At 38.4% G+C, this 131,169-nt stretch overlaps 1 protein-coding gene and 2 pseudogenes across 1 annotated transcript; 2 read left to right on the plus strand and 1 right to left on the minus strand.

The window, feature by feature from the left end:
• The first annotated feature begins 6,729 nt into the window (after positions 1–6,729).
• On the plus strand, positions 6,730–10,873 carry LOC101832515 (annotated as a pseudogene).
• Positions 10,874–27,840: 16,967 nt separating this feature from the next.
• LOC101832773 (vomeronasal type-1 receptor 4-like) lies at positions 27,841–28,779 on the plus strand. Its single transcript, XM_005087865.1, has one exon. The coding sequence runs from the start codon at positions 27,841–27,843 to the stop codon at positions 28,777–28,779; it is 939 nt and encodes a 312-aa protein (XP_005087922.1).
• A 33,261-nt stretch (positions 28,780–62,040) lies between these two features.
• LOC121135292 lies at positions 62,041–114,187 on the minus strand (annotated as a pseudogene).
• Between the last annotated feature and the right edge of the window lie 16,982 nt (positions 114,188–131,169).

Below are 131,169 nucleotides of genomic sequence, written 5' to 3' on the forward strand. Positions count from 1 at the left end.
ATCCTTTGTCTCTGCTGAAAATTCAGTTCCATGAAGACTAGGTCCGTGCTTGTCTTGCTTCTTGTTGACATAAGCAAGGCATTACAATAGAAATGTCTGTTGAAAATGACTCCAAGAAACCATCTTCCATCTGTCAAAATGGCTAGAATCAGAAACAATAATGACAGCTTATGCTGGACAGGATGTGGAGAAAGGGGAACACTCCTCCATTGTTGGTGGGAGTTCAAATTTGTACAGCCACTGTGGAAATCAGCATGGCTGTTTCTCAGAAAATTGGGAATCAATCTACCTCAAGACCTTGCAATATCACTTTTAGGCCTATACCCAAAGGGGCACATTCATACCACAAGGACACTTGCTCAACTATGTTCACAGCAGCATTATCTGTAATAGCCAGAACCTGGAAACAGCCTAGATGTCCCTCAACTGAAGAATGGGTAAAGAAAATGTGGTACATTTACACAATGAAGTACTACTCTGCAGTAAAAACACAATGACATCTTGAAATTTTCAGGCAAATGGAGAGAAGTGGTTAAAAAAAAATGAGTGAGGTAATCCAGAAAGACAAATATTGTTTGTACTCACTCATACATGGATATTAGGCATAAAGCAAGGGATAACCAGCCTATAGTCTACAACCCCCAGAGATCCACCTAGGAAGTGGAAATAGACATGATCTCCTGAAACCTTCATCTAGTAACTGATGGAAACAGATGTAGACATTCATAACTACCCACTGGATAGAACTCCTGGAATATAGTCAGAGAGAGGGAGTAGCAATAATATGAGCAAAGAGGTCAAGACCAAGATGGGGAAACCCACAGAAAGTAGCTGACCAGAACTAGAGGAAGCTCACTGACTCCAGACTGACATCTGGGAACCTCCATAGGACTGACCTAGAACACATGAATGCAGGTATTGTGGTTTGGGCATTTTTTAGGACTCCTGGCAGTGGGACCAGAAGCTGTCCCTAATGAATGTTCTGGCTTTTTGGAACCAATTTCCTATGAAGAGATACCTTGCTCAGCCAAGGGTGGGGGTGGGGGTGAGTGGCTTGGTCTTACCTCTAATGGGTAGATGAGACACAATTCATAGGAGGCCTTACCCTCTCTGATGAGCAGATAGGGGGGTGGGATAAGGGGAAGGGGGGTTGGAAGAGGGGAGGAAGAGGGAACTGGGATTAGTATGTAAAAATCTTAAAAGCCAGGCAGTAGTTGTGCATGTCTTTAGTCCCAGCACTGGGGAGGCAGATGCAGGCATATCTCTGTGACTTCAAGGACAGTCTGGTCTGGAGAGCAAGTTCCAGGACAAGCTCCAAAGGTACACAGAAATCCTGTCTCAAAAAACAAAAACAAATATATAAATAAATAAAAGGAAATAGATATACATATATAGATAGATAGATGAAATGTTTGTTGAATGAATTAATAGATGCTCATTTCAGGATAATTTATTTTGGCTAGCTTGTATTCAGTAGCCAGCTTGAAAGGACCCTTTCCATCAAAACAAGGTAATGAAAGAAGGTCATGGTAAAGGATTTTTTCATGAGTGAATAACCTCACTTTTGGGTCTTGGTTCAGCTTGACCAGCTGATCTTATGTAGAAAAATAAGATCAGAATCAACATAGAGAAAACTAGCACCAAGTAACATGAAACTGGATAGTCTGGGTTATTTTCTAACTAGGATTCTACTAGTGGCTAAAAAGAATGTGGGCTCTTTTTGGTTGGTGCAGAGCTGGAAAAAAATGTATACATTTGATGGGCTTTCTGAAGTCATACCAGCATCCTGCATTTTGATGGAAAATAGCTCTCAGTGCCACCCAAAGCACCAGATAAAGTTCCCTTTAGAAATCTTGCAGCTCCCTGACACCCAGAACCTCAACCCACTCAATTAATCATCTGTGTACACCTGGGAGTGTTCTCCTCAAATGAGTCCAAGCCCATCTACTGTTTTCTGAGCTCAGATTTCTGACAGTGCACCCATGTCTTCCCAAACAACCATCAGCAAACTCATAGCACAACATACAGAAGGATTCGACATACAGTAATACAGAATACACCTTGACATATTATGAAGTAAGTAAGAAGCTTGCTATCACCGTGTCCCAGTTTTCTCCCAGAAAGCAGGCCTTACAAGAATTCTTGGACTATCTTTCCTGAATATAGGCTATCCCAGACAGCCCCACTTGTAGTGCAAATTCTAATTGGTCTTAAAATAAAAACCTGGAGTCAGATATAGGGGTAAATGCTGAAAGATCAGAGAGACAAAGTGTAGGGAAACAGGACCAGTCAAAGAAACACACCCTGAGCAGAGCCAAAGAAACACACTTTGGCCCTGCAACCAGAACCAAAGAAATGTACTCTGACCCTGAAACCAGTGCCAAAGGAACACACTTTGTCCCTGGAATCACAGTGAAAGAAATGCACCCTGGCCCTAAAATTGGAGCCAAAAGGCTAAAAAGGACCAGAGAAAGAAACACACTTTGGCCCTGAAACCAGAGCCAAATCTGACCCTAACCCTGTGCAGAAAACTAACCAATCCTCCAGCAGGAGCTCTAGCCAATTTGAGCTCAGCATTAAAATCTGACCAATCCCCACCCTGGAAGCCCTATATAAACCCTGTGTCTGTTCAGCTTGTGGCTGTTTGTGCTACCTGGCTGTCCTCTGCCACTCTGAGCAGATACACTGGGGAAGCCTTTCCATGAGGCAAAGCAGTAAGCTGCTAAGCTTACTACAACCTGTGGTAGTCCTTGGCTCCTGAGCTCCAGGATACCTTTCCATCTGAGCTGTGTAACACTCAGTATTCTGTGACTCCCGAGTGCCAAAATACCTGTTTCCATCCCTATCTGCCCGAATTGCCTACACAAAGGAGCAAGCCACAGTCCCTTCTTACATCTTACCTCACCAACTCCTCAGCCTGAAAAGGGCAGAGCTGGGGGAGGGGGACCACACACCACACACACACACACACACACACCACACTCCTTTCTATGCCTGTCTTATATTTCTCTCTTCACCCAGCCATATCACCTCCTGCTTCCTCCTCCCTAGTGCTGGGGTTAAAGGTGTATGCCTCCCAAGTACTGGGATCAAAGGCATGAGATTATCAAATGCTGGAATTCAAGGTGTGTACCACTACTACCTGGCCTCTATGGTTAACTAGTGGCTAGCCCCACCCGATGATCTTCAGGCAAGCTTTATTTATTTGAGCACAAACAAAATATCACCATACTTACCTTATAAAGAGCCAACACAAATCTGAACAGACAGGTGTTACAAATCCCACCTGCTTCTCTTCTGCTATGAGATCAGGCTCTTATCCTTTTCTGCTCCCTAACTCCTGTGGGGATCACAGACCCTGGCCGGAAACCCACCCCTCCATCAGCCTGGGAGCAGGCAGCTGCAAGACAATGTTTACTGAAAACATGTTTACTGAAAACAATTCAGTGCCATAAGCTCCTGATAAGGGCTTGATAAGGTCTTGGTCACTGAAACATCCTGACTTTGATCCCACCCACCCACCCAATGGCTAGCTACTTCTTCCTGGTCCCTGCTGTTCCAGATTCTGGTGCCAGAGATTTAACCACCAGCCAGGAGGGAGGAGAGGTCGGAGAGAGGTGTGTGAGAGGGCTGTTGGAGATTTGTGCATGTATGGATGGCAGAAGCTTTTTCTGAAGGGAAGCGTTTTTCTTTGGAAGTTCTCCTAAGCCGATTTGGGGAGCATAAAGTTTTCTTTCTTTTTTTTTTTTTTTTTGTGACAGGGTTTCTCTGTAGCTTTGGAGGCTGTCCTGGAACTCACTTTGTAGACCAGGCTGGCCTCGAACTCACAAAGATCCACCTGCCTCTGCCTCCCGAGTGCTGGGATTAAAGGCATGCGCCACCAACGCCCGGCTGAGCATACAGTTTTCTTAACGCAACCAACTGGTCTCTGTGTTATCTATCCCGACCATCTCGCCACATTCTTGGATACAGGCTGCGCAAGAGGCGCGGCAAACTCCCACTCCCACAAAAAAAAAAAAAACCCAGAAAACAAAAATCAGGTTACACAGCTCCTACATGAAAGAGAATAAAGGTAGTAGAGCCAGATACAAGTAACTGATTCCAAGAACATAGATTCAGTTAGCAAAAACACTTTGCTCCAATGTGGTGTCAATTTCATGAAGTTTTTATAGTAACAGCACAAATAAAGTCATAAATGAAGGCATTTTTCAAACATATCAATAGAAACATCAGGTAGGAATATTATACTAAAGCAAGGAAGTCTCCGCTGTAGGCATTGGTTACTACCTGAAGAAATTCTTAGTCTTCTGTGTCATGTAAACATATTAATAAATATATATTCACCTGTCTTGGTTATACAGAATTAGCCATGACCTTGTGATAGGTAAGGAAAATATATTACTTTTTCCTCTGCTTCACAAAGGAGGATCTAACTTCTCAAGAGAGACATTGATGTTTTGGAAGAACTGCCATTATACTAGTAAGAATTTGGGGGGAGAAGCAGTAGGGTGAAGAGTCTCACTTGATTCAGGAAAAGCCAGACTAACATTGTGTTCAACTTACTAATATCCTGTAACTCAATGCATTTCCATTCAGTATGACTTTAGTAAACACACAATTATGTAGCAAGAATACCAATTTTCCACTACCAAACTTGTGAAATGTTTCCCATCATACTTTTAAACCAGAATTGCCAACCACTTTTACAAATTTCTTTTGAAATTTGGATTGTTTTATGACACAAAACCATATAGAAACATTCAACCTTAGCTAACTAAATAAGCAGGGTTGCAGATAAAAGATGATTATTTAATCTCTTATACAACCCATTCCATCATAAAATTTTTATTTATATTAAAAGTTATTTTATTTTATACACATGGCGTTTTGCTTTCATGTATGTCTGGGTACTATGTATGTGCCTGTGCCCACAGAGGCCAGAAGAGGAATTACATAGACAGTTGTGAGCTGCTTGGTAGGTGCTGGAAATTGAACCTGGGTCCCCTAGAAGAGCAATCAGTGTTCTCAACTGCTGAGCCATCTCTCCAGTTCAACAACATTTTGAACTTGAGCTTTTGAGGTTGAGCTTTAGCTGGAAGACAGGAGAATCATGCTGTCAGCCTCTCTCCACTTTGACCATCAACTTATGATGGTTTATTTTGGCTGAAGGTTTAGTTGCCTTCTTGTCTGTTGGGGAACAGCACCTAACTCTATCATCCACAGAATGTTATCATGTTTCCCTGAAGTGAAATTAGACCCTGGTTACCTCATAGCCGGGAGGAAGCAAAGAAAAACAGGAAGCAGCCAGGATCCCAATGTTGCCTTCAAGAATGACTACTACTTCTTGATGGAGGCGGTGGGGAATGACTCACAGAGTATGGCAAACCCATGTGGGAGTTTATTAGGGAAGGAGGAGGTGAAAGGAGGTTGTGGAATTTCACTGAGAAAGGAAATGAAGAAGAGGGACATGGATGGGTGGGGCTCGCTTACTTTGAGTGTGAGTACAGATCCTTAGGCAGCCAAGGCACACAAAACACGTGGAGTAATGACTTAGGGCCTCTGAGCTGGCTAAATATTTGACTGCATGTTGGGGGTAGTATGGTGTGGGCTGACAGGGGCAGGCTGGTATAAGTCCTGGTTTCTAACTTGATACAAACAAATACAGACTTGGGCTGGGTTTATCAGTCAGTGGTGGTGTGAACATATGGGAAATCTTGGGTTCAATTCTCAGGGGAAGAAAATGTTATTATTTTAATAAGTTTCAGTAGAGGGTCAATCGTATCCTTCATATCCTCAGACATAACCAAATTTGTAAAAGTTTATGGGTACCTACGATGTATTCAATAAAGTGGTAGATACAGATATCTTGTTGCATGTACAACACGTATATTGGCATATTTTAAACTCTTCAAATGGTTCTAACCACCAATGTTTACCTTTTAAGCCTTCCCTTAAAACTGAAAAAATGCAGCATTAAAATTACAAAAGTTGAGCTGAGTGGTGGAGATGGCTTAGTAAGGAGTTGCTACTAAGCTTGATGGCTGGAGTCATTCCCACACCTCCAATGTGTAGGCAGAAACCTACACACACTAAATGTACACACTTTAAAGAATGCTTGAAAATCCATCATTAATTTTAACAATGTGCATTTTCCACTTGTCCCAGCTGATAGCATTCAGGTTGGGGAACAGAGTCATGCGAATGCTAATCCCTTGTTGCTCTGTCCTTTTTTGATGTAGACAACAAAACTTAAATAACAAGGAAGCAAGCTCTTCTCTGGCTTGGAAAACGAAATCCTTAAGGTCAGTGAACCAAGAAGCAGGATATGGGTGTGCGTTAGTGTAAGCCAAAGGCTCTTCTTGAGCTAGGGTATCATATACACAGACTGGCTTTGAACTTGCTATTAAGCAAAGGATTGCCTTAAATTCCTAACACTCTAGCCTCGACCTCCCACGAGCTGGGATTACTGGCGTGTGTCACTACGCTTTGATCCTATGGGTTTTTAATGCAAAACAGAGTGAATCAAGAGGCTTGGGAACGCTGGAGGGTGTTTGCCCTGCAGGCTCCAGGAATTCAGCCACCTGAGTGCGGGGTCTGACAATTGGGGCTAGCCAGAAGCTTCCCAGCAGGAAGAGGCGGGGCGCGCGCCAAATGTAGGGGAAAAGAGCACGCGGAACGTCTCGGCCTTGGCGTCCACCACACTGCCGCGTACTCTCCCTACTCTCCTCTATGCCAGTCGTCGGCTCCGAGCTGCACTCCGCCGCTCAACAGCAGAGCGCGGAGGCACCGCGGCACGGGGAGCTGCAGTACCTGGAGCAGGTGGAGCACATTATGCGCTGCGGTTTCAAGAAGGAGGATCGTACGGTCACGGGCACCTTGGCGGTGTTCAGCATGCAGGCGCGATACAGCCTGAGAGGTGACCGCGGCTGATCCCCACTAATGGGAGGGACTGCGGGAGTACGTCCGGCGGGCTGGGCACGCGGAGGAGTGGGGCTGGCGGCCACGGTTAGTTCTAACCCCGGTTCCAAGAGTCCTAAGCTCCACGTTCCCTCCCTGGAGCCTCTAGGTGATAGCTACTGCAGGTTAACCAGGTCCCAAAGGCCACTTGTCCTTAAACCCCCGTTAGGCCGTCTCTCCCGGAGCCAGTTTCAACTAGTCGTGCGTCCCAGAGGGACGGAATGGAGGAAACCTCTTCTGAGCTTTTCCAAACCTTGCCCCGAGGACCCGGGGTTTGCTCCTCCTCTTCCTTTGTAACTTTTAAAAATTGGAGCGAAAATGGTTTGGGCGGTGCTAAAGAGGCGTGGAAAAGGGTGAACCAATGCTCAAGGCAGAAACTGTGGGGTTTCCCCCAACAGCCTTGTCTTTTAAAGAGGAACCCAGAGGATGTGTAAGCCTACAGAGTAGCCCCAGAGAAGAAGCGCTCTTTTGGGGTTGCTGCTCATCAGGCATCAAGCACAGGACTGCATAGGGGACAGGACTTCCTAGGTTTTGGAGATGAATGGGTTAAGGTGGCCTTTAGAATGAATGAGCAGCAACCTGACACTGTCGTAGAAGAGTAGCTTTGAATGAAGTATTCTTAGTCTCAAACATGTTTTGGAACTAGAAACTTTAGCAGCTACTGCACAGATTAATCCAGTGTGCAGTGCCTCCTGCAACAGTGGACTCTGATGAGCCACATACCCAGTTTTTAATCCACTTCTTCCGTTTATACTGTAGACAAGTTATTTTACTTCTCTAGTCTTCGTTCAGCTTTCCTGTATAGATGTTAATGATGTAAGTATTGCTCTCTTAGAAAACATACTCAGGCTGCAACTCTAGCCTAAAGCCTTTCCTCTTTACCTTGTCTGTTGCCTGCCCCCACCCCTTTGTCTTCTGTATTGCCTTTGGGTTCCCTGTGGCCATTCAGAGGCATAAACAATTCTGTTTTTATGTTCTAGGTCAGTTTGCTTCCCAAACACCTGAAAACTGTTTTTCAGTTTTTAGCCGTGTAATATCATCTCTGCCTGGAACATGGTGAACTTGGGTATGGGATCCTCTAGGTTATATCCTAGGCTACATTTTGGGTGTTACCATTACACACCAGTGACAGCATTCGCAGTGGCTCAGGAGTGGGTGGGGGCTCTTTCTGTTTGCCGTATGGGTACCCCCTGTGTCAATACAGAACTATGGTTTCACTGACTCATATGTAGCTGGGTGGGAGTTCCCAGTTTTCCTAAAGCTCTCTGGGGTTTTATGTCCCAGGCAGTTTCTCTGCACAGAGAAAGCTGGATGATGGCTTGCTGTATTTTACCACATTTTAACGGTTACAAACTGTTTTTCAGATGAATTTCCTCTGCTCACAACCAAACGAGTGTTCTGGAAGGGAGTTTTGGAGGAGTTGCTGTGGTTTATCAAGGTAAGGGTGGCGTTGCTGTTGGAAGCTGCCTGTCTGCACAACTGAAGTTTTAGTTGTCAGTCAAGCCTGTAGCTGTTACCTGTTCCCACTTTACTGGCTCATTTTCTAGCTCTGGCTTTAGATGCTTGTCTCTCCCATGCATCCTGCTTTCTTCACCAATCTGAGCACATTGGGATAATCCTGCCCAGGCCTCTTGCACTTGCTATTCCCATTACCTGGTATCTTTTCCTTTCATGTGGAGTATGGTTCTCTCCCCTCCTTCCAGACAGCCTTGACCTTCTCCTAGTCACCTCTTTGTTTCTCTTTATAAGGACACATCAGCTGATCTATAAATCGGCTTTCCCTCTTCTGGATGGGAGATACATAAGTACAATGTACTGTGAGTTCCCCAAAGGCAGAAAATGTACTTCTCCTATTTCCTCTTGTATCTGAGGACTGAAATATAGCCAGCCACACAGTAGGTACTCAGCATATATTGATTGCTGACTTGATAGATACCAAAGAATTAAGTAGGCACCTTGATTATATTGGAGTAGCATAATGACAGATGTTAGTAGACTCAAGTTCCTTCTCTGTATCCTGGCCCAGAAAAAGTGAGTTTCTGTCCAGTGCTGGTTGAGAATACTCCAAGTTCTGGGCCATATTACAAGTTCAACCCCTTCTTTAGAGTGCTTGCAATGATGTCTCAGTAGATAAAGAGGGTTTGTTGTACAAACATGTGGACCTGACTTCAATCCCTTGGAGGTATTTAGAAAAATAAAGGGAAGCCTGGGGAGATGGCTCAGTGGGTAAAGGCACTTGGCCACACAAATCTGACAGTCTGAGTTTGGATCCCTTGAATCCGCACATAAAAAATCCTATTTGGCCCATGTGACGGCACAACCTTTAATTAACCTCAGCACTGGTGAGGCAGAGGCAGACAGAGCTCAGTGAGTTCCAGGCCATCCTGGTCTACTAAGCAAGTTCCATGACAGCCAGGAATGTTACACAGAGAAACCCTATCTTCAAAAGCAACAAAAGAAAAAAGAAAAACCCTATTTGGTAGTGCCGTCTAATCCCAGTATTTTTATGGAAGATGGAGATGAGAATGTAATGGAGCTCAGGGCTAGCTAGCATGGGTAGGAGATGCAGCAAGGGAACAAGAGAGACACCCACCTCAAATAAGGTAGAGGGTAAGAACCAGCTCCTCCATACATGCACCATCATGACATGCTTACACATATATGCATACATACATACATACATACATACATACACCCAAATATTTTTAAAAGCTGAAGGGAATAGAAGAAATGCCTTGAGGAAATTTCTAATAAATGTAGTGCCTGTACAGGCAGAACACTTCTCAAGGATTTGGGCAAGGGCCTGTGGATTGAAATGAAGACAAAAGGCAGCAGCTCATTCATGCAAGGAGAATGGCATTTATTGTAACAGGAGGGGAGCATTATATACCAGTCTGCAGGCACAGTGGAAAGCTACCAAGGTCAGAAGCTCACGTTTCCAGAGCCCTCTGGCAATAAGGATGAGGGGATAATAGGAACTTGAATTCAGACAATAAGGATGGGCAGAAAACTTGCATACGGGCCTAACTGGAAGGAGGGGAATAGGATATGCTTGCTCCTAGTCACAAGATGGTCAGCAGTCCCTATGGGGGTGGGTCCAACACTAATAAGGAATAAGACTATTCTATGATCCCTCAGAAGCTTGCCCAGGACCAGCCTGCTTTTTATCCAACTTCTTGACACTTCCATGTAAAGGAGTGCCCCAGACCATGGCAGCTTTTGGGATGAAAATTTTCGTAACTGATGTTGGATACAAGATCCTCTTTTACCTCCACAAAATAGGCAGAGGTACACTTATTTGCAGCAGCAGGTTCATAAATGTCTTCCAGGCCATCACCATCTGCCACAGGGACTCCAGGTGGGTAGACTTTAAAAACAAAACATTCAAGCACAGTTGTTTCTTCCTATGCTTTTGTTGCATTCTCAATATTCTCATGAGTATTTATAATCTCCTCTATGTGACTCAAAAATTGGGATACAGAAACCTGACAAGCATTCAAGACTGTGGCTACTGCTATCTTTGTCTTCACAAAACTGGCCATATCCTGCATTCTGTGTTCCTCCCATTCCCTGTTTTGGTGGGTCTCTTGGTATGGGCCAGTATACCTAGTGTTCTCAACTTGTACAGGCACAAGCAGAGAGTGTAACATACACCCAGAACAAAAACTTCCCCAAGATCTTCCATTGAGTCCAAGGCTATAAAAACCATCCATCTTCAGTCAAGGATATTTGTTGTCTTTTATATATTTGCCTGCTTTATTCAACTGTTTCTGGTGTTCTTGCATAATCCTGTCTAGTTTCTGTAAACATATCTATAGTTATCTCTGGGTGTTTCCCAGCTGTGACTCCCTTTCTTCTCATGACTCACTATTCTATAGCATCTACTCACTGTGTTCCCTGGAAGAGAAATTTATAAGAGCTTGATATAATTAAAAACATGAACTGAAAGTCTCTGCATGGTTCTTGATTATTCCAATATACTTCAGAATGGTATGTGCACTATGGAATAGTCATCATGCAAGAATACTTCTGTGCATGTACAAATGTTTGGCTTGTAACATGTATATGTTTTTATGCATCTGTATTTAGGCAAGTGCATTAAATCCTAGTCAAATTGAGTTTTGTCTGTTTCCTGTAATGTTATTGTTGAGTTGTTGGTGAGATACTGTAATCTACAAAGGCTACATAAAAATTATGAATGCACATTTTAGATTTCTGAAATAAAACTTAATGTGGCCACAATAAACCAATTATTAAACCATCTATATTCTTGGTTTCTTGATAGTTTAGGGATTACCTTGTTAAATAAAACTTACTTCCCTTTTATCTGTTTCTATTCTTGTGTAAGTTTCTGAATTTCCTGAGAGTCAAATGAACTCGAACTCTATCAATCAGTATCTGAAACCTGCAACTTGAAAGGTCACATTTTATGAAGCAATTGAAGAAAACATACGACCGGATGTCTGGCTTTGATGTTTCTTAAAGCTTCCTCTATTTCTTTGGTAATTCCCCATTCTGTGATTCCAAAACTAATTCTGAAAGTCAAATTGTATATATCACTCTCTGTCCAAAATGCTCTTAGTAGACATTATGTGTTATTTCCAACAACTTCGGTTTAAACACTGATGTTTATCTTGGCAATATTTTTATTGTCAGACATTCACTCTTCAGTGAATTACCCAAATTAAACTCTCTTCATGCAGAGTCCACATGTAAGTATGATATATTCAATCTTAAACAGGCCTCTGATTACTATCCTATAACTAACGATGAGTGGTGACATGTGACATTTCAGAGCACAGACGACCACAACTGTTTCTTAAAGTTGTAGTATATATCCACAAGCATTACTTTAACTTTACATTTAAAATTCCATGTTTTTGCTTCCTGGGATGGGGTAGTCTCCAGAAGCACAGGGCTCAGTTGAAATCTATGTACTAGAGTTATGGAGCAAGAGAGGTTAAGGAATATAACACTCACATGCTCTCTTTATTTTTGCTCTCTGTTTTTATTAGTTTATTTTTAAATTTCCAGTCCCAGGTCCCCTCCGTCCTTTCCCCCCACTACTCCCTACTCCCATATACTCCATGGAGGGGGTAAGGCCTCACATAGGAGGTTGACAGGTCTATGCTATCATCTACTTGAGGCAGGACCAAGGCATCTCTACACCCCCACATCTCTGTTCCTAGTCTTTGCATGGTGTCTCTGCATGTAGAATGTGCTCTACTAAGTATGTTTGTATATCAGTGTTAGGTATTAGACCCACTTCCAGTGGCCTGTATTGGCCCAGTCACATCATTATCACATATTTTTAGGGAGTTTTGTTTGGTCTTATGCAGATTTCCCATTTGTAAAATCTGAGTCAGTTATCTCTTACTAGCTCAGGCCAGCTGAATCTGTGGGTTTCCCCATCATGATCTTGACCCCTTTGTTCATATCATCGCTCCCCCATCACTTTAATTGTACTCCAGGAGTTTGGCCCATTTGTTAGTTGTGGAATTCTGCATCTGCTTCCATATGTGTCTGGAAGAGGGTTCAAACTTCTCTGGGGTTACCTCACTTAGGATGTTTTTCTGTGGTTCTGCCCCTTTGCCTATGAATTTTAGAATGTTATTGTTTATTACATCTGATAGGTACTACAATCTGTAAATATGCCACATTTTCTTTATCCATTATACAGTTGAGGGGCATCTAGGCTGTACCAGGATCTGACTGCTACAAATAGTGTTGCTATTGATATAGTTGAGCAAATGTCCTTGTGGTATGAATATACTTCCTTTGGGTATATGTCCAACAGTGGCATTGCAGGGTATTGAGGTAGGATGATGCCTAATTTCCTGAGAAATTTGTACAAGGCGATAAATATGGATCTATCTGCAGTCTTCTGCATACCCCTCCTGTGTTTCCAGGGCACAAGTTTCATTCAGTGGTTCACATTCCTCTCATTCCTGTCATTCCTCCTCAAACCACCTCTTTCCTTTGCCTTCCCCTCAAGGACTTAAGTCCACTAAAAATTCACTTTCCTATCATTACTTGGCACCTCCTTCTCCATCTCTATACATTGACCTATAGTTGACCTAGCCTTCCCAGTGAGAGTCCTAGTCCTAGTTACCCATTTCATTTCTGAATCAGCACCAGATAATAGAAATAAACTAAAAAAGACTAAGGAAAGGTTCCCAAACTCCCATATATGTATTGGTAAGATTAGATTTTAAAGTTTTCAGTGCCCAAGAAGAAGCAGTGGAGTCCTCCAAACAGATGAAGATACAATGGGAGGGCCATGCTCTAATCCTTAGTAGCTGCCCTGAGGCCACACAAGGAAAGTTGAAATTCACAAGGATCCTTCCCATTGGAGTTGAAACCCAAGTCATCTCCACTGGTATCCTGCTAAAATTTCAGGCAGGAGGATAATTTGCGAATATATTTCCTGGACCCTCAGCCATCAACCTGGACACTTGAAATCAGAATGCCTGCATTTAGGCTCATCCTCTCTGCTGCACCATGGAGGACCAGCTTTACCAACACTAGAGCTGAGACTGTGCCAGCCTTCAAATTACTCAGTCTGGTTGAGGGCTAATGTGGCCTAAACTTGGTGATGCCCATTGCCTTCTTCAAGACTAGGGTGATACTGCAGGTAGCAGGTGAATCCATTACATTTCTTTTGGACATGTGAGCTACCTAATCTGTTTTTATCTCTCACTTGGGTCCCACAGTTCCCTCTCTAATTCCTGTCATGGGAATGTATGGGACTCCCTCCATTCCGTTTCAGTAAAATCTGGGACTGATATAGCTGAAAAATCTGTCTCACTTCTGCTCATCTACTTATCCCTCAGATATAATAACATTTGATGACTAGGGTAATGGTAGCTCATTAGTTCATTAAGTTTCCTGATAAAATCACAGATAGGTATGCCTCTCTTATAGGCATCATAGTCATAGATCAACAGGTTTCAGATGTAACGTCAGATGCCCAGAGTTTTAAATTTCTCTGCTCGTTTTCTAATACTGTTCATGCTTTTTAACATAAAGCGATACTCTTTTTCTACAACACCAAGATGTAACTCTTGTTGCTGCTGTCTTAACAGATACCTGCAGTTTCCTGGAAAAAAGCGCTGCTTCTGTATCAAAACTTCTGGTCTGATGAAAATAGTCTAAAGAGCCTTTTTCAGCATATCATGCAGTTCACTACTACTGCTTAGACCAAGGCCAACCCACAGAGTGTCTTCCAGACATTACGAACACCTGCATCAGATCTCTATCCACTCAAGTGGGCACTTCTTCAGAATGCTTGGTCTGTCCAGCAGCTGCAACCCCCCATTCTCCAGTTTTCCGAGATCTCCCAAAGTAGGACATGTCTGCTTCCCTGTCTCACTCATTCACCATTATGTATTCTGTACTGACAGGATAATTATCCATTCCCTTCATTCTGGCAGATATAACCCTTCCCATGGCTAGGCCCATCCAAATGGTCAATAATAACAATCTATTTTTTCTCCTAACAACCTGCTTTTTCTGCCACCTCAAGGAACACTTGCCTGAGAGCTACATGTTGTAAGCTAACAGAATGCTTCTTCACTGACACCACTTAGCATGAACCCACCCACTCCTGACTCCCCCTCTCCCACATCATTGCTTGTCAGCAGGAAATAGGTAGACGTGAACCAGGGTCTATATCCTCAAAGAATCTGGGAAGTAATGGTTGAAGATCAACCCAAGCACCCATCCCTGTCTCTCTCCAAATCCTTCTGCATCTCAGAATGCCCACCAAATGATTACCACTCACCCAGGGAAACTCAAGATCCCTCCCACATGATGTTTAAACTGGCCCCCAGAAAACAGATTCATAGTATTTTCAGTCACTCTTTTCTATCCCCTCCTTGTGGGACTATAAGGCCATCCAGAAGCACTGTATCCATTAAATGTGGACTTTTCCTAATTCAGTGTGATTTGGTTTGATTTGGATTGTTGTATTGGACAGGCTTATCAATTGGGGTTTACAAACTTTTCAGTAGCTACTGAAGACTAGACAGCTATAGTTATAGTTTTACATCTTTACCAGACTCAGAAATGGAAATCACTAAAGATATGTTAACAATATAGTGTTTGAAAGCATTAAAAGATAATTTGATAATGTGAATTAGAATAGAAAAAATACATACAAATCTTTGAACTCACCAAGATAAATAAACAATGAAGTATGTGTTTTGAGTTTTTAATGCGAATAGACTAAATATTTTCATTGAATTTGTCAAATTCAAATGGCCTAGACATTGTTAATGTACTTATTGCTTGTACATATTGTACAGGTTGCATATATTGTATTAAGTTTTTCTTAAGTTAGTTGTAGCATTCTTAGTTTTGTATTAAACACAAAGGGGAAATTGTGGTGATGTATTACTTATGATTTATTAAAGGCTTCCTGATGATTTAGAAATCACAGTTAGTCAAAACCTATAGAGTTCAGGCAGTAGTGATACACAACCTTAATCCCAGCAGTCATACTACCTAGCCAGGTAATTGTGGCATACTCCTTAAAACCCAGGACTCAGGAAACATGGAAACTGATCCCTCCAAGTTCCAAGGCCACCCTGGCCTACACAAGATTGAAAAGTAAAGTTGTTCTGTCAATCTCTATATTTTACTGTGTGATAAAGATGCAGGAATCATTTAAGTCTGTGGACAAGTGTTATTTTCTGAAATCTGTGTTACAGGAATTAATATAACTGTGGAGAGGATGAAGTTGAATGAGATTCTAGCAGTACGTCATGAGCCCATCTCCCTCTGTGAGGCTGGTGAGGACCTTTAGGGACAGCTAACATAGACATTAATAATTTGTTTCAGTGTTTTAGGGGACCCCATATCCTGATTTCAATGATTTAAAATGTTTTTCAATGACAGACAAGAGTATGGGAAAGAGCAAAGGTATAGGAGGACTCTACCTTCTGTTCTGTAAGCTTGTGACTTAACACTGGTCTAAGCATTATGGTCTGACAAGTATATGAATGAAATGAGATCCGAAAAATTGTATCAAATATTACATGCAAGGATTCATATCACAAACATGGCAGATAGTGTACAAAGCCTTTATTATACAAATAAGTCTAAAAATTTGTTTCAATGACTACAACACAATTATCTCAGCTATGTATTGGTACTTAAGTTCATCATGTGAAATAAGTAATGTGTCTTTTCTTCATTCATTCTTTACTAGTATATGGTTTCTCCTTACCTGAGGGAACTGTTTGGTAATGAATAAATAATGTGATTGCTTCACTTTTCATTCACTGAGCAAACACATCTTGATGCATGTCACTGACATAATGCATTTCCCCAGGTTTAAGATCCTTCAGCAAAATACCTCAGTGCTCACACTTATTTGATACTGACCTATACTATGTATAGGCACTAACAAATGCATAGTTACAATGGAGGAAATCATAAAATTGTAGCTGTGGATGATATACTAAGGAAGTATAAAACAACAAGTTAATATGCCACTACTGTATTTGGAAAACACAGTAAGTAACTATACTTTATAAAACCTCTGAAGTGTCTTACACTAACACTGTCACCATCCAATCACTTGCAAACTCCTCCTACCCTCAAAGAAGCTGGATATTAAAAATACTAAGTACATTTGTGTAACGCAATTTCCTGCATTTCAGTGACACCATGTTAAAAGCATCTGCTCATAGACTTCAAAATTAAACAAGTTATATGATCCTATATTTTATACAGGGAAAATCTCCATTCTACATATCTACTCTTAACTCTCAGTGAATCTTTTAGTCTTAATAACATTGGGATATAGTTGGATGTTTAATGATGGGATTTAGGTAAACTGGGACAAGTAACTCATGATTATCTTGTCATGCAGAATCCTGAAGTTCAGGTAGATGGAACTAAACAAATGGCACACACAATTTAAATTGAACCATTGCAATGTATTGTGTATTTCAAGAAATGGGAGGTATGTTTGTTGAGCAAAGAACCTTAGATTTTGCATTATGACCTCCATAAAATTTCCATGTCTTTATACTTTTACCTTGAATTAATTTATTTGCATGTTCATGTACACAGTTTTAGCAACCTAATAAGATTTTAAAACAAATGCATGAACTATATAAAATGTAATATATATATATATATTTAATTTAACTTAGAAACAAGGTTGATTCACATGACAATTACAGGTCCCTCTCCGCTTCCCACCCCTCCTCTTGTGCACTCCCAACAATACCCCCAATATAACCTCATTTCCCCAGGGAGGCCCTCCATGGGAGTGTCCATAGTCTGTCCTTTCATCCAGGACAGGGCCTAGACCCTCCCACAAGAGTTCAGGGTGAGAGTCTATCTCATTGTTGGATGGGAGTCCAAAGTCCATTTGTATAACCAAGAAAAATGCAGATCATCTACCCATGGCTCAATAGATTACCTAGGCCTCCTCACTGACACCCACATTCAGAGGGTCTTGATCAGACCCATGCTGGATTCCCAGGCATCAGTCTTGGATTCAAGAGCTAACCGTTGTCAGGTCAGCTGATTCTGGGGTTTAAACCAGTCCAGTCTCTGTCATCAGTCCTCCTCTCTGTCACTGGATTACTTGAGTTCAGCTCAGTGCTTAGCTGTGGGAATCTGCCTCTGCTTCCATCAGAAACTGAATGAAGGTTCTGTTTCCCAGACTCTCAGGCCATGAGATTATAGGCTGGCACTCACCAAAACTAAGTCTAAAATCCATATATGAGAGAGTATATGCCATGTTTCTCTTTTTGTGACTGGGTTACATTGTTCAGGATGGTTTCTTCTAGTGCCATCCATTTGCCTGCAAATTTTAGGATTCCATTGTTTTTTCTGCTAAATAGTACTCCATTGTGTAATGTACCACATTTTTAATATCCACTTTTCGGTTGAGAGGCATCTAGGTTGCTTTCAAGTTCTAGATATTACAAATAATGCTGCTATGAACATAGTGGAACAGACATCCTTGTAGTATGAATGGGAATTTTTGGATATATGCCTAACAGTGGAGTAGCTGGGTCTTGTGGTAGGTTTATTCCAATTTTTCTGAGGAATCTCCATACTGATTTCTAAAGTGGCTGAACAAGTTGGCACACCCACCAGCAGTGGAGGAGTGTTCCCCTTTCACCACAACCTCTCTTACATAAATTGTTGTTGGTATTAATGATTTTAGCCACTCTGACAGGAGTGAGATGGTATCTAAGAGTTGTCTTGATTTGCATTTCCCAGATGGCTAAGGATGTTGAGCACTTTCTCAAGTGCCTCTCAGCCATTTTAGACTCCTCTATTGAGAATTCTCTATTTAGTTCTGTAGCCCACTTGTTAATTGGATCCTTTGGTGTTTTAAAGACTTCCTTCATGACTTCTTTATAAATTTTGGAGATCAGCCTTCTTTATAAAATTTGGGAATCAGATGTGGGGTTACTGAATATCTTTGCCCAACCTGTGCACTGCCTTTTGGCTTGCTGATAGTGTCCTTTGCCTTACAGAAGCTTCTCAGTTTCAGGAGGTCTCATTTATTAATTCTTGACCTCACTGTCTGTGCTACTGGTGTTATGTTCAGGAAGCTGTCTCCTGTACCAATTCGTTCAAGGGTACCACCCACTTTCTCTTCGAAGAGGCTCAGTGTGGCTGGATTTATGTTAAGGTCTTTGATCCATTTGGACTTAAGTTTTGTGCATGGTGATAGACATAGATCTATCCACATTCTTTTACATGCCAGCATCCAGTTATGCCAGCACCATTTGTTAAAGATGCTTTCTATTTTCCATTTTATATTTTGAGCTTCTTTGTCGAAGATTAGGTGTTAATACATGCATGGGTTAATATCAGGATGTTCACTTCGATTCCATTGGTCTACCTGTTTCTTTTTGTGCCAATACAAAACTGTTTTCAGGACTATAGCTCTATAATAGAGCTTGAAGTCAGAGATGGTGATGCTTCCAGATGTTGCTTTGATGAGTAAGGTTGTTTTGGCAATGCTGGGTCTTTTGTTTTCCATACAAAATTGATTATTGTTCTTCCAAGGTTTCTAAAGAATTGTTCTGGTATTAAAATGGAGACTGCATTAAATCTGTAGATTGCTTTTGGCAGGATTGCCATTTTTACTACATTGACCCTACCTATCCAAGAGCATGGGAGATCTTTCCATTTTCTGAGGGCTTCTTTAATATTTTTTTTTAAACTCAGTGTTCTTGTGATACAGGCTTTTCACTTGTTTGGTTAGCATTACCCCAAGGTATTTTATATTATTTGTGGAAATTGTAAAGGGCGATGTTTCTCTAAATTCTTTCTCAGCCCATTTATAATCTGTATACAGTAGGGCTACAGATTTCCTTGAGTTGATCTTGTAGCTTGCCCCTTTGCTGAAGGTGTTAATCAGCTGTAAGAGTTCCCTGGTAGAGTTCTTGGGGTCATTTATGTAAACTATCATATCATCTGCTAATAATGAAAGTTTGATCTCTTCCTTTCCAATTTGTATCCCCTTAATCTCCTTTTGTTGTTGTAAGGCTCTAGCTAGAACTTCAAGCACAATATTGAAAAGGTACAGAGAGAGTGGACAGCTGTATCTTCTTCCAGATTTTCGCTTAATTGTGTTGATTTTCAGTCCATTTAGTTTGATGTTGACTGTTGGATTGCTGAATATAGCTTTTATTATGTTACGTATGTTCCTGTTATCTCAGATCTCTCCAAGACCTGTATCATGAAGGGGTGTTGGATTTTGCCAAAGGGCTTTTCTGCATCTAATGAGATGATCATATGATTTTTGTTTTTCAGCTTGTTTATATGGTGGATTGCATTGATGGATTTCATATCCCTGCATCCCTGGGCTGAAACCTACTTGATTGTGGTGAATGATTGTTTTGATGTGTCCTTGGATCTGATTTTCCAGTATTTTATTGAGTATTTTTACATGAATGTTCATGAGGAATATTGGTCTGAAGTTCTTTTTCTTAGTTTTGTCTTTGTGTGGCTTGGGGATCAAGGTTATTGAAGCCTCATAGAAAGAGTTTGGCAAAGACCTTACTGTTTCTATTGCATGGAATACTTTGAGAAGAATTTGTATAAACTGCTCTTTGAATTTCTGGTAGAATTCTTCATTGAGGCCATCTCGACCTGGGTTTTTTTTTTTTGGTTGGGAGACTTTTGATGACTGCTTCTATTTCCATAGTGGTTATGGGTCTATTTAAATTGCTTATCTGCTCTTGATTTAATTTTGCAAGTGATAGCAATCCAGATAATTTTCCACTTCCTTTCAATTTTCAAATTTTGTGGAGTACAGGTTTTCAAAGTATGACCTGGTGATTCTCTGAGTTTCCTCAGAGTCTGTTTTTATGAACCCCTTTCGTTTCTGACTTTGTTAATTTGCATGTTCACTTTCTGCCACTTGGTAAGTTTGGACAAAGTTTTGCCTATCGTGTTGATTTTCTCAAAAAACCAACTCTTCGTTGCATTGATTCTTTGTATTGTTTTCCTAGTTTCTACTTTATTGATTTCAGCCCTCAGTTTGATTATTTCCTGGCATCTATTCCTTCTGAGTGAGTTTGGTTCTTTGTGTTCTAGTGATTTCAGCTGTGCTGTTAATTCTCTAGTGTAAGTATTCTCCAGTTTCTTCATGTGGGCACTTAGTGCTATGAACTTCCCTTGTAGCACTGCTTTCAAAATGTCCCATAGGTTTGTATATGTTGTGTCTTCATTCTCATTGATTTTAGGAAGTCTTTAATTTCTTTTTATTTCTTATTTGACCCTGGAATGGTGCAATTGTGCATTATTGAATTTCCCTGAGTATGTAGGGAAATGTTTGTACCTGATGAGGTTTGATATGTTGTAAAGGACATGGTTGATTATGGAGAAAGTTTCATGTGGCACTGAGAAGAAGCTATATTGTTTTTTATGTGAATGGAATGTTCTATAGAAGTCTGTTAATCCCAATTGTGTCATAACTTCTATTAGACACTTTGTTTTTTTGTTCACTTTCTGTCTGGTATTCCTGTCTAGTGGTGAGAGTGTGGTGTTGAAGTCTCCCACAATAAGTGTGGGGAGATTTATATGTGATTTGAGTTTTAGTAATGTTTGCTTTACAAACATGGGTGCCATTGTATTTGGGACATAGATGTTCAGAATTGAAACTGCACCTTTGTGGGTTTCTCCTGTGATCAGTATATAATGACCACCTTCATCCCTTTTGATTGATTTTATTTTAAAATCTAATTTGTTAGATATTAGGATTGATACCACAGGCTTGTTTCTTGTGTCCATTTGAATGGAAAATCATTTCCCGACCTTTAACACTGAGGTTATGTCTGTCTTTGAGGCTGATGTGTGTTTCTTTTATGCATCAGAAGGGTGGGTTCTGTCTTTGAATCCATTCTGTTAGCTTGTGTCTTTTTATGGGTGAGTTAATGCTATTAATTTTTAGGGATACTAATGACCATTGATTGCTCATTTCTTTGATTTTGCATGGTTGATGGTGGTGGAATTATGTGTAAATTCCACCCCTTTTTTCTTTTGGCTGTTGGTAAAGTGGGATAATCTAATGCCTATTTTTTTCTGGTTGTAGTTAACTTCCTTGGGTTGGAGTTTTCCTCTCAGAACTTTCTGTATGGCTGGGTTAGGGGATATGTATTGCTTGAATCTAGTTTTGTTATTGAATATCTTGTTTTCTCCATTTATAGTAATTGAGATTGAGAGCTTTGTTGGGTATAGTAGTCTGGGATGGCATCCATGGTCTCTTAGTGTTGGTAGTATATCTATCCAGGACTTTCTGGCTTACAGAGTTTCCATGGAGAAGTCAGTTGTAATTCTGATAGGTTTGCCATTATATGTTACTTGACATTTTTCCTTAGCTGCTCTTAATATTCTTTCTTTTTTATCTATATTTGGAGTCTTGATTATTATCTGGTGAGGGGACTTTTTTGTGGTTCACTCTATTTGGTGTTCTTTAATCTTTTTGTACTTCATTTTCATGTCTTTCTTTGGGTTGGGAAAGTTTTCTTCTATGATGTTTTTTTAATATGTTTTCTGCCCCCTTTGAGGTGATTTTCTTCACCTTCTTCTATACCTATATTCTTAGGTTTGGTCTTTTCATGGTGTCCCATATTTTCTGGATGTTTTGTGTTAGGTATTTGTTGGACTTAAGATTTTCTTGGGTTGATGAATCAATTTCTCCTAGTGTATCTTCAACACCTGAGATTCTCTCTTCTATCTCTTGTATTCTGTTGGTTATGCTTGTATTTGTAGTACCTGACCATTTGCCCAGCTTTTCTATTTCCAGTCTTTCTTCAGATTGTGTTTATTTATTGTTTCTATTTCAGTTTTCAACCCTTGCACTGTTTGAATTGTTTCTTGCAATTTTTGCTTTGACTTTTCATCCATTTGTTGCATTTTTTTCAATTTTTGGGATCTTTTTTCTTACATTTCTTGCATTTTTTGGCTTGTTTTTTCTTCCATGTCTTACATTTTTTGGTTTGATTTTTCTTCCATTTCTTTGAGGGATTTTTCTATATCCTCTTTTAGGGCCTCTATCATTTTCATAAAGCTGTTTTTAGGTCATTTTCTTCTGCTTCGTTTGCACTGGAATGTTGGCGTCTTGCTGGTGTGGAGTCTCTATAATCTCACAGTGTCATATTTTTTCTGTTGCTGAGTGTGTGTTCATATTTTCTCTTTCCCATCTCTTCTTCTAGTGGATGCAGAAAGAGCCCCTTACTGGTCTGGTGGTTAGGGGACCAGAGTTCCCCTTCTGTGGGTGCAATCAAGTCCAATACTCTGGTAGTTCTCCTCTTCCTCATCCTAGTCCTGGGCCCATGGGGGGAGAACAAGGCAAGGAATTTGGGGTGCATAGTCTCCCACCTGGTCCCCTGGTCCAATTGGTGGAAAATAAGACCTGGGATCTGGGGTGCATGGCTCCCGCCAGAATGGGAATTTCCTGGAAGGCAGGCCTAGATGCAGGGCCTGGTTTACCTGGTCCTGCTGGTCTCATTGTTCCCACTGATCAGTGTACCTGCTGGTCCTGCTGGTCCCCTGGTCCCGTTGGTAGAAGAGTGCTTGTCTCCTCTCAGGTTGTCAGGCTCTGTGGCAGTCAGTAGGAAGTCCCCGGCACTGGAAGGCAGGCCCAGATGGGTGGGCTTGTTTACCTGGACCTGCTGTTTCCCTGTTCTTGTTGGTGGAAGAGAAGACCTCCGATCTGGGGTGTGTGGCTCCAGCTGGGATGTCAGGCTCTGTGGCAGTCCCCAGGCACCGGAAGTCAGGCCCAGATGCAGGGCCTTATTTACCTGGACCCACTGGTCCCCTGGACTTGTTGGTGAAAGAGAAGATCTGGGATCTCACTGCTAATTTCTTTGGTTGCAGTTTTCCTTCTAGTTCTTTTTGTAGGGCTAGGTTTGTGAATATATATTATTTAAATCTGCTTTCCTCATGAAATATCTTGCATTCTCCATCTATGCTGACTGAAATCTTTCCTGGCTGTAGTAGTCTGTGCTGCTATCTGTGGTCTCTGAGTATCCACAGAACATCTGCCCATGACCTTATGGCTTTCAGTCTTTCCATTGTGAAGTCAGGTGTCATTCTGATAGGTCTGACTTTATTTAAATATTATTAACATTTTTTCTTTAAAGTTCTCATTATTCTTTCTTTATCTATATCTTTAGTGTTTTCATTATATATACCAAGGGTACTTTCTTCTTTGTTCCAGTCTATTTGGTGTTCTGTAATGTTATGTACTGTTATAAGCATATTCTTATTTAGGTTGGGAAACTTTTCAATGATTTTCTTGAATATATTTCCTATGCCTTTATGCTGTAATTCTTCTGCTTCTTCTATCCCTATTCTTGTGTTTGATCTTTTAAGTGTCCTAGATTTCCTGGAAATTTTGTGATTGTAAATTTTTGGATGTAGCACTTTCCTTGACCAGTGAATCTATATCCTCTATTCTGTCTTCAATACCTAAGATTCTTTCTTGCATCTCTTGAATTCTACTGGGTATGCTTTCATTCCATTTCCAGAATTCCTCTATTGTATGTTTTATTTATTGCCTAGATTTCAAAATTGAAGTCTTGGACTTCTTTGATTTTTTTCTTGACATTCTTTAGGGGATTTATTGATTTCTTCCAGTTTATTATTTGTCTTTTGCTCCATTTTCAAAGATTTTTTGGAGACAAGGTTTCTTTGTGTAGTTTTATAGACCAAACTTACAGAGATCTGCCTGCCTCTGCCTCCTGATTTAGGTGGATTAGCTGGGATTAAAGGCACTACCACCCAGCTAAGAATTATTAATTACTTCTTGAAGTGTCTCTTTCTTCTTCATAATGTTATTTTTAAGATCATTTCATTATGCTTCATCTGTGTTGCACTGTTCAGGTATTGCCAATGTAAGACCATTAGTTTCGTTGATCCCAGTTCCAACTGATACATTTACAACAAATACAATTGCCATTAATAAGTTCAGGTTTCATTGAGGGAGATGAGACAAGAAGAATGTAAGAGCCTGGGAACCAAGGATATTTCTGTGAGATTATGTCTCTTAGAAGTGTCATACATTTCCCATAAATACACATAAAGTCTGACCAACATGACTTCCTAAGTATGAGCTGAACTAGGACCACAGCAATAGCCATGCTGTTGTCAATGGAAAATCTCATCAAACTTCAACAATACAAGGACTATAGGGAACAAACTAATGCTATCAGAGGAAGAAAAATCTCCCAAGGGACAGAGCAAACCAAATAATTTGTAAGACCAATCCCATCTTAAATATATGAAATATATAAAAACATAATTTTTATATTATAAACCACAATTGTAGGTTCTATGTGTATAAAATGTAAGCTATATATTATGTATGGAATTATCTGCACCTATATTCCTAAAAATATATTCATACACATTTATACATATATATTTAAGAACAAATTTTAAAGAGTCCATGAGTTTGTAAGAGAGACAGAATGGGTATATAGAAGCATTTAGTAGAAGAAAGAGAGCAGACTGGGAGAACCTCTGGGAAAAAAAGCATTGCATTCCACACAATTTAGAGGAATACAGGATTCCTGGAATTTTATCTAAGGATGGTCCTCTCTAAAGTATCTACACTTGGTAACATATTTGATCACTCATAAAACAGAGCACACAACTGTCACTAAATTAGGTAGGTATACTATTCCATACAACACAGGAGCAGGCATTTATGGTAGGACTGACCTAGTGAATACACACACCTCAGCAAGATCAACAACACTGTCTACTGTTAACCCAACATAGAGGCCACGCACCTGTTTCACATTATTTAAGTTTCAATCTGAAAGTCCATGTTCTGACACCATTTTATTATGTGTGTATTTTTTTCTGGGAATACCTGTGAAAGTTCCATTCAACACAGACACAAACCAGAAGAAGCAGAAGCAGAACGATGCCATCCAATAATATCTTCTTTAACACATGTGCTTACTGTAACTTCATTTAAAACCACAGGTGTGTGGTGTTCATTTCTCACTGCTGATGATATTTTTAAGGCACTCAATTGCAGCAAGATGCTTCATATTTGAATTTTAATTCATGTTTCCTTGCTAAGAGTGAAAATTAACAAAATATCCATAGATATGTATGTTTAATTGTAAACAAAAATACAAAAGGATTAATATGGATAATTATAATTGACTTTGAAAATTCCAGTGTGAATTAATAGTATCTGTGATTTAGATTGCCAGAGTGGAAATACCAACATTGTAGGTTTATAATTTAATTTCTTGATTATATGGTAATGTAAGTATTCTATTAAAGGAACAATATTTAGTATGATATACCTTGGATAATCAAAAAATATCATATATACATACCTCAATGATAGGTCTTTTATGAATTTCCTGGTAGTACACACTGGATCTAATTTACCTCCATGGAACACAACAGAGGGCAATTTTAACAAGTTCTGTAACTTTCCTTTAAGCAGTGATATCAAGAAACTTTTTATTGTTTTTCAGTACTGACCCCAGGGGAAGCATTACTCACAAAACCTCTTGGCACCACAGCCCTGTGAGCCCATTGCTACTGCAGGTGAAAAGATAATTGCAGGTGTGACAGGAGATGAGGTCACAGAATCAATACCCATATCTTTGGCACTGGCTTCTTCCCTGCAGCTCACCTCCTGGTCACGGAGATCATGGCACTGAGATCAACATCCTGTCAAGTAGAATAGCGCTGGGATCACTTCCAACTGCAGACCTTGAGACAGAGTCCTGAGTACAAGGCCATCACAACATTCAAGGTATTTGACAACTCCAAAAAATCAATTAGCTTGTAATTGACGGAAAGCCAATACCTTATTAATCTTAGGAAATCTAGAGCAGCACACTCTAACCACAAAAACTGAGGTCCTTGGCTAATAATAACCTATGCTCATCTAGGTAGATGAGACCCCATTCACATGGCAGTGGTATAATCTGAGTTATAATTAAACCTGGTTTTAAAAGTGCTGAGAGTTGTTTTAAAACCATCTATGGTTCAGTCCCCCAAGGTGAGCTGCTGACTTACCAGGATTGCCTCCATGCATGCTAGAAACAGGTGAAGGAAACTAAAGGAAACCTATAGATCTGAGTAAATTCTGTATATAGTGCTTGAGTGATGGGTTCTCTTTAATTCATCACACAGGGACATAGGATTTGTATCTATAATGAAAAACCTGCAGTCTGAGCTCATGATGAGGCTGATTCCCTGTTATGATTTATTCAGGTTAAAAGTAGCATTGGTATAATGCCCTCTCAATATCATCATCAGTATTTCTGTATCATCTCATTCTTGCTAGCTTAATGAATTCTCTCTTTTGTCATTAACATATTCATCTAATATGTTATCCAGTTAGGAGATATTTGAGCCCAGGGGCCCATTTCAGTCTCTTTTTATGCTGTATAATACAGACATGGATCTAATATATTTATAGATTGTAAAATTGATTTAATGAATGTAAATTATTTCAATATTATAATAACAAAACTCTACATGCCAACACAGCACAAAATCACACAGGACCACCACAGAAATGCTATTTATCAATGCAACAGCATTGCTAAAATAAGGTAACTGTTCTGCTAAGCACTTCAGTGTTTCATCCAATCAATGACAATGTTGGGCACACTTCCCATGTTTAATACTGGGTTATTCCTTCTTTGTGGTAATTCAGCCGTATTATTTAACTTGTATTATTTAAAGTTTCATTTTACTTGTGATTGTAGCATAATAATAAATAAGTCATTAGACACCTATATTTTATTATGACCATTTTCAATCAATACCAATTACCTATCATGAGGCTGCTTCCAGCTCAATTTTCTTCATTATATTAGGATGCATTGTATTTGCTAAATGGAAATTTTATATCCAAATATGAAAATTATTATTAAAATTATACGGCTCTGTATAAAGACCATCTAATTGTATGAAAATAATCACGATTGCATGTCCTTTGTTTTTAAAACTTACCTGAGGTGTTTCCAGATATTGGTGTATTACTATACTTTCACCACCTTCATTCAGTTGCTACAATGATATAACTTCACCATCAATAAAGTAGCAATTTACAAAAATCTGATGGAGATGAATTTGCCTTACTTTTTCTTAGCTTTTTATATGGTCCAGAGTGCTTTCTCTTCACATTAAAGCCAGCGGGAAAGATATGCATGCAGCTTTCAAAGCATATACATCTACAAATGGAGTGTCTAAAGTTATGAAACAACCATTTGAACCAAAATCTATGATAAGTTTTAGAAGAACCCTAAGTGATTAACTGTAGATTAGAAGATTTGGATTTCATGCTGTACATCCAGCTTGTACCTAACCTTCCCATTTACATCCTCATGGTCAGCAAACAACAACAGCATGGCAGCTGGTGAGATGGCAATAGGAGTGGTCTCTTTATCACAAGTGGTGTTTGGAGTACTGGGAAACACCTTCTTAGCCTACCATTATCTGTTTCTTTACATCATGGGGTACAGGTTAAGGTTCACAGACTGGATTTTACAACATTTGGTTGTTGCCAACTTCTTAACCCTCATATATAAAGGAGTCCCTGAGACAATGGCAGCTTTTGGTTTGAAAGACTTCCTTGATGATTTTGGGTGCAAACTTCTTTTCTATCTTCACAGAGTAGGGAGGGGTGTGTCCATCAGCAGTATCACCTTCCTGGGCATGTTTCAGGCCATCACCATCAGCCCTAAGTGTCTCAAATGGACAAAGGTTAAAGTCAAGTCTCCAAGTTGCATTGCTTTTTGTGTGTACCTGAGCTGGATCCTGTCCTTCATAGCAAACATTGGTATTCCTATGAACATGACTGCAAGATGGAGTCAAAGAAACAGGACAAATCTAAAAGAGTATGGATATTGCTCTGCTGTTTATGTTGACAAAACTTGGAGCATTCTCTATGCAGCATTACTCTCAAGTCCTGATGTCTTGTTCATGGGCCTGATGTTGTGGTCCAGCGGTTGCATTGTTTACATCCTCTACAAACACAAGCAGAGAATGAGGCACATTCATAAGAGCAACATGTTCCTCGGGTCCTCTCCGGAGACTAGAGCCACAAGGACCATTCTGCTCTTGATGAGCACCTTTGTCTGCTTTTATGCACTTTCTTCCTTCTTGCATGCCTGTTTGGCTCTTATGGATGATCCAGGCTGGCTCCTGGTGAGTGTGGCTACAGTTGTCTCCGGGTGCTTCCCGACTATGAGTCCTTTTCTGCTGATGATCCCTGACTCCTATGAAAACGCTTTCTGCTTGGCTTGTGCAAGGAATAGAAAAAATACCCATATAGGCAACAAGTAAATTTCTTGTTTCTAATTAATATTTAATTCTGTCTTCAATATCTGAAATACATGTAGTACAGTGATGAAATTGTCACATCATAAATATGAGTCTGCCTAGCCACAGGCACATACACAAACATCTTTACTACTAAATTACAAACAATTCTGCAAATCTCATATTTTACAATGAAGGACTATCATTTTTGACATAAATTACAGACATATCCTTCTATCAAAACAATGATACTCTGACTTGCATAGAAAAATTTACTTGATAGCTACTTTATCATAAAGCATTAAAAATTTAATGGTTCTGTATGCATACCAACTTTATCTTAGCTATTTTTGTTGGAAAGAAATTAAATAGACTTGAATATGCTTGATTTCCCTTCTGTTAATGAACAAAGTGTTTTTACAACATTGCTAACATTTGCCCTCAATACAAGAGTCACTTGTGTTAATAAAATGATAGGACTACTTTAGAACAATTTGACAATGAAAAGTCACTCATGCTAAAACAATAATACACATAATAAGAAGAATTTTCCAGAGACTAATGTGCTTGCATTTACTAGTTTTATTTTATTCTTATGTCTGTGTTCATTGCTTCTGCAGAACTGATGCTGTATTAAATGGTGGTATATATTTCCTTTTTCTTAAACTTCAATTTTGAAATTTCAGAGTAATTTTGAAAGTTAGCCACACTGCAAAGCTTGCCTTAAATTTTAACCATCACTCTTCATAAGTAAAGGACAGGATGCATAATCATTGATCATCCTTTCATGTGTTAGTAAACTTTAATGGGTGTGTTTTTTTAAAGTTTATGTATAGAACATGAGTAGTCAGCTCACTGGCATTTCATTCGCTGTGCACTCATCTCCAAGAAATGGTGGTGTCAATGAGACAGAACATTGTCACACTCACACTAATGCTTTTTCACATCCTATCTCACAGTGTCCAAGCATGACCACAGTGATATATGCAATGGCACATCACATTCACCTTCATAGTTTCCAAGCTAAATCTTGTCAACTACTCATGGTTGTTTATGACATTGAACCACTGTAATAACCTCATCGTACCACTTTTATGTACCAGCACACTTCCTACATGCATAGGAACTGTTGTAGACCCATAGAGTCCTGTGATTGACACTTGAGTGTATGTGAGCCATGTGAGTCCTACTTAGTTGATTGAGTGGAACATATTTTCCTGGTTCCTTTCATTCCCTTTGATTACTACAGTCTGTCTCCCATTCTTCTTCAGGAAGCCAATTCTCCATTGGGAGGTATATGATGGAGAACCCATTTTAAATTTTCTTCTGCTGCATCAATCTGGCTGTATGTCTCTGCATCGACTCCAATCTGCTACTGGAGGAAGCCTATCTGAAGATTACTCACTTGACAAGGCAGAATGTCATTAGTAACCATTCTATTCATATTTTTGTCAGGCTTGTTTGGTTTACATGTGGTCTTGGGGCTGTCTTGTCTCCAGTTCCTGGAACTAAAATATTGTGTAATATTAGTTAAATATATTACATTTGTTTATGTTGTGGATTATTTGTTTAATAATGCAATGATATGTTGCATTTGTTTAACTCTGTAATGCTGTGTTACTTTATCTGCCTAAAGCACCTGATTGGTTAAATAAAGAGATGGATGCCAATAGCTAGGCAGGAGAAAGGAAAGACCGGGCTTCCAGGCAGAGAAAATAAATAGGTCAAATCTAGGCTCAAGGGAGGCAGAAAGAGTGAGTCCTGAGAAAGAGAGAAAAGGATGCCAGTGGCCAGACACCCAGGCACAAAATCAGCCACAGACTAAGAAGGAAAGAAATATGACTACTTGCACAAAACTTTTAAAATGGAATAGGATGGATACTATTTGAGTAGTAGAGATGGGTTTTTATGATTGGAAATGTGGTAGGACAAGGAAACTTGGTGACTATATTTTCAAATCATTACAAATATGTGTAAAGGTTTCTTAAAATTACCTTGAGATAGAGATTAATATTCCCATTGATAACATCTTGAAACAAGTAAAAGAAAGGCAATACAAGTAAGACCTACACTAAGGAGCCCATAAGGGATTCCAAAACTTAGAAAACATGAGAAACACTGAAGAGAAGAGGGGAATGGAAAAACTATACACAATGACCTTGAGGTTTTTACCTTTAATACACAGGAAAGAAAAATCAATGCAAATAGGTTTTGAAAAATACCCAATACCTGAGTATTATTTCTCTGAACCAAAGTATGAAAGACTTGTAAGTAAGAAAATTAGGGTCCCTCCTTGTGTGACTTCTGAGGCTTTGGGTTGTGAAGGTGTGATTGGATAGGTTGAGGTGGCACAGAAGTCGAGGGATGTGATGTAACTCCCATCTGTTAATAAAAAAGAAACTGCATACTGCATAATTTGATACAACAGTATAGCCAGTCTTTGACACACTGACTCTTGGAAGCAATTGGAGACAGGTATTTATCCCAACCTGATATCAGTATAAAAACTGAGGACTGAAATACAAATGAAGGAAGGACTAATGTGCTAGAGAACAATTTATAAAAGATATTATTTTTCATATTAACTTCATTCTCCTTGATAAGACAATGTCCTTCAGAAAGTTGAATAAGAAAGTATTTGAGCTTAGTCACTTTCCTGAACACCATGGAGAGACAAGATATTTATAGTGCAGGAGGTCAATAAACAGACATCAATGTCTTTTACTCACTTGTAAATTTTTCTCCTAATGAAATTGTGGAGATATATTGTTGATCTAATAAAGCTTGCCTGGAGATAAGAAGACAAAGCTAACCACTGCCATAGAAATTGGGCAGTGGTGTCACACACCTATAATCCCAGGATTCAGGAGATAGAGATACATGAATTTCTCTGAGTTCAAGGCCACCCAAGAGTGAATCAGTCTAAAGAGTAACAGAGTTCACATCTTTAATACCAGCATTTGAGACTTATATAAGAAAGAAACAAAGGTGTCTCATATGAGATTTAGTTTCCAGTCACAGGGAAGACAGAATGTTTGTTCCTTTCAGCCTTTGTAGCAGTAAGAACTACCGGCTGTATGCTTTGTTCTTTTCATCTTCAGCTTGAATTCCAATAACTATTCCTGAGTTTTTACTATTTGTGCTACATGGAGGAGATGCACAGATCAATCACCATGTGTGAAAAAAACTAAACATGTACAAGTATATAAATAAAACTTTCCAAGGGAAAGTAAAAGATGGACCTGCATGGATCCCCATAAAGCAAATATAGACACATTCCACAGAATAGTGGAAGATACAAACTAATAATGGGGTCCTGATATGACAGAGTATTACCACAATACATGGAGTGATGCAGTCTCCAATTGCTGTAGACCAAGAGGACCAGATCAACAGTACATAGATGTTCTATACAAAAGTGAGACAAAAAAGAATACTTAGGGTTTTTCACTTCTCATAGCACACAAAAGAAGCTGCTAACCCTTGATAAGTTAAGGTTCATAGACACAGAGAAGTTCTCAACATGTCTTTGCTAATATACCAAATCCTTTCCTGATAAATGGCAGAGACCAGGGACACAAAGAACTATCTCAACATAATGAGTCTCTCTTTATCCATCCTGCAACTGATGTCAGTCCAAAGGAAGAGAAACCCAGAGAATTTCCATTAAACTCATAATCAAGATAAGGATGCCAAATCCATCCATACAATTTCAATATATTTACTTAAGGGTTAACTAGAGAAATATCAAGCCTGAAGGAGCTCAAGACAAAATAGATAGGAAAGGAAGAAATCAAATTGTCCTTATTTTCAATTATATATTTGCAATTAAAATCAATCAATCTTAAGAGAGTGACAATAGGTACTGTCTCTATATCTTCAAAATAAATTACACTTGTTTATTGAGATTGCCTTATATGTGCTATAAATTCATTTTGGATTTTGTTTTTTCAAGGTTCTGGAATGTAGTGAAGGGTCATAATTCTTGTTTTGTCAAATTATACTAGGAAAATTTCCTACCATGTTATTCAATAAAAAGTTATCTATTAAAGTAAAAAATGCATTGTTAATCCTTTAACATATCTTAAATATGAAGAAATTTAAGCAGATTATAATGACAATAAAACAAATTATCCTTATTTGCACATTAAATTATTTTGTGTATATATGACCTAATTGACTCCACCAAGAACATTCTACCATTGATAAATACTTCCAACAAATTCTCAGGATACAAAATTAGCTCATGGCCTGTGCTTGGGGTCTGCCAATGTGGCTTCCATCCCAGCAGCTTCAGCCAATGCACCCCACCATCCTAGTCTCCTGCTCCACCAATGAGACTAAATCAACCAGGGCCTGTATCCAGGCTGCCCTCCTGTGCCTGGGGACTACCACTTTGGCTTCCATGCATCCTGGTGTGATACAAAGTACCCCAACATCTTAGTCCATTTCTAAAACCATGAGACAAGACAGAGGAGAGCTACCACAGCATTGGATTGCCTATAACCACCTGAAGGGAACCCTGGTCCCATATCCACCAGGAGAGGAAGAGGCTCTTTCTGCACCCACTGAAGAAGGAATGAGAAGGAGACAATACAAAAACACACACAGCAACAGAAAAAACAATATGACACTGCCAGAGTCTACAGTACCTACACCAAGAGCTGAACATCCCAATGCAAATGAAACAAAAGATAATGAGATTAAATACAACTTCATGACAATGATAGAGGGCCTCAAAGAGAATATGAGAAAATATCTTAAAGAGATGTAAGAAAAAACAATTCAGAAATACAAGAAATGGAGGAAAAGGCAAAACAAAAAACGCAGGAAAAAATTCAAACAGTGCAAGGGCTGAAATCTGAAATAGAAACGATTAAAAAAAAACAGTCTGAAGTCATGCTGGAAATAGAAAAGTTGGGCAAATGGTCAGGTACTACACATGCAAGCATAATCAACAGAATACAAGAGCTGGAATGCAGAATCTCAGGTGTTGAAGATACACTAGGAGAAATAGATTCAGCCAAAAAAACCCTTTAACTCCAACAAGTCCATAGCACAAAATATCCAGGAAATATGGGACACCGTGAAAAGACCAAACTTAAGAATAATATGTATAGGAGAAGTGGAAGAAACCCACCTCAAAGGGACAGAAAACATATTCAACAAAATCAAGAGCTTCCCATCCCAGCAGGAGCCATGATCCCAGGATCCCAGGTCTTCTCTTCCACCAACAAGACCAGGGGACCAGCGGGTCCAGGTAACCAAGACCTCACATCTGAGCATGCCTTCCGGTGCCTGGGGACTCCCAGGGAGCCTCCTATCCCAGCGGGAGCCAAGCAACCCAGATCCCAGGTCTTCTCTTCCACCAACAAGACAAGGGGACCAGCAGGTCCAGGGGCCCAGAAGGATCAGTGGGAATGGGACCAGGTAAAACAGGCCCTGCATTCAGGACTGCATTCCAGTGCCTGGGGATTGCCTGGGGACTGCCACAGAGCTTACCAAACTGGTGGGAGCCACACACCCCAGATCCCAGGTCTTCTCTTCCCAACAACAAGACCAGGGATCCAGCGGGTCCTGACCAGGGGACCAACTGGTCCAAAGGACCAACAGGACCAGTGGGTCTGGAGGGATCAGTGGCACCAGACCAGGGGACCAGCAGGTCCAGGGGACCAGTGCCTGGGAACTGCCACAGAGCCTCCAATACAGGCAAGAGCCATGCACTCCAGATCCCAGGTCTTCTCTCCCACCAAACGGACCAAGGAACCAGGTGGTAGACTATGCACCCCAGATTCCTGGACTGCTTCTCCACTGACTGGACCAGAAATAGGACCAGGAAGAGAAGAACTACCAGAGTATTGGACTTGCTTGCACCCATTGAAAGGGAACTCTGGTCTCCTAACCACCAGACCAATAAGGGGCCCTTACTGCACCCACTAGAAGAAGAGATGGGAAAGAGAAAATACAAAGAAACACTCAGCAACAGAAAAACAAACATGACACTGTCAGATTCTAGAGACTCCACACTACAAAAACTCCTAAATTCCAATGCAAATTAAGCAGAAGAAAATGACCCTAAAAACAACTTCATGAAAATGATAGAGGCCTTAAAAGAGGATATAGGAAAATGTGTCAAAGAAATGAAAGAAAAACAAACCAAAAAATGCAAGAAATGGAAGAGAAAACAAACCAAATCATGCAAGAAATGGAAGAAAAAGCAAACCAAAAAAATTCAAGAAATGGGAGAAAAACAAACCAAAAAATTGATAAAATGCAACAAATCGACAAAAGGATGAATTGAAACTTGCAAGAAACAATTCAAACAGTGCAAGGGTTGAAACCTGAAATAGAGACAATAAAAAAAACACAATCTGAAGGAAGACAGGAAATAGAAAAGCTGAGCAAATGGACAGGTACTACAGCATTATCAAAAGAATACAAGAGATGGAAGAGAGAACCTCAGGTGTTGAAGATAAACTAGGAGAAATTGATTCATCAACCAAAGAAAATCTTAAGTCCAACAAATCCCTAACAGAAAACATCCAGGAAAAATGGGACATGATGAAAAGACCAAAGCTAAGAACAATAGGTATAGAAGAAGGTGAAGAAAACCACCTCAAAGGGGCAGAAAATATACTCAACAAAATCACAGAAGAAAAATTTCCCAACCTAAAGATGACATGACAATGAAGGTACAAGAAACTTACAGAACACCAAATAAAGTGAACCACAAAAAAAGTCCCCTCGACACATAATAATCAAGACCCCAAATATACAGAATAAAGAAAGAATATTAAGAGCAGTGAGGGGAAAAGGTGAAGTAACGTATAAATGTAAACCTATCAGAATTACACCTGACTTCTCCATGGAAACTCTGAGACCAGAATGTCCTGTTTAGATATTCTACCAAAACTAAGAGACCATGGATGCCAGCCCAGATTACTATACCCGGAAAAGCTCTCAATCACTATAGATGTAGAAAACAAGATGATACATGACAAAACTAGATTCAATCAATACTTATCTACTACCCCAGTGCAACAGGACATTCTGGAACAAAAACTCCAACCCAAGGAATTTAACTACAACCAGAAAAACATAGGCATTAGATAATACCACTCTAAAAACAGCCAAAAGAAAAAAGAGGTGGAATTTCACACATAATTCCACCAACAAAAACCATTCCAAATAAAGGAAGAATGAACAATCAGTGGTCATTAATATCAGTCAATATTAATGGCCTCAACTGACATAAAAATACACAGGCTAACAGAATGGATTCGAAGACAGAACCCATCCTTCTGTTGCATGCAAGAAACACACCTCACCCTCAAAGACAGACATTACCTCAAGGTAAAGGGTTGGGAAAAGATTTTCCAATCAAATGGAACCAAGAAAAAAGGGGGATAGCAATCCTAATATCTAACAAATTAGACTGTAAAATGAAATCAATCAAAAGAGATGAAGGAGGTCATTATATACTCATCACAGGAGAAATCCACCAAGATGAAGTTTCAAATCTGAGAATCTATGCCCCAAATACAAAGGCATCCACATTTGTAAGAGAAACATTACTAAAACTCAAATCACATATAAAGCTCCACACACTTATAATGGGAGACTTCAATGCCCAAGCACTCAACAATAGACAGGAATACAGGACAGAAACTCAACAAAGAAGCAAAGGGTCTAATAGAAGTAATGACCCAACTGGGATTATCAGACATCTATAGAACATTTCATCCACATAAAAAAGAATATACCTTCTTTTCACCACCACATGAAACCTTCTCAAAAATCGACCACATACTTGGCAACATATCAAACCTCAGCAGCTTCAAAAAAATTGGAATACCTCCAAGCATCTTATCAGACCACCATGTACTAAAATTAGAATTCAACAACAACACAAATTGCAGAAAACATACAAACTCATGTAAATTGAATAATGCACAACTGCAGCATTCCTGGGTCAAAGAAGAAATAAAAAAAGAAATTAAAGACTTCCTAGAATTCAATGAGAGTGCAGACACAACATACCCAAACCCATGGGACACTTTGAAAGCAGTGCTACGGGGGAAGTTCATAGCACTAAGTTCCCACATGAAGAAACTGGAGAATAGTTATGCTAGAGAATTAACAGCACAGATTAAAGCTCTAGAACACAAAGAAGCAAATTCCCCCAGGAGGAGTAAATGCCAGGACATAATCAAATTGAAATCAATAAAGTAGAAACTAGGAAAACAATACAAAGAATCAATGCAACAAAGAGTTGGTTCTTTGAGAAAATCAACAAGATAGACAAACCTTTGTCCAAACTTACCAAACGGCAGAGCGTGAACATGTAAATTAACAAAATCAGAAATGAAAAGGGGGACATAACAACAGACTCTGAGGAAATTCAGAGAATCATCAGGTCATACTTTGAAAACCTGTACTCCACAAAATTCGAAAATTTAAAGGAAATGGACGACTTCCTGGATAGCTATCACTTGCCAAAATTAAATCAAGAACAGATAAGCAATTTAAATAGACCACTCCAACTATTGCAAACACCTCATGAACCTCCAATCCTGGACATCTGTGTTTTGTCATGGAATTTCCAGTTGATTTATCTTTTTCTTTTCTCCTTTCTCCTAAGGAAAGCCGCGTCTTTTTTCTCGTATGCAGAACTCCGGGCGGCGGCCTATGCTTTTGCGATTCGATGAGGAGTTGTCCGGGTGGTTGGAGGCGGCAGGCAGCTGCTCTGCTCTGCTCCCGGGGAGGCTGGGGTGGCAGGCCCAGCCTGGAGGCCTGGCGCCACCCTTCCGGGGCTGCTAGGACCCAGTTGGAGGCACAGGAGGGAGCTGGAGGTTGGTGGTGGGCTTTCTCCTTTGCCTTTTCCTACTTATGCCACTTTAGTGCAGGAGCAGGAGCTCTGGCGGCAGTTCCGGGGTGGGGATTCGAGCCCTGGAGTCGGAAGATCTGGGTTTGCTTCCGGGCCTAGCCACCCGCTGGCCGAGTGACCTTAGGCAAGTCACTCTGTAATTCGTCTGTGCCTCAGTTTCCTCCTCTGCCTATCCGTGTGTGTATGGGATTGAAAGCGCTTTACAAAAGCGTCAGTTTACATAAAGGATGATTATTGTTTGTATTTTTTCTTTGAATTGCAAGAAGACTTAGCAAGTGCTCATTCCCTGAAATTAAATTTTACTGGAGTTGGAGATCGGCAGGCTCCTTGAATTCGTGGGGAAGTGCATTCTAGTGGAATGAACGTATCCATCAATAGCAAAGTTTTCCAAGGGGGCTGTGACCAGGAAGAGTTTAAAGCAATTTTATGCCAGCGGGAGGAAACTGAAACCTACATGTCGTTTGGGACCTTTCACAACCAATTTGAAGCCCCCATTTGAGTCCCTGGTATATGTGAGCTGCTTCTTAATGCATAATGGCTATTTTGGGTAACATCATTTCACTGCTTGGCTTCTAAGCCCTTTCCTTTCACTGTAGGGTGCCTGAAGGGTGGCTGATACACATGGTACCATGGCACCCAATGTAAACCAGCTACAGTAAGGAGTGAATGTGTTCTGTAGTATCCAGGAATGGAATCTTTGGCCCAGCGATTGTTTTTCTGCTGCTTGTACTGGTGCCTGACTACTTTCCTTTCATTGACTATTTTCTACGACCATGATTGACATCTGTCGTTTGCTCCTATTTTATATCCATGGTTTGCATGGTTGATAGTGAACAGGCGTATTTTCAAATGGTGCTGCCAAACCCAGCTAATGCTGCAGGTGGAGTTTTAGTAAGTGGGCTCCCTGGAACAGACTGAACCAGGCATTGGATTCCTGATGATGTTTGGGGTTATTTTTTCTTGCTTTGGTTTGTTTGGTTTGGTTCTTCTTATTAATGTAGGTTAACAGTCTCTGAAAAGTTTTGTTGGACTCTGGCTAAACCACAAAATCAATACATTTGAAAGAAATTTGAAGTTTTAACTTTTTCCCTGCCAGCCTTATATTCTAATTGCTTGTGAGGCTGAAATGGCCAAAGTGTCATATTTTGTTTATTTCTCTGTTAATTGTCAGCTGCTTTTCTCAGATTCCAGGCCATTATCCAGCAAACACTATAAAAATGTTTGAACAGTTAGTTGCATTTCAAACATTTTCGTTTTGTGGAGTGGTGCTTATCAAGTGGTACAGCTCTGGAAGCAAGTGAACACAGACATATTTAAGTGTGTTTTGTATTATTAGAGGGTACCAATTCTGGTATTTTATTAAGAAGTCTAAAAAAATAAGTTGACTATTCCCTTTACCAAAGGGCCAGAGACAGATGCTTTCCCTTCAAGAGAAATGACTGTTTGGAGAAAATGTGTTGGTCTTAGTTCTTTTGTAATTAAATCTGGATGTACCTCAAAAGACTCTTTTAGACTGTGGTGTTAAAAGGCTTTCCTGAGGAGAAAGGAGAAAATAGAAAGAAAAATCAACTGGAACTTACACGCTTGAAATTCCATGACAAAACACAGATGTCCAGGATTGGAGGTTCATGAGGTGTTTGCAGTAGTTGGAGCAGATACACTTTTTGGTGTAGCTGCCACTGTGGACTCCAGGTTTCCAGATTTTCAAGAACAGGATCTGTGACCCAGAAGAGCTTGTCAAGATGTGGCAGGAACTCTGGAGGTAGAAGTTTTGTGGTTTTCTATTTTGGAACTGTAGATCTTGCTGTGAGTAAGGAGGCAACAAGTCACCAAGCACTGCCACCAGCACTGTCACTGGGAACTTGAAGACCTGGATTTCTGTCCAGACCTTCAGTGCAGACTGACAACACTCCACCCAAAGTGAACTATGTCCTGTGCCTCCTGATTGCTGAGTGCTCACCTGGACCCTCTGATGACCTTCCTTCTGCTAATCCATCAGCCTGCAGACCTGGTACCTGGATTTTTGTCCATGATGATTCCTACCACCTTACTACTGAAGAAGACTCTATTCCAGTGGACCACTGTGACCCAAGAAGCATTCACCCATTATGGTGTGACCTGTACATCCACTCCTGCTCTACTCTGCTCAGATTCGGCACAGCCCTTTTTAGTGCAGTCATGAGACTTCAAGCCAAATAACTTCTGCTCAGATTCAGCACAGCCCTTTTTAGTGCAGTCACGAGTCTTCATGACAAATAACTGAAGCTATTTTATCATAACAAAGGCCAAGTTTATTCCATAAATGTACAGTTCATTTCTGCAGTTAAAAGTCTTCAGAGACACATAGTAAACTTGGACCGGGGGATTTTGTGTTTTGTTCTTAAATTGTCAACATTGTCTGAAAATGGCATCATCTCTGAGAACAGCATTGGAACATGCTCCACAATCTCAAATGACTGAAGTTTAATAAACTGTCTAGGATTCTGTCAAGGTCACTGGACTCTTATTTTTGTTCCTACTTCAAATTTGTAGCTGTCTACTGAATGAGAAAACATTCTGACCCACTGGAATCAAAACCAAGGCACATTGAATTCCTCATAGTACCATCTTTGGGCTACTCAGGAACCAAAACTTTTCACGCCAATTTAAGAAATTATACTAAGGAATCCCTTTACCTAACCATCTGACAAGGCTTCAACCAGATTCTGGGAAGGACCTCTTGACACATCAAATAGAACCTATATGCATTTGTGAACAACTTATCACTGGTTTTCCAAAGGCTTTGTGCTCATGAAGGCCTTTGAAGGAAAGCCGAGTGGAAGTTCAGACTGAAGTAAAGCAGAAGTAGAGGGCTGCAGCCTGCCACAGCTGTTGTCCTTTACCACCGTGATGACACCTAAAGGGACTTTCTTATGTAAAATTCTTCAGAAAATACTGCTTGAAACCACTGCCCTAGATGACGTTTGACCAGAAGGACATTCTGACCTTTTATGTACTTCCAACTATATATTCATATTCAGTTGATGCTGATGAACATATTTGGAGATGGGTATGCCTTTGTCCAGAGAACGATCATACAGCGTTGTCAAGTGAAATTTTATTAATAGCATTCCATCCAAAGTGGACTTCCTGGAGTTGGATATAGCCAGAGAGCAATTGATGTATCATTAACTGTCATAGTACGTGATTTAGAAATCTTGGAATGTGGATGTACAAATTGCCTGAAAGCTGGTATTGAAGCTGATGCCTCATCGAGGCATTCTTAGACCAAATTGTTCATTGGACCTCTCCTGATTAACTATGGTACTCCATGTATATAGGATAGCCATTAACTATGAAGCAAAATCCAAATATAGTTTTTCCTAAAGGGGCTTGTAACCTGGTTATCATTCGCTGGCTCAAATTTCAAGTCATGTGATTCAACTAGTAATTCAACTGCTCCATTGTTTTCTGTTATTTGACAACTACTGTTTCCAAGGCTTAAAAAATTAAATTTCTCCAACACATAAAAAAAATAACTAGACCTATAACCCCTATGGAAATAGAAGCATTCATCAACAGTCTCCCAACCAAAAACATCCCAGTTCCAGAAGGACTCAGTGCAGAGCAGCATATACCAATTCTTCTCAAAGTATTCCACACAATAGAAGCAGAAGGGTCTTTGCCAAACTCTTTCTATGAGGCTTCAATAATCTTGATCCCCAAGCCACACAAATACACAACTAAGAAAGAGAACTTCAGACCAATATCCCTCATGAGCATTCATGCAAAAATACTCAATAAAATACTGGCAAATTGGATCCAAGAACACATCAAAACAATCATTCACCACGATCAAGTAGGTTTCATCCCACGGACGCAGGGATGGTTCAACATATGAAAATCCATCAACGTAATCCACCATATAAACAAGCTGAGATACAAAAATCACATTATCATCTCACTAGATGCTGAAAAAGCCTTTGACAAAATCCAACAACCCCTTCATGGTAAAGGACTTGGAGAGATCTGGGATAACAGGAACATATGTAAACATAATAAAAGCTATATACAGTAAACCAACAGCCAACATCAAACTAAATGGATAGAAACTCAATGCAATTCATCTAAAATCAGGAACAAAACAAGACTGTCCACTCTCTCCATACGTTTTCAACATTGTACTTGAAGTTCCAGCCATTGCCATATGACAAGAAAAGGGGATCAAGGGGATACAAATTGGGAAGGAAGAGGTCAAACTTTCACTGTTTGCAGATGATATGATAGTTTACATAAATGACCCAAAGAACTCTACCAGGGAACTCTTTCAGCTGACTAACACCTTCAGCAAAGGTGCAGGCTACAAGATCAACTCAAGAAAATCAGATATACTATATACAGATGATAAAAGGGCTGAGAAAGAAATCAGAGAAACATCACCCTTTACAATTGCCACAAAATACATAAAATACCTTGTGGTAATGCTAACCAAATAAGTGAAAGACATGTATCAAAAGAACTTTGAGTCTTTAAAGAAAGAAATTACAGAAGCCCTGAGAAAATGGAAAGATCTCCAATGCTCTTTGATAGGTAGGATCAATGTAGTAAAAATGTCAATCCTGCCAAAAGTAATCTACACATTCAATGCAATCCCCATTAAAATCCCAGTACAGTTCTTCACAGACCTTGAAAGAACAATAATCAACTTTGTATGGAAAAACAAAAGACTCAGGATAGCCAAAACAACCCTGGTCAACAAGGCAATGTGTGGAGGCATCACCATACTTGACCTCAAGCTCTAGTATAGAGCTACAATCCTGAAAACAGCTTGGTATTGGCACAAAAATAGACAGGTAGACCAATGGAATCAAATTGAAAATCCTGATATTAGGCACCAAACTCCAGCAATCCCAGATATGTAAGCTTGGGTCTCCGGGGGGACCCCCATCCGCTGCCTGACCCCCATCCGCTCGATCTTCAGGGCCACTCCTGTCATCCAGAAGACCCGCCCACACAGGAAAGACATCAGCCCTTCCAGGCCCCAATCTCCAGTGATCCCAGCTAGGAAATACATCAGCCATTCCAGGCCCCAAACTCTGGCGATCCCAGTCAGATTCAGGAAGGAAATACCTTAAATGAATAGACGAAAAAACAAACAAAAAATCCATGAAATGGGGGGAAAATTCAAGAAATAAACAAATGTCTCAAAGAATCTAAAGAGTACCAAGAAAAAGCAACCAAACTAATGAAGGAAACAACTCAAACAGTTGAAGGATTGAAAGCTGAAATAGAAACAATAAAGAAAACACAGAATGGAAATGGAAAATCTGGGTAAACGATCAGGAACTACAGATGCAAGTATCACCAATAGAATACAAGAGATAGAAGAGAGAATCTCAGGTGTTGAAGACTCATTAGAGAATAGACAGTCGTCAACCAAAGAAAACCTCAAAACCAATAAATCCCTAACTCAAAATATCCAGAAAATAGGGACACTGTGAAGAAGCCAAACCTGAGAATAATAGGTATACAAGAAGGCAAAGAAATACAGCTCAAAGGTACAGAAAACATATTCACCAAAATAATAGAAGAAAACTTCCCTAACCTAAAGGGATATGCCTATGAAAATACAAGAATCTTACAGAACACCAAATAGGCTGGACCAGAAAAAGAAGTCACCTTGCCATATAATAATCAAAACATCAAACCTACAGAATAAAAAGAAAATATTAAGAGCAGCTAAAGAAAAAGGCCAAGTAACATATAAAGGCAGACCTATCCGAATTACACCTGACTTCTCAATGGAAATGATGAAAAAAAGAAGATCCTGGACAGATGTCCTACAAACGCTAAGGGAACAAGTATGCCAGTCCAGACTACTATATCCAGCAAAGCTCTCAATTACCATAGATGGAGAAAACAAAATATTCCATGACAAAGCCAGATTTAAGCAATATGTGTCCATGAATCCAGCTCTACAGAAAGTGCTAGAAGGAAAACTTAGCTCCAAGGGAGATAACTACACTCACAAAGACACAGGCAATATATAATCCCACTTTACATAACACCAAAAGAAAAAGGGAGGAGAAACTGCATAAAATAACTTCACCACCAGTAAATTAAGCACAAACAAGAATCATCAATCAATGGTCATTGATATCCCTCAATGTCAACGGCTTCAACTTGCCTATAAAAAGACACAGACTAGCAGAATGGATACAAAGACAGAACCCATCCTTCTGCTGCATACAAGAAACATATCTCAACATCAAAGACAGATGGTATCTCAGGGTAAAGGGTTGGGAAAAGATTTTCCAATCAAACGGACCCAAGAAACAAGTGCGTGTAGCAATCCTAATATCTAACAAACTAGACTTCTTATTAAAATCAATCAAAAGAGATGAAGAAAGACATTTCATATTAATCAAAGGAAAAGTCCATCAAGATGAAGTATCAATTTTAAACATCTATGCCCCAAATACAAAGGCACGTACATTTGTGAAAGAAACATTACTAAAGCTCAAATTGCACATAAAATCGCACACACTAATAGTGGGAGACTTCAACACTCTGCTCTCACCGCTAGACAGGACCTCCAGACAGAAACTTAACAAAGAATCAAAGGAACTAATAGAAGTTATGACCCAACTGGGTTTAACAGACATCTATAGAACATCCCACCCAAACACAAAGGGATATAACTTCTTCTCGGCACCACATGGAACCTTATCTAAAATTGACCACATAATAGGAAACATAGCAAATCTCTACAGATACAAAAAAATTGGAATAACCCCTTGTAGCGTCTCGGACCACCATGCATTAAAATTAGAATTCAACAATAACACAATTTGCAGAAACCCCACAAACTCATGGAAATTGGACAATGCTCAATTGCACCATCCCTGGGTAAAGGAAGAAATAAAAAAAGAAATTAAAGTCTTCCTGGAATTCAATGAGAATGAAGACACAATATACGCAAACCTATGGGACACTTTGAAAGCAGTGCTAAGAAGAAAGTTCATAGCACTAAGTGCCCACATGAAGAAACTGGAGAACAGTCATACTAGAGAATTAATAGCACAGCTGAATGTTATAGAACAAAAGGAATCAAACTCACCCAGGAGGAGCAGATGCCAGGAAATAATCAAATTGAGGGCTGAAATCAATCAAGTAGAAACCAGCAGAACACTGAGAAGAATCAATGAAACAAAGAGTTGGTTCTTTGAGAAAATCAACAAAATGGACAAACCTCTGTCCAAACTAACCAAAAGACAGAGAGACAGCATGTTAATTAAAAAGATCAGAAATGAAAAAGGGGACATAACAATGGACTCTGAGAAAATCCAGAGAATCATCAGGGCATACTTTGAAAATCTGTACTCCACAAAATTTGAAATTTTAAAGGAAATGGACAATTTCCTGGATAGATATCACTTGCCAAAACTAAATCAAGAGCAGATAAACAATCTACACAGACCTATAACCCTTAATGAAATAGAAGCCATCATCAAAAGTCTCCCAAACAACAACAACAAAAAAAGCCCAGGCCCAGTGCAGAATTCTACCAGAAATTCAAAGAAGAGTTAACTCCAATACTCCTCAAAGGATTCCACACAATAGAAGCAGGAGGCTCACTGCCAAACACTTTTTACAAGGCTACAATTACCTTGATACCCAAGCCACACAAAGACACAACTAAGAAAGAAAACTATAGACCAATTTCCCACATGAACATCGATGCAAAAATACTCAATAAAATACTAGCAAACCGGATTCAAGAACACATCGGAAAATCATCCACCATGATCAAGTAGGCTACATCCCAGGAATGCAGGGATGGTTCAACATTAGAAAATCTATCAATGTAATCCATCATATAAACAAACTGCGAAAGAAAAACCACATGATAATCTCAATAGATGCTGAAAAGGCCTTTGACACAATCCGGCACCCCTTCATGATAAAGGTCCTAGAGAGATCAGGGATAACAGGAACATACCTGAATATAATAAAAAGCAATATACAGTAAACCAACATCTAACATTAAACTAAATGGAGAGAAACTCAAAGGAATTCCTCTAAAATCAGGAACAAGACAAGGCTGTCCACTCTCTCCATATCTCTTCAATATTGTACTTGAAGTCCTAGCTACAGCAATAAGACAACAAAAGAAGATAAAGGGGATAGAAATAGCAAAAGAAGAAGTCAAGCTTTGACTGTTTCCAGATGATATGATAGTTTACATAAGTGACCCAAAAAACTCTGCAAGGGAACACCTAGAGCTGATAAACACCTTCAGCAATGCGGCAGGATACAAGGTAAACTCAAAAAAATCAGTGGCCCTATTATATATAGACGATGAAGTGACTGAGAAAGAAATCAGAGAAACATCACCTTTTACAATAGCCATAAACAGCATCAAATATCTGGGGATAATGTTAACCAAGGAAGTGAAAGACCTGTATATCAAGGACTTTGTGTCTTTAAAGAAAGAAATCAAAGAGGATACAAGAAAATGGAAAGATCTCCCATGCTCTTGGATTGGTAGGATCAACATAATAAAAATGCCAATCTTGCCAAAAGCAGTCTATAGATTCAATGCAGTCCCTATCAAAATTCCGGCACAATTCTTCACAGACCTGGAAAGAACATTAATCAATATTATATGGAAAAACAAAAGGCCCAGGATAGCCAAAACAACCCTATACAATAAAGGAACTTCAGGAGGCATCACCATACCTGATTTCAAGCTGTATTATAGAGCTATAGTCCTGAAAACAGCTTGGTATTGGCACAAATATAGGCAGGTAGACCAATGGAACCAAATTGAAAAACCTGATTTTAACCCACACATCTATGAACACTTCATTTTTGACAAAGTAGCTAAAACTATACAATGGAAAAAGGAAAGAATCTTCAACAAATGTTGCTGGCATAACTGGAGGCTTCCATGTAGAAGAATGCAGATTGATCCATGTTTATCGCCATGCACAAAACTCAAGTCCAAATGGATCAAAGACCTCAACATAAATCCAGCCACACTGAACCTCTTAGAAGAGAAAGTGGGTGGTACCCTTGAACGAATTGGTACAGGAGACAGCTTCCTGAACATAACAGCAGTAGCACAGACAGTGAGATCAACAATTAATAAAGGGGAACTCCTGAAACTGAGAATATTCTGTGAGGCAAAGGACACAGTCAGCAAGACAAAAATGCAGCCCACAGAATGGGAAAAATATTCGCTAACCCCATATCTAACAGAGGGTTGATCTCCAAAATTTACGAAGAACTCAAGAAGCAAATCACCAAAACACCAAAGGATTCAATCAAAAAGTGGACTGCAGAACCAAATAGAGAATTTTCAATACAGGAGTCTAAAATGGTTGAGAGGCACTTGAGAAAGTACTCAACATCCTTAGCTATCCAGGAAATGCAAATCAAAACAACTCTGAGTTACCATCTCACTCATGTCAGAATGGCTAAAATCAAAAACACCAATGACAATTTATGCTGGAGAGGATGTGGTAAAAGGGGAACACTCCTCCACTGCTGGTGGCAGTGCCAACTTGTTAAGCCACTTTTGAAATCAGAATGGAGATTCCTTAGAAAAATGTGAATATACCTACCACAAGACCCAGCAACTCCACTCTTAGGCATATATCCAAAAGATGCCCATTCTTACAAGAAGGATGTCTGTTCCTCTATGTTCATAGCAGCATCATTTGTAATAGCCAGAATTTGGAAACAACCTAGAAGCCCCTCAACTGAAGAGTGGATTGAGAAAATGTGGTACATTTACACAATAGAGTATTATTCAGCAGAAAAAAAAACTATGGAATCCTGAGATTTGCAGGCAAATGGATGGCACTAGAAGAAACCATCCTGAGTGAGGTAACGCAGTCACAAAAAGAGAAACATGGCATGTACTCTCTCATATATGGAATGTAGACATAGATCTGGGGAGTGCCAGCCTACAATCCCATGGCCAGAGAGTCTGGGAAACAGAAACTTCATTCAGTGGCTTATGGAAGAAGAGGCATACTCCCATGGCTAAGCACTGAGCTGCACTCATGAAAGCCAGTAACAAAGAGGGAGGACTGATAACGAAAGGGATTAAGATTGGGCTGTTTTAACTTCAGAACAGTTGACCTGACAAGGGTTAACTCTTGAATCCCAGGCATCAGCCTGGGAATCCAGCATGGGACTGATCAAGTCTCCCTGAATGGGGTTGTCAGTGAGGAGGCCTAGGTACTCTATTGAGCCTTGGGCAGTAGATCAGTATTCATCATGAGTATACACATGGACTTTAGGCTCCCATCCAACAATGTGAGATGCACTCTCACCCTGAACTCTTGGGGGAGGGTCTAGGCCTTGCCCTGGATGAAATGACAGACTATGGACACCCAAATGAAGGGCATCCGCCTCCCTGGGGAAATGAGGGGATAATTGGTGGATAAGGGATAGGGCAAGGTAGTAGGGGAGGGAAAGGGAGAGGGACCAGGAACTGACTTGTGAAGCAACCTTGTTTCTAATCTAAAATTTTTTTCAGTTTAAATTTAGATAAGAAAGAAGGTTGCTTCATAAGTCAGTTCCAGGTCCCTCTCCCTTTCCCTCCCCTCCTCCCGTGCCCTCCCCCCAAACCCCCCATTATCCTTTCATTTCCCCAGAGAGGGTGAGGCCCTCCATGGGGGTGTCCATAGTCTGTCATTTCATATAGGGCAGGGTCTAATTTAAATTTAAACTTAAAAATAAATTAATAAATTAAAAAACTATATACAGCAAACCAACAGCTGACATCAAACTAAATGGACAGAAACTCAATGCTATTCCACTAAAATCAGTAACAAGACAAGGCTATCCACTCTCTCCATACCTTTTAAATATTATACTTGAAGTTCTAGCTAGAGCCATATGACAACAAAAGGAGATCAAGAGGATACAAATTGGAAAGGAAGAAGTCAAACTTTCACTATTGGCAGATGATATGTTAGTTTACATAACTGACCCAAAGAACTCTACCAGGGAACTCTTACAGCTGACTAACACCTTCAGCAAAGGTGCAGGCTACAAGATCAACTCAAGAAAATCCATAGCCCTACTATATACAGATGACAATAGGGCTGAGAAAGAAATCAGAGAAACATCACCCTTTACATTTGTCACAAACAACATAAAACACCTTGGAGTAATGCTAACCAAACAAGTGAAAGACCTGTATCACAAGTACTTTGAGTCTTTAAAGAAAGAAATTAAAGAAGACCTCTTAAAATGGAAAGATCCCTGATGCTCTTGGATAGGTAGAATCAACATAGTAAAAATGGCAATCTTGCCAAAAGCTATCTACAAATTTAATGCAATCCCCATTAAAATACCAGCACAATTCTTCACAGATCTTGAAAGATAAATAATCAAATTTGTATGGAAAAACAAAAGACCCAGTATAGGCAAAACAACCTTACTCAACAAAGCAACGTCTGGAAGCATCACCATCTCTGACTTCAAGCACTATTATAGAGCTATAGTCCTGAAAACAGTTTAGTATTGACACAAAAATGGAAAGGTAGACCAATGGAATCAAATTGAACACCCTGATATTAACCCATACATGTATGAACATCTGATCTTTGACAAAGAAGCTAAAAATATAAAATGGGAAAAAGAAAGCACTTTAATAAGTGGTGCTGGCATAACTGGATATTGGCATGTAGAAGAATGTGGATAGATCCTTGTCTATTGCCATGCACAAAATTTAAATCCAAATGGATCAAAGACCTCAACATAAATCCAGCCACACTGAGCCTCTTAGAAGAGAAAGTGGGTGGTACCCTTGAAGGAATTAGTACAGGAGACAGCTTCCTGAACATAATAACTGTAACACAAACAGTGAGGTCAACCATTATTAAATGGGACCTCCAGAAACTGAGACACTTCTGTAAGGCAAAGAACACAGTCAGCAAGACAAAAATGCAGCCCACAGAATGGGAAAAAATATTCACTAACCCCACATCTGACAGAGGGCTGATCTCCAAAATTTACAAAGAAATCAAGATGCAACTGTCCAAAACACCAAAGGATCCAATTAAAAAGTGGGGTACAGAACTAAAAAGAGAATTTTCAGTAAAGGAGTCTAAAATGGCTGAGAGGCACTTGAGAAAGTGCTCAATATCCTTATCCATCTGGGAAATGCAAATCAAAACATCTCTGAGATACTGTCTTACTTCTGTAAATGGCTAAAATCAAAAATACCAGTGACAATATATGCTGGAGAGGTTGTGGTGAAAGGGGAAACACTCCTCCACTGCTGGTGGGAGTGCCGACTTTTACAGCCACTTTGGAAATCAATATGGAGATTCCTCAGGAAAATGACAATTAACCTACCACAAGACCCAGCAACTCCATTCTTAGGCATATATCAAAAAGATGCCCATTCATACCACAAGGATGTCTGTTCCACTATGTTCATAGCAGCATTATTTGTAATAGCCAGAACTTGGAAGCAACATAGGTGCCCCTCAACCGAAGAGTGGATAGAGACAATGTGGTACATTTACACAATGGAGTATGATTCAGCAAATAAAAGCAATGGAATCCAGAAATTCGCAGGCAAATTGATGGCACTAGAAGAAACCACCCTGAGTGAGGTAACACATTCACAAAAAGAGAAACATGGCATGTACTCTCTCATATATGGAATTTAGACATAGATCTGGGGAGTGCCAGCCTACAATCCCATGGCCAGACAGTCTGGGAAACAGAACCTTCATTCAATGGCTGATGGAAGAAGAGGTAGACTCCCACAGCTAAACACTGAACTGAACTCAAGGAATCCAGTGACAGAGAGCAAAGGGGTTAAGACTGGGCTAGTTTAACCACCAGAAACAGCTGACCTGACAAGGGTTAGCTCTTGAATCCCAGAATAATGGCTGGGAATCCAGCATGGGACTGATCAAGAACCCTTGAATGTGGGTTTCAGTTAGGAGGCCTAGGTAATCTATTGAGCCTTGGGTAGTAGATCAGTATTTATCCTGGATATACAAATGGACTTTGGGCACCCACCCACAATGAGAGATATACTCTCACCCTGGACTCTCAGTGGAGGTTCTAGGCCCTGCCATGGATGAAATGGCAGACTATGGACATCCCCATGGAGGGCCTCACCATCCCTGGGTAAATGAGGGGATATTGGAGGGGTTGGTGGGAAGGTGTGGGAGGAAGGGAGGGACAGGGAGAGGGACTTGGAATTGACATGTGAAGCAACCTTGTTTCTAATTTAAATTTAAAAATTAGAAATAAAAAAGAATTTAAAAAAGAAGAATACATACAAAAAATGGGAGAGTGATGAAAGTGACCGGTCATTGCATACTCATCGCAGAAGAAATCAACCAAGATGAAGTCTCTATTCTGAACATCTATGCCCCAAGTACAAAGTCATCCACAATCATAAAAGAAACATTGCTAAAATTCAAATCACATACAAAACCTCACACACTTACAGTGGGAGACTTCCATACCCCACTCTCATCATTAGCAGGCCTGGCCTAGCAGACAGAAACTTCACAAGGAAACAAAGGAACTAATAGAAGTTATGACACAATTGGGTCTAACAGACATCTATAGAACATTCCATCCAAACACAAAAGAATATACCTTCTTCTCAGTGCCACATGGAACCTTCTCAAAAATCAAAAACATACTTGGCAATATAGCAAACCTTAACAGGTACAAAAAAATGGAATGACTCCATGTATCTTACCAGACCACCATCCTCTAAATTTAGAATTCAATAACAATACAAAATGCAGAAACCCTGGAAATTGAATAATACACAATTGTACCATTCCTGGACCAAAAAAGAAATGAAAAAGAAAACTAAAGTCTTCCCAGAATTCAATGAGAAAGAAGACACAACATACACAAGCCTATGGGACACTTTGAATGCTTTATCATGAAGGGGTGTTGGGTTTTGTCAAAGGCTTTTTCAGCATCTAGTGAGATGATCATGTGATTTTTGTTTCTCAGTTTGTTTATATGGTGGATTACATTGATGGATTTTTGTATGCTGAACCATTGCTGCATCCCTGGATGAAACCTACTTGATCATGGTGGATGATTTTACTGATGTGTTCTTGGATTCTGTTTGCCAGTATTTTATTGACTATCTTTGTATCAATGTTCATGAGGGATATTGTCCTGAAGTTCTGTTTCTTAGTTGTGTCTTTGTGTGGCTTGTGTATCAATGCTTAAGTCATCATATACAAACATTGTCCAACATGGAGATATCAAGTTGGTCCCCAACTAGGACTTTTACTTCTACAGTGTTCATACTGATGGAAGGTGACATCAAGGTACAGAGGAGTAAAATAATCATCAAAGTCCCCATCTTTGAAACATGCAAGCTAAAATAGCAACTACTTGGGGGATACAATCATGTTATAAGTGGTACTGTAATAATCAACCAACTTTTTATTGGATTTAAGACACATTCAATAAGTACTGAGCCAAACTCCTATGATCCAGTTGTAGAGAGGGAGGAGTTATGAGCAACTGGGTCAAGACCATGCTGGGGAAACCCACAGAAACAGCTGACCTGATCAAATTTGAACTCAGAGGACTCCAGACTGACAGCTGGGGAACCTGCATAGAACCAAATCAGGCCCCTGAATATGGGTGTCAGTTGGGGGGCTTGGGCAGTCTATGGGGCTGCAGGCAGTGGAACCAGTCTTTATCTCTAGTGTATCAGCTAGCTTTTGGGGTCCATTCCCTATGGAAGGATACCCTCTCAGTCTAGATACAGGAAGGAGAGCCTCAGTCCTGCCCCAAATGATGTGACAGACTTTGATGATTTCCCCATGGGAGGCCTTGCCCTCTCAAAGGAGTGGATGGAGGGGTGGGATGGTGGTAGATGGTGAGGGAAATGGGAGAACAGGAGGGAGAGGGAACTGGGATTGATATGTAAATTAAGATCATTTTTATTTAAATTGTAAAAGTTAATAAAAAAAGAAATATTGTGACCCATAGCTGACGTTAATGAGCAAAAAACCTGAGATTTTCAGGATTGTTCAGGGTTCGTACGGGAAAACATACCACAATCCTTCTGCTAAAAGAAGATAATAGTTTTACTCCTAACAACTCCATATGTAGGTAAATCACTGAATCCTCATCAGAGATGCTTCTTCTTGCTGAAAATGGAAGTTAACACAGGGACCCACCCCAACTGGACTATAGACAGAGGATGAAAGACTGTGGAGCACTTTGCCCTAAAAAAATGTCTCTGTCATAGCACTAGCTCAGTTCCTCAACAGAGGAATATAAAATGGCTGAGAGGCACTTAAGATTGTGCTAAACATACTTAGACATTAGGGAACCGCAAATCAAAACAACCCTGAGATACCATCTTACCCCTGTCAGAATGGATAAAATCAAAATCACCAATGACAGCTTATGTTGGAGAGGATGTGGAGAAATGGAAACACTCCTCCACTACTGGTGGGAGTGTCAGCTTGTACAACCACTTTGGAAATAAGTATGGAGATTCCTTAGGAAAATGGGAATCAGTCTACCATAAGACCCAGCAATTCCACTCTTAGGCATAAACCCAAAAGATGTTCATTCATAAAACAAGGATGTCTGTTCCCTATGTTCATAGGAGCATTATTTGTAATAGCCAGAACCTAGAAGCAACCTATATGCCCTTCAACTAAAGAATGGATAGAGAAAATGTGGACCTAGATCCCCATCACCAGAAGAGTGGGTAGAGAAAATGTGGTACATTTACACAATGGAGTACTACTCAAAAGAAAAAAAATGGAATCCTGAAATTTGCAGGCAAATGGATGGCACTATTAGAAACCATCCTGAGTGAGGTAACCCAGTCCCAAAAACACAAGCATGGTATTGACTCACTCATATATGGATTTTAGGCATGAAACAGGGGAATGCCAGTCTACAATCCCACAGCCAGAGATTCTGGGAAACAAGAAGTATCCTAAGAGCCATATGCATAGTAACCCAGATAAGGGGAATGGTACAGAATCTTCTGAGTGAATTCAAGCATGGGGATAGGGGTGAGGAAGCTGGGAGAAAGAAAGGGTGAGGAGGAGGGGAGAGGAGGACATAGGGGAGCAGGAAAGTTGAGCCGGGGGAAGAATAGAGGAGAACAGAATAAGAAATACCATAACAGAAAGAGTCATTATAGGTTTGAGGAGAGATCTGGTATTACTGAGATGTCCAGAGACCTACAAGGACGACACCAACTGGCAATCTAACCAATAGTGGAGAAGCTGCCTTAAATGCCCTTCCCTGATAATGTGATTGACGACGTCCTTGTATGTGATCCTAGAGCCTTCATCCAGTGGCTGAAGAAAGCAGAGGCAGAAACCACAGCTAAATACTGAACTGAACTCCTGAAAACCAGTTTCAGAGAGGTAGAAGTGAGGAGCAAAGGAGTGAAGACTTGGCGGGTGAAACCCACAGATACAGCTGATCTGAACAAGGTGGAGCACATGGGCCCCAGACTGATAGCTGAGAGGCCAACATGGGACTGATCCAGGCTCCCTGAACATGGGTGTCACTGAGGAAACCTCAGCATTCTTTGGGGTCTCAGGCAATGGATTAGCATTTATCCCTGTCAGCCAGATGGACTTTGGGAACCCATTACACGTGGAGGGATGCTGTCTCCACCTGGACACATGGGGAATGGCCTAGGCCCTGCCCTGGATGATATGCCAGACTTTGGAGCCCGTGAAGGGCCTCACCCTCCTTGGAAGGTGGAGTGGGTATTTGGTAAGGGGTTGGGGGAGAGTTGAAGTGGGGTGATAGAGGAGGGAGCTGGGATTGACATGTGAAGCAAGCTTATTTATAATTAAAATTTACAAAAATGCTGATGAAATAATAACCAAAACAAAAAAAGGTGCAGGGTAACAGAATGAAAACAAAGACAAAATCCATCATTCTGCTGCATACAAGAAACATACCTCAAATTCAAAGACAGACACAACCTCAAAGTAAAGATAATATTTTCCGCTGGGCGGTGGTGGTGCATGCCTTTAATTCCAGCACTCGGGAGGCAGAGGCAGGTGGATCTCTGTGAGTTCGAGGCTGGGCTGGACCAACAGCCTCCAAAACAATACAGAGAAACCCTGTCTTGTAAAACCAAAAAAAAAGATAATATCTTCCAATCAGATGGACAGAAGAAACAAGTTGCTATAGCTATGGTACTATCTAACAAATTAGACTTCAAACTAAAATCAATTAAAAGAGATGAAGAAGGTCATTTCATATTCATCACAGGAAAATCCATCAGGAAGAAATCTTGATTCTGAACATGTATGCCCCAAATACAAAGGGACCCAGGTTCATAAAAGAAACATTACTACAACTCAAATCAAACATAAGACCTCCCACAGTTATAGTGGGAGGCTTCAACACCCCACTGTCACCACTAGACAGGATCATAAGACAGAAACTTAACAAAGAAACAAAGGAAGTAACAGAAATTATGACCCAATTGAGTTTAGCTGACATCAATAGAACATTCCACCCAAACACAAAAGAATATACCTTCTTCTCAGAGCCACAATGAACCTTCTCTAAAATGTACTACATACTCGGCAACATACTAAATAGTAACAATTCCAAAAACATGGAATAGTACCCTGTATGTTATCAGACCACCAGAACACCAATTGCAGAAACCCTACAAATTCATGGGGATTAAACAACACACAATTGTACCATTCCTGGGTCAAGGAAGAAAAAAAATTAAAGACTTCCTAGAATTCAATGAAAATGAAGACATAACATACATAAACTCATGGGACACTTTGAAAGCAGTACTAAGTGTAAAGTTCATAGCAATAAGTGCCAACATTAAGAAACTAGAGGATAGTCACACTAGAGAATTAACAGAACTGAAAGCTCTAGAACAAAATGAAGCAAACACACTCTGGAGGAGTAGAAGCCAGGAAATAATCAAACTGAGTGTTGAAATCAATAACGTAGAAACAAGTAAAACAATACAAAGAATCAATGTAACAAAGAGTTGGTTCTTCGAGAAAATCAACAAGATAGACAAACATTTATCCAAATTAACCAAAATACAAAGAGATAACATGAAAATTTAAAAAATCAGAAATGAAAAGGAAGACATAACAATGGACCTCAATGTATCTGTTGAGGTTTGTTATGTTGATAAGTATGTGGTTGAATTTAGAGAAGGTCCCATGTGGTCATTAGAAGAAGTTATATTATTTTGTGTTTGAAAGGAATGTTCTATATATGTCTGTAAATACCAATTAGGTCCTAACTTGAGTTACTTCCTTTGTTTCTTTGTTAAGTTTCTGTCTGGTGGTCCTGTCTTGTGGTGAGAGTGGGGTGTTACAGTCTCCCATTATAAGTGTGTGGTTTTTAATGTGTTTTGAATTTAATAATATTTCCTTTATGAATGTGGTTGCCTTTGGTGCACAGATGTTCAGAAATAATGGATGTGATGAATAGGAAATTACCTTCATCTTTTTTGATTAATTTTAGTTTGAAGTATAATTTGTTAGGTATTAGGATAGCTACACCAGCTTGTTCTTAGGGCCATTTGGTTGGAAAATCTTTTCCCAACTCTTTACTCTGAGGTAAAGTCTGTATTTGAAGTTGGGTGTGTTTTATATATGCAGCAGAATGATGGATGTTTGTCTTTATATTTACTCTGTTAGCCTGTGTCTTTTTACAGGTGAGTTAAGACCTTTAATATTGAGTAATATTGATGATCACTGATGGTTGATTCTTGTTTGTTTTTGGTTGTGTTTCTGTGTGTGAGTTTTTCCCCTTTTTCTGACATTTGGTAAAGTGAGATTATCTTGCCTGTTTTTCTGAGTGTATTTTACTTCCTTGGGTTGGTGTTTTCCTTCCACATCTCTCTGTAGGGCTAGATTTGTAGACATGTATTTTGTAAATCTTGTTTTGACATGGAATATATTGTGTTCTCCATCTATAGTGATTGAGAGTTTTGCTGGGTATATTAGTCTGGACTGGCATCTGTTGTCTTGTAGTGTTTGTAGAACATCTTTCCAGGACCTTCTGGCTTTCAGAGTTTCCATGGAGAAGTTGGGTGTAATTCTGATAGGTCTGCCTTTATATATTATTTGACCTTTTTCTTTTGTTTCTTTTAATATTCTTTCTTTATTCTGTATGTTTGGTGTTTTGATCCAGTCTATTTGGTGTTCAGTAAGCTTCTTGCACTTTCATAAGCATGTCCTTCTTCAGGTTGGGAAAGTTTTCTATGATTCTGTTGCATATGTTTTCTGCACAATTAAGCTGGACTCCTTCACCTTCTATATCTATCATTTTTAGGTTGAATAGTTTCACAATGTCCCATATTTCATCGATATTTCATGTAAAGGATTTGTTGGATTTAAGATTTTCTTTGGTTGATGAATCTGTTTCCTCTATTTTATCCAAAGCACCTGAGATTCTCTCTTCCATCTCTTGTATTCTGTTTGTTATGCTTACATCTGTAGTTCTAGATCATTTACCCAAATTTTCTATTTCCAGGATTCACTTGGTTTCTGTTTTGTTTATTGTCTCTATTTCAGTTTTCAGGTCTTGAACTGTTTGAGTTATTTTCTCCATCTCTTTGATTGTTTTTTCCTTGGGTTTCTTTAAGAGATTTGTTGATTTCTTGCATTTTGGGGATTGTTTTTTCTTCTGTTTCTTCAAGGGATATTTTTATATCATCCTTGAGGGTCTTTATCATTTTCATGATGTTGTTTTCAAGGTTATTCTCTTCTGTTTCATCTGCATTGGGATGTTCAGGTCTTGGTGGTATAGAGTCCCTAGACAATGTTGGTGTCATATAAGGATTCATGTTGTTAGATGATTTCTTATACTGTATTCTTCCCAACTCTACTTCCAGTAGGTATAGGTGGAGTCTCTCCCTCTTCTGGTGGGTATGGGTTCTAGGGTCTATACTCTCCTTTCTCCTATGTGGTACAGGTGCAAGACAGGAAGGGCAGCCAATGTTGGATGCTTTGTTCTACCTTCAAGTCTCTCTCTCTCTCTCTCTCTCTCTCTCTCTCTCTCTCTCTCTCACTAAGTGTGCAGGGTCAAGGGAGGAATGGAGGCTGATGCTTCCTTCTTTGTATTGCCTCTAGATTCCTCTACAGGATTACACAGCAGGAAGGGTCTGTTGGCTGCAGGTCAGGGGATGCTCCCTCTCTCTCTCTCTCTCTCTCTCTCTCTCTCTCTCTCTCTCTCTCTCTCTCTCTCTCTGCCAGTGTGTGGAATGGCAGGGCAGAAATGGTGGCCTCCAGTTCAGTGTATGGGATTCCATGACAGGAAGGATCTGGCATCCTCTCTCAGGTCAGGGGACTCAAAGTAGGAGATCTTGGCTGGAAGATCCCTGCCACTCACTGATCTACTGGAGGGTGGAGTATCAAGGCAGTAATGGTGGCTGAAACTGGCTGCTTTGTACTGCCTCCATATCCCTCTGTGGGATTCTGTGACAGAAAAGGTCTGGCATGCTCAGGTCTTGGGACTTGAACATGGAGATGTTGGCTGGAGGAGCCCTGGGCACTCACCTCTCTACCAGAGGGTGCCATGTTCAATCTTAATGCATGGGATGAAGACCTGGCCCTGTCGCTACCTATTATACTACACTATGTTGTGTCCACAGGTGGGAGGAAGAACTGTGGTTGGAATGTAAAATGAAGTCAAAAAATAAAAAAAGGAAAAAACACGACAATTTTTAAGTTTGATGTGAATTTCAGAAGATATTTAATTACTTATTAAGAAAATCTGAAGACCACTTTAAAAACATAGATGACATAAACCAATATTAAATCACAATTAATAGAAAAATGTTATTTTTGAAAATATAAGTAATTACATAATTTTCCCTGCCATTTTCTCCCAGTTTTTTCTTTCTTACAAACTCCTGGACTGTTTTTTTAAAAAAATTGTTATGACATAAATACCTACAAGTGTGTTTTTGCATTGACTTCAGGAATATGAATGTATATAATATAATTCCTACAATATTATACATGTATAAGCTTTGCATGTGATGTCAATTATAATATATAACATATGATACATGAACATTATGTTCTGCTCCATGGAGAACTTTTTCTTCCTCTGTGACACTTACTTTGTTTACTGTAATTTTGGTAAGCTTGTAGTCTCATGATATTTCTCATTCTCTTTGACATACATACATTGTTCATAGTTCAGCTCACATTTGTGAAGTCATGTTGATCCAACTTAATGCATCTTCATGGGCAATGCATAGCCTTCCTTAGAGAAATAATCACTTGGTAAACTCCCTGGTCCTCAGACTCCTACAATCTTTCTGAACCTTCTTCCTCAATGAAACCTGAACCTTAGGAGTATATTTACTGTAAATGTATCATTTGAAATTGTGATTCATGTAGAATTAAAGGGCCAGGCAAAGAAACCCACCTTGAACCTGAAATCAGATGCAGTGAAAGAAACCCCTCCTATCCCTGAAACCACAGTAAGTGAAAGAAATCCACATTGACTCTGACACTAGAGCCAAAATGCTATGAAGGGTCAGTAAAAGCATTACACTTCAGCCCTGAAACCAGAGCCAAATTTTCTCCTAACTCTCCACAAAACCAACCAATCCCTGAGCAGGAAACCAACCAAGCCCCCTGAACTTGTCAATTTGAGCTTGTCTAAGCGCAAGAGTATCAGAATCTGACCAACTCACTCTCTCAAAATCTTAAGCCTGGGAAAACTCGCACCCTAACAAGCACTATAAATGCTCTGTGCCTGTTCATTTGGCAGCTATCCTTATCTATGTAGTCAGAGGCAGCCACTCTCCTGAATTCCTCGCTCCCAAATAAATCACTTGAAAAAGTTTTGTTTGAAGACCTGCTTTCACAGCCATTTGGGAGAATCTCTGCAGGGAAACAACATTGGGGGAGCAGAGTAGAAGTAACCGCATTTCGCCCAATCAGAGCACGTTTCTTCATTTCTGCTGGGGTTTCTCCTTTGGCAGTATGAAACAAAAGTGGTAGCAACTTGGGTCATGGCTGAGATGAAATGCATACATCTGCTGGGAACCTCCCTTAGGAAAGTGGAACAGAGCTCAGCTGCAATCACTACCTTGGAGAGGATCAAGATTGCCACATCTTGTGGGCAGACTATTCCACACCAGATCACAGCTTCAGGTATGGCCTGACTTCATGACAGGTCAGGATACCTGTCCTCTCACAATGGTAAGTATCCAAGACACCTTCCCCTCAAAGCTGTAGGTATACTCTAACTTCCCAACAAATCATGACACCTTTATATCCAGAGCTGTAGATATCTAGGAAACCTTCCATTCACAGATTCAGTTATAGTCTGGCTTCATGACAAGTTAAGGTACCTTTCCCTCCAGCTCTGCAACAAATATACGTATAGTTTGACATCCCTACAAGTTAGGATATCTTAGTCTCCAAGGCTCTGACACTTGCACCAACAACTCAAAATGCCTCTGTTACAATTGCCTCTGAATTCTGCATCCAACAGAGGTTTCAAATCTACTGCCTGAAATTATCCTGGCCCAAGGAATACTCCAGACTAGACTCAACAATTATCCACTACCCCAAAAGACGGAAGACAGTCCATAAAAAACACTGCCACATTCCCCAAAAATGGATTATGGGTGTTTTTCATCCCATAAGGTTAATTATAAGTTGATGTTAGTCATAGCTAACAAAAAAGCTAAACAATGGAGATAGATTCAAAGATCTCTTTCTGAAAGACAAATGAGATACAATATAGAACTGATGAGATAGTAGATTATTGAATTCCTTTGAGTATAAAACAGCAAATATTGATCTCAAAATGTTTTATATTGGAATGGATTTTGGTTTATGGATACAATTTCAAAGATATTTTGTCTATACTATGTGTATATTTCTACTCTTGTTTGTAGAATTGTGTAGTTTTGTAAATTGACACTTAAAGTTTCACCTATGAGGTCCAAGACTTCACTAGCTCTTAGTATTAGGTTTGTTTTCTAGAACTAGACATGGTTAACCTCTTTCCAGTCAGTTGTCAGGAATTTTGTTCAACTTCAGCAACCAACACTATTTTTGAAAGCTCCTTTTCTAACAGGTACATTTAAGAGCAAAGGATTTACCATAATGAAGACAATATCCATTGTAGTAAAAGTTTAACAATGTATCATGTTTTGTTTACTTATGTGGAAATGCAAAATCTTTTAATTAATGCATATTATTTTTGTGAAATTATTATTAATTCTGGAGAATCATATAATAATAAAATTGCATGCTGTAATTTTAAATGCAAATTCATGATTTTAAATGAAAATTACATATGAATTCAAGAAAAGGCAGTGATGTGGAATAATCACCCCAATAAAATATCATTATGACATGATATGTGTCATCAGACTATAAATAAGAGGTCCATGTAGTAATGATTGTTCTGATTGACATTTGACATTGGGTAATAAAATACAATTCTTAGAAGTCTACATTCCTACATAGGACACAACACATTTTGCAAAGATTAATCTAATATTATGGTCATAAAAGATTATATTTCTATTTGAAAATCTGGTATTCTTCAGTATAATCACACAACCATAATGAAATATGATAATTTTGTCAAGGGACTTGAGGTTTTAAGGAAAAGATGATATTCTTTTTGTAATGTTTTTATTTAAATTAGAAACATGAATGCTTCACATGTCAATCCCAGCTCCCTCTCCCACCCCAACTCCCTTGTCCCTCAACCAGCCTCCCAGCCCCCAAACCAATCTCCACATCATTCCCCAGGGATGGTGAAGCCCTCCTTGGGGGGATCTCTAAAGTCTGTCATTTCGTCCAGGGCAGGACCTAGACCCTTCCCCATTCTTATAAACATTTGTTATAGTAAAAGCTGAATAGAAAAGAAAATTGTAGTCTACACTTTAGTGCAGTGATTGAGAGATAAGAGGAAATTTTATCAACATGTGATTATTGCAAATGGAAGAGAGAATACATTAAGCTCTCAGCCCATTAAAATCAATAATATGAATATTGCAGTCTATATTAGAAAAGAATATAAATTCTCATCATGAGCCAGGTATGTTGCTAGTCATCTGTAATCTCAGAATGAGAAAGGCAAAAGTAGGCAAATCTCTATTAGTTCAAAATATGGTCTTCACAGGAAGTTTAAGATAACTCCAAACAAAAATTGAGGACCCACTCACATGAAAATATTATCTGGATTTCAGGCATGTAAACCTTTACTAGCTCCTATATAAAGAGGTTCTAAAACAATTGGAAGAACAAATAAGAGGCTCCAAATCAAGCCCATACTATAATTGTATAACACATTTGCAATAGGGGTCAACTGAGCTTCGTTTTGCAAATTCATCTCTTAATATAAGTAGTGTGGTTAGTTTTGAACTAGGCTTGGAGAAGGTTCTTCCTTTTGGAGTATGGCCTACTCCTGATATGATGAAGACTGAATTTATCTGGCCTTCTCAAAATAATGTAGCACTTTGGGGCAAAAATGAAGCCAAGGAGTGCTGCACTAGAAGCCAAGATAGAGAAGACTTCCATAGCCACCATGACCTTCCCCTTGGTGCTGTGGTAGACAGGGAGGAATGTGACCCAGACACAGAAGAATACCAGCATGCTGAATGACAGGAACTTGGCTTCATTGAATGTGTCTGGTAGATTCCGGGACAAGAAAGCCATGGTATAGCTCCCAAGTGCCAAGGAGCAGAGGTATCCCAGGACACCATGAAAGGCAATAGCTGAGCCCTTGTTGCACATAATGATGATATATCCATGTTCAGCATAAGCATCTTGGTCAAGGAATGGGGGAGAGGTTCCTAGCCAGATTGCACAGAGAACAAGGTGTATCAGAGTACATATGGGGATGATTAAGTTTGGGGCCTTTGATATCATTAACCACCTCACCACTCTGCTTGGAAAAGTGACCTTGAATGCAATAACCACTGTGATAGCTTTGGCCAACACAGTGCCAAGAGCCACAGTGAAAGCACCTCCAAATGCGATCTGCTGCAAGATACAGGAGGTAGTGTATGGACGGCCAATGAAAAGAAATGTACAGAGGAAACAGATGGTGAGTGTGATGAGTAAAGTGTAACTGAGTGTCCTGTTATTAGCCTTGACAATTGGTGTGTCTCTGTTCTTCACAAAGAGTCCAAGAACCACAGCTGTGAGTACAGAGAAGCAAAGAGCCACACTTGTGAGAGACATCCCCAGGGGGTCCTTATAGTCAAGAAAACTCACAACTTTCTGGAGGCATTGCTTCTTCTCTGTGTTTGCATAATGACTTTCTGGACACTTCCTGCAGTGATCCATATCTGTTCAGAAATGAAGGTGATTGTGAGTCCATGTTGAGTTGATCAATTTTATCCTAAGACATTTTTCAGTGCCTGTTCTTTGTATTTTTACCTGTTAGCTTTCTTTTTCTCAGCAACAAATCAAATAAGTATTCTGTAGTGAATAATTCCAAATTCATGCTACCAGTTTTTCTTATTAGATGTTTCACTTGTTATTTATATGTGCACAAAAATATGTGTGAACCCAACCCAGCACTCGTTTCTCCTGCTCTACTCCACACCTTCTCTCAGTTTTCTCTCCAAACGCAATGTGCTCTCTATCTCTTGTTTTTACACTTCAATACACACATAATCTATTCAGTTATGCTAGTCTATATATGCTGTGGGGGCATCTACTGGAATATGTGTAGCATTTCAAAGTCCACAACCTTAAGGAAAAGTGATATCCCTTTTTGTTAATCATCAATTGCTCAGTAGCTTCACAACCCATCTTCTTTATAGTGATATTAATCAAACAAATGCTATGTAACTTACCTCTTTTTAATTTCTGCTGCCTTTTATGCTATTGGTGTATCTGTGGTAGAATTTATTTGAATGCTGCCTTAATTGCTCAAACTGACTTGAATTGAAGATGTATATAACAAAAGAGGGGGACTTTCTTTTGAAATTATTTTCATAAGAGGAGTTCTTGAATATAAATTCAAATTTTTCTAACCTACATAATTTTTTGTGTTTCATACTTTTGTTTCTTCTCTGTTGACTCTTTACTGGATAATAATTATTACATTGTCAAATGCTTGAAAGGTACACTGGTGAACACTTTTCATTACTATTGAGGAAATGTCAAAAATACTGAACCTTTTCTAGAGTACCTAATAAAAGAGTCCTATAATATGTTCTTCTTGTAAGTTTGGAACATTCATCTTTTGTTTGAAATTCAGGTACACTTATTCATACATATCAGATGTCCCCCATCCATTTTTATGTGTTTCTTAAAAGGAACTCAACAATAGACCTTCTATTTTATTTTGTTGAAAAACTTTGACAGGGATTTAAGTACACTTTAGCAAAATAAAAGTATTTCTCTACATATTGTAAATATTTACTTGTTTCCTTACATTATTTTGACACATTGACATAACTCTTCTCAGGGCCAAATCTAAAGATTTTATTTCAAATTTGGTAATTTCCTTCCTTTCATATGGAAGTGTTGATATTCGTTTGGTTTTCTGCTCTACTTTCTAATGAATGAACCACATGTACAAGTCCATCCCATAAGAAATGCAAATAATAGATGTAATGTAAACTGGTTTATACAGAATGAGGATCTGTATTTCAAGATAGCATTAACATTTTGGATAAAATTAAATCAGTATTTTTTTCGATTTCAAGTGTTTAGTAGAATTAGCCCCAATAATTTTGTGATATATACTTTTTAGAAGGATTTTTATGGGTAAATGAAACTCTCTTGCTATATATACAAGAAAAATATTCATTAAACTGCCATAAACCAAAGTGCCATTATATGTGTACACATATACTTGTGCATTAGCTCTCTTTCTCTTTCTCTTTCACTCAAGATCTCTCTCTCTCTCTCTCTTACACATATATAAGCACATATCCCATAAACACATAATATATACATCCATAGAAATTATTCATGCACATAATGAATGTATATATAGAATGCCCATACATATATATACATGTATTTGCATATATCTGTTATATATATACATATATATATATATATGTTAAGTAGGGTTACAATTGGCTGACAGATTGAGAGCACAGTTATTATATCTCACCATGGGAAATTCATGGAGCAATTTCAGAAAGAACATAGGAATCAGAGATTATGTAATTCTGTAAGAGAAAAAATAATAATGGACAAAGGATCATATTTACACTTATAAATTCCCAGGTGTGACATCATGCATATGACCTGTGAAAACTTAGACCAGATCAAATATCATGCATGGAATATTTGCATAAATAACTACCCTTCCTCAAGAAGCTATTTATTTCATTATTGTTATAAGAGGAAGACTCATTTGTCTTTAAGAGTGTGGTCTGTGCTAATAATTGAGTCATATTCCAGCAGATCCTCCATAATAAAAAGCATTTGGGTAATGTAAATAGGATTCAGTAAAGTTTTATTTAATATTTTTTCAACAGAACAACACATGAGCTAGATGAATGGTTTGGAACATTTGACAAGGCATAGGTATGATGAAAATACATAATATGAAACACTCAAAAGATTCCAAAATACACGAAATCTCAAAATTGTTGAAACCCTGGTTCTTACTTTATTACTAGCTATGTAAACTGATTTTAAAGATTTTTCTTCCCAAAGAAAGAACCTGTGAGTATGTTCATGACCTTTTCCTTAATGTCAAGATTCTATATTCCATTGTAGGTCTTAGCTCATGACCTAATTCTGCATAACCAACTGTTGAAATTATCTTGAGGATATTGTTTATCTTACATGAAACAACAATAGAGACATACATAAACATAGTCAATAAATAGGAAATTTGAAATTTATTTCTGCTGTACAGACAAAAACCTGTGTAATGAAGACATCAAACACAAATTTCTAATCTTCTGCTCAATATGAAAAATGTTATCTGGGAAGAGTCATTATGAGTATAACTTATCCTACACTTATCTGAGTCCTCATCATTTTGAAATACAGTTATTTAGTCATTAAAGTTTGCCACTATGTTACTTTGTGTAAATTTTTGTGGGGGAAGTAAAACATGTGGATCAGAACAAAGTACAGGGATTTCTTGCAATTGCCTAGAAATATAAATCAATTATAAATTTCTATGTCTTGGGTGATTAATTCCAGGAATGGTAATAAATATTTTGTGACCTAAATAAGAAGAGGAACAAAATTGTTTCACCTCTATGCATATATTCTTCAGTGGTTAAGGTAATGCGAGCTCCTGAAGAGATGTGGAACCATTCTCTGTAAAATTTCTGCTTACCTGTCTCATTAGTAATCTCATTGTCAGGACAAGGAATACAATCATAGCAGCAAACAGCCTTGCCTTCAATGGAAACTTTCCTGAATCCAGGTGCACAACTCTCACTGCACACAGACTGAGGAATCTAAGAATAATGGACACACTTTTAATAAATACTCTGAGTTTATTGAAAACCCCAATAATACTGGTTTTGTATATTACATAATTTATTTAAAATCTTTATACCTACAAATGCAGAAAACAATATTAAATACTGTGTCACATACATAACTGATTTGAGATTATTACAGTGTTAGAGATTTTGGAGCATAACAAGTTTGAAGAAGGTATGTCAATGAAAACTTGGCTTGCCGGGCGGTGGTGGCGCACGCCTTTAATCCCAGCACTCAGGAGGCAGAGGCAGGCGGATCTCTGTGAGTTGGAGGCCGGGCTGGACCGATAGCCTCTGAAACAATACAGAGAAACCCTGTCTCGTGAAAACCAAAAAAAAAAAAAAAAAAAGAAAAAAGAAAACTTGACTTAGAAGGGCAACTGCTCCTTTCAGACAGTTCTTGTCTCTTTACTTACTGACTAATGTGTTGAGTAACTTTTCTGTTTACTATCATTGTGAATCATACTAACCACCTTGATCCAACTTGCAATCATCATGGAGGCAAATGTTCAGGTATTTCTATCACTAAACTTAAAGAGAAGTTTAAACGTTTCACTCTAAAAGTGGGTGTCACTATGCCATTGATAGTTGTCTCAGAAGGAATAGTAATGAGAAAAAATATTATCTGTGGTATTTATTTCATTCTTCTTTGACTATTGTGTTATTAGGAACCTCATGATCCCAAAGAAATATACACTGCATCTACACACTTTCAGTAAAAAGAAACACTTTCTTTTGGTTATTTTAACTATGTATTTATTTGCAGCAGGACTTGAAAGAAACAAACACACCTGTACTATATAGAAGTTTCCCTTTAAATAGGTGGAAGAGGGAAATGATAATTAATTGTGTGCTAAAACTTTTAATCATGAATCAACTATTCTACTGTTCAGAGGATTTGAGAGGTGAGTGATCCTCTTCCCTCTTGGAACACACGTCCAATAGGAAAATGGTCTTAGGACAAAACCCTGAGCCCTGTGCCCCCCACCCTTCTCAGCCACACTTCCAGGTCAGCAGGAATGACTCCTGCATGCAGTCCTGCATGCAGGCTAGACCAACAGCCCCCAGTTGGACACACTCTGCCTTAAACCACCCATCCCTATTGAGTTCAACAGCACCCTGGGACACATGCACATAGTACACATATGATTGAGAGAGAGGAGTGCAAAAGAAGACACAGAGGGAAGACTGAGACCTGCCTCTGGGACAAAGACATCTACCATAGAGAGATTGCTGAGGAAGAAGACAAAGATTGAAGGACCATGAAGGAAATAAACTGCCTGCACCAAGCAAAAGAAGCGATGGATAGACATCAATATTTAGAATACATTCAAGGACCTAAAGACCAATATGGCAATACCAGAACTCAGAGCTACTATATCAGGAAGATCTGAACATCCTAATGAAGAAGAAGAAGAAGAAGGAGAAGGAGAAGGAGAAGGAGAAGGAGAAGGAGAAGGAGAAGGAGGAGGAGGAGGAGGAGGAGGAGGAGGAGGAGGAGGAGGGACAGGAGGAGGGGGAGGAGGAGAAGGAGAAAGAGAAGGAGAAGGAGAAAATAACTTTAAAAATATTTTGATCAAGATGATAGAGTTCCTTAAAGTAGAAATGAAGAATTCCATTACAAAAATGGAGGGAAAGACACAAAATAGGAAGATATCAATAAATGCCATGAAGAAAATCAAGAAAACCAAGAAAAAAAACTAGCCCAATACTTGAAAATTGAAACAGAGGAAATAAAGAAAACACAAATGGAGGGAAATTTGGAAATGGAAAATCTGGGTAAATGAACAGGAACTACAGATACAAACTCATCAAACAGAATGCAAGAGAGGAGAGAATCTGAGGTGTTTAAGACAGGATAGAAGAAATGCATTCATTGGTCAAAGAAAACATTAAATTCAACAAAGGCATAACACAAAATTCCAAGAAATCTGCAACAGCACGAAAAGGCCAAACCTAGTAATAATAGGATTAAAAGGAGAATACCAGCTCAAAGGCACAGAAAATACATTCAATATAATCATAAAATAAAATTTTCCCAATGTAGAGGAGCAAATTCCTGTGAAAATACAAGAAGCTTATGAATACAAAATATATTAGATAAAAAATACACCCACCTAATCATAATCAAAAGATTCTTGACAGAAAAAAGAAAAAAATATAGAGAACTGCAAAGGGAATAGGTTAAGAATCCTATGAAGACAAACCCATCAGTATAACTTCCAACTTCTCAGTGGTGACTCTCAAAGCTAGAAGGCCCTGTACAGACATTATTCAGACTCTAACAGATCACAGGTGCCAATCCAGCTTACTACACCCAGCAAAACTTTGAATTACCATAAATGGAAAAAACAAGATATTCCATGAGAAAACTAGATTTAAACAATACCTATCCAAAAATCCAGCCCTTCAGAAAGCACTAGAAGTAAAAATCCAACCCAAGGAGGTTAGACATAACCAGGAAAGCACAGGCATTTAATAATCCCACACACTCAATCCTCACCCTCCCACACTAACACCACGAAAAAGTAACAGGAATAAACAATCACTGCTCATTGATATCCCTTAGTGTCAATGAACTCACCTATAAAAAGACATAGGCTATCAAATGGATAGGAAAACAGGATCCATCCTTCTGCTGCATACAAGAAACCCACTGCAACTTCAAAGACATATGTTTCCCCAGAGTAAAGGTATTGGGAAAGAATTTCCAATCAAATGGATCTAAGAGCAAAGCTACTGTGGTAATCCTAATATCTAACAAAATGGACTTCAAACTAAAGGTAATCATAAGAGATAATGAAAGATATTTAATATTTGTAACAGGACAAACACAGGAAAAGAATTCTTAATTGTGACTATATATGCCCCCAAGACCAGGGCACCAACATTCATAAAAGAAACATTACAAAATCTTAAATCACACATCAAACCCATCACACTAATAGCACGAGACTTTAACACCCTTCTCTCCCAAGACATAAAGGTAAAGAAGAAACAAGGGATCTAGTAGATGTTATGACTCAAATGGGATTAACAGATACTTTTCATACGTTCCACACAAACACACAAAAAATGCACCGTCTTCTCAGCACGCCAAGAAACCTTCTTAAAATTGACCACGTACTCAATTACAAAGCAAATTTCAACAGATACAGAAAAATTGGAATAATTCAATGTGTTATATGTGATTACCATAGCTTAAAATTATAATTCAACATCACAAATTCTAGAAAGCCAAAAACTCATAGAAAGTGAACCTAGTCTCTCCAGAGTCAAGTAAGAAATAATTAAAGGAATGAAAGACTCCCTAGAACTTAGTTAAAAAGAATGTACAACATATTCAAACTTATGGGACACTGTGAAAGCAGTGCTAAGAGAAATTTTCATAGTACTAATTGCCCAAATAATGAAGGTAGAGTAACCCCATACTATTCAATTAAGAAAATACATGACACTTTAAGAACAAGAAGCACAAGGAGTAGACTCCAGGCAGTAATCAAATTGAGGGCAGAAATCAATGAAACATAAATAAAGAGAACAATAGAAAGAATCAATAAAAGTATTTGGTTTTTTGAGAAAATCAACAGGATAGAGAAACTGTTGTACAAACTAACCAAAAGGCAGGGACAGAATTTCCAAATTGACAAAATCAGAAATGAAAAGGGGGAGGGGGACATAACAACAGATATTAAGAAAATCCACAGAATCATCAGTTCATACTTTGAAAACCTGTACTCTACAAAACCGGAAAATATAAAAGAAATGGAAATTTTTTTGGATTTGTACCACATATCAAAATAAAATCAAGACCAGATAAACAATTTAAATAGAACTATAACCCCTAAGGAAATAGAAGTAGTCATCAAAATTACCCCCCCAAAAAAGCAATACAAACAAAAAACAAAAAAAGGCTAGGGATGGATGGTTTCAGCACAGAATTCTAAGAGAACTTCAAAGAAGAGATACCTATACTTCTCAAACCATTCCACAAAATGGAAACATAAGTAACATTGCCAAATTCCCTTCATGAAGCTACAGTAACCAAGATACCCAACCAATAGAAAGATACAACAAAGAATGAGAAATCAGACCAATCTCCCTCATGAACATTGTTGGAAGAATACTCAATAAAGTACTAGCAAAACTAAGAACACATCAGAAATATCATCCACCTTAGCCAAATAGGCTTCATCCCAGAGATTAATGGTTGGATCAATATGGTTTGTTCTATATGGTTGACATATAGAAATTTGTCAAAGTAATCCACCATATAAACAAACTGAAAGAAAAAGCCACATGATCATCACATTAAATGCTGAAAAGCCTTTAAAAATTCAACACCCCTTCATGACTGAAGTCCTGGAGCAATCAGGCATACAAGGAACATAGCTAAACATAATAAAGAAAAATGTATCAAGGCAACATCCAACATAAAAGTAAATGAGGGAAACTTGGAGCAATCAAGGGCATACACATTGGAAATGTAGAAGTCAAACTATTCCTATTTGCAGATGATATGATAGTATACATAAGTGACCCCAAAAAATTCTAGCTAGGAACTCCTAAAGCTGATAAACACCTTCAGTAATGTGACAGGATGCAACATTAACTCAAAAAATCATTAGTCTTGTTTATAAAAATGATAAAGTGGCTGGTAAAGAAATCTGAGAAACATCACTTTTTACAATAGTCACAAATATAAAATGTATTGGGCTAATACTAACAAAACAAGTGAAAGGCCTGTACAACAAGAACTATGTTTCTAAAGAAAGGAATTGAAGAGGATATCAGAAAATGGAAATAGCTCCCATGCTCTAAGATAGGTAGGACCAACATAATAAAAATGACAATCCTACCAATAACATTCTAAAGATGCAACACAATCCCAATCAAAATTCCAACACAGTTCTTCATCGACCTTGAAAGAACAATACTCGAGTTCATATGAAAAAACAAAGAGCCCAGAATATCTAAAACAATCCTGTACAATAAAGGAACTTCCAAAGGCATTGTCATCCCAGACTTCAAACTGTGTTATAGAGCTATAGTAATAAAGCAGATTGGTTTTGTCACAAAAACAGACAAGTGGATTAATAGAATTGAGTCAAAGTCTTTTATATCAAACAACACCTATGAACACATCATTTTTGAGAAAGAAGCCAAGATGGAAAAAGGTAAACCTCTTTAACAAATGGTGCTGGCATAACTGAATGTTAGCATGCAGAAGATTGGAAATAGTTCCATATCTATTACCATGCACAAAACTCAAATCCAATTGGATCAAGAACCTCAAGATATACTTGTACATTGAACCTGATAGAAGATAGTGTGAAGTAGGCTGGAACACATTGGCACGGAAGACCACCTCGTAAATATAACACCAGTAGCAAAAACACGGAAAACTTCAATCAATAAATGGGACCCCTGAAAATGAAAACTTCTGAAAGACAAAGGACACTCTCAAGAAGACAAAACATCAGATTATAGAATTGGATAAAGATCTTCACAAATCCACATCTGGCAGAGTTTTGATCTGCAAAAGTCATAAAGAACTCATGAAGCTAGATGTAACAAATACAAAATAAACCAACTGAAAAATGGTGTAGAGAGATAACAGAGAATTTTCACCAGAAGAATCTCAAATGCCCAAAATACATTTAAGGAAGTGTTCACCATCCTTAATTATCAGAGAAATGCAAATCAAAATGACTCTGAGATACCATCTTATACCTGCCAGAATAGCTAAGATTAAATATATTGAGGACAGTCTATGTTGGAAAGGATGTGGAGTCAGGGTAATAATCCTCCACTGCTGGTGGGAGTGCAAATTTTTACAGCCATTTTTGAAATCAGTATGTCAGTTTCTATGAAAATAGGGAATCAATATAAATCAAGACCAAGCAATATCACCCTTGGGCATTTAGGCAAAGGATACTCAATCATACAACTAGGACATTTGGTAAACAACATTCATAGCATCATTATTCAAAGTAGCCAGAACTGGGAATCAATTCACTGGGGTTTCCCAACTCAGTCCCATTCTCCTGCTCAGCGAGGTTTTCATCTGCCGAACAGGGTTCCAACACTATTGTTCATCTAGCAGTGCCAAAGACCTCAGGCGTTCCTGGAGACTGAGTGTCTCCACAGCCCTCCTGCCCACTCAGAAATTAACACTTTCCACCACACCAGCCCGGCATGCCTTGGTCCTCAGGAAGCTTGGGGAATGGGCCCCCTGAACAGCCACTAAACACCTTGGCTTCCCCTGGCCATAAGCAGTGCCTCTATCAGCTGTTGCCAAAACGAGCATCCCGAAAGTCACACGGCATTCGATTTCCTTCCTACCTGTAAGGTTCCACAACACTCCAGAACTGCGGGGGCGGGGGAGGCTCTTTCCCTTCCTTTTAATAAAAGCCTCCTCGCTAACTTTTGCAAAAGCTACCTATCAGTTTTCAGATTACATGGGAAAAATACAGAGCACCCACAATGGAGCTGTGTTTGATGGCACACGTGTGCCACCTGCTGGCCAAGCATAGTCATTGCGGGTAAACATCCTTTTTGCAATTTGAGATCATTGGAGGTAAAATTTGCATTCTGGTAGTTAAGTTTGTCATAAGATTACCTACTCTATACCATGGCAGATAAACTTATGATGCAGGATGTTAGACATATCATTATTTATTACATCAATAACATCATGGATTATAACATGCCTCAAATATATTTAAGTCTAATGCTAACAATTAGCTTCATAGTCCACAAATTATCCTGGAAGACAGGGCTTGATCATAGGGTAGAAAGCAGGGAAGTTGTGCAAACTGTTGGTAAATTGGAGACAAAAATTCAAAATCTCCAGGCCAATGGTAAATTTATATCAAAGTAGATACCTTGAAACTGAAACATAACAACTTACAAGAGAGAATTGATTTCTTGCCCACTGCCCTTTTGGCCAAAATAGAATTAATTCAGTAGGACATTATCACGCTTGCAGAAACAACTCATTCTATGTCTGATGATTCAACTAATAAAACTCAAAAACTGGAAAATCAGATTGTCAGAATTACTGACACAATTCATCCAATGTATGAATATAATGAATGGCTGGCAGATAGTACAATATTCCTAGAAGGCAACTTACATGCCATTCAGGCCTCTAGGAATGATAATATTACGTGCTTGTAATTACACATAACTGACAAGGGGAAGGAAAGGGCAAACTCTATTAGGTCCTTAGAAAACCCAGGAAATTCAATCACTGAGAGAAATGGTGGCTACTAGACTACAGTTCTTAGATGACTTACAATCTGAGACATCAGATTCACCAGTTCTAGCACCAAGTCATGGCAGAGGTTTACATACACCTCAAAGACATGGGAAAGATCTTCCTAAGGTTGTTATTTCATGTCTTATGGCTTTCCCAGTATCTATAACTGAAAACCCACCAATGAAGAGGAATGCTAATGGTTCCATTGCTTACCAATGGGAACCCATACAAATGAAAAACCTCAAAGGAATCAAGCAGGCCATTGTCACTTACAGAGTCCCCTTCCTGTATGTCTGAGAACTGTTAAATGCTTGGGAAATCACCAATAAGGTTACCCCAAAAGATTGGAGTCATTTGATTTCAGTGGTGGTAGACAATTCATCTGATTCAAAAGAAGATACGTTGGAAAAGATGTTTGAGGCAGTAAAGGAAACTTTACAAATTGCCCGAGACAAAATGCAAAGAGGAGATTCTATTAACTATTTAGGTTATAAAATAGACCTACAGAAAATTAGACTGCAAAAAGTACACATCAGAAGAGATCATTACTAGACTGTAGGAGAAATTTCTCAACTACAAACAATTATTGGAGTAAAAGTGCATGATTTAAAACACCTGAAAATGGCCCTAAAAGGAGACAAGAACTTAAATAGTCCACCAATATTATCAACTGAGGCTGAAAAAGAATTATAATGGGTAGAAAAGAGTCTATTAGAAGCACATGTGAACCAAGTGGATCCAAAACTGGACTTCATTCTGGTTATTTTATCATGTAGAGAATTTCTCTCAGGAATATTAATGCAGAGGGAAGACATCATACTAGAATGGGTATTTATACCACATAAACAGAATAAAAAACTGAATACAAATATAGAAAAGATGTCTGATTTGATATTAAAAGGTAAGTTAAGGCTTTGTCAACTAACTGGAAAGGGCCCAGTGATTATTATATGTTTAATATATGAGGAAATTTCCTTCTTAAGGAAGGATAATAAATATTGGCAAAGGGCTTGCAGTGACTTTTTTGGGACGATTAGTAACAATTATCCAAAAACAGAGAGAATCAAATTCATAAAGAAAAGAATTTGGATTCTTCAGCAAATTGTAAGAAAAATGCCAGTCTCTGGAGTTCTTACATTCTACACTGATGTAAACAAGTCAGGTAAGACAGGTTATAAATCAGGAAATATAAGTAAAGTAGTTCAAAACCCTTACAACTCTGTCCAAAAGGCAAAGTTTTATGCCATTCTCTTGGTACTTAAAGACTTTACTCTCAACATAGTGACAGAATTTCAGTATACAGAGAGAATCGTCTTATACATTGAGACTGCAGAATTTGTTCCTGATATACAGAATTAACCTCATTGTTTCTACAATTACAGGAAACTATCAGAAATAGAACTCATCCTATATATATAGCACACATCAGGTCCCATATGGGTCTGAATGTCCTCTAGCACAAAGTAATGGTGATATTGATCATTTATTAATACTAAGTATGTTGGAAGCTTCAGAATTTCATAAGAAACAGCACATTAATAGCAAAGGCTTAAAGAATGGATTTTTCTATCACTTGGGAACAACCCAAGGAAATAATGAGAAACTGCTCCACATGTTCATTCTATAATCAAACTCCATTACCAGCAGGCAGTAGTCCCAAAGGTATTCACAGAAATGGAATTTAGCAAATGGATGTATTTCACTTTCCAGAATTTGTAAGTTTGAAATATGTGCCCCATACCATAGACACGTTCCCAAGCTTCCAATGGGTTACTGCCCTCAATTCTGAACAGGCTGATTCTGTTATCACACACCTCTTATATGGCTGTTATGGCTATACCTACACAAATGAAAACTGACAATGCTTCAGCATATGTCTGCAGCAAATTGGAACAGTTTTTCAAATATTATAGCATAAAACATGTAACTGGTATACCTCAAAATCCTACAGGACAAGCAGTGGTTGAGAGATATAACCACACCTTAAAAGAAATGCTTCATAAACAGCCATGGGGAACAAAAACCCCTAAACAAAGATTACATAATGCTTTAATAACATTGAACTTTCTTAATGCTAATGATAAAGGACAAACAGTTGCAGAAAAACACTGGACTACAGAAACAACTTCTGAACTAAACCAAGCAGTGTATTTCAAGGATGTTATAAACTTAGCTTGGAAACCAGGATATGTGTTATATTGGGGAAGGAGTTTTTCCTTGGTCTCCACAGGAGAAGAAAAACTTTGTATTCCATCAAAATTAATCAAGATTTTATCTGAACGGGAAAGCTCAGGAGGAGTAAAGATGACAGCTCATCTACAAAGTCACATTCTACATGTAAGGTGAACTCACAAAGGAAGGGAAGTGTTTTGTTTTTGTCTACTCAGGGACACCCATCTCCAAACAGTGGAAAAATACTGGATGTATGGATATCTGAGGAAGTGAGAATAGCTACCCAGAGGACCACCAAACAAACAAGAATCCACTATGAGGTATATGTCTAATTCTCTCCTTCTTGTTCTTATAATATCCATTTCTCCTTGCTTTTTAATACTCTTTTAGTCCTAATTCATTTAACTGAAGCTGGCTTTGGAGTTGGATTGGCTCTCCTCTTCTATATCCAAGCATGTTGTTAAAATAAAATTCAGAATTTCGGTGTTGTATCAAGGAGCCATTGATGTAACACAGAAAAAAAATTCTAGGGACTGTCATCGGTTTATACTCAGTTCCTTTACTGAACGTTTAATTTCCCTCACATTTACCATCTTCCTCATTGTTTTGTCTCCCAGTATGCATACATATAAAAGTTAAAATTCCTCTGTTAATGTTAAAGTTTGAATTTTCCACAGAGAACAAGGAATTTTCCAGGAGTTATCATCAAAAACTTCGGAAAGAAAATGGGGCCCCACATCACCGACTTCACCTGACAAGAACCATCCTGAAACCGGTTTGGGACTACATCATTCTACAAAACTCTGGACCAATATACTGACATGGTGCACCTTCTACAATTTGGCCAGAGCCTCAGACAAGAGCTTCAATCAACATTAGAAGTTCAGTCAAGAAGTTCAATCAAGCATCTCCCACAAACAAAGACTGAATGCAAATGAGACTTTTGTTACACTAACATTTTCTTCCTATAGAATCCCATGAGGTCATTGACCCATTTCAGCAGGAAGTAATTTTGAGAATACTACACCCCCTTTCCCTACTGTTGATACTGCAGGATAGTTTACACCTGTTAGTGTTAGTTTTCATTTATTTAGGGTTGGGATTGGAAGGAGGTGTTCAGACTTGGGCATCTCTTTCAGATAAGTTTAGGATTTAGATGGGATAGATATGCTTAGGATAAGATATAGGTAGATTATAATTTGTTTATCATCTTCCATGTTATATGCTTTATATATGCTTGAAATATTTTGTATATTGACACAATTTAGTTTTGAATTAGTCTAAATTTTTTCTTAAGACTACAAGGGGTACTGTAGGTAGATATTTTACGTATCCATAGTGCTAACTGCTCCTGTGTGGGTGTGTTCATGGGTACATAGAACATACAGGGGTAAATAGAGCTAGGGGAGGGGACTCTCTTTCTTTGGGTTTCAGTTTCGACCTGGAAAGCAGCATGTGGACCTTTGGTTCTCAGCATTCTTGGCTTTTCAAGTAAATGATTTCTCTTTCAATAAAATATCATAGGACATCCATATTACAAACCTTTATCCAACCTAACCAAAAAGCAGAGAGAAAACATGTAAATTAGTAAAATTTGAAACAGACACTGAGGAAATCCAAAGAATCATCAAGTCATACTTTGAAAGCCTGTACTCCAGAAAATTGAAAAATTTAAAGGAAATGGATGATTTTATGGATAGATATCACTTAACAAAATTAAATGAAGGACATAAGAAAATTTTAAATAAACCTATATCCCCTAATGAGATAGAAGAGGTCATCAAAAGTCTTCCTACCAAAAAAGTCCAGGGCCAGATGATTTCAACTCAAACTTCTACCAGAAACTCAAAGAAGAACTAATACCAATACTCTTCAAATTGGTCAACACAATAGATGTGGAAGGATTATTGCCAAACTCTTTTTACCAGGCTAAAATTATGCTTGTATTCAAACCACACAAAGACACAACTAAGATAAAGAACTACAGACCCAATATCCCTCATGAACATTGATGCAAAAATATGAAATAAAATACTGGCAAATTGAATCCAAGACCACATAAGTAAAATCACCCAACATGACCAAGTAGGCTTCATTCCAGGGATGAAGGGATGGCTAAACATATAAAAATCTACCAATGTAATTCACCATAAAAACAAACTGCAAAAGAAAAACCACATGATCATCTCACTAGATCCTGAAAATGGCTTTGACAAAATCAAACACCCCTTCATGATAAAGTCCTGGAGAGATCAGGGATAACAGGAACACACCTGAACATAATAAAAGCAATATACAGTAAACTGAAGGTCAACATCAAAGTAAACTGATAGAAACTCAAAAAAAATTACTCTAAAGCCAGGAACAAGACAAGGCTGTCCACTCTCTTCATATATCTTCAATATTGTACTTGAAGTTCTAGCTAGAGCAATAAGACAACAAAAGGAGAACAAGAGAATAACAATTGGAAAGGTAGAAGTAAAATTTTCACTATTTGCAGATGATATGACAGTCTACATAAGTAACCCAAAGAATTATACCAGGAAACTCCTACAGCTGATAAACACCTTCAGCAAAGTGGCAGAATACAAGATTAACCCAAAAAATAGTATACCTACTATATATAGACAATAAATGTGCTGAGAAAGAAACCAGAGAAGCATCACCTTTTACAAAAGCCACAAACAACACAAAATATCTTGAGGTATTTCTAACCAAACAAGTGAAACACCTGGATAACAAGAACTTTAAGTAATTAAAGAAAGAAATTAAAGAAGATACCAGAAAATAGAATGATCTCCTATACTATTGGACAGGTAGGATTAACATAATAAAAATGGTAGTCTTATGAAAAACAATGTACAGATTCAATGAAATTACTATGAAAATCCCATCACATTTCTTGACAGACCTTTAAAGGACAAGTTGCTACTTAAAGGAAAAAAACAAAAGACCCAATATTGTCAAAAAACACTATACAATAAAGGAACTTCAGGAGGCATCATCATCATTGACTTCAAGCTCTACTATAGAGCTGTAATAATGAAAAAAATTGCTTTTCCCACAAACATAGACAGGTAGACCAATGGAATCGAATTGAAGACCCTTATATTAACCCACACACCAATGAACACCTGATCTTTGACAAAAAATGCTAAAACTATATAATGGAAAAAAGAAAGCATCTTCAACAAATGGTGCTGAAATAACAGGATGCAGATATGTAGGACATTGCAGATTGATCTATACATATCTCCATGTACAAAACTTAAGTCCAAATGGATCAGAAACTGCCACATAAATCCAGTTACAATGAAGCTCTTAGAAGAGAATGTGGCAGGTACCCATGAATGACTTGTTACTGGAGACCACTTCCTGAACATAACACCAGTAGCACAGACACTGAGATCCACAAGTAATAAATGTGACTTCCTGAAACTGAGAAGCTTCTTTAAGGCAAAGTGTACAATCACCAAGACAAAACAGCAGCCTACAGAATGAGAAAAGATCTTCACCAACCCTACATCAGACAGAGGGCTGACTACCAAAATATACAAAGAACTCAAGAATCTAGTCACCAAAACACACAAAAATTTTTCAAGTAAAAAGTGGGGTGTATAACTAAACAGAGAATTCTCAATAGAGGAATCTAAAATGGCTGAAAAACAGTAAAGAAAGCGCTCAAATTTCTTAGCCATCAGGGAAATGCAAATCAAAACAACACTGAGAAATCACTTCACACCTGTCAGATTGGCTAAAATCAAAAACACCAATGATAGATCATGCTAGAGAGCATGTGAAGAAAGGGGAATGCTTCTCCATTGCTGGTGGTATTGCAAACTTGTTGAGCCACTTTGGAAATCACTATGGCAGTTTCTTCAGAAAATGGGTACCAGTCTAACTCAAAATTCAACAATTCCTCTCTTAAGCATATACCCAAAGGATACACATTAATACAAGGAAATCTGTTCAACTATGTTCATAAGAGCATTCTTTGTAATAGCCAGATCCTTGAAGCAACTTAGATGCACCTCACCCAAAGAATGGATAGAGAAAACGAGGCACATTTACACAATGGAGTACTACTCAGCAGGAAGAAAAAATGGAATCTTGCAGACAAATGGATGGACTAGGAGAAACCAACTTAAGTGATATAGCTCAGGCACAGAAAGACAATCATGGTATGTATTCACTCATATATGGTTTCTAGACATAGTGAAAAGGATTACCAGCCTACTATATATAGTGAGAGAGAGAGACAGAGAAAGAGAAACACCTGGTCCAGCCTCTAACTGTTGTGTCAGTCTATGTTGACTCATCATTGGAGATATTACCAGTAGGAGGAGTGGACTGGGCATTAGCTTGGTACAGAGTGAGGGAAGGTAGGTGGAGGTGAGAGATGGGAGGAGTAAGGTGGGGAGAATTGTGGCTAGAATGTGAAAAGAAATACAAAATTTAAAAAATGGAAATAAAGCCAAAAACCAAAAGGCAAAAGTAAAATGAACTACTCACCTTTCAGATATAGTGAAGGAATACTAATAGAAACATTGTGTGTTGGGTTGAATGAAAAGTGGCAAATATAGATACAGATATGTGACTACATGTATACACAATAAGGCTGCTACAGTGAAAGTTGTTAAAACTTTAAGAGTTGCAGACTATTGGAAGAATTATTTCAGTGGTGGGTAACTCTGAACATTTATGAGACTCATCCCAACACCAGTTTTCTCTCTATATTTCTAGTGTGTTGACTGAGACATCTTTTTTCAGGACCCTGCCCATCTCTCCATAGATGTAGAACCCATGCATGCCTCCTGACTATAAAGGACTATCATACGACAAGTGTTATGACTCAAAATAAACTCATTTTCCAAAAGTCATTTTTGGTGATGATGTTTGAGCACAGCAAGAAAAGGTAACTATTATAGAGTTTTCTGTTTTGAATCATAAATTAAGAGACTGTGTCCAACAGAATATCCTATGAGACATTCAGGAGATTGAGCATCCCTCTTCTCAGGTACATCCAATTTGTGTTGAGCAGCCAAAAGAAAACCCATGAGTGGCAAACCTAAAAAAAAATCATCTTTAAGAATCAGAGAACAGCCGGGCGGTGGTGGCGCATGCGTTTAATCCCAGTACTCGGGAGGCAGAGGCAGGCGGATCTCTGTGAGTTCGAGGCCAGGCTGGACCGACAGCCTCCAAAACAATACAGAGAAACCCTGTCTCATAAAACCAAAAAAAAAAAAAAAAGAATCAGAGAACAGCACAGAGCCTATGCAACACAGATTCCTGGGCTTCTTTTACAACCACGGGACAAGAGAAACCAGGCCATGTATCCAGGCCTGCCCTCTAGTGCCTGGGGGTTGCCTGGGGATGCACCCCAGTTTCCTGGTCTTATCTAACCACAGAACCAGTGCATGGAGGCTGTCACAGAGCCTCCCCTCCCGGCGGGAGCCTACACAACCCAATTTCCTGGTCTTCTTCTCCACCCATGGGACCAGGCAATTGGGGATCTGTTTATGGGCCAGTTGCTCCAGTGCCTCGAGACTGCCACAGAGTCATCACTCCTGGACAGCCTAAGCACCCCAGATTCCCAGTCTTCTTCTCCACCCACAGGACCAGGACTAGGACCAGGAAGAGGAGAACAACCCGAGTATTGAATTTGCTTACTCCCACCAAAAGGTAGCTCAGGTCCGCTAAGCACCAGGCAAGTAAGAGGCTCTTTCTGCACCCACTAGAAGAAAGGATGGGAAGGAGACAATACTAAAACACAGAAAGGAACAGAAAAAGAAATATGACACCTCCAGATTCTAGAGACTCCACACCAGCAAGACTCTGACATTACAATGCAAATGAAGCAGAAGAGAATGACCAATCTGAATATCTAACAAATTAGACATTAAAATAAAATCAATCTAAAGAGATGAAGGAGGTCATTACATACTCATCACAAGAGAAATCCACCAAGATGAAGTTTCAAATCTGAACATCTATGCCCCAAATACAAAGGCATCCACACTTGTAATATAAATATTACTAAAACTCAAATCACATATAAAGCTCCATACACTTATAATGGGTGACTTCGCCACCCCACTGTCATCACTAGACAGGAATACGAGACAGAAACTTGAAAAATAAGCAAGGGGGCTAATAGAAGTTATGACCCAATTGGGATTAACAAACATCTATAGAACATCCCATCCAAATAAAAAAGAATATACCTTCTTCTCAACACCACATGGAACCTACTCAAAAATTGACCACATACTTGGCAACATAGCAAACCTCAACAGGTACAAAAAAATTGGAATAACTCCATGCATTTTATTATTCCACCACACGTTAAAATTAGAATTCAAAAGCAACAACATGGCAGAAACCCTGAAAACTCATGGAAATTGAATAATGCACAATTGTGCAATTCCTGGGTCAAAGAAGGAATAAAAATAGAAATTAAAGACTTCCTAGAATTTAATGAGAATGAAGACACAACATACACAAACCTATGGGACACTTTGAAAGCAGTGCTACAAAGGAAGTTCATAGCACTAAGTGCCCAAATGAAGAAACTGGAGAACAGTCACACTAGAGAATTAATAGCACAACTGAAAGCTCTAGAACACAAAGAAGCAAACTAACCCAGGAGGAGTAGACGCCAGGAAATAATCAAACTGAGGGCTGAAATCAATAAAGTAGAAACTAGGAAAACAATACAAAGAATCAATGCAATGAAGACTTGATTCTTGAAGAAAATCAACAAGATAGACAAACCTTTGTCCAAACTTACCAAACAGCAGAGTGTGAACATGCAAATTAACAAAATCAGAAATGAAAAGGGGGACATAACAACGGACACTGAGGAAATCCAGAGAATCATCAGGTCATACTTTTAAAACCTGTACTCCACAAAATTTGAAAATTTAAGGGAAATGAACAATTTTCTGGGTAGCTATCATTTGCCAAAATTAAATCAAGAACAGATAAGGAATCTAAATAGACCTATAACCCTATGGAAATAGAAGCAGTCATCAAAAGTCTCCCAATGCAAAAAGGCCCAGGTCCAGATGGCCTCAGTGCAGAATTCTACCAGGAATTCAAAAAACAGCTTATACCAGTTCTTCTCAAAGTATTCCATAGAATAGAAGCAGAAGCATCATTGCCAAACTCTTTCTATGAGGCTTCAATAACGTTGATACCCAAGCTACACACCGAAGAAAGAGAACTTCAGACCAATATCCCTCATGAACATTCATGCAAAAATACTCAATAAAATACTGGCAAATCGGATCCAAGGACACATCAAAACAATCATTCACCACAATCAAGTAGGTTTTATCCCAGGGATGCAGGGATGGTTCAACATACAAAAATCCATCAATATAAACAAGCTGAGAAACAGGAATCACATGATCATTTCACTAGATGCAGAAAAAGCCTTTGACAAAATGCAATGCTCCTTCATGATAAAGGTCTTGGAGAGATCTGAGATAACAAGAACATACTTAAACATAATAAAAGCTATATACAGCAAACCAAGAACCAAATCAAACTAAAGGAACAGAAACTCAACACAACTCTGCTAAAATCAGGAACAAGACAAGGCTGCCCAATATCTCCATAACTTTTCAATATTGTATTTGAATTTCTAGCTAGAGCAATACGACAACACAAGGAGATCAAGGGGATACACATTGGAAAGGAAGAAGTCAAACTTTCACTATTTGAGGGTGATATGAAAGTTTACATAAGTGATCCAAAAAACTCTTCCAGGGAACCCCTACAGTAGATAAATACTTTCAGCAAAGTGGCAGGATACAAGATCATCACAAGAAAATCAGTAGCCCTACTGTATGCAGACGATAAACGGGCTGAGTGAGAAATCAGAGAAACATCACCCATTACAAATGCAACAAACAACATAAAATACCTTGGTGTAACACTAACCTAACAAGTGAAAAACCTCTATTGCAAGAACTTTGAGTCTTTAAAGAAAGAAAGTAAAGAAGACATCAGAAAATGGAAAGATCTCCCATGCTCTTTGATAGGTGGGATCAATGTAGTAAAAATGGCAATCCTGCCAAAAGCAGTCTACAGATTCAATGTAATCGCCATTAAATTCCAGCACATTTCTTCACAGACCTTGAAAGAACAATAATCAATTTTTTAGGGAAAAACAAAAGACCCAAGATACCAAAAACAACCTTATTCAACAAAGCAACATCTGGAGGCATCTCCATCCCTGACTTCAAGCACTAGTAGTCCTGAAAACATCTTGGTATAGAGAGGCAGACCAATGGAAGTGAATTGAACACCCTGATATTAACCCATACATGTATGAATATCTGATCTTTGACAAAGAAGCTAAAAATATACAATGGAAAAAAGGAAGCATCTTCAACAAATGGTGCTGGTATAACTGGATGCTGGCATGTAGAAGAATGCTAATCGATCCAGGTTTATCGCCATGCACAAAACTTAAGTCCAAATGGATCAAAGACCTCAACATAAATCCAGTCACACTGAACCTCTTAGAAGAGAAAGTGGGTGGTACCCTTGAATGAATTGGAACAAGAGACTGCTTCCTGAACATAAAACCAGCAGCACAAACACTGAGGTCAACAATTAATACATGCAACCATCTGAAACTGAGAAGCTTCTGTAAGGCAAAGGACACAATCAGCAAGACAAAAAGGCAGTCCACAGAATGGGAACAGATAGTCACTAAGCCCACATCTGACAGAGGGCTCATCTCAAAAATTTACAAAGAACTTAAGAAGGAAGTGTTCAAAACACCAAAGGATGCAATTAAAAAGTAGGCTACAGAACTACATAGAGAATTCTCAGTAGAGGAGGCCAAAATGGCTGAGTAGCTCTTGAGAAAGTGTTCAACATCCCTAGCTGTCAGGGAAATGTAAATCAAAACAACTCTGAGAAACCATCTTACTCCTGTCAGAATAAAAAACACCAACAACAATTTATGCTGGAGAGGATGTGGAGAAAGGGGAACACCCCTACACTGCTGGTGGGAGTGCCAACTTGTACAGCCACTTTGGGAATCAGTATGGAGATTCCTCAGAAAAATGGGAATTAGTCTACCACAAGACCCAGCAACTCCACTCTTAGGCATATATTCAAAAGATGTGCATTCATGCAACAAGGACGTCTGTTCCACTATGTTCATAGCAGCAATATTTGTAATGGCCAGAACCTGGAAAGAACCTAGATGCCCCTCAACTGAAGTATGGATAGAGAAATTGTGGTACATTTACACAATGGAGTACTATTCAGCAGAAAAAAAAACAATAGAATACTGAAATTTGCAGGCTAATGGATGGCATTAGAAAAAAAATCCTGAATGAGGTAACACAGTCAGAAAAACACAAAAATGGTATGTAATCTTTCATATATGGGGAAAGGAGAGGGTATTGGTGTGAGGATGTGACAGGAGGGGAGGGAAAGAGAGAGGGACCTGGGATTGACATGTGAAACAACCTTTTTTCTAATTTAAATTTAAAAATAAAGTTAAAAAATTTATCAGAGAACAATAAATCATTGTATGCTGCTAGTTATTTTTCATTCTTCTCTACTGGTAGATTTTTAGTAATTGGTTTTGAGTTATAAAACAGGTTTTATTTTACTGGGTGATATATTTGTGCTAATATGACAATTTTAATTCTTCAAAATAAATCATTGCTCACCTTTGAATATATTTTTGGCCATTGTATTAACTGTTCCGTTAAAGATAACTGTTGACCCTGGAGAGCATTGGGTAAAAATGTTCCCACTTTCACTTTTAGTCCAAGACCCTTTGGAAAATTCCAAAAGTTGATAATGTCATATTTATCATTTAACTCCTGTTTCCAACATAAATCCATATTGTTTCTGACAAGATTATTCCTCAAGAAAGGGTGAAGCTGAAAGGGATGCAAGAACATATTTTAAAGTAGTTATGAGACATTGACCACAAATGGATGATAGAATGACTCTCACTGTTTATAATCTCTGGTGTAGGTCAACACGCTAATGTAGGTATTACTGAGCCTGAGAAATGGTTACCTGGATTAAGGTGACATCATTCTATCTCTGAAGGTTAACCCAACCTTAAGAAAATCTTCTAAACAGACCCAGGAATGGAATCAATGAGTATTGACTGAAGTAAATATCAACTTCCTTTTTTAAAAGATATGCACTTTTACTTACATACATAGTGTATCCCAAAGTTCCATGAGTAAATGAGGACACTGATGACTAAATATTATTCAAAAGAAATCATATATGTACTAATACCTTGGGCTAATATGCTGTCATTGCTTCAGTTAGTGAGAGAATGCTTACTTTTCTAATGTAATCTCATAACATGAGAAGGTTGTGAGGCTGAGGCTGTTTGCGACACAATCTTTATATTCACTAACAATATTTCCTGCTTGCCACTAACCCCCCATTCGAAAGCAACTTGCACACAAAGAGCTGCATTACATTGTAAGGTAAGATAACCTGCTAAGATTCTCCTTTGATTTTTTATTATAATGATCAAATATGTAATACCTAATATGGAGAATTTTCAAATTCTGAAAAAAGTCTACTCAAGCTTTGATACAATGGAGTGAGTATTACCTGCCAGGGAAAGAATACCATTTCTTTCCCATTTGCAAATGGTTGCATTTGTACTTGCTGAATGTCCATCTCATGGAGACTGTGGGCAACACTATATACAGCCTTGTATATATTATAACTCTCTTCACTCATAGACATGTCAAAAATGTGTCTAGGCAGAAATTCCAAGGAAGCATTTTGTTGGCATCTCTCCAAAAATTGGCAATCAAGCTCTGAAAATGAGCACTTGAAGAACAAAAACCATAACTTAGGAAGGTAATTGTCTTCTGGATACTTGAATGGATTAACTGTTTTGATAAAATTTGGATATTCAGCCACCTTCTCATGTTGAAGTGAAAAAATGAGACTTCCATGGAATGAATCTACCAAGAAATAATCAGCGTGGTTGGTAACATCCCATTGAGAGGTCATGACCCAGACTTTCCATGTAAAAAACTGTTTTCCTAGATTCATCATTAAACCTTGTAGTGAATCACTCTCACCATAAATGATGATGATATTGGCTAATGATTCCTGTATCTTCCCTAAATTTGCCCAGAATCTGTAGGAAAATGAAGTCCATGTGCTTGAGATCATTTCAACAAAAGCTATACAGACTGTATTTTTCTCCATATTTTTTCTTATATCTGACAAAAATTCAGTCCCTCTGTGATCATCTGGAAGAAGCAGACCAACCCAATTCCAACCAAAATGAACCATCAAAGATACCATGCCAAGAGACAGAGATGTGCTTTTGGTGGCCATCTGATAGAGAGAATTAAACTTACTTCGGTCACTCAAGAAAGGATCAAAAGACCCAATGGTAAGCTGAGGAGAAAGCAATTAGGAACAACAATCAAACAATGGTATCATATACAATGTCAATTCAAATGGAAATGCTCAGCATGATGATTTGTTTAATACCAATGTTAAAGGGAAATGTCTGTGACAGAATTTCCAGTGAATTACTGAACACTCCTCCATTTTTAAACAATTCTTGTCTCCTCCATCCATCCCTTTCTTTCTCTTCATAGTGACTGAAATATGCATCCATCTCCAATGGTCTGGATATTTGTGCAAATAGATGAGTAATCCATGTGTCTCTTTTTACTTAGCTGACCTCTGAATTGTCAGAAGGTGATCTGGGTATAACTCAAATATGATGCCTCACCTGTGGGAATTTGTAGAGTTGAAGCAGTGTTGCAATATGAGCAGATTTTGTCCATGCTGGTCCTGTCAGTGCTGCAGCTGCCTTTCTCTCCTTTACACAGTTATAGTTGAAGTGTGGAAAACACATGCCAGTGAGATAAAGCATAGCTTGCCCAAGAATGTTTTTCTCATCGTAAGGTACATTATAAAAATCAAATCCCAGAGATGTGTTTGGTAAAAGATGGGGATTCCTGTTGATCTCCTCAATGGCAAACACCAGGGCCAGAATAAAATGGTAGTTTTTAAAATTGTACCTGAATAAATAAAATAAAAACACACTAGAGGATATCATAGATCACATGGAGCTGAAGCTCAAGCCAATGATTTTTCTAGTTGAAATAGTCTTTATATACAGTCCACATTTAAACTTCCGACTGAATGAATGGAATTCAAGCAATTATGTTACCTTGTTAGAATGAAATAAAATCCTATAGCTAGTATCCTCATTATTGAAAGTCCCATGACAGCTTACTTTATTTTCAATTGTATTTAGTCCATTACTAAAAATTTGACCATGAATTTGAAAGAAAAATGATCTTATAAAGTATCACATTTCCTGTTTTACCTTCTACATTTATAGGAAATTAAATATTCTTTGATTAAATCAGCTTTACAAGGTAATATTTTAATTAAAGAATGTCACTGAGTTAATTTGATGCAACTATGTATGTAAATAGTTGTTACTCTTTGACAGTATTTTCCCTATGTGATTGTGTGAGTGTGTGTGTGTGTGTGTGTTTATTACTGTGGGGGGGTACTGTGTGAAAATGTTTGAATATTAAATGTTATGAATGAACAACAGAGGCAAACCTCCACATTCATTTCTGGCCTTATTTTTCCTTCCAATAAAGTCTGTGTTATTTCCATAGCATATGCCTGGATACTTTCAAGGCTTCTTGCATATCAGACTTCTCTCCTCCATATGATTCCTAGATTACAGATGAGCACTCACAAATTTTCTGGGGGTCTGAACTCATATAATCTCACATGCACCTGAAACATTTTTGCCTTCTGAGAGATTCCTTAATTTAGTGTCAAAGTCTGAAATTTAGAAAAGTAGATTTCATCCAAATATCATTAAAATATAAAAAACAACCAAAACCTAAAGTCAGGCATGGAATCCATTTTGAGTTTTTGTCTTAGGGAACTCGAAGTGAATGCCCCTTAAAATATATGTGACTACCTATGCCATTCATGCCTTCCAGTAAAAAAGGTAATATAATATTGGTGAAGATGCTACACCCTTTAGAACTTATATGAAAGGATCGATCTGGATTAATGTGAATGCCTCCCTACTTACAACTGGTTCCCACAGTTACAGAAGTCATGCAGGCTCACAATGGAGGAAAGTCTATTCATTTGCAAGGACAATAAATCCAAGCACTTGTAAGCAGAACAAGATATTCTGAAAGCTATAATCATGACACTTATAGCCTTGGATAATTCACAGTTACCTAGTTGGATTTAAGTCATTTTGGAATAGGAAATAAGCCATGTTTGTGACTGTACCTGTACATTTAGACAATGACCTGTAGCTGTAGGCATGAATTCTGGAGGAGAACCTACCATTGTCAGTTTTCTAAACTAGTATAATCTCTAACTTTAATCTAAAATTAACCTCATATCCACAGATAAACATAGCTCTCTCCCTGTTTAAGGATACTTTTTATGTGGAAAAGAAAGATCATTACAAGATGCCCTAACTGTTAAAAAGATTGGAATTAACCAAACCCAGGGTGTCTGTTCCTAATTTATATATTTACAAATAAACCCATACACATAAAGATCAGGAAACTGTGGAAGAGGGCTCAAAAGATTGTTTTGAGCCAGAGGATTAGGACAACTGTTGCAAGATATTCTCTTCTATTTAAGAAAGATGCCATGAAGACTTGGTGAGAGGGTGAAGTTGTAGCATTTGTTTGGAAGTATCAGAGATTAATATAACTGAGACATATCATTTGGAAATATCCAAGTATTAATAAAATATTTTCCTTAAATTATTCTATTTTGAAAATTGTTGTTTGTTCTAGAACTTGATGGACAGATGGTATTAGTGAAGACAATATGTAGTTGAGTCATAGAACATGAAGATACAAGCTGGTATTGGACTGGAAGGTACATCCCTACTAACTTTCACAATTCTCCTGGTGTAACTGGATCCCAGAACTTAGTATTCCCTCAGACCGTAGTGCAAATGATTTCATGATAGAAGTGCCATTCAGACTGTCAAACTCAAAAGGTATATAGTTACACCTGTCTAAATAAAGACAAAGACTGAATCCATCTAATACATAGTTCTGGGGGTGTCTCTAAATGTACTAACAAGATTTTGCTTCTGTAGTTCTGCTTCTTGCTACCTTGCCTTTTTAAATGAAAATATGTCAACCAAGATTATCATTTTGGGCTTAAAACCTCATCCTGAGGAGTCTTAATGCTAAACTTAGATCCCAAGCACACAGTGTAGTCTTAAGTCAACCAATAGAGACTGTCCATTGCTTCAAATTCACATGTAAGCAATGGTTTCTGGTGAAAACCCACAACACTTCTTGTGGTTCCATTGACATCTTATAGCAAGTCCTCCAGACACAAGTGCTCTCCAAATTCTTCAGAGAAAGGAAGAATGCAGTGATCAAGGAGCTCCAAAGGGGTGGGAAACCAAAGGTTTATGCCACCAAGATGTCCTTTGATCAATTTGTGTCTAGGAATGAGAGTAATCTGAAATGTCCATTCACAAAGGAGACAAAGTCGAATGTTTCCTGGGCTGTCACCTTTGCAGCTAAGTCTGATTAAAGTGCCCTCTATTTGAAGACATAGAATAAAGTTAAAAAATGTCTTCTGGTCTAGTGTTCAAAAACAATGTGGGAGGACACTAGATTCCTCTGTCTATTCAGGCATATGGAGGTGTGGTGGCCACCCACGGTTGGTTTTGCTGTGTCTCTATGCTCTTCTGTAAGTTTTGTTTAGCTGTATTCATCTGTGACTTTCTCTCCTGTGATACCCTCTCCAATCACTCTCCTTTCTTCTCTGCAAGGTCTCTCAAAGAACAAACGAACTAATAATCACCTCTACCCATCTCACTAAGTTCATCTTGTTTTGTTTCTTGTCTCCTCCTCAGTCAAGCCTTATCCTCATGTGAGGTGCTGAGGAGCCATCCCTCCATCCAGGGTCTACTGCATCTAAGCAGAATGCACTCAGGGAGGGTAGAATAGTTCCCCTGAGTGAGAATTCTCTCCACTATTGGCCTGCTGTAAGCAACCCCACAGAGGATGAAAGTACCTTTGGGCTGACCCTAAATGGAAAAAAAAATATGCTCCTTTCTCTTTCATGATGCCAACTTTGTAGATGGCTACCTATCTTGACTGGAAACTGAAGGAGCCTGTCTCAGTAGGATTGCAGCCATCCTTTAGATTCCAACTGCAGAGATAAATAGAAATGTTCTCAAATTCCTAGGTGCAGCTGCATATTCCAGCCTGTGGATACCAGAGTTTGTGGAACTTGAAATGCCTACATATACAAGCACAAAATAGGAGAAGTAAGTCCCTAATCTGGACTAAGTCTAAACAAAAGCCATTCAAGTCTTTAAAAATAACTCTGAAGTTGGTCGAGCCCTGGAACTTCCAGATGCCTTTTCATCTGTCTGCCCATGACACAAAAGACAAAGGGCATTTTAATCCAAATATTGAGTGCCAGTGGCCTTGTCAGAGGAGTGGCAGGTGGCAACTGAATTTCAAGATGTCAACCTACCAAAATGTGAATCCCTCTTGAGTCAGTTTTGGATAGACAAAGATGTAAGACTACAGACTTCACAATGGCTTTTGTTTCTGCTCTGTCTTTGCATGTTCTTATATCTACCATAGTGTGAATCGGTGAGATCACAATGACTATACTACAGTGTGTTTCTTTACTGCAAACATCCTGTTCTAGTGGGCATTTTTATCTGTGGATTATTATGAAGATGATTTCTTCCTAATCTATACTGTCTAATTGATAAGAATAATGTTAGTTTAATTATAGATAGATTATTGAAAATAAACATAAGGAAACGTCATACAGCTAGGCCTATGTGTTTCATCTAAGGAGCTATATAAATGGCAGTTCAAGTTAATGATTATGAAAAAACTTTTGAGTCCCATGATCCAGGCTGTCTCAAATTCTTTTAATATTGATGTTTAAATATGCATTAGTAGGCTTTGGTGTATACCATAGCTGAAATAAAGACATAAAGACTTTGAATGACCTCTTGCTAGATTAAGATATTCTGCTAATAGCTTTGAGGTTAGGGAACAAAGAACAAATCAGATTAATTATTACTAGGTGACATATTTTCCTTGTGTTCATTGGTTGATGACCAAAGATTGTCATTAATTCCTTAAACCCATTTGTGCCCTCAATATACTAATATAGGGACTGGAGAGATGGCTCAGTGATCAATACCTGATATATATTGAGCATGCACCATAAAATTTCAATGTAGAGCTGACTGACTGGTTTTCATGTAAATAGTTTAGCTTTGTGATTCCTTTATTATTCCTCATAAGATTACATTTCAAGATAAATAATAAAGTTATTGCACCTTTGTTTATAATTGAAAATTTCAGAGGGCCAATAAATTTACTGATTACAAAATATTCCTTGCATGTTTACACTCTTAATCTTTTACAAGTTGCTTTGCTAATAATATAAATAGGTTCATGTGAAAATGTGTTTTTCAAATGTAATAAGGAAAATATTTTATCATGTAAATTGTATGGAAAACATGCTGATTTTCACTTATACTCCTTGTAATCATTAAATTGAATAACAGAACGTAACCACAATTTAATTGCTATGTTGCCAGAAAGACTTTGTTGGAATATATAAGGTGTAAAGGAAATATAAAGAGAGAATATGGCAGATTAAAGGTGTAATGAGAATAAGAAAATTCGGAGGCAAACATTAAGAGAGTCATAAAAGAAAGCATGAAGAGAAGCAGAAGGGACATTTCTGGATAGAGATAAGAAAAGCAATAAGGAACTGAAACAGAAGAGGAAGAAACAAATATCATAGGAATCCATTATCAGAGTGTGTGAGTATCTTTTCCCTTACTACTGAAGATAAAAAAGTAAGTTTGCAAGCCAGGCGTTGGTGGCGCACGCCTTTAATCCCAGCACTCGGGAGGCAGAGGCAGGCGGATCTCTGTGAGTTCGAGACCAGCCTGGACTACCAAGTGAGTTCCAGGACAGCCTCCAAAGCCACAGAGAAACCCTGTCTCGAAAAACCAAAAAAACAACACAAAAACAAAAACAAAAAGTAAGTTTGCTGATTCGGTGGATTCTTTTTGAACCCTGTGCTGCTGGAGGCCAGTACCCATGTAACAACAGGTGGGGCAATAGAAATTCTCTCTGGCACACCTGTCCAAAGAATTGGACCCTGTAGCCAAGGGAATCTGTGAAAGATATGTGGAGGCTTCAGCTTGCTTAAGAAAAGAAAGCAAACAAATTAATTGTGTCAAGATCTTTTCTCTTAGCATCAAACACAGATGATGTCTTCTGAGGAACACAAGAACACTAACTGTTTAATAACTGCGTGCCCCAGTACAGGACATTACTCTTAAAAGCCACCCACCCACCCTTTGAGTCCAGTTCAAGAAACCCTATTTCATCAATCCTACTACCTTCTTGTCTGATGATGACTTGCAGATGATCATCCAAGACTATCACTAGATGAAAATTAAACCACGTACATTGGAGCTGCACTAGTTACTTTAATTAAAAGGATTTGTGCCCAAACCAGGTACTTCATTAAAGAGTGAAGGACTGATTGATCTGACAAAGCATCTCACATGAGGAAACCCTAATTCCAACAAACTACTGGAATCCAGTTGCATAGAAGGAGAAGTAATGAGCAAAGAGGTCAAGACTAGACTAGAGAAACCCACAGAAACAGCTGATCTTAACAAGGGGAAGCTCATGGACCCCAGACCGACAGCTGTGAAGCCATCATAGGACTGGTTCAGATCCACTGAACATGGGTGTCAGTTAGGAAGTCTGGACAATTTTTGCAGTCTCTGGTAGTGGATCAGTATTTATCCCTAATATATGAGTTGTCTTTGGGAGCCTATTATACATATAGGAATACTCTCTCAGCCTAGATTCATGGGTGAGTGCCTAGGCCCTGCTCTACATGATGTGACAGACTTTAAAGATTCCCCATGGAAGGCTTCACCCTCCCTGGAGAGCTGAAAGTGAATGGGATAGGGTATAGGTGAGGGGCAGGGGAGTTAGGGTGGGAGAGGGAACAGGGATTGACATGTAAAACAAGCTTGCTTCTAATTATATAAAAAGTAATAAAGAAATAAAAAACAGGAAGTTGTAATCACTGGTCATTAATATCCATTATTATAAATGATTTCAAATCACCTAAAAAAAAAAAAACAAAGTCTAACGTACTGGATATGAAAACAGATTCCATCATTCTGCTGAACACAAGAAATGCACCTGAAATTCACAGACAGACATAACCTCAGAATAAGATGTTGGGAAAAATTTCCAATAAAATGGACCTAAGAAACAATCTAGTGTAGTTATCCTAGTATCTAACAAAATGAACTTCAAACTAAAATCAATAAAAACAAGATAAAGTAGGACATTTTATATACCTCACAGGAAAATTCATCAAGAGGATATCTCAATTCTGAACATCCATGCCCCAAACACAAGGGTTCCTACCTTTGTAAATAAAATATTAGTAAAGCTTAAATCACAAATCAAGCCCCACACACTAGTGGGAGTCTTTAGCACCCTACTCTCAACAGTGTACAGATCTGCCAGACAGAAGCTTAACAGAGAAGCAAGAGTACTAACAGAGGTTATGACTGAAATGGACTTAACAGACATCTATTGAATATTCCACAGAAACACAAAAGAATATACTTTCTTTTCAACACCTTATGGAATGTTCTCAAAAATTGACCACAGACTCGGGTAACAAAGCAAACATCAACAGAGAAAAAATAGGAATAAACCCTTGCACCCTATTATATCACAACAGCTTAATGTTAAAATTCAACAGCAACATTAATTTCAGAAAGCCCACAAACACATGGAAACTGAGCAATGATCAGGTGAACCAACACTGGGTCAAGGATGAAATAAAGAAAGAAAAAAAATCGTAAAATTTAATGAAAATGACTTTACAACATACCAAAACTTATGGGACCCAATGAAAGCAGTGCTTAGTGGAAAATTCATATCACTAAATTCCTACATAAATAAGCTAGAAAAATGCACACTGGTGAATTAACAGAACAAATGAAAGCACTAGAACAACAGGAAAAGTCACCCAGAAGGAATAGACAGCAAGAAATAGTCAAATTGAGGGCTAAAATCAATAAAATAGAAACTCCATCTATAAAAATAAAAATGCAAAGAATTAATGAGATGAATCATTGGTTCTTTGAGAAATACAACACAATAGACAAAGTGTTATCCAAACTAACCAAAAGGCAGAGAAAGAATATCCAAATTAATAAAATCAGAAATGAAAAGGGAGAGATAACAATAGCCACTGAGTGTCAGTGAGAAGGCCTGGGCAACCTATGGGGCCCTGAGCAGTGGATCAGTGTTTATCCCTGGAATACAAACAGACATCGTGTGTCCATAGCACAAAGAGGGATGCTCTCTCAGCCTGGACTCTTAGGAGAGTGCCTGGACCCTACCCTGAGTGAAATGACAGACTCTAGATATCCCCTATGTGGAAGGAATTGGCAATAGGGTGGGAGGCTGGGGCGGGGATGCAAGTTGCAGGAGGAGGGGAGGGAGAGGGAACTGGGATTGACATGTAAAACAAGCTATTTAAAATTAAAATAAAAAAAATTTTTTAAATGAAACTCAAAAAAAAACCAATAGCCACTGAGGAAATTGATAGAGTCATCAGTACATACTTAAAAAACATGCACTCCACAAAATTGAAAAACTAAATAGGTGGACAATTTTCTAGATCAGTACCACATACTAAAATTAAATTAAAAACAGATAAAACAGTGTAATACACCTATAGCTCTTAAGGAAATAGAAACAGTTATCAATAGTCTCTCATCAAAAAAAAGCCTATGGTTAGATGAATTAAACAGATTTCTATAAGAAATTCAAAAAAAGAGTCAATACCGATACTCCTCAAATTATTCCACACAAGATAAAGAGAAAGAATATGGCCAAACTCTTTTTACAAGGCTACAATTACACTGATACCCAAACCAAAAAGAGACAAAAGATGATTACAGAACAAATTCCTTCAGGAACATAGGTGCAAGAATACTCAATAAAAAAATTGGCAAATCAAAAGCAAAAACATGTCAGAAAAATGATTCACCTTGACCAAGTAGGATTCACCCCAGAGATGCAAGGGTGTTTCAACATAAGAAAATCTGTCAATGTAATCCAACATATAAACAATCTGAAAGAAAAAAAAAGATCATCTCACTAAAGGCTGAAAATTTCTTTGACAAAATTCAACACCCCTTCATGATAAACGTCTTGGAAAGAATAAGGATAAAAGGAACATATCTAAACATTTAAAGGCAATATATAGTAACCCAACAGCCAGCATAACTAAATCAAGAAAATCAAAGCAAACTCACTGAAATCAGGAAATAGACAAACAGTCCATTCTCTCCATGTCTATTAAGCATTTTACACATGAGCAAAGGATTACCAGCCTAAAATCCACACCACCAGAGAAGTGAGGCAACAAGGAAGACACTAAGAGAGACATACATGATCTGCCAGAGTAGGGGAAGGGACAAGATCTCCTGAGAAAATTAGGAGCATGGGGGAGGGGGAAGGGAGTTGGGAGAAAGAGAAGGGGAGAAGAGGAGGGGAGAGGAGGACATGAAGGATGAGGAAGATTGAATCAGGGGAAGAATAGAGGAGAGCAAGAAAAGAGATACCATAATAGAGGGAGGCAGTATAGGTTTAAAGAGAAATCTGACACTAGGGAAATGTTCAGAGATCTACAAGTATGACCCCAAATAATAATCTAAGCAATAGTGGAGAGACTAACTAAACGCCCTTCCCCAATAAAGTAATTGATTACTACTATATATGACATCTTAGAGCCTTTATCCAGTAGTTGATGAAAGCAGAAGCAGACACCCACAGCTAAACCCTGAGCTGAACTTTTGGAATCCAGTTACAGATAGGGAAAAGTGATGAGCAAAGGGGTCAAGACAAGGCTGTAGAAAACCACAGAAACAACTGATCTGAACAGGGGGATCTCATGGACACCCGACTGATAGCTGGGAAACCAGTATAGGACCAACCCAGACACCCTGATCATGGATGTCATTTCTGAGGCCTGGGTAATCTATGTGGCCTCTATAAGTGTATCACTATTTATCACTAGTATATGGATGGAATTTCAGAGCCTATTCCACATAGAGTGAAATGCTCTCAGCCTAGAAACACAGGGAAAGGCCTAGGCAATGCTCCATATGATATGACAGATTTGAGAATCCCCTATGGAAGGTCTCACCCTCTGTGGGGAGCAGAAAGGGGAAGGGATAGGGGACTGATGGGAATAGGGGAGGAGGGGAGTGAGAGGAACTGGGCTTAACCTATAAAGCAAGCTTGTTTCTAATTTAAATAGAAAAAGGAAAAAAACACAACAACAGTATGACAAGAAGTTCAAGAATTTAAAGAAAGAAATTAAAGAAGATATCAGAAAATGGAAAGATCCCCCATGCTCTTGGAGAGGTATATCAACATAGTAAAAATGGAAATCCTATGAAAAGTAATCTACTGATTCATTGCAATTCTCATCAACATTCCAGCACAATTCTACATTGACATTGAAAGAGAAATGCTCAACTTCATAAGGAAAAACAAAAAATCCAGGATAGCCAAAACTATCCTATACAATAAAAGATTATCTGAGGCATCACCTTCCCAGAATTCAAGTTCTAGTATAGAGCTATAGTAATGAAAACATCTTGGTATTGGCATAAGAACAGACAGATGGACCAATGGAATCAAATCAAAGACCCCGATAGAAACCCACACACCTGTGAACACCTAATTTTTGACAAAGAGATAAAATATAAAATGGGAAAGAAGGAAAATATATTCAACAAATGGTGCTGGTACAACTGACTATCAGCATGTAGAAGAATGCAAATAGTTCTATATCAATCGACATGCACAAAACTGAAGTCCAAATGGATCAGTGACCTCAACATATATCCATCCACACTGAAACTCATAGAAGAGAAAATGGGAAATGCCCTTACATGCATAGGTACAGGAGACCACTTCCTAAATAGAATACCAGTAACACAGACTCTGAGAGCAGCAATTAATAAATGTGACCTACTGAAACTGAAAAGCTTCTGTAAAGCAAAGAACACCATCACCAAGACAAAATGGCTCCAAACGCAGTGGGAAAATATCTTCACCAACCCCACATCTGACAGGCCTATCTCCAAAATATACAAAGAGTTGAAGAAACTAGAATTCAAACTACCATATGAGTTTAAAAAAATGGGATACAGATCTAAACAAAGAATTCCCAACAGAACAATTTTAAATGGCAAAATGACACAGAAGAGATCAACAAACTTACAATCAGGAAAATTCAAATCAAACCACTCTGAGATTCCACCTTACACTGATCAGAAGGGCTAATATCAAAAACACAAATGACAGCTTATGCTGGGAAGGATGTGGAGAAAGTGCAAAACTCCTTTGCTCATGGGAGTGCAGCCACTGTGGAAATCAGCATTGTGATTTCTCAGAAAATTAGGGATCAACTTACCTCAAGTTCCTGCAATACTACTGTTGGCAATATACCCAAAGAATGTACATTCCCAGCACCAGGACATTTGCTCACCTATGTTCAAAGCAGCATTTTTGTAATAGCCATATCTTAGAAACAGCCTAGATGCCTCACTACTGAAGAATGGATAAAGAAAATGTGGTATCTTTTTTGTACTCAGTAGTAAGAAACAATGACATCCTAAAATTCACAGGCAAGTAGGCACAACTACAAAAAACATCCTAGATGAGGTAACCCAAAACCAGAAAGACAAAGATAGAATGTACTCACTCATAAGTGGATACCAGAAATGAAACAATGGATACCCAGCCTACAATCCATAACCCAGAGAAGCTTGAACCCTCTTCCAGAAACAGATGAAAGCAGATACAGATATCCACAAATAACAAATGGGCCGAGCTCCTGGAGTACAATCAAAGTGAGGGCAGAGCGATAATATGAACAAAGGAGTCAAGACCATGATGGGGAAACCCACAGAATCAACTGACCTGAGCTAGTGAGAGATCACTCACTCAGGTCTGACAAATGGGGAATCTGCATAATACCAAACTAGACTCCCTAAATATAGATAATAATGGTGTGTCTGGGACAGTATAGGAGGCCACTGTCAGTGGGTCTAAGACCTGACAGTAATGTACAAACAGACTTAGTGGAGTCCATTCTATAGGAGAGATACCATGCTCATCCTAGACACAGGGGTACGAGGTTGAATAGGTGTCTTGGTCCTGCCTCAACCAGATGATGGGACAGACTTAGTAGACTTTCTATGGGAGGGAGGAGGGGGTAGTAGAGGGAGTGGGAGCTAAGGGGCAGGGGATACTGGGATTGGAATGTAAAGAATAAATAATAAAACAATCTTAAAAATAAAACAAACAATATGAAAATCTTGACCTTCCTAAGGGCTGTTTTCCTTCCCCTAGAAATTGCTGTTCTCCATGGCCAGGCTGCTGAACTCACTTTATGCCAACCTATCCTATGATTAGTGTAGACTATTCATGTTTTGATGATACATACCACAACCCAGTCTACCTGAGACTGCATGATAAAATTCCTGTTTCTGAATTGGAAATAAGTTAGATTCCTTTGCAGAAATTGTCCTAAAAATGGTGTCTGAGAGTCCTCATGAAATAAAGGAAAGTATGAATGGCTTTGGGAGAAGCTTCTTGATTCTATGCTAATTGACTGAAAGAATTACACAAAATCTTGGGATGGTAGAGAAAAGATTGGAACTAATCTATGTTCTCTTGGCACCTCTGATTCTGCTGTTAATACTGACTGAGCATCTAACTCTCATTCTGATTGGGTTATGAATGGCTCCTGCATCATAAACAAAATTAGGATGAGTCTATGATTTAACTCATTTACTAACACCAGTTGTGAATGTTACAAACCCCAGAACTTAATAGCACTGCAGACTATATCAACTACATGATGAAAGTGCCATTCAGGCTGCAAAGCTCAGCACATAGACAGCACCACTTGAAAAAAAATGAAAACAAAGACATATAGCATCAAATACTATAATTCTCAGAAAAATGCTAGTATTTATCCATAGTGCAAGATGGCCTTTAGGAGCCTATTCCCTATGGAGCAATCGTATCTCAACCTACATACATAAACAACCTCCTAGGCCCTACCCCAAATGATGTTTGATGATCCCCCACAGAAGGGCTCACCCTCCCTAGGGAGTGGATGGGGGTGGGATGGGGTGTCAGTGGGAAGCAAAGGAAGATGTGAGGGAAATGGAACTGGGATTGATAATTAAAATAAGATTGTTTCTAATTTGAATAAAAATTTATATACTGAAAAATAGAAAACCTAAAAGCATTAATTTGCTTTGGCTTTTGTAGCTCAACTTTTGGCTGTTTTATTATTACCTGAAGTATGTTAACCCATAAAATTTTTGTTTGTTGTTTCAAACTCATCCTGAGAAAGTCTCTTTGCTACACTAGGATCCTGAACACCCAGTATAGTTGTGGACTGACTAAGAAAGAATTCCTATTGGCTAATACTACTATTGGCCATGTCAGAGGAGCAGGGAGTAGCAATTAAAGTTACAGTTGTCAGCCAAACAGTGATATGCTCTCTGATGTGTCAATCTAGTTTAAGCAAGGCCACAAGGATGGAGACTCCGGAATGTCTTGTGCTTCTTCTGTGTCTTTATTTAGTGTCTGTAACTCTTTTTCTCTGGCATTTAGCTAGATTGGTGTGAATGCATGTGGGCAGATCTCCACTCCCTGTAATATAGTGTGTTTATCTCTTGAAAACAACCTGCTCTACTCGACATTTTTAACAGTGGATTGTCAAGAAGATTTTCCCTCTCTAAGCTGTATTGTATAATTTGATAATAAAATGATAACCTATACAGTGTTTTGATGAATAAAAATAAATACAAGTGATGAAACCAGTGCCTGGGGACCACAATTGAGCCTACCCTCCTGGCAGGAGCCTACCCACCCCAGATTCCTGGTCTGCTTATCCACCCATGGGACAAGGTAAACCAGGCCCTGTATCCAGGCCTGCCTTCCAGGGCCTGAGGACAGCCTGGGGACCAACACTGAGCCTCCCCTCCCAGCAGAAGCCTACACACCCCAGTTTCCTGGTCTTACCCACCCACGAGACCAGTGCCTGGGGACCACTATTGAGCCTCCCCTCAGATTCTTGGGCTGCTTCTCTACCCATGGGACCAGGAAATTCTGGGGGGTTTTGGGGCTCACATTCCAGTGCCTCAAGACTGCAAGTCAGTTTCACCTCCTGGTGGGAGACTATACACCCCAGATTCCTGGTCTTCTCCATCCTTGGGACTCGGACTAGGACAAGGAAGAGGAGACCTACCACTGTATTGGACTTGCTTTCTCCCACAGAAAGGGAACTCTGGTCCCCTAACCACCATGCCAGGAAGATCTTTCTGCCCCCACTGGAAAAGGGGATGGAAAGGAGACAATTAAAAAAACACACTCAGCAACAGAAAATCAAATATGATACTAGAGACTCCACACCAGCAAGATTCCAACATTGTAATGTAAATGAAGCAGAAGAGAATGACCTTAAAAACAATTTCATGAAAATGATAGAGGTCCTCCACAAGGATATGGGAAATTCCCTTAAAGAAATGGAAGGAAAGACAAACCAAAATCAATTTTTAATGCAAGGAAAGGAGGAAAAGACAATGCAAAAATTGCTAGAAACAATTCAAACAGTGCAAAGGTTGAAAGCTTAAATAGAAAGTCTGACAAAGGCTGGAAACAGAAAGGCTGGGAAAATGGTCAGGCACTACAGATTCAAGCATAACCAACCGAATACAAGAGATGGAAGACAGAATCTCGGGTATTGAAGATACACTAGGAGAAATAGATTCATCAACCCAAGAAAATCTTAAGTCCAACAAATCCCTAACAAAAAATATCCAGGAAATATGGACACCATGAAAAGACCAAACCAAAGAATAATAGGTATAGAAGAGGGTGAAGAAAACCACCTCAAAAGTGTAGAAAACATGATAAACAAATCATAGAAGAAATCTTCCCCAACCTAAAGAAAGTCATGCCCATGAAGGTACAAGAAGCTTACAGAACACCAAATAGAGTGGACCACAAAACAAGTTCCCTTGCCACATAATAATCAAGACCGCAAACATACAGAATAAAAAAGAATATTAAGAGCAGCTAAGAAAAAATGTCAAGTAATGTATAAAGGCAAACCTATCAGAAATACACCTGACTTCTCCATGGAAACTCTGAAAGCCAAATGGTCATGGATGATATTCTAGCAGCACTAAATGACCATGGATGCCAGCCCAGACTACTATACTCAGGAAAGCTTTAACACTAGAGATGGAGAAAAAAGATATTCCATGAAAAAACTAGATTCAAACAATACATATCCACAAACCCAGCCCTACAGAAAGTTCTGGAAAGAAAACTCCAACCAAAGAAAGGTAACTACAACAAGAGAAACATAGGCAATAGATTATCCCACCTTACCAACAGCCAAAAGAAAAAAGGCATGGAACCCACAAATAATTCCACCATCACCAACCATTCTAAATCTAAGAAAAATGAGGAATCAATGGGCATTAATATCCCTCAACATTAATGGTCTTCACTCGCCCATAAAAAGAAACAGGCAAACAGAATAGATTCGAAGACAGAACCCACCCTTCTGCTGCATACAAGAAACACACCTCAGGCTGAAAGACAGACATTGCCTCAGATAAAAAGTTGGGAAAAGATTTTCCAATCAAATGGACCAAAAAAAGTGGGGCTAGCAATCCTAATATCTAACAAATTAGACTTTAAACTGAAATCAATCAAAAGAGATGAAGGAGGTCATTACATACTCATCACAGGAGAAATCCACCAAGATGAAGTTTCAATTCTGAACATCTATGCCCCAAATACAAAGGCATCCAACTTCGTAAAAAATTATTAAAACTCAAATAACATATAAAGCCCCACACACTTATAGTGGGAGACTTCACCACCCTACTCTCACCACTAGAAAGGAATACCAGACAGACCATAACAAAGAAGCAAAGAAACTAACATATGGAAATCCATCAATGTAATCTGCCATATAAAAAGGCTGAGAAAAAATCACATGATCATCTCACTAGATGCTGAAAAAGCTGTTAGCAAAATCCTACACCCCTTCATGATAAAGGTCTTGGAGAGATCCAAGATAACAGGAACATACCTAAACATAATAAAAGCTATATACAGCAAACCACCAGCCAACATCAAACTAAATGGACATAAACTCAACAGGATTGCTCTAAAATCAGGAACAAGAAAAGGCTGTCCACTCTCTCCATACTTGTTCAATATTGTACTTGAAGTTCTAGCTAGAGCAATATGACAACAAAAGGAGATCAAGGGGATACAAATTGGAAAGAAAGAGGTCAAACTTTCACTATTTGCAGATGATATAATAGTTTACATAAGTGACCCAAAAAACTCTACCAGGGAACTCCTACAGCTGATAAATACTTTCAGGAAAGTGGCAGGATACAAGATCAACTGAAGAAAATCATTAGCCTTACTATGTACAGAAGATAAAAGGGCTAAAAAAGAAATCAGGGAAACATCACCCTCTACAATAGCCACAAACAGCATAAAATACCATGGGGTAATGCTAACCAAACAAGTGAAAGACTTTGAGTCTTTAAAGAAAGAAATGAAAGAAGACACCAGAAGATGGAAAGATCTCCCATGCACTTGGATTGGTAGGATCAACATAGTAAAAATGCCAATCTTACTGAAAGCAATATACAGATTTAACGCAATCCCCATTAAAATCCCAGCAAAATTCTTCACACACCTTGAAAGAAGAATAATCAATTTTATATGGAAAAACAAAAAACCCAGGATACCAAAATAACCCTGTTCAATAAAGCAACATCTGAAGGCATCACCATCCCTGACTTCAAGCTCTATTACAGAGCTATAGTCCTGAAAACAGCTTGGGATTGGCACAAAACTAGACAGGTAGAATTGAACATCCCGACATTAACCCATACACATATGAACACCTGATTGTCTGCTTGGATTTCAGACCCATTCTACAAGAGGAAACTCATTTCTGGCACTTCTATTTGGAATAAAAAAGTTTGAGTAGTGAAGTCATAGATCCAGGGTGAGAATATAATAGTTATTATTCTACTAAATAGACATAGAATTATGATGATTCCTAATTAAGATTTGTCAAGTCATAGATCAAAGCGCTGATTCATCCTTGTCAGAGAAACATCTCCTGACACATATAAATTAACAGAGACCTTCAACTGCTGACTTTGGAGAGAATAAGGTGCTGGGTAAAGCTGAGTTCTATATGGGGCATACATATCATATTCAGCCACAAAATTCTCTGTGACCTTCCAGAGGATGTAGATAATTACAAGAAAAGTTATTTTCTGGAAAGCACAGAGCAGTAGTGCATATGAATGCATAGTTTGTGACACCAGACCTGCAAAAGGTCATGGTAGAAAAAAACCACAAGCATGGAGAAAAGATATGTGTGACACCTCATCACTAGATGTGGAGATTTTGTATTTTATAGGTTGTGTTACAGTCAGATATTTTCAAAGGTTTGACCTCTAGGAGGTTTACCATACAGGCTGCTGGCTTGTGAATAACTGGAAAAACATAAACAGGACTCTTTGAGGGTAAAAGAGAATTAATTTCAAACATGAGTGAATAGGAGGACTACATATGGAAGGAATAAGGGTAGGAGTGAATACAATCTAAACACACTGTATTCAAGTTTTCAATTAATTAATAAAAATATTTAAAATCAACAAGAAAGCAGTCAGACACACCAAAATGATAAGTAAAAGAATTTCATTTACTGGAAGAGACTTGAACACAAAAGTCATTAGTAGTGAAAACCAGGAAATTGTAAGGGAAACCAAGTTTTCTCTCCTATCATAATGTAGATTTAAATGTATGTTTACATATATATATATATATAGAGAGAGAGAGAGAGGGGGGGATATTGTAGTACATGATGACTTTTATATTTTACATGGAAATGCAGCAAATACCATGCTCCAAATACTATGCAATGATAAGGAGATGGAAATTTTGATCACCAAATTTGATTTGTTTATGATTTATCTCTTTTTTACAATATACAGTACACCAAAAATTATATGCAAATCATAAGATAGTCAAATATTACTTCCAGCTTGAACTGTATATTATCTGAGTTTAAAAATTAAAAATAAATTAGGTATTAATTAAACCATACCTTTTTCGTGGAAGAAGACAATGAGGGAGACAAATAAGAAAGTCATGTTTATGCTGCTTGGAACAAGAAAATATAGAGGTATGACACAGATGGAGAACATGTCACATGGCAGGGGAGGTGAATTCAGAGAAAGAAATGAAGCTCAAGGTATTACATAGGATAATTATGTCCTGTCCAGAATCCAAAAGAAAGAAACAGAATAGAAATACAATCAAAATAAGGTTTTTCTGAATCAGCACCAAGTTGTGTTCAAAACCAAGGAAACTTATGACACACTCAAGTACATAAATGTTGTGATCTGAACATTTCACATTCTTTATAAACAAGAAAGTTTAATCCTATCTCCTATATATTATTTAAAATTGATTTAGAATTTTAATATATTTCATGCATATTTAAGAATATTCACAAATTTGAAAATCTTGAGAAATTGACAAAAATAGTGAAAAATAAAAATAAAAGTTGTGACTCTTCAGAAACATATTTTTGTAATTCATAATGTGTAGTATTATCAGTGGATGATAACACTGATATATCGGAAGGCTTAGAAATCTTTCAGTATCGTATAGGAATTATTGTTGATACATCATGCAGTTTCCACTGGAAATCAGAGATGCCATTATTTATTTATTCAATTATGCTTGTAATAAGAGTGACATTGGTTAATTTATCTCATCAGATAAGATCAATCTAAAAATGCCTGAATTATTACTGAATATGAATTCAGTGGTAAATAGATCCATGTATTTCTGGAAGTGACATATGGAAATAAGTTTTAAAAGAATCCCAACAGTGTTAAAAATGACAGCTATAAGCACTCACTTCTTTGAGAGACCCCCAAAGATTCCTATACTAGGTAGGCTTTGTTTGTCTGATTAGCTTCCTGTATTTCTGTTTCTGCCTGTGCTGTAATATACCCTGACAGATTACAATTCTGTAAGATACTCTAAGAAAAATGGCTCTAACAAATAAGATCTCAGTGCTAATGAAAATTACAAACCAAGAACAAACAACCTACAGTAGCTACAACATAACAAACACCAAACAAGGGTTTTTCAAATAAATTAATGCAGTACACATTGACCTTCATAAAAGGATATAGAGAATATTCAAGGATAACATTGCCCATATGAAGAGAAAGGGACACAGAGCTTCAATTTATGAAAAGAAAGGGATCAATTATGAGGCCATAGGCAATAGTGGAGGGAAGAGCTCAGAATCATGAAATAGTTGTGGTAGAGCCACTTTCACTGCTAATACACAGAAAGAAGACAGATATGGAAAAACATACAAGGTTTCTTTCTCTGTCTGGGTTACACTCCAGAAACTGATTGCTATATCTCTTTGTTCCTTTTTTGTAAATTCCTGAAAAATATATGTGTGTATATATATGTAATATATGTATTACATTCATATTCATCTTTCTCAAAATGATAATAAGTCCTTCAATTCTTATTATTAAAAAGCAATGTTGATAAATCTTAGTATAATTTATAGTATTTGTTCAAAATTTTGACATTTATAATAATATTTTTCCTGAAAGTTTCATGACCAAGATTTCCTAAACCTTATGTGATTGAGGAAGACAATGATAGACATATGAACCTGGCTGAGAAAAAAAATCATAATCCTACACAAGTAAGTATAGGCAAATAAATTAATGCCAAAAGTCATATAAATAATATGAAAGGCAAAATAAAAGCAATTGAATATCCAATAGCAAATAGTCATGCTCAAAAATATACACAGGAATAGCTTTATATAGACTTGTATAAAGCTTTTATTTAGGAACATATATGGATATGTACACATATACATTCATGCAACAACAATTTTTAAAAGAGTCCTTGATTTTAAAAGTAGAATGCAGTTATGTGGGAAGATTTAGAGTTATATATAGAAAAGATAACTGCCCCAATTACATTATAATTTCAAACATTAAGGTAGCAATAAAAATTTAAAACAAACATCTTACTTCAAAATAATTTACAATAAGCTACCAGAAAATACTCTTGGCTTTGAAGTATGAAAGAGAACACAAAGGACAAGAGAATTCTAGCTCTGTGTGTGGTCTGAATTTGATCCCTGCACACACATTGTTGGAGGTGAGTACTTCCTCCCAAAGATAGTCTCTCACATGCAGGTGTGAACTGAGGCATGATTGTGCACAGCCACAAAGAAAAAAAGTTGTTGTAAAAAATACTTCGTAAAGTCTATACCATCCATATGACGTCCAATAGATTAAGTCATGTTGCTCCTAAAAATTATGTTAATATGAAAATTGATGTATATCTTTAATGCTCATATATTATATTATGTGAAACGTTATGATAATATTAATGTAAATTCCATTTAGAAATTTGGACTACACAATGTAGTGGTGCAAAATTCCTGCCCACAGCTTATAAGGCTTGTTACCTTGCTAATTAAGGTGATTATCTCTAGGCATGTAAAAATGCAGGTACAATTGAAAAGTGGGAAAGAGAGAGAGGGAACATTCCCCCTTTGAAAAATATATGCACTTTCAAACTGTAATAAAGGATTTGATCAGAAGCCCTACAGAAAGGTTTTAGATATGACACACATGTACATTTGTACCCCAGCTTGTATGATAAAAATTTGGGAAAGGTATTGTACCATGGTTTATTTTGAGGACAGAAAGGAAAGGGGAATAGACACACTCTAAATCTTTTGTATTAACAAAAATATTTGCCTGCCACAAACTAAGTTGGAATTTATTTCTGACAACAAAAAATCACATCAATGTGTCATATGAACACTCCCATGAAAATAAGATTAAAAATGCATTAGAAATGTACCTAACAAACCTGTGGAAGGAAAAATGTGTCTGAGAGTAACAGATTATCAAATAAATAATTTAATTTATAAAACCTTGAAAACAGGCACAGATGTTTTCACAACAAAGAATATTCCAAAATTCTAAATCTGACATGCTTACTTATATATCAGTGGCATCTAGCACATGCAACTTTGTGATTCTACCATCACATCCTACAATAGGATGATTATTTGGTGGTGTAACATCTTTTACAAAAGTACACATGGACTTCTAGATTGGCCCAAAGACCCAAGTCAAACTTTGATCAAACGACCCTTCCTCCAAAGACCTAATATGAGAAAGATGATTGCAAAGGCATGGTCAACTAAAATCACAAGAATATTATTGTCATATTTGGGAAGCAATAATCAATATGCAGTAAGCAACCTTATTTTATCATTTTTGAGAGAATAAAAGAAATGAACAATAAAATACAATTAAGCAAGATATTTTAGATTAGAAGTGTGTCTTTCTTGATAAAAATAAGAAGTAGGAAAGTTTGAATATAAATATTACCTGGATCTTACATAATATGAAAGCTGAAAAGGATAAATGAAGAATGATACTTACTGTATGTAAATGTCATTGAAATAGTGTGGCACATGTGAGTGTGGAACTTTGCTCTTTGTGATCAAAGTATGGATTTGGAAAAATGCAACAATGTCCACATCTCCTTTATGATGAAAACTGTCTTTGATTCTAAAATAACACTCAGAAGAGTTATAGGCACATACATGACAGGGATGAAGCAAGATCCTGATAGCAGTAACCAAAAGAAAATACACTCCTAACACACGTGTCTTCCCAGACATAAGTCGATGGATGCTGAGCTTACAATGTCCAGCACGTATAAGCTTAGCTCATGTGTCTGTGTCCACATGCACTTCTAGCTTTCTTGGTGAGCTTTGAGTATTTTCTTATACCTCTTTCAAAGCCCTTGAGAATTTGAACCTCTTTCTTCCCTTAGGCTCTGCACCTGAGGTCCTGTATTCAGGTGAAAAAAAAACAATCTGGAAAATACACTTGTAGATTTTCTTCTGTACCTGGAGGCACCATAATTTCAGCAATACATGATTATAACAGGCATTAAGAGCTCAGGGATGAAGTCATCTTTGGCTAATTTGGCCACAAGTGTGAAGTTAGAATGCTTTCATATGAAAATAACTGAGGTGGTATAAACAAGCTCCATTAGAGGTTGATACTCTAAGTGTAGTAGGGAAAAGAAAGTGACAAAATCCCATGCTGTTAGAAAACCAACAAAATATTTGGAATGGCATGATTTCTTAAACCAAGGGTAACCATTGTATTCCACCTTGCTTAGTGCCCGTGTCTCAGAATCCTTTCTTCTATGATACATCTACATATGTCTCTATGTCTACATACATCTACAGATCAACATATAATGTTCACATCCATAAAATCCATTTAGCTCTCACTTTGAGAAAATTAATAGTTGTTTTGTTCCAAATGGGCCACCTAATTGAGAAATGAAGTTTCAGGTCAGATTCTGGGCTTTGTGCTACTGCATCACTGACATCCTAGTTACTCCCCAGTAATTCTTTGAGTAGATTTTCTAATTCATACCTGCATCTAGAAAAGTGGATTTACCTACTTACCGTCTTTGGAGAACATGAGGGTGTGGAGGGAAATCCTTCTCTTTGCTGTATAAAGCATAATAAATTTAAATCTTATAAATATATGCTTCATCTAAAACACTGAATGAAGCTGTGTTTAGTAGGGTGATATTTCCTAGTTCACAGGATAAGGTAATGCAGGAGAATTACATTGTCTCACGCTATGTCATGAGTGGATGATTCAACCCATTTATAAGCTCCCTGAGGAAAGGATGGAAGAGTTGAGTGAATAAAAACCCACAGACACTTGTCTGAGAGTTAAAATGATTATTTCTTTCTGAGTAATTTGCAGTAGATGACACACAGAAAAATCTGAAATAACCCAGGTGGTTCTTTAATTAGTAAATCCAAGCATCATTTGTGCTTCATATCAAGAACAGAGAAAACAAGAGGAATTGAGATAATCAAACAGGATATGTGAATGCTGTGTAAATGTCCTGTAAGGGATTTGCTAGTTATGACACAACACTCTTTGGACATTATCACTGAAATCCTACAATTTGCTGTTTTATGTTTAGTTCATTATATTTTATTAAGTTCTGTTGTTGCCTATTATAAGCTCATTCTTTTCTAATGAGCAACAGAAATCAAGTGGATCTTCATATGAGGGGAGATTGGAAGGGATGGATATGAGTGGAGGGAGTGAAAATTGTAATCGGGTTATATTGCATGAGAAAAGAATATATTTTTAAAAATGATGAAAATTAAAACAGAAAGCAAAATGTTTTATCTTAATGGACTAGATAATTACTCTTTTTATGAATTTATGCATTTCAAAACTAACTTCTAGTGCCTTCATGAAACCTAATGTAACAATATGTTATGATAACACAACTTCATTTCTTTTTTTTATCTTCATGATTTTTTATCATTTTTTATTTTAATTTTAAATAGCTTGTTTTACATTTCAATCCAAGTTCCCTCTCCCTCCCCTCCTCCCGCACTTCCCTTCCCCCCCAGCCTCCCACCCTATTGCCAATTCCTTCCACATAGGGGATATCTAGAGTCTGTCATTTCACTCCGGGTAGGGTCCAGGCATTCCCCTAAGAGTCCAGGCTGAGAGAGCATCCCTCTTTGTGCTATGGGCACACGATGACTGTTTGTATTCCAGGGATAGACACTGATCCACTGCTCAAGGCCCCATAGGTTGCCCAGGCCTTCTCACTGACACTCACATTTGGGGGGTCCAGATCAGTCCCATGTTAGCCTCCCCGCTGTCAGTCTGGGGTCCAAGAGCTCTCCCCTGTTCAGATCAGCTGTCTCTGCTGGTTTTGCCAGCCCATTCTTTGCCACTTTGCTCTTCACTCCTCTCTCTCTGTCACTGGGTTCCTTGGGTTCAGTTCAGTGCTTAATTGTGTGTTTGCCTCTGCTTCCATCAGTCACTGGATGAAGGCTCCCAGATGGTTATAGACATCAAGTTCATTATCAGGAATGGGCATTCGAGGTGGTCTCTCCACTATTGCTTAGCTTGCCAATTGGTGTTATCCCTTTAGATCACTAGAAGTCACTCTGGTGCCTGATCTGTCTTCTAACCTATGATTCCCTCTTCCCCCTATTCTACCCCGGCCCACTCAACTTCCTGTACCCCCATGACCTACTCTCTCTTTCTCTTCTCCCCCTCTCTTCTTCCCAGCTCCCACTCCGCCCCACCCCTCACCGTGTTCCCCATCCATTCAGAGGATCTTGTCTCAATCCTCTTCTCTTGGGTACTATGCATATATGCATATCTTTTAGGTTCTTTCCTGTTTCCCAGACTCTCTATCAGTGGAAGTGCAAACTGGCACTATTCTGATCCATGACTAGAAACCATATATGAGTGAGTACATACCATGTTTGTCTTTTTGCGACTGGGTTACCTCACTCAGGATGGCTTCCTCCAGTGCCATCCATTTACCTGCGAATTTCAAGATTCCATTGTTTTTTTTTTTTCTGCTGAGTAATACTCCATTGTATAAATGTACCACATTTTCTCCACCCACTCTTCAGTTGAGGGGCATCTAGGTTGCTTCCAGGTTCTGGCTATTACAAATAATGCTGCTATGAACATAGTGGAGCAGATGCCCTTGTTGTATGAATTTGCCTCATTTGGATATATGCCTAAGAGTGGAATTGCTGGGTCTAGTGGTAGATTAATTCCCATTTTCCTGAGTAATCTCCATACTGATTTTCAAGGAGGCTATATGAGTCGGCACTCCCACCAGCAGTGGAGGAGTGTTCCCCTCTCTCCACATCCTCTCCAGCATAAATTGTCTTTGGTGTTTTTGATTTTAGCCATTCTGACAGGAGTAAGATGGTATCTCAGAGTTGTTTTGATTTGCATTTCCCTGATGGCTAAGGATGTTGAGCACTTTCTTAAGTGTCTCTTGGCCATTTTAGCCTCCTCTATTGAGAATTCTGTATTTAGTTCTGTACCCCACCTTTTAATTGGATCCTTTGGTGTTTTGGAGACTTGTTTCTTGAGTGCTTTGTAAATTTTGGAGATTAGCCCTCTGTCAGATGTGGGGTTAGTGAATATCTTTTCCCATTCTGTGGACTGCCTTTTTGTCTTTTTGACTGTGTCCTTTGCCTTACAGAAGCTTTTTAGTTTCAGAAGGTCCCATTTGTTAATTGTCGATCTCAGTGCCTGTGCCACTGGTGTTATGTTTAGGAAGTGGTCTCCTGTACCAACTCGTTGAAGAGTATCTCCCACTTTCTCTTCTAAAAGTTTCAGTGTGGCTGGATTTATGTTGAGATCTTTGATCCATTTGGACTTAAGTTTTGTACAAGGCGATAAACATGGATCTATCTGCAGTCTTCTGCATACCAGTACCCAGTTATGCCAGCACCATTTGTTGAAGATGCTTTCTTTTTTCCATTGTACAGTTTTAGATTCTTTGTCAAAAATCAAGTGTTCATAGGTGTGTGGGTTAAAATTAGGGCTTTCGATTCGGTTCCATTGGTCTACCTGCCTATTTTTGTGCCAATACCAAGCTGTTTTCAGGACTATAGCTCTATAATAGAGCTTGAAGTCAGGTATGCTGATGCCTCCTGAAGTTCCTTTATTGTATAGGATTGTTTTGGCTATCCTGGGCCTTTTGTTTTTCCATATAAAGTTGATTATTGTTCTTTCCATGTCCTTGAAGAATTGTGATGGAATTTTGATAGGGATTGCATTGAATCTGTAGACTGCTTTTGGCAAGATTGCCAGTTTTATTATGTTGATCCTACCAATCCAAGAGCATGGAAGATCTTTCCATTTTCTGGTATCCTCTTTGATTTCTTTCTTTAAAGACTCAAAGTTCTTGATATACAGGTCTTTCACTTCCTTGGTTAACATTATCCCCAGATATTTGATGCTGCTTATGGCTATTGTAAAGGGTGACGTTTCTCTGATTTCTTTCTCAGTCACTTCATCATCTGTATATAATAGGGCCACTGATTTTTTTTGAGTTTACCTTGTATCCTGCCACATTGCTGAAGGTGTTTATCAGATCTAGGAGTTCCCTTGCGGAATTTTTCGGGTCACTTATGTAAACTATCATATCATCTGCAAATAGTGAAAGTTTGACTTCTTCTTTTCCTATTTGTATCCTTTTGTTGTCTTATTGCTGTACCTAGAACTTCAAGTACAATATTGAAGAGATATGGAGAGAGTGGACTTGTCTTGTTCATGGTTTTAGAGGAAGTGCTCTGAGTTTCTCTCCATTTAGTTTGATGTTAGCTGTTGGTTTACTGTATATTGCTTTTATTATATTCAGGTATGTTCCTGTTATCCCTGATCTCTCTAGGACCTTTATCATGAAGGGGTGCTGGATTTTGTAAAAGGCTTTTTCAGCATCTAAAAAATCATCTCATATTTATTTTTTTTAGAACCATGGATAGGACACTTTTATTTCAGTTACTAAGATGACCTTAGATGATGGCAGGTGTTCCAGTTTTGTTGGTAATTTTTTAAATAAATTTTACTTAAATTAGAAGCAATCTTATTTTACTTATCAATCCCAGTTCCTTCTCCCTCCCATCTTCCTATGACTCCACCGATCCCTCCATCCCATCAACCATAACCCCAGGGAGGGTAAAGCCTTCCATAAGAGATCAAAAAACCTGTCAAGTGATTTGGAGCAATCCATAGTCCTTGCGGTCCCACTAGCTTGAGACAACTGTCTCCATGGTTTTTCCCTTCGTACTCTTGACCCTATTTGTTTATATGAACCCTCCTCCCTCTCTTGAACTGAACTTCAGGAGTTCAGCTAGTTCTTGTCTCTTGGTCACTTTATCTACTTCCATCAGTTACTGGCTGTATGTTTATGATGACAATTATAGTAGTCACTAATCTGACTAAAGGAAGGCCTGTTCTGTTAGCTTCTCCACTATAATTAGGAGTCTTAGCTGGGATTCTCCCTGTGGATTCCTGAGAATTTCCCTAGCACCAGGTTTCTCCTAGCCCCATAATGGCTCCCTCTATCAAGATATCTCTTTCAGTGGTCTCCCTCTCTGTATCTCACCCAACTAGATCTTCTAGATCCTTCATATTCCCACTCACCATCCCATCCCTTTTATCCCCTCTCCTAGATTACCCAGAATACATTAACTATTTTCCCTTCCTGGGGCCCTCCATGTGTGTCCCTCTTACAGTCCACCCTTTTACCTATATTGTCTGGGATTGTAGGTTGTAGCTTGAGCACCCTTTGCTTTACATCTACTATCCAATTATGAGTGAGTATACACCATGCTTGTCTTTCTGGATCTGGGTTACATCATACAGGATGTTGTTGTTGTTTTGTTCCATCCTTTTGTCTGCAAGATTCAAGATCTCATTTTTTAACTCTGAGTAATACGTCATTGTGTAAATGTTGCACATTCTATTTATCCACTCTTTGGTTGATGGACACCTAGGTTTTTTCCAGGTTCTACCTATTACAAATAATGCTGCTGTGAACATAGGTGAACAAAGATCCTTGTGGTATGATTGTGCAAATTTGGGTATATGCCCAAGAGTGGTATTGCTGATTATTAAGATTAATTCATAATTTTCTGAGAAACCACCATACTGCTTTCCAAAGAGGCTGTACACTTTGTACCCTCCCCAGCAATGGAGTAGTGTTCCCCTTACTCCACATCTTCTCCAGCATGAGCAGTCATCAGTGTTTTTATTTAAGTCATTCTGATAGGTGTAAGATGGCATCTCAGAGTCATTTTGATTTGTATTTCCCTGGTAGCTGAGGATGTTGAACAATTTTTAAATGTCTTTTGGACATTTGAATTTCTTCTGTTCAAAATTCTCTGCTTAGATCTGTACCACATTTTAATTGGATTATTTGATATTTTGGTTTCTAGTTTCTTATGTTATTTATGTATTTTAGAAAGCAAACATCTGTCAGATGTGGGGTTTGTGAAGATCTTTCCCATTCTGTAGACTGATGTTTTGTCTTACTGGCAATGTCCTTTGCCTTACAGAAGCTTCTTAGTTTTAGAAAGTCCCATTAATTGTTTAATGCTCTCAGAGTCTGTGCTACTGGTATTATAATTAGGAAGCACTGCCCTGTGCCCATGTGTTCAAGGCTACTCCCCATGTTCTCTTCTATCAGGTTCGGTATAACTATTTATTTAAGGTCTTTGGTATACTTTGACTTGTGTTTTGTACATGGGGTAGATGTGGATGTACTTCCACTTTTCTAAATGTTGATATGTAGTTATGCCAGTAGCATTTGTTAAAAATGCTTTCTTTTTCCATTGAATAATTTTAGCTGTTTTGTCAAAAATCAGGTGTTCTTGGGTGTATGGGTTAATACCGGGGTCTTCAATTCAATTCTCTTTATGCATGTGTCTCTTTTTATGCTAATGCCAATCTGGTTTTATTAGTGTAGCTTTATAGTAGAGCATAAATTCATGGATGTGCATGACTCCAAATGTAACTTTATTTTACAAGATTGTTTTTCCTATCCTAGGTGTTTTGTTTTTCCATATGAACTTGAGTAGTTTTGTTCTTTTAAGTTCTGTGAAGAACTGTGTTGGGATTTTAGTGGGGATTGCAGTAAATCTGTAGACAGCTTTTTGTAGTTTTGGCATTTTTTCATGTTGATCATACCTATACAAGAACATAGGACATCTTTCAATTTTCTGTTATCTTCTTCAATTTCTTTCTTCAAAGACTTGAAGTTCTTGTTGTACTTGTCTTTTACTTTTTTCGTTAGAGCTAGTCCAAGGTATTTTATGATATTTCTGGCTATTGTAAAGGGTGATATTTCTCTGATTTCTTTCTCAGTCCATTTATCATGGGCTACTGATTTTTTTGAGTTTATCTTGTATCCTTCTATCTTACTGAATGTATTTATCAGCTGTAGGAAATCCCTGGTAGAATTTTTTGGGTCATTTATGTAAACTATCATATCAACTGCAAACAGTGATAGTATAACTCCTTCCTTTCCAAATCCACTTCATCTACTTTGTTGTCTTATCACCCTATCTAGAAATTTGAGTACTATATTGTATAGATATGGAGAGAGTGCACAGTCTTGTCTTGTTCCTGTTTTTAGGGGGAGTGCTTTGAGTTTATCTCCATTTTATGTGATGTTGGCTGTTGTCTTGCTGTATAATATTTAGGTATGATCCTTGTATACCCAATCACTCCTAGACCTTTATCATTAAGCAATGTTTAATTTTGTTTGAGGCTTTTTTGGCATCTAATGATATGATAATGTGTTTTTCTTTTAAACATCCCTGTATCTCTGATATGAAGCCTATTTGATCATAATTGTTGGGCTTTTTTTTCTTTTTGGTGTGTTCTTGGATTTGTTTTCACAGTAATTCATTGAGTCTTTTTGAGTAATTGTACATGAGGGAGATTGGTCTGTAATTTTCTTTCTTACTTTTGTCTTTCTGTTTTGTATATTGGTGTTACTGTAGTCGTGTTAACAAAGTTCAATAATGTTTCTTCTGTTTCTAGTGTGTAGTACAATTTGAAAGTACTGGTGTGAGATTTTTTTTGAAACTCTGGTAGAATTCTGCACTGAAATCATCTGGCCATGTGATTTTTTTGTTTGGGAGATTTTCATGTATACTGCTATTTCCACAGGGGCAATAGGTCTATTTAAATTGTTTATCTGGTCTTGATTCAATTTGACCATATGGTACAAATCAAGATAATTTTTATTGCTGTTATATTTTCCACTTTTGTAGGCTACAGACTGACAAACTATGATCTAATGTTTCCATGGATTTCCTCAGTGTCCTTTGTTATGTCCTTCTTTTCCTTTATGATTTTGTTAATTTGTATATTCTCTCTCTATCTTGGCTTAGTTTGGACAAAGGTTTGTCTTTCTTGTTGATTTTCTTGAAGAACCAACTCTTTGTTTCATTGATTCTTTGTATTGTTCTCTTACTTATTATATTATTTAATTCAGCCCACAATTGGAATATTTCTTGTCATCTACTCCTCCATGGTGAGTTTGCTTCTTTTTGTTCTAGAGCATTCACGTGTGCTGGTAAGTCACTAATGTGAGAGTTCTTCAGTTATTTTACATAGCACTTAGTGCTGTGAACTTTCATCTTAGCATTGCTCTCACAGTGTGCTATCAGTTTGGGTACGTTGTATTTTCATTGTCATTGAATTCTAGGAAGTCTTTAATTTATTTCTTTATATCTTCCTTGACGTAGTGATTATTCAGTTGAGCATTGTTTAATTTTCATGGGTTTGTAGAGTTTCTGCAATTAGGGTATTTGTTAAATTCTAACTTTAAGCCATGGTCATCCAATAAGATACAGGGGTTATTCCATTTTGTTTCTATATGTTGAGATTTGCTTTCTTACTGAGTATATGCTCAATTTTAGAGAAGTTTCCATGAGATGTTGTAAAGAAGGTGTATTCTTTGTGTTTTGGTGAAATGTTCTATAGATGTCTGTTAAGTTTCAAATGAGTCATAACATGTGTTAGTTTCCCTATATCTCTGCTGATTTTCTGTCTGACAGACCTGTTTAGTGATAATAGAGGAGTATTGAAATCTCCTACTATTAGTAACTGGGGTTTGATATGTGACTTAAGCTTTAGTAACATTTCTTTTACAAATGTGGTGTCCTTGTGTTTGGGTCACAGATGTACAGAACTGAGACATCATCTTGATGTATTTTCCTGTGATAAATATGAAATATCCTTCTCCATCTCTTTTGATTTATTTTAGTTTGAATTCTAATTTGTTAGCTATTAGCATAGCTATACCACTTGTTTCTTAGATCCATTTGATTGAAAAATCTTTTTCCAAACCTTTACTCTGATGTAATGGGTGTCTTTGAGGATGACCTGTATTTTTTATGCATCAGAAGGATGGGTCCTTTTTGTATCCATTCTGATACTGTGCATCTTTTGGTAGGTAAATTGAATCAATTGATATTAAGAGATACTAGTGACAACTGATTGTTAATTCCTGTTATATGTATTTTCTGTTGTTGGTGGTAATGTTCCTGTGTTTCCCTTCTTTAGTGTTTGCTGGTGTAAGGTTATATTATTCCTGGGATTTCATGAGTGCAGCTAACTTCCTTGGGTTGTAGTTTGCCTTCTAGTGTTTTCTGTAGGGTTGGATATATTTAAATCTGGTTTTGTCATGGAATAACTTGTTTTTTCTGTCTGTTTTGATTAAAGGTTTTTCTGGATTTAGTAGTCTTGGCTGGCATCGGTGGTCTGTTAGTATATACAGCATGTATGTTCAGGACCTTCTGGCTTTCAGAGTTCCCATTGAGAACTTTTTCCTTTTGCATCTCTTAATGTTTTTCTGTATTCTGTGTGTTTAATGTTTTGAATATTATATGGTGATGGTACTTGGTTTTGGTCCAGTCCATTTGGTACTCTTGTACAGTCACAGACATATCTTTAAGTTGAGAAAAATTTTCCTTCTATGGTTTTGTTGAATATATGTTTTGTACCTTTGAGCTAGTACTCTTCTCCTTTTTCTACCCCTATTATTCTTAGGCTCTTTTGGTGGGGTCTCACATTTCCTGGATGTTTTTGTAAGAATATGTTGGATGTAACATTTTCTTTGACCAATGAATCCATTCCCTCTATTGTATCTTCATTGCCAGAGATTCTCTCTTTCATCTCTTGCATTTTGTAGGTTATTCTTGTATCTGTCATTCTAGTTTGTTTATCCAGATTTTCCATTTGCAGTACTCCCTTCATTTGTGTTTTATTTATTGCCTTTATTTGCATTTAGAAGCCTTGGAATATTCCCTTCACTTGTTTGTTTATTTTTTCTTTGTTTTCTTTTAGGGATTTATTGATTTCTTCCAACGTTTGTTTGTCTTTCCCCCCTTTGCTTTAAGAGATTTTTGCATTTCCTCTTTAAGTTCCTATATCATCATCATAAAGTGATTTTTAAGTTCCTTTCCATGTGTTTCAGTTGCATTGAATTCTTCAGGACTTTATGTTGTAGAACCACTAGTTTCTGGTGCTGTCATATTTCTCCTAATGCTGTTAAATGTAGTCTTACACAGTCTTCTATTCATATCTTCCTCCAGTTAGTACAGGTGGAGCCTGTGTTTCCACAGGTCTCTCTTCCTCCAATTTGTGCATTTGAGGTCTGTGGCTCTTTGGTTGCTATTCCATCAGTTGAACATAGAATGCATAATTTATTTGGTCATGGCTGCAATGGGGGCATGGTTGGGTGGAGGTAAGGAGAATGCTGTTTCCTAGTCACAGAGGCTATTCCTCCAGGTGTAGGTGGGATTTGTGGCTCCCTTGGTCATTGATTCAGTGGGGGATGGTAGGGTAGGTGTGGTGATAATCTTACTGCCTGGTCATTTGGGCTGTGATGATTTGTTTGGGGTATGATATGGGCTCCTGCAGCCTGGGCCATAGTCTAGTTAGGGACTCAGACATTCATCTCTTCCTCTGGGTTGTAATACATTTTTAAATTCAAATGTATTTATTTTAAATTCTTCCTTCTCACAAGTCCATCCCAAGTTTTTCCTTTTCCATGTCCACAAAATTGAAGTTCATTCTTAAACAACAAAGACAATCTCAGTAAAAGGAAAAACCCCAAAACAAAGAGAACAAAAAAAACTCAAGTAAAAAATGCCACCCAACTTTAAGCAAATAAAATAACATATACAAAGAAAGTGGAGTCCATTACATATTGATCAAAAACTCCTAAACATGATACCTGATATAAACACTGTCACTGCATTGGAGAAAACTGAATTTTCCTATCCTAACAGGTTAAAAGAAATAGTTCAGTGATTTAAGTTTATGTTAGTAGAAAGGTTTTTATTCCTGCACTGGTGCATTTATTCATTCATTCCTCCATCTGTCCATGTTGCTGATGGTTCTTCCTACGAGTCTGGTCACACAGCTGCATCAGGCCCAAATAAACACACAAGCACTTATATTCTTTGAGAAAATCAACAAGATAGACAAACCTTTATCAAGCCTAACCAAAAGACAGAGAGAGAACTTGCTAATTAACAAAATCAGAAATGAAAAGGGGGACATAACAACAGACACTGGGGAAATCCAAAGAATAATGAGATCATACTTTGAAAATCTGTACTCCACTAAACTGGAAAATCAAAAGGAAATGGATGATTTTCTGGATGTATATCACTTACCAAAATTAAATCAAGAAGAGATAAACAATTTAAACAGATCTATAACCCCTAAAGAAATAGAAGCAGCCGTAAAAAAGTCTTCCAACCAAAAAAAGTCTAGGACCAGATGGTTTCAGTGGAGAATTCTACCAAAATTTTAAGGAAGAGCTAATACCAATACTCTTCTAATTGTTTCACACCATAGAAGCAGTAGGATCACTGCCAAATTCTTTTTACTAGGCTACAATTACATTAGTACCCAAACAACACAAAGACACAACCAAGATAGGGAATTACAAACCAAACTCCCTCATGACCATTGATGCAAAAATACTCAATAAAATACTGGCAAATCGAATCCAAGAACACATCAGAAAAATCATACACCATGATCAAGTAGGCTTCATCCCATGGATGCAGGGATGGTTCAACATATGAAAATCCATCAATGTAATCCACAATATAAACAATCTGAAAAAGAAAAATCACATGATAATCTCACTAGATGCTGAAAAAGCCTTTGACAAAATCCAACACCCCTTCATGACAAAGGCCTTGGAGAGATCAGGGACAACAGGAACATACCTAAACATAATAAAAGCAATATATAGCAAACCAACAGCCAATATCAAAACAAATGGAGAGAAACTAAAGGCAATTCCTCTAAAATCAGGATGTCCATTCTCTCCATATCTCTTCAATACTGTACTTGAAGCTCTAACTATAACAATAAGACAACAAAAGGATATCAAGGAGATACAGCCTGGAAAGGAAGAAGTCAAAATGTCACTATTTGCAGATAATATGCTAATCTATGTAAAGGACCCAAAGAATTCTACCAGAAAACTCCTACAGCTGATAAACACTGTCAGCAAAATGGCAGGAAACAAAATTAACTAAAAAAAAAAAACCAGTAGCCCTACTATATATAGGCAATAACGGGGATAAGAAAGAAATCAGAGAAACATCACCCTTTACAATATCCACTAATACCATAAAATATCTTGAGGTAACTCTATCCAAACAGGTGAAAGACTGTATAACAAGAACTTTGAGTCTCTAGAGAAAGAAATTAAAGAAGATACCAGAAAATGGAAAGATCTCCCATGTTCTTGGATAGGTTGGATCAACGCAGTAAAAATGGCAATAATGCCAAAATCAATCTACAGATTCAATGCAATCCCTATCAAAATACCAGTGCAATTTTTCACTGACCTCAAAAGTACAATCCTCAACTTTATATGGAAAAACAAAAGACCCGGGTTAGCTAAGGCAACCCTGTACAATAAAGGAACTTCTGGAGGCATCACCATCCCTGACTTCAAGCTCTATTATAGAGCTATAATCCTGAAAACAGCTTAGTATTGGTACAAAAACAGACACATAGATCAATGGAATCGAATTGAAGATCCTGATATCAACCCACACAAGTATGAACACCTGATCCTTGACAAAGAAGCTGAAACTATACAATGGAAAAAAGAAAGTATCCTCAACAAATGGTGCTGGAGTAACTGGATGCTAGCATGTAAAAGACAACAGATAGATCCATATCTATCACCATGCACAAAACTTAAGTCCAAATGGATCAAAGACATCAATATCAATCCAGCCACACTGAATCTCTTAGAGGAGAAAGTGGGAAATGCCATTGAACGAATTGGTACAGGAGACAGCTTCCTGAACATAATACCAGTAGCACAGGCACTGAGACAGCCAATTAATAAAGGGGACCTCCTTAAACTTAGGAGCTTCTGCAGGGCAAAGTACACAGTCAACAAGACAAAATGACAGCCCACAGAATCCCACATCTGACAGAGGGCTGATATCCAAAATTTACAAAGAACTCAAGAAGCAAGTCTCCAGAACACCAAAGAATCCAATTAAAAAGTGGAGTACAGAACTAGATAGAGAATTCTCAATAGAGGAGGCTAAAATGGCCAAGAGACTCCTGAGAAAGTGTTCAATATCCTTAGCCATTAGGGAAATTGCAAATCAAAACAACTCTGAGATACCATCTCACTCCCATCAGAATGGCTAAAATCAAAAAACACTAATGACAGTTTATGCTGGAGAGGATGTGGAGAAAGAGGTACATTCCTCCACTGCTGATGGGAATGCAAACTAGTGCAGCCACTTTGGAGATCAGTAAGGAGATTCCTCAGAAAATGGAAATCAGTCTACCACAAGATCCAGCAATTCCACTCTTAGGCATATATCCAAAAGATGTACCCTCATGCAATAAGGACATCTGTTCAACTATGTTCATAGCAGCATTATTTTTAGTAGCCAGAACCTGGAAAGAACCTAGATGCCCCTCAACTGAAGAGTGGATAGAGAAAATGTGGTACATTTACACAATGGGGTACTACTCAGCAGAAAAAGAAATGGAATCTTGAAATTTGCAGGCAAATGTATGGCACTAGAAGAAACCATCCTGAGTGAGGTAACCCAGTCACAAAAAGACAAGTATGGTATGTACTCACTCATACATGGATTTTAGACAGAGCAGGGCACTGCCAACCCACAATCGCACCACCAGAGAATCTGGGGTGCAGGAAGGACACTAAAAGAGATATGCATGGTAACACCAAGAAGGGTTATGAGATGAGATCTCCTAATTGGATTGGGGGGGAAGGGGAGAGCAGAAGGAGATGGGAGAAAGAGAGGGAGAAAAGAGAAGGGGAGAGGAGGACATGGGAGAGCAGGAAGGTTGAGCCAGAGTAAGAATAGAGGAGAAAAGGATGGGAGATACCATAAAAGAGGGAGCCATTATAAGTCAGAGGAGAGATCTGGCACTAGCGAAATCTTCACAGATCTACAAGAATTATATTAACTGGCATTAAGTCTACCTTAAATGCCATCCTATGATAATGAGAATGATGACTGCCTTATATGCCATCCTAGAACTCTCATCCAGTGTCTGATGGAGGCAGAGGCAGACATCCACAGCTGTGAACTCAATTGAACTCCTAGAACCCAGTTGCAAAGAGGAGTGATGACCAAAGGAATCAAGATCAGGCTGGCGAAACCCACTAAGGCAGCTCACCTAAACAAGGGGGAACACATGGACCCCAGACTGATGACTGATGGCCAGCATGGGACTGATCCAGACATCCCTCCCACCACACCTGGGTGACAGAGAGGAGGATTTGGCAATCTGTGGTACCTTGGAGAGTAGAGCAGTATTTACTCCTGGCATACAAATGGACTTTGGGAACCCATACCATGTAGAGGGATACTCTCTTAGCCTGGACACATGGGGAAGAACCTAGGCCCTTCCTGGGATTATGTGACAGACTCTGAAATCCCTCATGGAGGCACTTGCCCTCCCTGGGGAGAGGAGAGGGTATGGAGTTGGGGTGTGGGGTTGGGAGGATTGGGAGGTGGGGGAGGAGGGGAGGGAGAGGGAACTGAGAGTGACATGTGTAAAAAGTTAAATTAAAAATATGAAGAAAATAAAAACAGGTTAGGGAACCTCTTGGTCTGGTAAGTGTAGCACTTACTCATCAAAGAAACTTCTCTTTTCAACAGATGTTCCCATCATAAAATTGGTCAAAATACAGAGACCAAGTGATCATGAGGTACCTGGCTTCAACCAATACATCTATAATACAACCCTTGCACATAAGGCTTGAGGAACATTTCAGAAGAAAGAGATGGAAGCTTGTAAGAGACAGAGGACTCAAAATCTGCCGTGAGGTTGTATCTCCTAGAAATGCCAGGGAAGCTACACCTCAACTATGTGGCTGCCTAAACAAGACAGGAATGAGGAGACCAGCAGACTAACATGGGAGGGTGAAATGTCAAGGTACAAAGCTGCAATAACAATAGATGTCAGATGCCCAGTAACACAGATGATGCCTTTCCCCCATGGCTTTCTGCTCCCCTCACCATCTATTAGAGTGGGAATTCTAAGAGAGCCACTTATCAGTGACGACGGTGCTTGGCTACAAGAAGCACTTGGTATTCAGCAGTGAACAGAGGGAAACCAAACACATGACGACAAGGACGGATTGACAAGTGATGCCCCTAGTCAAAAGAAGAAGAAAGGATTGCTCTGATCTTAGCATGCAAATGCTGAATGGATTTTAGTGAGTATGCACTGGTTGGTCCTTGCTAGAGGCTTTGGCTACCCCATAAGCGGAAATGACAGTGCTTGAGATTGTGGAATGCTTTGGACAGTAAGTTTCATGAAAACCTACATAGGGAACCACTTTGCTGTTGGAAAACAACCCCAACTCCTCCATAGGCATAGCCAGCCTTCCACTAGCCTCCTCACTCACTGTCTAGCTGCCTTGTAATTTTCCAGGTCCTAAACGCCACCAAGCGGTGTCTCTTTTTTTTGTTTGTTTTTGTTTTTGTTTTTCGAGACAGGGTTTCTCTGTGGCTTTGGAGGCTGTCCTGGAACTCGCTTTGTAGACCAGGCTGGCCTCGAACTCACAGAGATCCGCCTGCCTCTGCCTCCTGCGTGCTGGGATTAAAGGCATGGGCCACCAACGCCCGGCCCAAGCGGTGTCTCTTGCACCCACCTCACTCATGTTTACACACTCAGTTTTCCTCGTGTCTAGTTCTGGACTTGTTACTGCCTCAGTTGCCTCACTGGAGAACCTCCCTTAACAAATGTGTCTCCCCCTGACTTGTCTGTGACCAGGATGAGCTGGGAGCCCTCCCATGATCCCCACAGATCTCTTTGCTCTGGCTTATCACTAATAGCCCCAGAAGGCAGTCTCTGAATATTTCCCCCACAACCAGTGTGGAAGCTCCAAGATGTTAATGACTACAAGCTGGTTTTTTTCCTCATTGGTGCACAGAGAAATGCCTGGCCAACAGCAGACACTCCATAAATATTTGCTGAATAAAATGAATTTCTATAAAAATTATAATTCTGCTTGTTGATGACTAGGGCTTCTTGTTGACTAGTTCTGTCTTAATTATTAACCCATTTATATTAATCCATGTATTTCCACGTGGTCTTGGCTTACTGGAAAATGCAAGACCTGCAACTCCTTTGCCTGCTACATGATGAATGCTCAGCATCTAAGCAGAGAAGAGAGTGATTTCCTGTTTGTCCATGTTTATATCCTGATTCTGCCTGGCTAAGTCAATTCGTGTCTGGCCAATCACCCAATCAGTGTTTTATTCATTAACCAATAAGAGAAACACATATACGGAAGGACATCCCCATTACATCCATTTACATATAATTAAACAGAATATTATGAGGTCAAACGAAACTGTCACATCAAAGTTGGAGGAAAGGAACCAAAAGAAGGAAAAGTGCCCAAGAGATGGCACAAGAATCAAGGATTTGCAGGAAAATGGAAGGCACTAGAGGAAACCATCCTGAGTGCGGTAACCCATACACGAAAGGACAAACATGGTATGTACTCACTCATATATGGATTTTAGATATGGATTAGCGGAGTGTCAGCCTACAATCCCAGTGCCAGTGAGTCCAGGAAACAGGGAGGTTCCCAAGAGAGATGCATGATACTCCAGAGAAGTGGAATGAGGCAAGATCTCCTGAGCAGATTGGGAACATCAGGGGAGGGGAGAGGGAACCAGGAAAAAGAGAGGGGGAGAAGAGGAGGGGAGAAGAAGGCATGGGGGAGCAGGAAGGTTGAGTCGAGGTAAGAATAGAGGAGAGCAGGATGAGAAATACCATAATAGGTGGAGTCATTATAGGCTTGAGGAGAGAACTGACACTAGTGAGATCTCCAGAGATCTACATGGATAACACCAACTGGCAAACTAAGCAATAGTGGAGAGACTGCATTAATAGCCTCTCATTGATGATAAGGTTGATGACTACCCTATATACCATCCTAGAAGCTTCATCCAGTGACTGATGGAATCAGAGACAGAAAGCCACACCTAAACACTGAACTGAACTCCTTGAACCTAGTGACAGGGATGGAGGAGTGATGAGCAAAGGGATCAAGACCATGATGGTGAAACCCACAAAGACAGCTGACCAGGTAAGGGGGAGCTCTTGAATCCCAGACTGATGGCTGAGAGGCCAACATGGGACTGATCAAGACTCTATGAATGTAGTGCCAGTGAGGAGGCCACAGAAATCACTGGGGCCTTGAGTAGTAGATCAGTGTTTACCATGGTGTATGAATGATCTTTGGGAGCCCATTCCAAATAGAAGGATGCTCTCTCAGCCTGGACACATGTGGGAGGGCCTAGGTCCTGCCCTGGATGAAATGACAGACTTTGGAGAGTCCCCCCAAGGAGGGCCTCACCCTCCCTGGGGAATGCTGTGGGGATGGGGTGGGGGGATGGGGTGGGGGGATGGGGAGACTGGTCGAGGGACAAGGGAGGAGGGGTGGGAGAGGGAGCTGGGATTGACATGTAAAGCATACATGTTTCTAATTTAAATAAAAACATATATTGAGGAAAAAAATAAAAATAAAAAAGAATCAGGGACACACTAGTTTTCAAACTTAGAAATCCAATAAAAACACTAAACTGGAAGCTACAATACAACCAAGGTGACCTACTTCAGACCTGTGCAGGCCCTGTGTATGCTGGTTTAATAACTGTGAGCTTTCCTCATGTATATTAAGACTAAATATTTTTCATCAATCCCCACTGGACCTTACACTCTTTCCTCCTCCTCTTTCATTTGGTTACCTGAGCTCTAAGGGGAGGAATTTGAAGGAGACATCCAAATTAAGGCTGTGCATTATAATATATCTCATTCTTTGCATAATGTAGGGGTGTCATCTTAATATTTATTTCAGGTATCTGCCAGAGAAAGCTTCTCTGGTGATCGCTGAATGAGGCCCACACCTAAGAGTATAACAGAATATCTCTAAGAGCATAAATATTTATATATATATATATGTTCTCCCTATATATAAATATACATAGACACATAATATAAGTACATAAATATATATGTGCAATATATGATATATTTTATAATTATATAGCACATTACATAATAATTATGCAAATTTATGTTATCTAATTAATATAATATATTATATAAAGGAAGAAAAATACATAATATTCCTTTTTCTTTTTTATGCAAGTACTATTTGTTTATACTATAAATCCACAAGCAACCTAATAACAGCTTCTTAGTATCCTAATCATTGTTGGGTATGGATTCCATGTTGTAGAATGGGCCCTTATTCAAATCTCTTAAAAGATGGTGACCTCCATATTGTGTGTAGCATGAAAAATAAAAGCCCAGAGACAAATATTGGTGTTCAAACTGAAGATCAGAGAAGCAAAGCAGTCAGCCATTAACCCTTACCTATACTAACCTGAAATGGAGACATTGTCTTTCCTGTGAGTGGAAATTAAACCTCATATTAAAACCCATGCTTCGTCCTTATATACCTTTCTAGTGCTAGGACTAAAGGCATGCGTTTTGTTACTCTTTCAGATTTATTCATGCTTGTGTAGCCCAGTGTGGTCTTGGAGTCACAGAGATCCATCTGCCTCTGACTCTTGACAAAAGCCACCACTTTCCAGGTTATCTAAATCCCAACATTAAACATCCAACTTTATCCCAATGTAATTAAGACTAAAAGATTCACCGAGACTTAATAGATATGCAGTATGGAGATCTTCCCTATGTAATAAAAAGAGCATATAACTTCTTTATGTTTTGAAATCTATGAGTAGATGCTCTTTCACTTTTTTAATTTTTTATTTAAATTAGAAACATGAATGATTCACATGTCAATCCTAGCTCCCTCCCCCACCCCTCCTCCCTTGCCCCTCTACCAGTCCCCCCCCCACCCAATCCCCACATCATTCCCCAGGGATGGTGAGGCCCTCCTTGGGGGGGATCTCCAAAGTCTGTCATTTCATCCAGGGCAGGACCTAGGCACTTCCCCATACTTTCAGGGATCATTTATATAGTTGGTTACTAGAGTAGATGCTCTTAACATGGTAACCCTGAAAATGCAGGAAACTGAGTTGCACAGATGTAGTTTAGTATTTTTGAAATCCAGCTTGTTTGAGGGTAGTTGGAGGATGCAACTTATTGGGTAGTGACCGCGTTAGTGTACAACCATGCCAGAGGTTACATAAAGGAGAGTTACTTACTAAGTTTTCCAAACACAGAAGTGGCATATTTACTTGTGGTTTTATACTTCCTTAGTATATCCTCCACAGGTACAATTTTATTTTCTCCATTGTAACTATGGATTTGTATGAGACCATAAATAGTATAGGTCAATATCAATTAAGAGTGAGCACTGAGATATTTTGATGAAGGATCTTAAACCATGGAAAACTCATTATGTCAGGGATGAGCATCAAAGTGAGTCTACTCAATGAACCACAAATGAAGCAATCACATTATTTATTCATTGATCAGATACCAAACAGTTCCGTCAAGTAAGGAGAAACAATATACCAGTAAAGAATGATTAAAGAAAAAAACACATTGTTTATTTCACAGGATAAACTTAAGTGCCAATACATAGCTGAGATAATTGTGTTATTATCATAGAACCAAATTTGTAGACTAATTTTTTAGTACAGGCTGTGTATATAATCTATGTTGTTTGTGCCATGAAGCCATGCATGTAATATTTGATACAGTTTTTCAGATCTCATTTCTTTCATATACTTGTCAGATCTTAGTGCTTAGATCAGTATTAATTCACAAGCTATACAGAACAGAAGGTAGACTTCCCCTGTACCTTTACTCTTTCCCATACTCTTCTCTGTCAATGAAGAACATTTAAAACAGGATGTGGGGTCCCCACAAAACACTGCTACAAACTCTTAATGTCTATGTTAGTTGTCTCTAAAGGTCCTCACCAGCCTCACAGAGGGAGATGGACTCATGATCTACAGTTAGCATCTCATTCAAATCCATCCTCTGTTCAGTTATTTAAATTCCTCTGAGACAGATTCCAGAAAATAACACTTGTTCACAGACCTAAATGATTCCTGTATATTCATGACATAGTTCATTGCAGACATTGACAGAATATATTTGCATGATCAAAATTCTCAAAAACCTGTCTAGAATTTGACAAGTGGTGTAACAGTAACTGACCTATTATCAAACAGTTCAGATACATTGAAAATGCGTTTTTTAATATCACTTAGATTAAGCCCAAGCTATGACCGTAGCTGAAAATTTCATCCAGTTGGGAAATCAGAGCTTGGGTTAGGTTTAGGAACTCATATTCTTTGCTGCCTGAATCCTTTTGGCAGGAGTTACTTTCCTTTGTCTGTGGTACTGTCATCAACTTCAATCTTAACGGCATTCTTTTCATGTGATCTTTTACCAGATTTTGATATTGCCTTTCATGAAGTCTCATTTGCAGACAGCTGTTAAAAACCTCAATCATTTCTCTACTAGGATTGTTTGTGTTCTCCTTGCTGTTGTTTCAGTTACTAAGCCTGGAATTAAAAGAACTGCATCTGTGATTCTGCAAACGTATCTTCCTTCAGACCGGCAATAAACTTTTCACCTACAGTAGCAATGGGAACACAGACTACAGTAGCAAAGAACCTTGTTAAGAGCTATTTGCCACAGATTACAGTGATCAAAAGTAATTACAAACTTATTGCTACCATCTCTTAATGGAACACAGTAAATGATCTAACAATTCTTGATCAAGGTTGGGAGACAAGATGTCACAGGAAGAAAGCAAGAAATACTGATTTGAGACATTTAAAGGACTCACAATGAGATATGTAAATCATGTTGCACTTTTTTTCTCCCTACAGGAAGCATATTTAGTTATTACCCATTTGTTATCCTCGAGAGGTTCCACCACTTAAGTTAGTAAAAGAGAAAGGAAGGAGACAAATGTATGAGAAGGATTTTCAAAGACTATAAGAAAGGGGCAATTATGAATGATATTGTGTCCTCTGTGCAATCACATTATGACTCTGTACACACCAGTGTGTCACTGCTAAAGTTTAGTCATATTTTGTAGTAAAATTGTTGCTTATTAAGATTGTCATTGGTCATAGGGACAAACACAAACACAACACAGTAAGTAAAGGAGAAACATTGGAGGTTTCAAAGTTCCTAACAAAAATACAGTCCCAGGAGCAGATCCTGTGACAGGCCAACTCTTTCATATCCATAGCTGCTAGACACATTAGTGCTGCTCAAATCCATTCAACAATACAGAGGACGACCACATCAGACCTCTCTATATTTATTCCAAGCTTTGAAAATCCAAAATGACACACCAGAATGGTATTTGGTTTGTGGTAGAATGAGAACAAGCATGCAGAGACAGGAATATTTGTCTTCTTGATGACAGACATTCTGGCTGGGGGGTGGAGAATCCCAAAATTTTTACCTCACATTTAATTAATAAAGAGGACAATAAACATTGTGCTTCTTTTTCTTTTTTTGCCCAATTTGGCTATTTTTTCTTCCTTCCATCCAAGATCTCTTTGTGCTGCTAGTTAATATATTAAGAAATTCTGGAATTTCTGGTAATCAGTATATTTAATTTTTCATTTGTTTTCATGTTTTATACAGTAATGTGCTCTCAAACTTTTTCTTAAAGGGGCTTTATGATCCTGTCTGTTGTTTCTATGCGTACTACAGTGACTTCTTTGTTTCTTTTGGGAAGGTGTTTTCTTTTATGTGTTTGTAGGTTGGAGGCCAACTGTTCTGTCCATTTCAGGTGAAGATCACTGGAAATGAACACAGGATCAAGATGATGCATGATTCAATGGATGAGTTTTGCCGCATTCCTTCTCTTCCTGTTTTTAGTGCACTCTTCAAAAGCTAAGTGCTAGATCTTTAATGATTTGAAATCAGTCAACAGAGGACCCATTCTGTCCCACCAGCAGTGGAGGAGTGTTCTCTACATCCTCTCCAGCATAAACTGTCATTGGTGGTTTTGATTTTAGCCATTCTGACAGTAGTAAGATGATATCTCAGAGTTGTTTTGAGTTAATATTGTATTCTGTCACCTTGCTGAAGGTGTTTATCAGCTGTAGGAGTTCCCTGCTAGAATTCTTTGGGTCACTAATTTAGACTATCATGTCATCTGCAAATAGTGAAAGTTTGACTTCTTCCTTTCCAATTTGTATCCTCTTGATCTTCTTTTGTTGTCTTATTGCTCTAGTATGAACTTCAAGTCCAATATGGAAGAGATATGAAGAGAGTGGACACACTTGTCTTGTTTCTGATTTCAGAGGAATCACCTTGAGTTTCTCTGCGTTTAGTTTGATGTTGACTGTCAGTTTGCTTTATATTGCCTTATGTTTAGGTATGTCCCTGTTATCCCTAAT

The sequence above is a fragment of the Mesocricetus auratus genome, unplaced genomic scaffold, assembly GCF_017639785.1.
Source record: "Mesocricetus auratus isolate SY011 unplaced genomic scaffold, BCM_Maur_2.0 Super-Scaffold_100037, whole genome shotgun sequence".
NCBI classification, from domain to species: Eukaryota; Metazoa; Chordata; class Mammalia; order Rodentia; family Cricetidae; genus Mesocricetus; species Mesocricetus auratus.

Bases quoted from the DNA above. Each gene is read 5' to 3' on its own strand.
- LOC101832773 (XM_005087865.1), top strand. From the start codon at position 27,841: ATGGCAGCTGGTGAGATGGCAATAGGAGTGGTCTCTTTATCACAAGTG.